The 144,179-nt window shown below is 42.8% G+C and overlaps 10 protein-coding genes, 2 long non-coding RNA genes and 2 pseudogenes across 12 annotated transcripts; 12 read left to right on the top strand and 2 right to left on the bottom strand.

The window, feature by feature from the left end:
* Window positions 1-1,053: 1,053 nt before the first annotated feature.
* On the top strand, window positions 1,054-3,317 carry LOC116918552. The gene is made up of 5 exons (XM_045166871.1): window positions 1,054-1,874; window positions 2,193-2,306; window positions 2,766-2,894; window positions 3,092-3,247; window positions 3,314-3,317. Exons 1-5 carry the CDS (start codon window positions 1,060-1,062, stop codon window positions 3,315-3,317), a joined length of 1,218 nt encoding a protein of 405 aa, XP_045022806.1. The 5' UTR covers window positions 1,054-1,059.
* Window positions 3,318-17,479: 14,162 nt separating this feature from the next.
* Window positions 17,480-21,931, top strand: LOC116930485 (annotated as a pseudogene).
* Window positions 21,932-34,896: 12,965 nt separating this feature from the next.
* LOC123466668 lies at window positions 34,897-35,233 on the top strand. Its single transcript, XR_006641502.1, has 3 exons — window positions 34,897-34,927; window positions 34,999-35,105; window positions 35,171-35,233. It is a non-coding gene; the product is annotated as an uncharacterized LOC123466668 (long non-coding RNA).
* Window positions 35,234-36,813: 1,580 nt separating this feature from the next.
* On the top strand, window positions 36,814-41,268 carry LOC116930488. Its single transcript, XM_045166870.1, has 5 exons — window positions 36,814-36,905; window positions 39,903-40,202; window positions 40,310-40,521; window positions 40,863-41,060; window positions 41,132-41,268. Exons 1-5 carry the CDS (start codon window positions 36,814-36,816, stop codon window positions 41,266-41,268), a joined length of 939 nt encoding a protein of 312 aa, XP_045022805.1.
* A 2,382-nt stretch (window positions 41,269-43,650) lies between these two features.
* On the bottom strand, window positions 43,651-44,274 carry LOC123466651 (cilia- and flagella-associated protein 251-like). Its single transcript, XM_045166869.1, has one exon. It carries the CDS (start codon window positions 44,272-44,274, stop codon window positions 43,651-43,653), a length of 624 nt encoding a protein of 207 aa, XP_045022804.1.
* Window positions 44,275-45,615: 1,341 nt separating this feature from the next.
* On the top strand, window positions 45,616-47,747 carry LOC123466650. Its single transcript, XM_045166868.1, has 3 exons — window positions 45,616-46,391; window positions 46,479-47,172; window positions 47,254-47,747. The coding sequence occupies exons 1-3, from the start codon at window positions 45,711-45,713 to the stop codon at window positions 47,745-47,747; spliced, it is 1,869 nt and encodes a 622-aa protein (XP_045022803.1). The 5' UTR covers window positions 45,616-45,710.
* A 1,248-nt stretch (window positions 47,748-48,995) lies between these two features.
* Window positions 48,996-50,828, top strand: LOC116933946 (ATP-dependent DNA helicase pif1-like). Its single transcript, XM_032941604.2, has one exon. It carries the CDS (start codon window positions 48,996-48,998, stop codon window positions 50,826-50,828), a length of 1,833 nt encoding a protein of 610 aa, XP_032797495.2.
* Window positions 50,829-73,618: 22,790 nt separating this feature from the next.
* Window positions 73,619-75,752, top strand: LOC116930490. Its single transcript, XM_032937889.2, has 5 exons — window positions 73,619-73,922; window positions 74,000-74,183; window positions 74,336-74,588; window positions 74,674-74,862; window positions 74,949-75,752. The coding sequence occupies exons 2-5, from the start codon at window positions 74,053-74,055 to the stop codon at window positions 75,750-75,752; spliced, it is 1,377 nt and encodes a 458-aa protein (XP_032793780.1). The 5' UTR covers window positions 73,619-73,922; window positions 74,000-74,052.
* A 10,130-nt stretch (window positions 75,753-85,882) lies between these two features.
* LOC116930491 (stress response protein NST1-like) lies at window positions 85,883-109,316 on the bottom strand. Its single transcript, XM_045166884.1, has 9 exons — window positions 109,127-109,316; window positions 109,000-109,058; window positions 103,385-103,770; window positions 87,108-87,162; window positions 86,816-87,045; window positions 86,609-86,756; window positions 86,428-86,543; window positions 86,108-86,371; window positions 85,883-86,038 (listed from the first exon to the last, which is right to left on the bottom strand). Exons 1-9 carry the CDS (start codon window positions 109,306-109,308, stop codon window positions 85,883-85,885), a joined length of 1,596 nt encoding a protein of 531 aa, XP_045022819.1. The 5' UTR covers window positions 109,309-109,316.
* Window positions 95,191-96,587, top strand: LOC123466664 (annotated as a pseudogene).
* Window positions 96,783-97,691, top strand: LOC123466665. Its single transcript, XR_006641500.1, has 3 exons — window positions 96,783-96,893; window positions 97,020-97,136; window positions 97,198-97,691. It is a non-coding gene; the product is annotated as an uncharacterized LOC123466665 (long non-coding RNA).
* A 453-nt stretch (window positions 109,317-109,769) lies between the features above and the next one.
* On the top strand, window positions 109,770-115,808 carry LOC116930493. The gene is given in 6 exon segments (XM_045166867.1): window positions 109,770-109,785; window positions 109,788-109,984; window positions 110,049-110,121; window positions 110,184-110,356; window positions 110,577-111,245; window positions 115,182-115,808. Coding segments are annotated over 6 exon segments (1,755 nt in total).
* Window positions 115,809-116,811: 1,003 nt separating this feature from the next.
* LOC123466669 lies at window positions 116,812-120,926 on the top strand. The gene is made up of 4 exons (XM_045166886.1): window positions 116,812-116,899; window positions 117,298-117,739; window positions 118,296-119,109; window positions 120,354-120,926. The coding sequence occupies exons 1-4, from the start codon at window positions 116,812-116,814 to the stop codon at window positions 120,924-120,926; spliced, it is 1,917 nt and encodes a 638-aa protein (XP_045022821.1).
* A 10,107-nt stretch (window positions 120,927-131,033) lies between these two features.
* Window positions 131,034-131,714, top strand: LOC123466667. Its single transcript, XM_045166885.1, has 2 exons — window positions 131,034-131,122; window positions 131,178-131,714. Exons 1-2 carry the CDS (start codon window positions 131,048-131,050, stop codon window positions 131,520-131,522), a joined length of 420 nt encoding a protein of 139 aa, XP_045022820.1. The 5' UTR covers window positions 131,034-131,047; the 3' UTR covers window positions 131,523-131,714.
* The last annotated feature ends 12,465 nt before the right edge of the window (window positions 131,715-144,179 follow it).

Raw genomic sequence — 144,179 nt, 5'->3', positions numbered from 1 at the left:
GTCGCATGATCAAAGAAACTACGTGGTGTTAATGTATTGAATAACATAGGCAAGTATTACGTAGTCCGGTTAGCTCAGTTGGTAGAGGGTTGGACTTTTCATCCTGAGGACGACGGTTCAAGTCCCTTATTAGGCGTAATTTGAATATTTTTCTTTCCAGCAAGTTCTTATTATCGGTGTTTTCGTTAAATTTGTATGTTATTGAAATCCTCCGCTTACACATTAGGGTTCAAGACCTCAACGTAGTGGAACCAATCAGACGAGGTGACCGAGTGGTTAAGGTGATGGACTGCTAACCTATTGAGCATTGCACGCATGGGTTCGCATCCTATCTTCGTCGGGAAACTTAAACTAGAGGTCAATTTCGATGCCAAAGATGTTTGTCATAGTCAAAAGTACATCCTTGAGAAAACATTTATTGCTGTATTCAATTACACTCTTAATGCCAATACTCTACTTTAACGGTGTAGAACACTTTGTATTTAGCTCCTCCCAAGAATACTGAAGCGATAGCAGCGCCATCGTCAATATACGGGAGAATACCCTCTAAGTCCTCAGAACTCTTTTAGCTCCTGCTATTGTGAACACATCAAAATGTCTGCCGCGTCTGTCGCATCTAGTAATTCCGTTCTTCGTCAACGTGCTCTCTTTTCTTCGGCGAATCCTCTGGCAAGTGGAAACTCGCCTTTCGATTCACGGGTTTCTATTTCAGATCCCAACTCTTTATCCATTCTGCCTAGCGTTCGCAACAGCCCACAGTCACAGCGCGATCGTAATCAACGCACACGTGGTGATCGGAGCGTCTCTCGCTCTCGATCTCGTTCTCGCTCGGGACGCTCGCGAACTCGTTCGCCTTCCATTGTTCGGTCACGTAGTCACTCACCAAACCCTGCTGCTACTTATGGTAATTCTTTCCATATATCTCGTGTTAAATCTCGTCAGGTTCATAAATGGCTATTGCAAGGCTTACCTGCCAACGAGGCCAAGGCTTTACGCCTTAACTTCAAGCCAGAGTTTGATGGTACATTCGAATTATTGTGTCCTAAGCTTGATGAGTCCATGGAACGTAAATGGTTAAGAAGCAAGAATTTTCCCAAATTGAAAGACTATCAGGAGACTATGTTGAAGTCCATTCAGTATCAAATGCTAGATTCAATTCAGCCAATGCTGCATGCCTGGAACCAGTTGAGGACTGACGATCCGTTGTTTAGTAGTTTAGAGTCTTCTCTCCGTCTGTTGGGCTTTGCTTTTGCCAACGTTTCCAAGTTGCGACGTGAAAATGTAATTCGTCACGTGGCTACTTCCATGAATCCTTTGCTGAAAGACCCAAGGGCTTTCTCTTCTCGCGAGTTTGAGCGTTTGTTTGGCTCTAAGTTTATTGACGTCATGGTGAAAGAAGTGGATGATGACGCTAAGTTGGCAAAAATCGGACGCGATGGTGGTTCCTCTTCCAGCCAGAGTCGTGGCAATTTCAATCGGCGCAATGGCGACCGCAATCAGAACTCGCACGACGGCCGTAATAACCAAATTGGTGGTTTCAGCAACAGAGGAAAAGGCGAAAAAAACGACAAGGGATCTCCTTTCTTGAAGCAGCCGCTCCAGGGTGCCATTAACAAGTATGTAGATTCTTTCCCCTTTCTCTCTTCCTCGGATTTTCCTGTTGGGCCTCCCGTTCGGTCTAATAATGTAGGCAGTCGTTTGAGCAATTTTGCAAACAAATGGCATTTCTTTTCTAACGATCAATGGATCTTATCTACAGTCGTTCATGGTTATTCCATTGACTTTATCGTCCAGTATTCAACTCCATCAGGTTGTATTATGTCTGAAGACATAAAAACCATTTGCGTTCAGGAAGTTAATACCTTACTGGAGAAAGGGTCAATTAGACCTGTTATTTCCAGTTTTAGTGATTGTTTCATTTCTAACATGTTTGCTATTCCTAAGCAATCGGGCGGATGGCGGCCAATCATCAACTTAAAACGACTCAATGCTTTCATCGCCTACAAACATTTTAAAATGGAGGGTCTTGAGTGTGTCAAATATCTGCTTCAACGTGGTGATTGGATGGTTAAGATCGATCTACAGGATGCTTATTTTTTAGTGTCCCTGGCACCCGATCACTGTAGGTTTCTCCGTTTCTTTTGGAAAGGCAGTCTTTATGAGTACCTCTGTCTGGCGTTTGGGCTCTGTTCAGCTCCCCGAGTTTTTACAAAACTTTTAAAACCTGTTGTGGTATTTTTACGTGGGCGTGGCATCCGGTTAATAATCTATCTCGATGATTTGCTTATTCTGAACCAGTCTCATGACGGTCTTCTTTTGGACAAAAAGGTCGTCATAGGGTTACTGGAGTTTCTGGGCTTTATTATTAATTACGAAAAATCGGTTATAGTTCCCCTGCAAATTCTAGAGTATCTAGGCACGGTCATTAACTCTCTTTCTCTATCTAATTCACTGCCCTCAGAGAAGGTCAAATCTATTGTAAAGCTTTGCGACGACCTTATTTCAGACAAGCCTGGGCGTGTAAAGCTGCGAGACCTTGGAAAAGGTAATGGGGAAATTTTCGTGGGCAATCCCCTCCGTTCCCTTCGCGCAAGGGCATTTCAGAAAATTACAAAATCTTTTTCTGTCGGAATCCCAGGGAGTTTGAACAAAATGGTTTCGCTCTCTGATCCTGCCAAAGCCGATCTGATTTGGTGGGCCTCTCATCTGGAAAAGTGTAATGGCAGAACCTTTTTCCCTGACAACCCCGATTTGGTTATTTTTTCTGATTCTTCCCTTCACGGTTGGGGTGCAATTTGTGACGGCTCTCGTTCTCGGGGACCTTGGACGGCTGCTGACAAACATCGCCATATTAACGAACTAGAGCTTTTGGCCGCATATTTTTCGTTGCAAGCTTTCGCAAACTCTTCCGATATCATTTCGATTCATTTATTCCTAGATAATTCTAAGGCAGTCTCCTATATTAATAAGTGTGGGGGCACTCGCTCGCGAGCTCTTTCTAACATTGGGGCTCAAATTATTCAATGGTGTGAAGCCCGCAATATTAGTATTTTGGCTTCTCATTTACCAGGAAATTGTAACATTATGGCAGACGAGAAATTGAGGACGGCGCTCGACTCCAGCGATTGGATGCTTCTGCAAGACAAGTTCAAACAGCTGTCGCAAATTTGGCCGGTACAAATCGACCTTTTTGCGTCGGCTTGGAACGCCAGGCTCCCCAAATTCGTGAGTTGGAAAATTATGATTTGTGCTTGCGCCACCAGGGGTGCTGGGATCAATTTCAAGTGCTCAGATTTTTTTTTGTTAAATACAGCTAGATTTTTCGTATTAAAAAAATTAAATAAAAAATAATTGATTTTTTTATCATAAAAAGAAAGAATTTTATCTGTTTTGATTGTTGCCGTAATGTATAACAACGAATTCACAGACATTCTTTTAGTTGTTGTTATACATTACAGCAACAATCAAAACAGTTTAAATTCATTCTTCTTTTAAAATTTAAATCTGAGCACTTGAAATTGATCCTAGTGCATCTGGTGGCGGATGCAAAAATCTCAATTTTCTCTAAAACATTTGAGTGTTAGAACTTTGGGGTATAGAAGGGCACTTTTTTAGTTCAAACAATTCAAAAATATGCACTATATTCTAATAAAGTAAGGAAAAAAGTGTCGTTCGGCATAAAAAAAAATAATTTAAGGAGGTTTTTAAGTTTTTTATTTATATTTTTGGAAACGCCAGTATTAACATGGCGTTTATGGGGAGAAAAGTGTTGTACCTAATCATGTGAACGATACTTTAGCGCCCTGGGTGTAACTTCTACAATTTTTTCCTGTTAAGATAATTTTTAGAGCACTTTCTCTTCTGATAGAGGAAAAATGAAAAAAAAAAATTAGTCCTGATCAGTAAAAAGATATTCAAGTTTTCCTAAGACCCGTAGCGCCATAAGAATGCACTAAAAAAACGGGGGTGTACCTAATCGTTTGGTGGGTACTGTAGATACCACGTTTTGTTGCCTTCTTTCAATGCTTCTTGAGTCGTGAGAAGCCTGGCATGTTTAAATGCGATGTACTCCTAGACACCGGCATCGCATTTTCGGGCGAAGTCAGCATCTCGATGGAAACGCCTCTCGAGTGCATAAAGCCTTTTCAAGGCAGACGTCCGATTTTTCGGAAGGTTTACGTCATCAGCCTTCCACATCAAGCCGATTTGGTAACGATTACATACGTTTTTTACAGTGCGGTCGAGGATACGTTTTCCTCGCAGGTCGTCTTCGGAAAGAACTGGCGGTTCTTCTTCGACATCCTTTGCCTCGAGTTGCCAGAATCTCTTCACTAACTCGTTCAGGTCTTCGCTTTGTTCTTTTGACACAATGTGTGCCATGAACGGGATATCGGTGTTCTGCGGGCCCGTTGGACCACCCATGCACCAACCAAAAGTAGTCTTGAAGGTGATGGGCCCTGTTGTTTCAGCCGGCGGCTTGATGGAAGCGACATGATCGTGGGCTTCTGCTACGTCAATTCCGATGAGTACGGTTACATCCTCCAGTTAAACGTTCGGGACATCAATACCACGTAGGTGTGTCCAAGATTCAATCTGCTGAGGGTCGATCGGAGAGTTCAGCGTCACCTTCAATTTGTCGACGGCGTAAGCATGCTTAACTTCAAACTTGCTCGTTCCTTCACGGGATGAAATTGAGAAGTGTACTAGGGAAGCACAAACGTTAGACGTGGTCCCATCGTACGATACAACGTTGATGCGTTTAGACGGCCAAACGATTTTCAATTTCTTTACTACATCACTCCTTATCAGTGTGGTGTCACTTCCGGTATCCAAGAAACCGCAGGTGTCGAACCACCTTCCACCAACATCAATGCGGATTGGTACGATCTTAAAACGTACACGTCGCTTTAAAGGCTCCAAATGGGTAGGTGTCCCAAGGAATGCCGTCGATGTTGGTGCCGATGGAGTGTGTTGATCTGCTGACTTCCGCTGTGTGATGAATTCAGCTCCATGAAGCAAGGGATGATGTCTCGAGCCAGTGCAACCACTAATGGTGCATTTGACGTCTTTCGGACACTACTTACGTTCGTGGTTGCCGGTGAGGCATAGCAAACACCTTCCGGACTTGAAGATTTTCTCCGCCCTTTTTTCTGGGGAGAGAGAGGTGAAGGCAGTGCATTCGATAAGGTTGTGGGCCTTGCCGTGGCATACCAAGCATTTCCAATGCTCCTTCTTCTCGGCTCTTCTCTTCTCCGTGTGCGGTCGGCTCCTCGGAGGCACGGTTGCTGGGGAAGATACTGCCGTTACTTTCGAGCCTTCCGTTGTCGATACATGGCCAATGGTGGATACAATGGTCTCTTGACTGGCTCCTTTTCATTGATTCTCACGTTTTTGGACGTCGACGTGGGCAAAGACTCGAATACGTTTTTACCATGTTGTTTACTCATGGATTTTAAAGTTACCCAATCATCCAGGTCAAGGATGTACAATTCTGCCCCGCCATCTTACGTTTCTCACTCCACTTGTCCCTGAGGTATGCCGGCAGCTTCGCTTCAATAGCCATCAGGGTAGTGCGGCTGTGAAGTTCCTGCGCATACTTCGATTGGGATAGGGTCGCCACTGCACCATGTAGACGGTTCGCGAAGGATTTTAGGTTGCCAGCTTCTTGATTCTTCAATGGCGGAATCTGGAGCAGGTCATCTAGGTACGTCTGGTCCATAATCTCGGTTCGGCCATAAACTGAATCGAGACGTTTCCACACAACGGAATACATGGAACCATCAGTACTTCGTTTCGTTACCGACTTCGTTACGAACGCTTTCTGTTAGGAACTCTTTAAGAATAAACAGGAGGACAAGGGGAACCGTTGTATTCGTTTTCGTATAAGGCTCGGAATTTGGCCTTAAACCGAGCGTAATTCTTCGGATTTTCATCGAACGGCTGGATCGTGAAGTTCGGGGTACTACAGCAGCCACCATGAGAATGGTTGGAGCTACCATTAGCAGGCTGGTGCTCAGGGGACGTGTCCGAAGATTCGTCGTCCCCAATAGAAGGGCCGCAGGCTGGATGCATGATAGGCAGTGGTTTTGAAGGCTGCTCTCGTGAGGAGGTGTCGGCGTCAAGCAGAGTTCTGTGATGCAGTACCGTGGCTTCGAGTGACTTCACGGTAGACCGGGCGGAAACGTCTTGTCTAGCTGATAGAGTCTGTGGTCGGCTAGGTATGCGTTCTCCTTGGTCGATGACTTGCTCCTGAATCGTTCTCAGGTGCACCTTGCTGACGCCAATCTCTGTTCGAAGGCCCTCGATCTGTGCGTTTAAGTCTAACTTAACCGTTTCGATCTTCTGATCCATGTCTTGCAACGTCTTGCGTGAGTCTTTAACCAACTGAGTGTTGGTGGCGATTTCAGGGAACGTGACATGGGAGCTGTCTATGAGTTTGCCTAGTTGCTCACCCATACCCTTTAAAGCCTTACTCAACGTTTACGTGACTGACGTTGCGTGGCTTCCATCTGGAACTTTGACTGTTCCAACTTGACTTCCAGCTCCAACATTTGCTTCTGGTTGTGCAGGTCTAGCTGGCTGGTTTGTCTGGGAAGATCGGTTGGCGCCGACCGAGTAGACATCTTCTGCGATAACGTTGTGCTAATCGTGACGTCTGAAGTTGACGTCCCAACAGACTGAGTGACGAGACGACGTGGCATACCTAATGTTGAAGTTGAGGATTTCCACGTGGTCGGTGTCAAATTGTACCTCCCATTTTTCACATGCTTGACGTTGTGGATCCGTAATATCGGGCATGCTTTCCATATACTTGTGGTGAAGATCTTTGACGTCTTCGTAGATACGAATTAATTCATCTCGCCATGCTGCAACTTGCAACTTCATGAGTCTGATGGCTCCCATTTTGTGATCTGCCACTGCTTTTCTGAGCTGATTCCTTAACTTCGTGTGGGCAGCCTTTCTTCTCCTACGTTTCTGCTTGAGATCGTTGTCTGGGAGGAGGGGGCCTTCATTCTTCACTGCTTCTGGCTTCATTTCGTCTTCTATAGAGATATTGCCGCCCGACTCAATACTCTCTGCTTTTTCTACGGCTTCACTCATGACGTAGAAACGTTCAAAGACAAGTAAGTAATCACACGTAAACGGATGTCGATGATTCACGTAGATACAGCGATGATACAGTCAGATACGCAACGCGTGGTGGACCGGGCTCTGCCTTCAGGCTGGCGTAAACGTATGCCAAGGCCTTGCAACAGGAATACCCGATAATTTTACGGAATCCTAATACGTTTTACTAGGGATGACAAGAGAAATGCACGTGTTCGTTAAATCCTGGGTTTCAGCACCATTTGTAACGCACCTGACGTGTTTGCAGGCGCTTTGCAGAGAAAGATAAAAGAATTTACTTGGGGGGAATATAAGCACACTGTATTTCTGTGAGAAAAACGGGGGGACAAAACGTAGAAGACAAACGTAAGGACGAACTTTCTTTAAGACGGGGCAGGGAAAATCAAAACGTAAAAATTGAATGGACTGACTAGGTAACTTGGTTACAAAAAAGACAAGACTGCCAAAAACCAAACGAGAACACTCGACGACGACTTAACCCTGCCCGATGAGGGCAGAACCGTAGGCGACAGAAACCTTCAATTAAACAAAAATAAAAAATCTTACATTGCTTTGATTCAAAATAACGGTCATCGTAGCAAACCAGCAAAGATGCAAACAGCGTTTGCTTCTCGGCTCACGCCGAGAAGCGCCATAAGAATGTACTAAAAAACGGGGGTGTACCTAATCGTTTGGTGGGTACTGTACCGCACCACGGAGTCATGAGTCCGTTTAGCTCATCGACCAAAGTTCTTGTTGTCTTCGATGGAGCTGCGGGGTCCCAACTTGCTGCTTAGCTTGTTGGGTGTTCTTATCCGGTTCCGGCGAAATCTCATCCCGGTTGGTGCAGACATCGAGAAGACGTTTCATCAGGTTCAAGTTCCCGAAGAAGATCAGTCAGCCTACCGTTTTGTTTACCGGACGCCAGGCAGCAGTTCTGCTTCATTGACGTACCAGATGACCGTTCACGTGTTTGGCTCAATTTCATCCCCAACTATCTATATCTACGCCCTGAACTGAACTGTAGACGATCATCGTGACCAGTTTCCAGAAGTCAAAGTCAGGTTCAACGTACGTTCTACGTCGACAACTACCTTGACTCCTTCGATTCCGAAGATGAGGTAGTTAAATGGGCCCGCCAAATGAAGAACCTTCTTCAGTTGGGTGGTTTTAACCTCACGAAGTGGACGTCGTCATCAAGAAACGTGATGGCAGCTTTACGTGAGTTCAGGCTCGCCACACCAACTCTGAATCTCGACCTGGATAAATTGCCCGTTGAACGAACCCTTGGCGTAATGTGGGATGGTGAGAGACACATGTTAACTTTCAAAATTAACAAGTCATCAAACCCTTATACTCTTACCAAGCGAACGTTCCTAAGGATCATTTCCAGTGTTTACGATCCATTGGGTCTCGTAGCGCCTGTAACCTTCTTGATGAAGTCTCTTCTTCAAGACATCTGGACGTATGAAACCAGGATTGGCTGGGATTATCTTCTACCCGAAGAATTACGTGAACGTTTTCTACACAGGTACGATCATCTTGAAAATTTGGAGAAGCTTTCGGTGCCACGGTGTTACAGATTCCATTGGGGGAGCTGTAAGCAGCAGCGGTTGCATGTATTCACGGATGCAAGTTCAAAAGGCTTTGGAGCTGTGGCTTACTTCCGTTCGGTCTATCAAGACCATTCGAGAGACGTGTCTTTCGTCATGTCGAAAACCCACGTCATCCCAGTCAAAGGCCTTACAATTCCTAGGCTGGAACTTCAAGCAGCAGCTGAAGGTCTGAACATAGCCCTCACCATTTGTCGAGAGCTAGGAATGGACCTACAAGACATTACCTTTCACACCGACTCGCAAACAGTGTTACGTTGGATTTAGTCACAAACGTGAAAATTCGAAGTTTTCGTGAACAATCATGTTGGAAAAATCCTCAGAAACACCAATCGTCGGCAGTGGCGTCATGTAGCTGGAGTCAAAAATCCTGCTGACCTGTGAATTCGTGGTATTGACCCACAGAACGTAAACGAGTAGTTCCAGTTTCATCAAGGACCACAATTCTTGCAACTCGATCCTTCTGAATGGAACAATTGGGTTACATTGCTGAGCCGGAAGAGAGTGACCTGAATGTGATTCGCATCTTGGCAGTAAAAGCAGAAGATGAGAACCATCCCGTAGATCAGTGCGTAAAAAACTGTTCGAGTTTGCTTAGAATTCAGAGAGTTCTAGCCTGGTGTTTAAGATTCGTGAGAAATACACAATCCAGAAAACGTGGGGACAAACTGACAGTCGGAGAGTTAACGGTGTTAGAAATTTCAACCTCGTTAGTGATTTGCGTCAAACGTGCTCAAGCGTTAGCTTTCAAGGAAGAAATCTATGCCTTGAGAAAAAACCTGGAACTACCAATGACGTCTGAACTTCGTCCTTTCAAGCCATTTTTAGACGACGGGTAGGCGGACGTATCCATCACGCCCCGGTAGACTACTCAGCAAAACATCCCATGCTGCTACCAGGAGATCAGTTGTTGACTCAACGGATAGTGTGTGATCATCACGTGAAAAATTTGCATGTGAAAGCTGAGACGTTATTAGCAAGTATACGTTCACGTTACTGATACTTTCTGGGCGGAAAGTCATCAAATCAGTCGTGAATAATTGCTGGCCTTGTAAACGCCGATCGGCGAAGCCAATGCCGCCCCTTGTTGGTGGAAGAGGTGTAAGGCACGAAAAGCGATGGATCAGTCTTTTCACGTGTCTAACAACCAAGGCTGTTCATTTAGAAACTTCAGATTGACTCAGTCTGGAAGAATTCTTGCTTTGCTTCACCCGGTTCGTCAGTATACGTGGAAAACCGGAGGTAATTTACAGCGACAACGGAATAAACCTTGTTGCAGCCGAGCAAGAACTTCCCAGCACGAGTTCTTCCAGGCTCTGGAAGAACTCGTCGAAAGACGCAACGAACGACACACCATAATGTCCTGTCAGCAGATAAAATGGCATTTTTCTCCTCCGGATGGGCCCCATTTCGGGGGAGTATGGGAAAGACTGGTTCAATCGTGTAAACGTGGATGAAAATCAGTATTGGGACTCGCCTCGTCACTGATCGTGTCTTAAGAACCGTCGTTGCCGAGGTAGCAGTGGCCTTGCTCAATTCAAGACCACTGACTCTGACTCATCTCAGCATGGATCCTGACGATCCTGATCCCCTCACACCGAATCACTTTCTACACGGTGGGGCACGTCCTTATACACCGCTTAAGTTATCAGATGAAGAAAACGTGGACGTAACCGCAAAGCAATTTCTGCAAAACCAGGCCATCATTCAACATTTTTGGAATTGATGGCTACGTGAATACGTTCCTCATTTGACTGAAAGAAGAAAGTGGGCAGAAAATCGGCCAAATGTTACTGTGGGGGATATAGTGCTTGTTATTGAACCAAATACCTTACGTGGGCAGTGGCCATTAGGCAAAGTGATAGAAACAATGCCCAGTGCCACCGACAATGTCGTTAGAGTGGTTAAAGTGAAGCTTGTTCACCACAAAAACCCGTTTATACGCCCTGTGACAAAGCTCTGTGTTTTAGCTACGGCCAAAGAGCAAGGGGTAAACGTTAAAATGGATTGTACTGATGATTAAATAGTGTAAAACTCACTTACTTGTAGAGAAACGTTAATTTTATACATGTTAGAAACGATTGTGTAGGTAAAACAGCTGTTCGAGTTGATAAAGGTAGTGTGGAAACTTTCGTCGCCACCTATATTGAACTTCATACAATATTGCGTACATCGTCCGCCAGGTTGTGTAATTTCCGTTAATCACTGCTAAATTGCGCAGATACCGTTTAGGGCTCACAAGGCTAGCATACGATCAGCATTACAGTTTCCACGAACCACGCGACTCACACGAGAGGTTTCACTTCATCTGAAAAGTGCTTCCGTTTTTCTAAAATGGCCGAGTGTCCCCCCTTATCTGTGCCATCAGTAAAGGCTTCTCTTAAAGAATCCAGTGACATGGAAAGTGAGTGCACGAAAAACCTTCGTGACAAACAACATTTGCTAGTGATGGCAAGGGAAGAGGCCGTAAAACAAGTGTACCGCCATCAGAAGATGATAGTGAGTCTTGACGAAGAAATCGATAACGTGGGTCGAGATCTCGTCAACGTACACGTACACTATTCGAATGAAAGACAAACCTTATTGCATAAGTTTGTGGGGTCTCTCTTATGTGAAAAGAAAAAAATGAAAATGGAATTCCCGTCGCACAGCCTACCAACATGGATTTACCACCGATCGTGGTACCCAGGTTCACCCCATCGGTGAAGTGTTTCCTGTCTCACGATTTTGGTAAATTTGGATCATCCAGTTGCGGTATTTTTGCATCGGAATGTAGAGAATTCATGGGTCTCTCAAATGCAGAGCGGCTGAAGGTGTTACGGCTGTTTTCTGCCGGTGGCGGTAGCCGGCCATTCCAAGTTAAGAGACTGCAAGCATCTCCGGTGTTGTGTGATTTGCAACTCATGGAAACATCACCAGCTGCTGTGCGGCCCACGTGAGACTTACCGAGAGTTGCTGCCCCAGTAACACACGTGAACGTTGGCGCGGCGGCCGGAAGAAGATTCCCTCCCTTTTAATTTTTTCTATTTTTCGTGGTCGTTTTTTCTTTTTTTTTTCTTTACCTTTAGACAGGTGGGCCCACTGTCACCTACGGTGCTGCCCTCATGGGGCCGGGCTGTGGGAGGCAAGGGTCTTCTAAGTCGTCGTCGGGTGTTCTCGATTTGTTTTTGGCAGTCTTGTCTTTTTTGTAACCAAGTTACCTCGTCAGTCCATTCAATTTTTACGTTTTGATTTTCCCTGCTCCGTCTTAAAGAAAGTTCGTCCTTACGTTTGTCCTCTAAGTTTTGTCCCCCCGTTTTTCTCACAGAAATACAGTGTGCTTAAATTTCCCCCAAGTAAATTCTCTTATCTTTCTCTGCAACGCGCCTGCAAGCACGTCAGGTGCGTTACAGTTTCCTCATTTTGCGTGACATGAACACCCTTATTTTGGACCAAGATGAAAAAAATTTGAAAATTGGTCGGCTTCTTCATTTTTCGAGACATGGATACCGTGATTTTGGATCAAGGTAATGTAAGACTTATATGAAAATATGTGGGTTTCATAATTTGTCGTCGCAAGATCAAAGAAGCTACGTGAGGTTAATGTATTATATAACATATGCATTTATTACATAGCCCGGTTAGCTCAGTTTGTAGAGCGTGGGACTCTTATTTTTGAGGTCAAGGGTTCAAGTCCCTCATCGGGCGTAATTTGAATAGTTTTCTTTCCAGCGAGTTCTCAATATCGGTGTTTTCGTTAAATTTGTATGTTATTGAAATCATCCGCTAACGCATTAGGGCTCAAGACCTCAACGTGGTGGAAGTAACCAGACGAGGTGACCGAGTGGTTAAGGTGATGGACTGCTAATCCATTGTGCATTGCACGCGTGGGTTGGAATCCCATCTTCGTCGGGAAACTTAAACTAGAGGTCAATTTCAATGCCAAAGATGTTTGTCATAGTAAAATGTACATCCTTCAGAAAACATTGATTGCTGCATTAAATTAAGAAAGCATCATTTGTTATAAGTAATTTTATGGTGTTTGATCATACGTTAGCAGTGGTTCTATGGTGGAACAAGCAATTCAAACTCCGACTCTGACAATCTGAGTTCAAATCTCGGTAGAACCTGTATTATCGTACTGTGGGATTTCTTGTTTTACATACAGCATTTAGAAACCAACCAGCTCTTACAGAGATTGACTTATACTGGAAAAAACTTAGTTAGTTTACCTAATACTTCACCGAGTGAGGTTCGAACTCACGACCACGAAATTATGAGACTGGCGCGCTGCCTACTGCGCTATCGAAGTATGTTTGTATAATCAACACATTCGATGGATAAACAATCCTATGATACCGTGAACTCTTTACTACCTAAATGAATAAACAACTTAATTTGTCAGCAAGCGCAACTAAAATCTGGTGATCTGTACCAAGAGTAGAAACTCCCATAGTTCATGTGAAATAAATAAATGAATAATATTCTTTCAGTATTTGATGTCCAATTGTTTTGTTAACACGGCTTAAACGCTGGGCGTGTTCCCTGAACGAAACCTGTTAGGTAGGTGGTGTTCTGCCGTGTTAGGCCATCTTGTGAAGGACTCAGAAACCAAGCCACTAGTGCACTTGACATTCGACCGGTAGAATGGCAAACGGTGTTTTCATCTTTGCTGGTTTGCTACGATGTCCTTTATTTTTAATCAAAGCAATGTAAGATTTTTTTTTTTAGCTCGACCAAAACCTTCGTAGTGTCTAGACGTAAAAAGTGTTCTCTCTGAAGGAATTAGCAAGTAAAATCAATCGTTGGTACCCGTCCTCCTTTGTTGCCGGAAAAGGCGCGCTCAGCAAGCGACAAGGTACCCAAATAGTCGTAAAATCCGCCCCCCAAGACAAAGAAATATGGCCCAAAATCCCACTCCCCCCACGAAAAGACAACGGCACCCAGAACTGCGAGTAACAAACGTAAATATGAAATTCAATGATGGCGGACACAGCTTTAAAAACATCTCCATAATTGAACGAGAAACCCTTCGCCAAACTATCTTTGAAGCAGCCGGGAACCCCAGAGATGCGTTAGTCTTAAGAGGCGGAGACCTATCGGTATCTCCGTACGACCAAGCCTAACAAACCAGACTTTTAAATCTACAAAACCTATCAGGCCGCCCCGTAACTTGCTCGCTCCCTAATAGCTCTTTAATGAACAAAAATGGAGTGATATTCGGCGTTCCAGTAGGTGATAAGAAAGAGGAAATCCTAGAGGCCCTAAAAGATCAGGGGGTCATTAAGGTGAAAAGTCTACCAATAAGGAACAAACCGGAAATGCAGTCGGAAACAGTAGTCTTCACGTTCATCGCCACTATCCCAGACAGAGTCACACTAGCATTCATGAGCTTTAGAGTTCAAATGTCAATCGCGAATCTATACCGCTGCCATAAATGTGGAAGACTAGGTCACACAACTGCAAGCTGCAATGCTAACCTAGAATCGTGCAAGAAGTGCAGCAAACCACACCCACAAAACCAGGACTGCTCAACACACTGTATAAACTGCAACAACGACTCACATGAAACAAGTGACAATGAATGTCCGTCATACAGAGAGATGAAAAGAATAATCCAGATGGCATACCTAGAAGGCATCCCAATAGAAGAAGCCAGAGCCAGGCAAGTAAACAGGACGTATGGGCCAGCTAGAAAAACAATGGCCGTTTCGCCAACTCAAGACTCAGTAAACTCCAGCCAATAACTAGAAATGGTACAACTAAAGGAGCAACTAAAAGCCCTGTAGGAAGAAATAAAAGTCATGACAGAAAAGACCTTTCCTAGAATAAATGACAAAATAAATGACCTAGCAGGGGACTTGGCAGCAACAAATGAAAAAATCGACAACTTTGACACGAGGTTCGACATGTCGAAAAACAACAAGTAGGGGTGACTAACAAACAAACGGCTGGCTTCGACAAATTGGAAGGAATCCTAACCAGCCTAATCACAAGCAGCGGACAACAAATAAATACACAATATAGACCTCCGCACCATTCCCAGCAGTTGAGAACGGCCAATGCGCTAGGGATAGGGGGTTCACCTTGGCTACCCCATAGGTCAACCAGCCCCATTTTCAACTTTAATTGAGACAAAATGGAACTAAATTCGCCACACGATGATTAGACCACAACATCACCGATCCACGAACGAATTCAAATGCGTCCAATGGAATGCTAGAGGACTTACAAAATCTAAGTTAGAAGAACTTCGCGATTTTTTGTCCATCACCAACCCTGAAATTATATCGCTCAGTAAAACCCACAGGGCCAACACCTATAATGTTAAATTTAAATCGTACCATATACTCAAGAAGAACCGCCCCAACAAAATGGGAGGAGGAGTGGCGATTTTAGTTCACAAGGCACTGCAATTTGCACTCCTAGAAGTCAGGACATCCACCGCCATTGAAGCAATAGGGGTGAAGATTATGTTTACAAATTCTGTACCAATTACCTTCATATCAGTGTATGTTCCAAAGGGAGACTGCGACACAGAAGAAGTGGCGCACCTAATAAACCACAACAATGATTTCATTACAGCTGGAGACTTCAATGGCCACCACGCTACATGGGAAACAGACGTAAGACCAAACAAGGTTGGGCGCTCGATTTACGAAGCCCTTATCCATGTACAAAATGCATGCCTAATTACACCTAAGGAATTAAGAACACGAGTAGACCCGTCGACAGGCAAACAATCAACAATAGACCTTGCGTTCGTATCACCAAGACTAGCAGCCACAACAACCGTAAGAAAAGGCCCCCACCTTGGTGGCGACCACTTCCCGTTAATCACCACTCTCAACGCAACTCCAAACAAGATAAGCGGCCGTCCATCCACATGGATCCTCAATGAAAAGAAATGGGGAACATAGAACCAATGCATAGAATCTTACCTGGAAAGCAAAAACTTCGCGCACACCATGAACCCGGAAATGGCGATGCAAATATTCTCAGACGCATTGGAGAGAGCAAATTTAGAGAATTTCAAAAAATCAAGATCAGAAGGCCCCACCAATCAGGAATCCAGAAGGCCGTGGTGTAACGAGGACTGTGCAAACCTGGTAAAAAATGCAAGGAAATCATACAAGACATGGAGAAAATTCCCCCTATCCACTGTAGCGAGGTCGGAGTGGACTAAAACGGAAGCAAAGAAAAAGAAAGGAATATTAGCAGCAAAGAGACAAGCTTGGACTAACTTCATTTCAGACCTAGGACCGAAGGACCAAACCAAAATATGGTCATTCGTGAGAAGCATGACAGGCAAAGGAACAGATCCTACACCAGATGACCGACCAATCAACAACAATCGTATGGCCACCAACGACCCCAGCGAAACAGCCGAGGTATTCGTAAACCATTTCAGCTCCGCTCATCCGACTGGCATCCCAAAACAACACCACATATCAAGAGATAATACTTAGGCCATCCCGGCTAGACATGCAAAAAACACTCAATGACCAAATAACAATAGAGGAAATAGAAAAGTGCTTACCAAAATAAAAAAGCAATGCATCGGAAAGGACCTGGTAAACAATCAGATGCTTAGGAACCTGTCATCTGCAAACAAAAAATCACTATAGCACCTAATGAATGTATCATTCAAGAACGCGTTCATCCCATCCATATGGAAGAAATCGATAATAATTCCCCTCCTAGTAGGTAGCGCTTACTTCCTGCCTAAGCAAAGCCATGGAAAGGCTGATTGCAAGCCGACTACACTGGTTTCTAGAAACCAAATCCAAAATAAACATAGATCAAGCAGGCTTCAGACGCGGGTGCAGCACTATGGACCACATTATAAGACTAGAATCGGCCATCAAATCGAGCTTCAGCAAAAAGTGCTCCACTGTGGCCGTCTACTTGGACATCTCAAAGGCATACGACTCGGTATGGACACAGGGCCTACTATACAAAATGGCCGAGTTGGGAATCACAGAGCATATACTCACCTGGACAAAAACTTCCTTACGGACCGAACTTTGAGCGTAAGGATCGGCAACCAACTCTCAACAGCAAAGGAAGTGGAGAATGGAGTCCCCCAGGGAGCAGCGTTAAGCCCGATCCTATTTAATATAATGCTGTCGGACTTCCCCAGCCACCGGAGCAATATTAGAACGATGCTATTTGCAGATGACATCATGATATACACGAAGACAAAAAAACCGTTCGACGCCGAAATAACATTACAACCAGCTATCGACGAGGCCTATGAATGGGGAAGGAAAAGCAAATTCAAATTTGCACCTGACAAATCAGGAATGATAACATTCACGCGCGCTTATAAACCGGGAGATGACCCACTACTCTTTCTGAATGGCCATAGGATCCAACCTAAGAAATCTGAAAAATTCCTAGGAGTCACATTCGCCTACAAACTGCTGTGGAAAGAACAAATAAAACAAGTTATCACCAAATGCATGAGAGTCAAGAACTTGTTTAAGGTGATAACGAACACAAAAGTGGGACCCTCCACACCAACACTCATCTTACTCTTCAAGAGCCTAGTCTAAAGCATAATAGACTACGGTCTCATAGCCTATGGCAACACCAGTAAAACCAATCTAGAAAAGCTTGATATAGTCCATCGGGCTATAATCAGGATCATACTGGGCTCCAAAATTTCAGCTAAAGAGATACTCTACACAGAATCAGACACTGCACCTATCACTACCAGAAGAAAGTGGTTAACCAGAAAATATTTGATCAATCTGAGCACCAGACCCCACAACCCGATGTACAATACGGCGAAGGAACTTTTCGACGAACAAATGGAATACCCGACTAGAAGCACCCCGGGGCTGATAAAAAAATGCGGTACATCCAGCGGCTGGGGTTATCCACGTTCGAGAACACACCACCACCATTCACAAGCTACAACTACCCCCCACCTTGCAGATCAATGCTCTGCAAGACACTATGGTTCCCAACAACAAAGAACAAAGCAAAAGCTAATCCTGTTGCAGTAGTAGAGAAATTCAGAACACTACACCAGCAAATACCAACATCAACGTTGTGCATATACACGGACGGGGCAAAATCGGAAACCTCTAAAACGACCACATGCGCAATGTACATTCCAACGAGAAATGTCTCCCAAACGTGGACCATGGACAATCAAGCAAGCATGTACTCAGCGGAGCTCCTAGCCGTACACAAAGCCCTTGACTACACATACAAACTTGATGAAAACCCACCAGAAGTGATGGTATTCTGCGACTCTAGCTCGGTGGTAAAAGCAATTGGGTCTACCACACCAGGAAACAACGAGACATTACATCAGATTAGAGAAACGATATCAAGCCTCAAATCCAGCGGGACACAAATGTCGCTCACCTGGATACCGAGTCACGTGGGCATCCAAGGCAACAAAGTGGCGGACAGACTGGCGCAAACCGAGTGTACAAAACCATCTGGAGCAAAAGCAAACCATAAGCTCTCCCCATCTGAAAAAATCTCAATAGTAAAGGCCGACTGGAGGAAAGACCACCTCCTCTATCTCAAGACATGCCGGAAACCCTAGTAGCCTTCCTCTGTCATAGGGATATCCCAGCCACGTCCTCACCATCCTGTCTGGATATCCCGGCGGTACGTCCCCTGAACGTCACAGGGATATCCTAATGTCCGGTTTTTAGGACGTCGATAAAATACCTCCACGCGACGGTCACATTTGAACATCTAGGAGATGGTCTTAAATGGACATGCTTTGAACGTTATGGAAAGTGCGTTCAGTGAACGTCCTTTTCCAGACGTCCCGGGAATGTCCGGATAGGAACGAACTGAGGATGACATTTTACTGGACCCAGGTAATATATGAATATTAAATTAAGTAATAAAATATCAAATTAGGCTGTAGTAAATAGTATTGTATTACATTGTATATAATACAACCAGATGTAATACACAATAAAATCAAGAATTACATTCAATTATGTGTATCTGCATCTGCGATCCGGCCTCGTCTACATTCCATCTATGAATAGTAAATGAAGTTAAGCACAAATACCATCAGTTATGTATGTTAAGTACCGTCTCTGGTGCTGAAATACTTTCTGTGTCACCGTCTGGAAGTGGTGAAGGTCGACGGTGTTGCCGATAGGTTCATCGCATGCATATCTTGGTTGAACATTTTGTTTATCTTGGTTACCAAATACAAATTTCAAATTTAAGCGCCCAGCAGCCAATACGCAGCAGTGCACTTGAACACTGTTTAGAAAAAAAAAATGTTGCGTTTTTTTGTGTAAGCAGAAAAATATAAAATTACAGAAATAATTAGTTCGGGTCAAATTCCGGTACTTCGTCCGGAATTTCTTCATCAGGGTCCTCTACGTTGATTGCGGTTGGCGTTGTTGTTTGCCCAGACGGAATACTCTCATCCTTTCCTAGAGCAAATTTAACTTGCTCGGGTGCCCTTTTCAGGAAATTTTTGGTCTCTTGCTCGAGATCCGATTCTTTGGCGTCTGCGAATTGCAACACGCCCTTTATTCCATCTACAAAATAAATCAAAAGATTAATGGCTAAAACTGTTGTCTGCATAACTACACACCAAAAACTGCTCGAGTGATTAGCAGCTTACATACACCATTTTTTTGTTTTCCATTGCTCATTTTTTCACCCCAGTTGCATGCTGCGCGTACTTGGAGGGAAAAAATCGAAGTCCAAGCACGCCTGACGGCGTCGGATAAAGACGAACCGCCAAGACCCCCGATAAGGGCAACCTAAATAAAAAGTTATTTAAGTTAATTATAGTTTTAAGTGAGTTAAAAAGTAACAAAATGTGTAACATTTACTTACCAATTGTCTATAGAATGCTTTATTTCCTTTGAGGCAATCTTCTAGCGGAACGATATCCGCAACGTCAGTGATCGGTAGCGGGAATGGCATGTCTTCTTTAGTTTTATTGTTACCGCTCGTTGTGTCTTGAAGGTTAACCAATTTGGTCTCGATAGAAACCAATTTATGCATCAATGCATTATAATCTTCTCGACTTTTGGCCAATTCCTTCAAAATCTTCGTCAGCAACTGCTGGATTTGACCCATACCGACCGAAGACTCCGCTTGGGGTTGACGTGGCGTCAACTGGTTGAGAGAGGAATACGATTGCGACGATCGATACTCTGCTACCGGCTGCAGAAAAATTTTAAAATTGATAATCAAAAATAATATGCAAGTTAAAAGCTTACCTGTTCTTGTTGTTGCATCCATGGTGATTGCGCTGGATACCAGCTGGTCAGCTGTTGTTCTTAGTTAAACGGCAGAGATTGGTTTATGGACGGAACGGATACGGGTGCACTGCAAGTTTGTGTGGGCTGCATGGATGCTGTGCCAGCGCATCGTTGCTGCCCGCTGATGGGCTGACTATTGCCGCAGGCGGAATCTGCATTTGGATGATACTGATTTCAATTACCAGGAACCGCTATGTAAAATAATTATAGATGACAGACATAAAAAATTAACAATTAATTTTCATTACAAGGTGAATGCCAACCACTCGCAATTCCTGTTGGCATTGGAATTGGAGGAAGTTCCGTGGTAAGATTATCTTCTTCCACATCACTGGATTCGGTTGATGTGTTGCCACGAACAGAATCTGCTGTGGGAGTGTATCTCGCCACAGGATATTTCTTGCGGCATCCTTTCCCTAGCTGGCCTATCTTCTCAGCATCTGACGTTGAGCTATAACCATTGTTACTTCCGTGGCTATGCCGTCGGGTAACTTGGTTGTAACTTGGGTCCCTTTCTCACCCCTCGACCCTCTCCCATACCCGACGGCATAGCCGCGGGTAGGGACGCAATGCAGCACATGTCGGGGCTGATCCAATATTTCAAAATGATCCTTTTTCCCATATAACAACTATACTTTTTACTAATTAAAAATCAGAAAGATAAAGACTAATTCTTTATCTTTCTGATTATTTTTACCAGGAAAAATCCGGATCACTAAGTTTTCATTAATGAAAAGGAAAATCTTGGTATTTTCATAGAAAATTTTATAAAATTTGATGGGCAAGTGTACTTATTGAGTCGAAAATATTTGCAAGTAGAAGATATGTACGACTATCCCCTTTCATCAAAAATGTTAAATGAAATGTTGATATCCAACTTATCATCCATCTTAGAGTGCTTTCCCGTTCGGGATATTATATGTAAAGCAATTCGCATTCCCATCAACATACCCGAGAATGGATATTTTTTAGTGTCTCCATTGTTGTATCATAATGTAAATTAAGCATCTATATGTCTTTCATGTCATTGCAAATAAATTATGCTCAACCATAATAATAATAGGGTGTTTTTATTATTTTAAAATATCAAACACTTTTTTACATATCTAATAGTCGTTATTTAGCTGTTCTAGTTACTAATGATGTCAAATGTGAGGCAATGGCCGATAGGGGTCACTAACGACCATATCATGTATGATGCTTATCTACAATATAATATGTTAGACTTCTTTTGGTTTCAGCAACGTACTGCTTTGTACGTGCCGGGGACAGAAAAATTGGTTGGGATAAATGGACGTTAATATGACGTTCGGAGAATAAAACGATCCGTCCAATTTCTTTTGTTCCAGCAGCGTACTAATTTTACGTACCAGGGACGTCCAACAACGCCCAAAAACGGGAGAAAACTGGCTGGGATCAACCGACGTTTTTAGGGTGTCCCCGGGAAGACTGGCGCGGGTCGATTCTCTTGCGATCCAAGCGATGTACAAAATTTCCAAACGTAACAATCAACGGATGAACCTAGCTAGGATAAACGGACGTTCTTACGATGTCCTCTGAACGAGCTGTGCTAGTAGGGAAGCCTGCATTCAGACTATGTCCAGGACAGGGCTGACCAAGTGGTTCCACCACAAGGAGAGAGCCATAATAGTATGCCTTCACAGGCTAAGAACAGGGCACAACTACCTGAATTCTTTCAACCACAGGGTGGACAAAGACGCTGACCCAAGCTGTCGGGAAGGTTGCGAGGTGATCGAAAACGTCAAACACATAATAATCGACTGCCCGTACACAGAAAGCAATCGCCAAAAAATCCACCAGCTACTGGCAACCCACGACATCGACCTCAATGTCCGCTCACTACTCGGCCTCAACATGGCACTAGATACGACAGTGCAATGCAAGATAAGGGACACCCTAGCCAATTTTCTAAACCAAACAAACCTCGTAAATATTATATGAAGCAAAAATAATTACCGTGGAGGAAGGCAGTGATAGCATGCATATGTAACATCCAGATGCGTCTGACCATCATGAATTTCCATTCCATTTTCTTACCAGGGAAACAACAAAGGCACAGCAACAGCTCCGGAAACTGCAAACAAAGGGAACAAAGATAAAAGAAGAAAAAAAACCTGAACACATGTGGGACGACATTCGACGAAACACCAACGCCGTACCGCCAATCCCTATAACAAGGATACCTAGCAAACGAAACAACAAGTAAAGACACCAAAACAAACCTCTAGCCCAAGGCCTCCAACCAAAACAAAAATAGACAAACACAAACACAACCCAAACATGGGAATCTCCACAAACGCACGCTAACTTATGTGAACACAGGGGACCTAACTAGATAATAGCTGAGACCATGCTCGAACACCAAACGACACCACCACGCGAGATCTTCTGACCAAGCAGCTCAGCAACGAGTTGAACAAACTCACCGGTAGGGCCCTACCAAACCTCCAACGCCAACACAAGATGTCCCCACAACAACCTCCCCACTATGAAGCCAACATCAACCAACAGTGGATGCCGGACCACAAACTGGAACAAGAAATCGCCGGTGCGTGAGTCCTTCATACTAGAAGGCCAAGACTGCGGCATGTATGGCCGCACTCGTGCACCTAAATACTACCAATACCAATACCAATGTAACATTTTTTGTCTTTTGTTTGTTTGAAGGTTTCCTCATTTTGCGTGACATGGACACCCTTATTTTCGACCAAGATAAAAAAACTTGGAAAATTTTTCGGCTTATTCATTTTTCGAGACATGGATACCGTGATTTTGGATCAAGGTAATGTAAGACTTATTTGAAAATATGTTGGTTTCATAATTTGTCGTCGAATGATCAAAGAAACTACGTGTTGTTAATGTACTGAATAACATAGACATCAATTACGTATCCCGTTTACCTCAGTTGATAGAGGGCGGGACTTTTAATCCGAAGATTTCTTTCCAGCGAGTTGTCATTATCGATGTTATCGTAATATGATCATTTGTTAATAGTGGTTATATGGTGTAATTGATAGCATTTCAGACGCTGACTCTGACTATCTGAGTTCAAATCTCGGTAGAACCTTTATTATCGTACCGTGGTATTTATTGATGTATATGTAGCATTTAGAAACAAACCAGCTCTTACAGGATTGACTTTAAGTAGAAATAATTTAGTTAGTTTACATAGAACTACCCCGAGTTAGGCTCGAACTCCCGACCTCGAGATTAGGAGACTCACGCGCTGCATACTGCGCTATCAAGGCAGATATATGTATTCAACACATTCGATCGAGGAACAATCCTATGATACCGTGAACTCTTTACTACCTAAATGAATAAACAACTTAATTTGTCAGCACGCGCAACTAAAATCTGGTGATCTGTACCAAGAGTAGAATCTCCCATTGTTGCCGTTACGCACGCAAAGAAAAGAAAAATAAAGGGGGGACGGTTACCTTCACAAAAACGTATTCACGGGACGGTAATGAACGTGGTGGTAGAGTGTCTACTCTACGATCCACCCGTTTACAAACCGCAAATACACGAGGGGTTTAGAGGGGAAAAACTGATACGACTTGCCATGAGCACGTTGCCACACGTGCTCCTCAAGCCTCCAGTTGGAAAAAGGCTCCGTGGTTTGAGCCGTGAATTTGGACGAGAATCGGGAGCAAAAAATACTGGTTGCCTGCCAGTATCGAAGAAATGAAAAACACTTGTAAATTTACGGGGAAAACTGTGGAAAAAGACGAAAAATTGACGGAAAGGCGGAGAGCGAAAAACTTGCGAGCTACACATGTGCTCCGGTGGGCTCGACTTTTCACAATGTCGGGTCGTCGGTAGCTCCGCCCTTCGTTTTCAATTTCCCTGACCCTATTCCAGGCGTTGCCGGATCGGGTTCGCAGGGTCTAAGAATTTTACGGTTTTGGCAACCGCTGAGTTGCCAACATCGCCGGCCCTGCGATCAGTTTGGCTAGTCGCACCTTCTCTGACGTGGACGGACTCAATTAGAAGGAGTTGATGCACTGGTCGATGGCGCTCCGTTCCGTTTGTCTGGACATGGGCTGATCGGACGTTTGGCTTTGTTCCAAAAAAGTCGAACTCGATGAACTGTTGTAGTAATGTGTCACATCGGTTCTCAGCTAAGCTGAAATGGAAACAGTTCCGGCTTTCATCTTCGGGTCGTGCAGCGGGACCAGCCACGCACCAGCCAAATGCCGTGAGATAAGCACGAGGTGCACGTTGATGGTACGGATCTTTTCTGGTCTCGAAGATCTCGATTGCAGCGGGATAGTCCTGTCCGATAAGGATAGCGACGTCTTCATCAAGCACCGAATGAATTGGCACATGAGCGAGGTGTGGCCATTTCTTTGAAAGACTCGTCAGATCGATGGAGTTTTTGTTTAGACGGAAAGTATCCATTACGTGCACATCCATGATATTGAAGGTAAAACGGCCGTCTAGCAAAGAGATGTCGAATTTAACTATCTTGTGAGTGGTCGGTCGGCTTTCTCCGTCGACAGTTTTTGTAATGACTCGTTCCGTGCGACCTTCAAGCCCGAGGAGTGTTGCTTTCTCTTTTTTGATGACAGATATTTCACTACCGCCGTCGAGGAGAGCGAAGAGATGAGTCTCCTTCCCGTTGGCACGCAAGATTACCGGAACGATAGGTAGTAGGGTTCGTTTAGTCGATCCGGTGGCTACCGACCCAGAAAATCCAGCTGTTTTGGGGCTTCCCGTTTTCGGATATAGTCGTGGGGCCCCATGCAACAGAGGGTGGTGGACACCGTCGCAATTCGCCTGGTTGCACCTCTCCGTACGACGACATTTTCGACTGAGATGGTCGCGACCTAAGCAGCGAAGACAAGCGTTGGACTCCTTCACGATGGCAGCTCTTTTTTCCACTGGAACTGATTTAAAATGCCTGCAATCCTTTAAGTGGTGAGGGTGTGTAGATTTGCACCCAGGGCATCTTGACTGGTCAGACTTGTCGGTTTTGTCGGTAGTGGTGTTGAAAACATTGTGGCTAGGAGTGCCACGCTGCTTGCCGTCGGTAGGTTTCTTGGAGGGTCTCGGTTGTGGTGTTTCAGCGAACCCAGCGCGGATGAAATACTCGGCCATAGGGACTCCGTCGAGCCATTTGTCGAGGTCCTCCACCGTAGATGAGTGAGGCTGCATAGACCAGCTTTTCTCTCCCCATCGGCTTCGTAGCGCAGGTGGAAGCTTAGAGACAAGTTGGGAAAGTGTTGCATGGCTGTGGAGCTCTAATCCGTAACCTCCAAGCTGTAGGGTTGCTACGACAGAGTGTAGATCGGCCGAAAAGGCCCGCAAGGCCTTATAATCGTTGTCTCGGAACGGCTGAAGTTTAAGCAGGGATGATGTGCAGGCCTGAGAGACGATTTGGGCGTTTCCGTATCGCTTGTGAAGTTCACTAAGGGCGTGCTGATAAAGTCCTGGGTTCAGCAAGGCTCCACCAATATCTTTCCGGATGGCCGGTGTGAGTGCATCGTAGAGATGAGCGATGCGCTCTGCGTCGGAACTCACGGCATCATGGACGAAGACTTTGAACATCTGTATGAACATGGGCCAGTGCCGTGGATCCCCATCAAAACTTGGCGCCTTCATACGTGGTGGTTTGACACCGGAACGTCCCAAGGTTGCGTTAGGTTCTTTGAGAGTATGGATCCAAGCATCTGGCGTGTAAACCCACGGACGATTCATAGATCCTTGTGGGGGAACCGTGTGACTCGGTGAACCCGATGGAAATAAAGGCGGTGTCATAACGTTGCCAGGTAACGGCATGGAGGTAGGCAGCGGCGTGCAATAACTTTGAGCGGGAAGAAACAGCGATGGAGCGGAGGACACAGCTGGCGGGACAGGCTGCCAATGATTGACCGGTTCGTAACGGTATTCAGTGTAACGTGCGAAACCAGTCGAAAATGTCGGTGGCTGTGCCTGTTGTCGAAGGCCAACATGGGTTTGCCGGTGGGCGGTTTGCGTCGCGCTAGATGTCACGGTTGAGACGTAAGAAGCCGTATTCGGTGCTGAATTTGAAACGGCATAGGAAAGCTGAGCAGCAGCTCCTATAGTCGACTGGCTTGTCGTTACATTAACTGATTGGGCTGGAGGTGTAACAAAAGTTGGGATTGGAACAGGCATCGGGACAGCGGCTGCAGGAACGTTTCGTTGTGTGATTGAGGTCACAGTCGGATTATTCGATGATTTGTTTGGGGTAATAGCTTCAATTGCCCTTGAGGCGAGCCCCCGATATTGGTTGAAGATTCCGGCAGAGACTGTGGACGTAGCGATTGGTTTCGGAGTCATGACCGGAACCGACGGTGTAAAAAGCCTGGGGGGTGTCAACGACTTCGGATGGTGCGACCCGATCATTGGTGTCGCACTCGTAGACACGCTGAGATTGCTTGAGGTTGTTGTCACCCTGATAACGTTGGGTGCCGCAATCTGATCCTGGCTTCGCGAGCTAGCTGTCTGGGAGCTGGAAGAGACCGCGCTGGTTGGCGGTGGTAGAGACTTCGTCTACGGTATGTTTGACGGGACGCTCGAGGTGACTTGCACCGGGTAAGGAGGGTTTGACTCGTCGCAGATCGTCTCGTTAATTTGCCGTTTTAGAATGGCACCGGAAAGACGTTGGGGCTCTATTTGAGCCTTAAGTTCTCTCTGTTGCCGGTCGGCCGCGACCTTCCGTTGATAATCTTCGGCTCGGCGTAAGGTCGCGTCTTCAGATGCTCTACGAGCCGCTTCGTCTTCAGCTTGTTGGAGTTTAAGTTCGGCTTCTTTCTGTAATCGTTCCGCTTCTTGAATCTTCACGCGTGCAGAAGAGACGTTGGAAGCGCGTGACGAGTGCCTGGACGAAATTGACTCTGACCTCCGGTTTGTGAACTTACCCAGGTAATTGTCACACACAGCTAACACCGCTTTGTGATCATAAATGACCGCTTGTAACCAGTCTTCCTCACCTTTGATAGCTTCATCTGAAAGGTCTGGAGCGGAAAGTTGTAAGAATCGGTCATGTATTCCTTCTAGCTCTTCGAAGTCGTGAACGTAAATGGCCCTTAACGGTCGGATGATATCACAATCATCACCTACTCGAATTGCTGTCTGCAGTCTATTTCCCGATTTGGTATGAATCGACTTTCCAGTCGTTCGGGATCGTTTGAGGCGTACAAGATCGTTAGTAGTTTCCCAATCGTATAGTTCAGTATCTTCGCCAATCGTAGGAAGCGAGAGAGGTGTTTGAGACATGATGTGGTTTATTTGTGAACGAGCGGTGGAAACAAGCGATGATTATTACAGTGAAACGGACGGAGTTAAGTTGCCCTCCTTCACAGGAGTGGACAAATAAATTAACGGAAGAGATCAATACGGGTTGTAACGAACGATCCGATCTTGAGGGTTCGGGCGGAAGAGTTCGCTTAGACCGACGAAGCGCGTTTCGTTGGTCTTGGTATTCCGCACTCGTACTAATCTCTTGGGTGGCGACGGTGACGCCTTTTTAGTAGAAGGAGCTTCATCCTCTGAAGATGGACCGACTTCGTCGATGACTTCGCAATCAGATAAATTTGGGATGAAGTCGTCGTCTTCAGGTTCCGGTGAACCAGGCGGAGTTGGTTGTTCAGCTTCCGTTGAACGAGGCCACGGATCGTATGGACGGAAGGAAAACCTTCTGGGATTCGACGGTGGTACAAAATCTGATAGACGTGGCCGAAGTTGAAGTTGTTGTTGTTGATCAGCAGTCGTGACAACAGAAGCGTCGGCGGATGCAACAATGTTCCTTGTCGCTTGATGTGACTCAAAACGTTTAAGGGCCTCCGATTTTCTTCTTTCGCTGCGTAACAGCTTGTCCGCCTTCTTCTTCTTGGCGCTGTTAAACTTGCGCGGAATGATGTTGGCTGGAAGGGACTAGCCGGAACGTAGCTGACTGGCCAGTAAGGCCCGACAAACGGATAGCGCTGATGAAAGAAATCCAGCTGACTAAGCGGATAGGCTGGAAAAACTGGAAATCTGGCGGTTTAAAGTCCGGCTGACGGAATGTTAAGGCTGGACAAACTGGGCGGCTACCGTTGAAAGGTCCAGCTGACAAAGCCGTGAGGCTGGACAAACTAGGAAGCTGCTAGTGTAAAGTCCAGCTGACGGAACGTTAAGGCTGGGCAAACTGGGTGGCTGCCGTTGAAAGGTCCAGCTGACAAAGCCGTGAGGCTGGACAAACTGGGAAGCTGATAGTGTAAAGTCCAGCTGACGGAACGTTAAGGCTGGACAAACTGGGCGGCTACCGTTGAAAGAGCTAGGCAAACCACCTTCCGAGGTTGGAATAACCTAGCTATCTTGTGTCGCAGGCGAAAAAATAACGAACGAAAATGATTCGCGGACGCTCTAGCGAGAGCCGACCAACGTAATCAGCGGGACGGAAATGAAATCGTGGACGCTCTCTCGAGAGCCGACCAACGAAATTCAAATAGAGTTTAAGCAAAAAAAGAGCCGCGGCCGTTCTTTCGAGAACAGACCAACGTATCTAGGGCGGGGGGGACACGGCAGTTATATTTTATATTACACAACAAATGATTTTAAATGCAATGTAGATATAAACACAGATGGAAAACAGATCAATGTTCGGGTCGCTGGGCTGCTGGGCTGGAATGAAGTCAGCTGGCCAATCTGTTTGCGCCGGAACAATCTGTTGAGTAGGATCGGTTGTCTGCCACGCGGGACTTCGGAAATGGTTGAATAAATACAGCCGTCAGAGAAAATCAGGATGTTGAGAGGAGTCCGGTTGAGTACGGATAAACTCGATGCGACTCCTTAAGGATTCTTGAGTTGCGTGCGTAATGGCCGCCGTGCTGGGTTTCGGATTCCCGGTCGATGCACCAATTTGTTGCCGTTACGCACGTAAAGACAAGAAAAATAAAGGGGGGATGGTTACCTTCACAAAAATGTATTCACGGGACGGTAAATTGAACGTGGTGGTAGAGTGTCTACTCTACGATCCACCCGTTTACAAACCGCAAATACACGAGGGGTTTAGAGGGAAAAAACTGATACGACTTGCCATGAGCACGTTGCCACACGTGCTCCTCAAGCCTCCAGTTGGAAAAAGGCTCCGGAGTTTGAGCCGTGAATTTGGACGAGAATCGGGAGCAAAAAATACTGGTTGCCTGCCAGTATCGAAGAAATGAAAAACACTTGTAAATTTACGGGGAAAACTGTGGAAAAAAGACGAAAAATTGACGGAAAGGCGGAGAGCGAAAAACTTGCGAGCTACACATGTGCTCCGGTGGGCTCGACTTTTCACAATGTCGGGTCGTCGGTAGCTCCGCCCTTCGTTTCCAATTTCCCTGACCCTATTCCAGGCGTTGCCGGATCGGGTTCGCAGGGTCTAAGAATTTTACGGTTTTGGCAACCGCTGAGTTGCCAACACCCATAGTTCATCTGAAATAAATAAATGAATAATATGCTTTCAGTATTTGATTTCCAATTTTTTTGTTAACACGGCTTAAACTCAATGCGTTTTCCCTGAACGAAACCTGTTAGGTAGGTGGTGTTCTGCGGTGTTGGCCATCTTGTGAAGGACTGAGAAACCAAGCCACTAGCTCAATTGACATTCTACCGGTAGATGGCGTATCCAGAATGTCACATAAGCAGACGGAAAACAACAATGTGACCGTGAGCCGAGAAGCAAACGCTGTTCCATCTTTGCTCGTTAGAGTTCGCCTAGTGCATCGGAACCAAACGGTTGTGTCTCTTTCCCTCTAAATAAGTTACTGCCATAGTTAAAAAGAGACAAAGATGCTACAAAGTGGAAAAAAAAACAAAAAAACAAAATTGTCAGTTTTTGTGCCACTCCTCCCCAGACAGTAATTGCTGCATGGTTGCGGAAACCGAGAATACACACACCGGCCCCGCTCGTGTCCGGCAACCAGCCTCAACCCATGTGCCCGAGTAACGTCCGTACCACACGATGAACTACCAGCCTACTTAAGCAAATTGGAATTTTGTGAACGAAAGCGTCGAAAAATGGCCAACTACCAGTAACAATCACAATGCCCGAACTACGGTAAGCCTACCACCCGTTATCCTTAAACTGATCGATGGCAAGGCAAATTTTCGCCAAATGGAGATGACTGAATTGAAAGCCATCATCCATGACATAACCCTACAAGTCGACAAACTGAAACGCTCGGATTCCCCCCGTGGTGGAGACCTATTCGTCTACCCCACTTATGTAGCCCAACGACAAGCTCTGCTAAAAATCACTCACGCGGTCAACCGCTCCATTAGAGCCAAACAGCTGAACTCTATCAACAGCCATAAACGCATCATACACAGAGTTCCAACCTCTGAATCAGAGACAGATCTGCTCGAGCTCTTTGCCTCTCAAGGAGTTACTAAGATTGAGCGTTTCACCAAATTGGCTGAAGGAACAAGGGGTCCCGCTGGAACCGTAGCCCTCTCATTACATAGACCCCTTCCTGCAAGGGTCACTTTAGTGGCACTCAGCTTTTCGGTCTTTAAGTATTACCCCAGTCCTTACAAATGCACCAAATGCTGGAAACTCGGCCACACGAAAAACCACTGTTCCAGCAAAGAAGACAAGTGCAAAAACTGTGGCGGGAACCAAACTGCATCAACAGCTTGCACCACAAAATGCGTCAACTGTATCAGCCCAACCCACTCCTCAGACTCAAAACAATGCCTTACCTACATGAAATGCTCGCCCTCATCAAATACGCTACGGATCATAACCTCCCGATCTCAGAGGCACGCCAAAAAATAGGTATTTCCTATAGCTCCGCTGTAAGCAGGCCAAAACCGACCCCGATCAACCAAGCCAGCCTTAACGAAATAGAAAAACTAAAAACGGATATGCGCCAATTACAGGAGACGCTAAAGAATCTCTAAAGCATAACCATTATGGACATTCAGTCCAAACTCGCCCAGGTTGCCACAGATGCAGCAAACACCAACACGAGAATCGACTCATTCGAGGAAACTGTCATCGGCAGGTTCGACAGGCTCGAAGCGTTCCTCTATGCCCGTCTCCCACCCTGTAAGGCGGAAGGATACGAGCAACCCCATTCGGATTCCGACTCGTGCGACCCACCCCCCCTCTGGGTCTAGAAGATCTAGCGGGCAACCACAAATATCCGCAAGAATGGACTACACCCCTTCAAAATCAACTTCCTTAGAAGATCCAAACAAGAAGGCCAGTTCCAAAAATAGAAACAAATGAATCTGCTCAAGTTCGTACAATGGAACGCGCGAGGCCTCACCAAGTCCCGCCTAGAAGAGTTCCGTAATTTTTTAAGTTTATCCACCCCCTCTATCGTCCTACTCTGTAAGACCTTCTGGAATAATAAATTCTCAGTTAAATTCCGCACCTACAACTAATAAAGAAAAACCGCACCGACAGACCAGGTGGTGGAGTAGCCATCCTAGTCCACCATTCAATTCCCTATACCCCTCTTATCATCAGAACCTCACCTTATATAGAAGTAGTTGGTATATCAATTAACGTGACCGGATACGGCAAAATAGATATCATATCCGTTTACTGCCCTCACGGTGACTATACCAAAAAAGAAATTACCAACACGAACAAAACACTCGTTGATGGAGATCTTAATGGTCATCACGAGTCTTGGAGCTCCAACCAACGACCAAACCGCAAATCTATCTACAGCACCCTCCTAAAAACCCCAGAATTTACCCTCATTACGCCACTGAAGTTAGGTACTTACGTCAACCCATCCACTGGCCGAACATCAACATTAGACCTTACGATAATGTCGGCCGTCCTCGCCTGTGACACAACCGTCACCCTAGGACCCTAACTTGGTAGCGACCCCCTGCCTGTCATTATTGACACTAAAATGCTGCCGGCCCACCCCGATGTTAACCCGCCCAAATTGGTCCCCTTTTACAGCCAGCCACGACCTGCTGTCCCAATTCGGTGAAACGATCACCGACCCAAAAGCAAAGGTTAAATTGTTCCTCAAAACTTTCTTCGACTGTCCTGATTCTCATGGCATCGTATACCGACCCCATGAAGAACAAATAAAAGAAGCCATGTCATCAACCAACCCATCCCCTCTCAACAAACCTATAACAACCAAGGAAATAGAGAGCGGACTCAGCCGCCTCAAGAGTAACGCAACTGGGTTGGACCTCATTCATAACAAAATGCTCGCCAACCTAAACTACGAAAACCGAGAGTATATAAACCTCACGTTCAATGCACTATTACTCCATGGGGTATCCCCGCCAGAATGGAAGCAGGCCGCGGATATACCTATCCTCAAACCGAACAAACAACTACAAGATCCTGTCTCGTACCGCCCCATCTCCTTAACTTCCTGCCTCGGCAGAGTTATGGAAAGAATCATCAAAAACATACTCAGCTGGCACCTGGAGACCAACTTTCTACTTCAACCCTCTCAAGCAGGCTTCCGACCCGGCAGAAGCACTACAGACCATTTAGTGGCCCTAAAAAATGCAGTAAAAACCGCCTTCAGTAAAGGCCGTCCCACCTACGCCGTCTTCCTAGACATCGCAAAAGCGTTCGACCGTACCCTGTCAGAAGGTGTACTTTTCAAGCTATCCACTCTAGTAATTAGAGGCCAAATCCTTAAATGGATCCAACCGTTACTAACGGGCAGATACATCCTCGTGAAGATTGGCAACTTCCTATCACCGGCGGTACCTGTCAACAGAGGAGTACCCCAAGGTGCTGTTCTCAGCCCTCTACTGTTCAATGTGATGATGAGCGACCTCCCACTCCCACTTTCAGGCACCCACACCCTCCACTACGCTGACGATGTGACAATCTATGCCCAAGCAAAAAGCCCCACCGATGGGGAAAAATTACTCCAGCCATACTTAGACAAACTCAATAGATGGGGCAGTAAATGTGGGCTCGAGTTTCTAGCGGAAAAATCTTCCAATCTAACATTCTCGCGCGCCCGAAAACCCCGATCAGCCCACTACTCTTCATCCACGGAAGGCGCATCCCATCGACCAACGCAGCAAAATTCCTTGGCTTGAACTTCGACCGGAAACTCACATGGACTACCCATATAAACGCAGTTGTAACGAGCTGCCTTAAGATGAGGAATCTCTTCACAGTCCTCAAACAGCAAAAATACGGCCCCAACACCCATACCCTAGCTACTCCCTTTAAAACATTTGTGCGTAGCAAAATACACTATGGCATGATAGCCTATGGCAGAGCCAGTTCAACCAACATTGCCAAAGTAGACATCGTCAGCCGAGGGATCCCTAGACTAATTTTAGGCGCCTTTAAATCCACCCTGGTAGAGATTCTCTATGCCGATCTAGGACTGGAACTCGTAAAGAACAGAATGAACTGGCAAGCGGCACAATACCTAATCAAGCTGAGCACACAACCCAAAAATTCGACCTACAAGCTGGCCCAACAACACATCAATAACCCTACAATATGGCCCCCTAGAAGTACCCCCGATATCTCCAAACCGCTTAGCGTGATAGCTGCCCTAGACCAACATCTTTTCAAAGCCCTTCCAGACTACACCAAGCAAAGAAAAACACCCCGCCGTGGGCAATCCCCCCCCATTCAACTTCGTATTTCACCATGAAAAAATCAGCAGCAACGCAGAATGAAACAAAAGCACGAGCTCTTTTCAACAGCTTCGCACATCAGCTCCAACAGTCTACAATCATGGCGTTCTCAGATGGATCCGTCACATGCTCTCACACCTCTTGTGCATACACCATCCCCGAAAAAAAAACTGAAGGTGCCTGCTTCCTCACACCAGGCTCTAACATCCAAACTGCCGAACTTTACGGCATTCTTAAGACCCTGGAAGCCTGCTACCACTTGGAGCCAGGCCCCCCAAAGCTTTACGTCTTTCTAGACTCGCAGTCAGCATTGATGGGAATCAATGCTACCCCAAAACAAATTTATAATCCTGTTATCAATGATATATGGTACTTACTTAACAGCCTCAAAGATAGTGGTACTCACACACACATCTCATGGATACCTCGTCATGTTGGCATCCTGGGGAACGAACAGCCAGACAAGCTGACAAATAACCAAAGCAACATCCCTGCAACCAATCGGATTGATAATTCCCTCAGTGCACCTGAAATAATTCAAAAATATAGAAGGAAATTGTTAGCCAATACACTGTTTGAACTTAAAACATCTGGCAAACCAAGCATATACTTCAGAACAAAACTTGGCATCATCGAGTGGCACCACCATCCAATCAGAGCAATAAGCATTGCTCTCCACCGACATGCCACAACAAACTGAGTAAAATAGATATGGACCAAGATCGACTTTGTCGCAATGGCTGCCCTGAAGTAGAAGACACAACTCACATTCTTTCTGCCTGCAAGCACCATGAAGTTCTCCTCACAACTTTTAAAGATTTCTTTAAGCAAAACAACCTTACCTGGAATGTCCTTACGATTTTAGGCCTCAACTCCACAATTAAGGCGAGAAGACAAATCCAAATCAGAGACACCTTGGCTTCATTCCTCTTCAAATTTAAACTGTACCTCGACATCTGAATATTGGTGGCATTACTAGGTAGTAATATCTAGTATTACCTAGTTACCTAGTAATACCTAGTTTTTTTTTCACTACTTTACCTAGTTAAACTTTACCTAGTTTCTCTCCGGGCTACTTTAGTAATAGAAAAACCTAGTTAAAAACAAATACCTAGTAATAAGAAAAACATTACCTAGGTAATTTGACTTTTTTTTATACTGTTGTCAAATGATTAAAAACTCAAAATTTCTGTTAATTGTAATATGTCGCTTATTGCTATTCATTTGTTTCCTTTTTTCCCTTTCCCTGACAGAGCCTGACGCCTGACTGAGTTAGTCTATCAGTCTATCTACTGTTGTTTGGAAATTACATGCAATTCTGCACCTGAAAAACTCAAAGTTTAAGTATGAATATGAAATCAATGGTTATTTTACAAGAATTTGTTAGTTTTGTAATGTATTTAATTGTATTGCAGGGACTTATTTAGTTTGTCTAGCATTTTTTCATTGGAATTGTCACATCCTAAAGTGAGTCAACTTCATTTCACTTGCAACTGTTGCAAGCTGCACCTGAATAACTGACGTATGAATTTGTTCATAGTTGTACAGGCATTTCCGATATTTTTGATATATTGTATTGTATTGCAGGTCACATCCTAAGTGAGTCAAGTAGTCAACTTCATTTCACTCGCAAGCTGCACATGAATAAATGAGTGTGACTCTGACGTATGAATTTGTTCATAGTTTTAATAGCATTTCTTATGTTTTTGATATATTTTATTGTATTGCAGGTCCTGATTAAGTCAGTCCATCTACTTTTGATTGACAATTGTCACATCAACTTCATTTCACTCGAAATGAAGTTGAAGAAATACAGAAAGAATAATCAAAGAATCAAACTGCTCGTATTGTCATTTAATTTTTCTCATATTTTAAAAACTAGGTATAACTAGGTTACCTAGTTTTAAATTACTACCTAGTTTTTTATTACTACCTAGTTTTCTTGCCGCTACTTTTTACTATTACCTAGTACCTAGTTTTTCGGCCACTACTTTACCTAGTAATTTTATAAAACTAGGTATTTAGTAATAGTATTACCTACTTTTTTTCGAAAACTCGGTAAAAAGTAATAGTAATACCTAGTTTCAAAAATAACTAGGTTGCCATCAATACATCTGAATCACGTTCCTGACACAACAACAGTCTGAGTCTAAACAGAAATAACTCGGTGATGTGTGGAACCAAGCCCCATGACGGACAAAAGCCTACTTGCAGACTTTGTGACGATGATAAGACCCACTTTAGCTACAATTGCCCGACATTAAAACGAAACCAGGAACCCACCATTGTCCAAAAACCTGTTCCCAAAATGACTAAAAAAAAGAGAACATTATACAGAATCCCGTAGTAATTCCCTTAGCTTAACATTCCATGGTTTCCAAGGTACTTTTGGAGGGTGAATTGTAAGATTCACCCTCAGGAGGGACTCAAAATTTTGAAACTGAAACCATGGACACTCTTACCAGTTTCTTGACTGTACCTTCTAAAGATAACCCTTCGAAACCAATTAAGAAATCCCAAATGAAAGCCCCTGACACAGAGAAACAAGACGAAGAACCAATGACAATTATCAAGGAATCGATGGAACCCGACATGGCGGAAATTGAGATCATGGAACCTGACAAAACAAAGGACCCCCTAAGAATTCCCACGGTACCAGGAAACAAACGCTTCAATCCTACTTTGACGGCAAAGAATTCTAAACCTACCTCAGGCATTTTCCAACTCATAAAACCAAATAAATGACTTAAAGACTAAAAATCGCTTCTATCAACATTAGAGGTAGTAGTTCAGTCGAGCGACGTAAAATTCTTTAAAATTTCTGCAGGGACGGTAATCTAGATATCGTGGGACTTCAAGAGGTAGCCTTTCATTCTTGCCCAATTATTCAAAGCTGTCCACTTGCTAGCAAATGTCGGTCCCAACAAAAACTGAACATCCATTCTTATTAAGCATGGTTTTGGATATTCTCGATTGCTTCTTGAACCTGACGAAAGGCTTATCTCTATCGACGTAAAATTTTTAACGTTTATTAATATCTATTCTCCGTCTGGTAAACAGTCTGAAAACGAGGGAAACACTTTTCTTCGACAAACCGTTCCTGCCTACTAAGTTACCACTCGACTGCCCTTCGTGTTGATTGGCGATTTTAACTGAATTGACGACATCCAAGATAGGGCAAATACCCAGTCCCTATCCCCAGTAGTATCGTTAGCTTTGCTTTAAAGGAGATGGTTACTGGTCTCGATCTGGTAGACATCTGGAAAAAGCTTAATCATAGTGAACCAGGTCACACTTTCCATTACCATTCCGGTTCTTCTAGGTTGGATAGGATTTATGCTAGTCGATCTTTTGGGGATAATTTTTTAAATATTTGTTTACAGTCTTTATCGATTAGTGACCATCAGTCAGTACAGTCAACACTTACTTGCTATCTCGATCTCCTGAATCATAGCAGATCCTCTGCCGGATTGTGGAAACTAAATACATAAATATTTTCAGAAGAAGGTTATCAGAAATATGTAACTAGTTTCATTCTGGAATCTGCTCATCATCATCTTAGGGAAAGCAATGTAGCAAATCGGTGGGAGAGTGTCCTGAAACCAGGTATCAAGCGCATTTCAATAGATTATTCGAGGCAAAGAACAAGACTAATAAGAGAAACCAAGTTTTTCTATCAGGCTTGCATTCAGGAGATGGCCGAAGCAGACACATTTGATTGGGTTGCCTTTCACCAGTTGAGGAAATTCTCAAAGTCTTGGGAGGACAGCACACTTAAAGGGTATGGGATTCGTTCATGCTGCTTCGAGGGCCCAGAGGTAGAAATAGCAGGTATTTTTCATGTAAATAGAGCCAGAATTAACTACCGTAAGTGTCGCATTGATAAGATCATTGCATCTAATGGCACTTGCTTATCCACCAAAGAGGACATTTCAGCAGAGATTGTTTCACATTTTACTAAAATTTTTAAAAATCATCCTTCTCCTGAAACACTTGCAGAGACTGAATTCCTTGAGAGATTGCTTTAAGCCAACCCCAAACCTAACGGTACCAATTTCGTTTCTTGAGATTAGAGCTGCCATAACAGCAATGAAGTTCAACAAGTCCCCTAGCACCGATGGTATTCCTTGCGAGTTTTACGTAGAATTTTGGGACGTGATCGCACCCCATTTCTTGAATATGTTTAATCATATCCTTGAAAGGGAAACTCTGACGTCTTCGCAGAGCCAAATGGCGATCAGGCTTATTCCAAAGTCTTCAGGGCCTTGTGGAATTTCTAATTTTCGGTCAATTTCTCTTTTGAATTGTGACTACAAAGTCATGGCATCTGTTTTAGCGAGACGATTGAGGCAGACATTGTCATCTAATATAGCGCCTCATCAAAAAGGTGAGGTACCTGGTAGACTGATTTTTTATAACTTAAGTCATTATAGAGATGTCATTCAATTCGCTGATGACCGGGGATGCCATGACTCTTCCAACTCGTCGATTCGGGGTATGAGCGCTGCCATTGTTGGAGTTGATTTTAAAAAGGCCTACGACCTGGTTAACAGGGAGGTCCTCTGGAGGATTCTGGGTGTCATGGGCTTTCCCACCACTTTCGTCCTTTGGTTACAGACTATGTATTCTGTAACAGGAATGTCAATCCTCAACGGATCGAACGTTGCTGGGATGATTTGTGATATTCAATCGATTCGCCAGGGATGCCCCCTATTGCACGCACCAACATTGTCCCTGTTAGGATTTGAATTTTCTCACTCCATAGTAGAGACAGCTGGTAGGGTCTGGAATGATGCATTCGGCCCTCTAATTGGTATTCTGGGAGACAATGCCTGTCGACGTTTCAAGCTTTACCAGGGAGTGATTTACCTCAAGTCGAAGGCTTTCTCCAGAACTGTGTATATTGCGCAAGTATGACCTTGTAAGCAAAATATAGCTGACTAGATTTCAAAGGCTGTCATGAAATTCCTATGGATGGGAAAAGTAGAGAGGCCGAAAAAAACTTTAATATACCGTACTGTCAGCCAAGGGGGACTGGGAATGGTCAATACACACTTTTTTACCGTTCCCTTTTCTTGTGCCCCATGTATAAAGTTCTAACAGGCCCCAGCAGTCCGGAAAGCTCTCTGCTTCGTTATTGGATGTCCTTCCCTCTCCGAACCTTATAACCAATCTACAAAGACAACACCGTACCCGTAGCAGTCATGAAGAGGCCCTTTTACTTTCAGGAACCCCTGCATAAAATTTTAAAACTATTCGCCTCGTCCATACTGGTGCAGGGGAATCCAATGGTACACCGGAAAACATATAACTATTAAATCCTGGAGGTGACCACAATGAGAAAGCTGGAGATGTTGAGGTCTAATCTGGATTGGCCACGTATCTGGAAGGAGACTGCAGCTCTTCCAAGTAACATCAGAGAGACCATGTTCCTGTTCAACCACTTTTTCACGTTTCCACTTTTTCCTACCAGGACCATATGCCATCGGTTAGATCCAGCCAAGGATGATACTTGCGCTAATTGTCATCCACATCCCGAAACCGAAGATCATCTGATATTCCAGTGTCCTGGGCGCCTCACGGTTTGGAGCTGGTTGGAAGGAATCATGCGTCAAAAGGGTTGCAAGTCGTCCAAAAAAGATCTGATTCGTGGCCATTTTGGGCCAATTGGTAATCTCCGGCAAACATTTACTCTTCTGGCTGCCTACGTCTTCACCACCTGGAAGGCGAGGAATAACCAACGAATCCCACGTAAAGGTACGTTCACACGACAGTCTTACGTACAGTTTTATGTACTACGTATTGCGTTTTGGCGTTATGAATTGCGTTTTGTCGAAACGGCAAAGTGTTCACACACAACGCTTTACGTAGTACGTAATTCGTAAACTCAAAACGGAGTGAAAACGAAGTCAAAACGTAACTACGTAAAAATGAGATTGATCTCGTTTTTACATAAGATTTTTGAACGTTCTACGCACTACGTAGTCAAAATATAATACGCTTGTCTTCATTCTTTTCTTATTTTTTGAAGTATTACTGCTGTTTATAGTCTGTTCTTATAATTTAAATTTCGCCAGTGTTGACTTCTGTGATTTAAATTTTAAAATTCTGATATTCTTTTCTGGATAGTTGTTTACTGAATTATTATGTCTCCTCCAAGTGTTAACAAACAGTCCCCGTAAAAAAACTTCAACTCGCCCAAAAAGAAGTCACCAAAGAAAAGAAACAAGTAACAATTTTGGTTCTGTTGGTTCAAATCGCATTGTTATGTTCAAAACCCATTGTTCTGATGAAATAATGTGCTGGAAATACATTTCAGGTCTTCAATAAAATGGTATGAGATAGAACGTGAACCTTTAATAGAAGAAGTCAAGAAATACCCGTGTCTCTATGACACAAACTCCAAATCCTACAAAAACATAACAGTGAAAACAAACGCCAAGTTGGAGATTTCACACCTTTTTGAAAATTGCACTGTGGAAGATGTGACCACTCAGTGGACACAGCTTGTAGATAAATTCAGAAGAGTTAGAAAGGTGTCCAACATCGAGGATCCAACAGGGACTCCCACAAAAGACTCAAGGCACCAACTTCCGCAATGGGACTTGTACCACACAATGTCTTTTCTGGACGAACACATAAAACAGAGAGCGTAAAAATTGTTACAATTATTTATTTAATTAACAAGGCACACCTACAGCAATATTATCTTTTACCTTACAGCAGGTTTACCAATCTTTCTTCAGCAAAGGTACGACATATTGATTTAGTTCAAGAACGTGGTGTGGATCAAATGGAGAATGAAGAATATCGAAATACTGACAAAGACAATGTACTCTATTGGAATGACGTGTCATTCGTATCAGTAAACGATACACAGTCACTAACTCTAGACAACAAATCCCTTGTTAACAGCGAAGATTCTCTACCAATTTCAGGTACACATGTGTGTAGCAATGTTTTCATTTACATCGTTTTCTTTTTTTAATTTACCCTGTTTAATGTAAATTCCAATTACGATTCTATACAGATTTCATGAATAGATCGTGTACGAAAAATGTACTGACAGCAAAAAAAACTGAATTCCATTTCTTCAAGTCAAAGCCAGAAAGCTGCCAAACCTACTACTATTATTGACTCAAAGACATTAACCGAAAGTCGACCTCAAGCCTTTCCAAAAACATCGACACCCACTCCTTCAACTTCATCATCTGGTATAGTGAGATTTTTACTAAGTTTGTAAATGATATGTAGTTACATCATTTCATTTCCCCTGTAGATGCTCTTCCAAGTTATCCTGATAGCCGTATACAGCGCAAACGGAAATTAGAAGAGTCTAAAGCGGAAAAAAATATTTCATCGCTGGTGTCGCAGTTGATTAATGATAAACCAAATCATACTATGATAGAGAAAACAGAAGAACTTGACGCAGTGACGAAGCAGTGGAGAAATTATTGCAAAGTTTTCGCCGATAAAGGTATAAGTGCTATGCAATTCTCAATTAACGTACAAGTTTAATTAATAACCCATCAATCTTTTCCTTTATAGTTGCTAAGATCAAGAGTAACAGCATAAAGGACGAAATGCGATTCAAAGTGGAACAATTGTTATATGAAGCAGGGAAGAAAGAGAAGGAAAAGTCAAAGAGGAAGATGAAGGAAGAAGATAGGATAAATCAATCTTAAACATTCTCGAGATTACAATGAAACAAACTGATTTTATTACGTTGCTCATCGTTATTACAAACATCAATGATCACGGCAATACAAATCATTTCGAGCAACTATTCGTAGTTAATATTCATTAACTTTCCTCCTCAGAAATTTTGCCTGCATCTTCGACAATGATCCTCTGCCATGGCACTGCATCTTTATTCGAAAAATATTTTTTAAACTGATCGCGAATGTTTTTGGCGACAGTTGGATAGTTCATTCCTTTTCCTGGCCGCAAGTCACTTCATACAGACCTAATAGAAAGATTAATTGTTTTATACCTTGCTTTTCTTAATATTATTTACCGAACATTGATGTCATTGTATTGTTCGTCCTCCAGGCACCTTCAATTAAAACTCCATTTACATCAAAATGATCCGGTAGTTTTTGGTTATCCAAGTAGAAGCGGCTGTCTTCGCGAATCAGTATATTGTGCAAGACAACACCGGCCTTTATGAATTTTTAACATTTTTAGGGCTTCCAATCATCGGTTTGCGGAAAATGTGCAATTGGTTGGTGACAATTCCGAAAGCATTTTCAATAGTTCTTCTTGCACGAGACAACCTAAAGAACATGTCTTGGGAAGTGATGTGTCTGTCCTATCTTACCAGCTAATAAGGTTGAAAGATAAAAAATTTTATTGAATTCTACCTGCAATTGAATATTAGTTCTTCTTTCGTTAATGATCCTGTGCTTCGGCCGGGATATGGCGTCATAATGTTTTTTTTTTCAATGGAAATGCATCATCCTAGGAAACAGACAAACATATTTGTCAGTGTAGAGTATTAAAATAATCACGTAACACTATAAAACATTACCATTACAAAGACGTAAGGGGATAAGCTATCTGAGTAAACAAGTGTTGATGGTCCTGGAATACCCAAACAACCGTTATCCTAGTATTTCGCAAATTGTGATGATGCAAATATGCTCGCATCGCCCTCTCTGCCATAAGCCCCAATGTCAACAGCAATAAAACAGTAATTAGAATCGCAAACGGCAAACATCACCATGCTTTGAAACCCTTTGTAGTTATACTAGTTGGAGCCACCGTTGTTAGGGCATTGCATGGCGAAGTGTTTTCCATCTCCAGCCCCAACACAATTTGGGAAGTTCCAAATTTTGGAAAAGTCATTTGATATTTGTTTCGACATATTTGTATCTGGCAATTGCAAATAGGTAGGAGCAAGGATCTCGTACATTATTCTACATGTTTCGTTCATTATTTCAAAAACGGTAGAATGTCCTATCCGTAAGGAATATGAAAGAGATCGCATACAGTCTCCTGATGCTAGGAATCTCAGAGTCAATGCCAATCGTTGCTCTATTTTATTAATTGAATATTTACTTAACATTTGAAGTTTAATGATTTCTAAAATTCTAATTTTACAGACTGGGATAGAACGTCTCATGTTGGTGTCTTTTTTGAACAATGAAGGGCCTACCATGCACAGCAATTTGTTAAACAAGGTTGGTGACAAACGAGTAATGTTCCTGAAGGTGAAGCCGTCTACCAAACTCTTCTCTGCAAGTAGAATAGTAGTATACAAAGAATGTTTCTCTCATTCAGGTTCTTAATTAAGAAACCTTGTCCATAATCCATATATAATAAAAGAACAAGCTTTTTTGGGAGGAGCCTGTGTCTGTCACAACGAGAGCACGCTGTGATTGGTCAGTCCAGCCGCTCTGGAAAGGGGTGAAAACTGCCAGCGGCTATTTTTCCATCACCAAAAAAAGGGGGAATTTCTCAACGCAAATAACTCTGAACGCCATCTACCAACCAAATTATTAAACATTTTATATGCCATGTACCAGTCAAATAAAAAATTACACCATGTTCAAATTTCGAAATTCGCTTCAATTTCTGAAGAAAATAATGTATTTACTGATTAGCCAGAAAACTTCCATACATAAATACATTATTCCGGATTCTTCTTTTCATTGGCGATTTTTGATGCATGATTTTTTTCGGAATTCTCCAACCTCACCCGCTCTGCTTGGCGATAACTCCACTCCTTTTTCAGGTAAGTAGCATTTTTAGATAAGTTTTTTTCATGCTGAGTAACTCTAATAAAAATACATAATCATTAGTCTAAATTTCTGTTTTTTTTTCTTAATTTCTTTCTTAGTGTACTAGAGAACGGTTAAAGAATTTTCAAAATTTTCAGTACGCAGGCCAACTTCCCAAAAAAATAAGTGGAAGGACTGCGAAGAAGGATTTTCCAAATTTTCAGTACGCAGGCCAACTTCCCAAAAAAATAAGTGGAAGGACTGCAAAGAAGGAGTTCAGGGTTGTTCGCAGTCTTTCTAATAATACAGTCTACAAATAATACATGAGGTAACATTAAATTGAACTTACTTTTCCAAGTAATTAAACGCTGCTGTTGAAGCTACCGAAGCAGCAGCCCTGCCTTCATTTGCGACAATGACGAGATGTTCAGATTGTTGGTGCATGAGAAGAACCTCTTGATACGCAATGCGCGCCTTTTCTTCTGGCTGAAATTTTTTCTTCCGTTCTTCTTCTTCTTTCTGCTTTTGAAGTTTTTCTGCTCTTGCCGCCTCTTTTCCCTTTTCTTGCACCCTGAATAGCTCCTTCGCAATTTTAATTTCTTCTTCATAATCATCCATTCTCTTTCTTTTACATGCTTGCAACTTTTCAAATAATTCTACTTCTTCTTTGCTTTTCTCTTCACCTTCTTTGTTCTTAACAACTTTTCTGTCATCTGTAAATCTTACTGTTCTCTCCCATTCTTCTTCAACTTTTTCAACACTTCCCTTTGCCTTTTCTGTTTCCGTTCTTACATCTAAACTTTCTTTCTGATTCTTGCTTGACTCTCCTTCACTTGCTTTTTCAACATCTTCTTTCTCTTTAATTAATTGTAAAATGGAATCGCCCTCGCCTACTTCATCTAAAACTTCCAGATCGTCAAAATCTATTTGGGAAAGCATTGTTTCATCGAGATCTGAATCAGTTTCCATGTTTAAATTTGTTTTAGGAGAAGAAAAATTTCTAACTACGCGATGGGACAAGCAAAGAAGACAATGAGGTCGAAGAACGAAGATGGCGCTAATCCAGATGGTTCTGGTGATGCATCAGAGCCATCTGGATTTACGCCATCCACGACCTCATTGTTATCTTTGCCAGTCCCCTCGCGCAGTTGAAAATTTTCTATTCTCTTAAAAATAAATTTAAAAATGGAATCTATGATTGATAACCATATTCATGGCAAATAAAGATTTTTTAATTATTTTATTTTTACTATTTTCTTGGCTTACGGACTACAATACGCACTTTTCGCCATTAGAGGGATTCCAAACTGCTCAACAGATGTCGCATATAAATTGAAAGATTAATTTGATAGCAGAATACACTTCTACTCTGACGTTGCATGACAGAAGATAAAGTTTTCATTTGCGCGGTTCAATTTTTCAATTTAAACAGTATTTTTAAATACTATTTGGTCTTGGCAGTTTTTTCCCCGCAAACAGAAAGGTAATTTTTCTATTTACATGCCGTAAATTATTTTCCCAGAATTTTTTTATGTGTAGTCAGAGATAAGCACTCATTTCCTTATGGTATCTCAGATTTGGAATTTATCAAAATTTGTGAAAGCGTAAACACTTTTAATAAAATCATTAACATGATTGCACTACAAATAAAGTTTCTGGGAACGTATTCTTTTCAAAATTTAGAGGTACCTATCAATTGTCAGTGGAAAGACTGCGAACAAGACTGCGAAGAAGAAATTGAAGGAAACTTAAGGATTTCACCAAATTTCTTATTCGCAGTAGAAAATATAGGAAACTTGAATGTTTCCCTTACAAATCTCCTTCGCAGTCCTTCCAATGACAATTGATGGGTATCTTTAATAATTGAAAAGAATACGTTCCCAGAAACTTTATTTGGAGTGCCATCATATTAATGATTTTTTCAGAAGGGTTTACGCTTTCTAAAATTTTGGTATTGTCCTAAATTTGAGACAATTTAGGAAATGGGTTTTTTTTTATTTCCGTTCTCATTATCTTGGCTGTCAGTAGCATTTGTTGTATTACTACAATTACTTATACTTATTTAATATTTAAAAATCAAACAATGGGTCTAATTTTTTTTTAGTACCATTCCCGGATTCACAACCAAATTGCCATTGGGTTACCAACCATACCCCCATTGAAGGACGCTTTCGCCTCTTCGCCATCGAGTCTAATATCACATCCCGGATTATCAGGACTTTTTATTTCAAGTAAGTATTCCTGAACCCTATCCTTCCCCCACCCATCTTGCAAAGGACTATCATCACCGATAGGCTAACTGTGGTGGGATACAGATATAGTGGTCGGTTGTTGTTCCACCCGGAGCATGCGTGTTAGTTATTAAGTCATTTAATTAAGGAATTTAATAGTGTTTGACCCTCAAAATGCCCCCAAAACGAAATCAACTAACTGATGAAGAGAAAGCAAAAAAAAATGCAGAACTAAGAGCGAAAAGAAAGGAAGAAAAAACGGAAGCGAAGGAATTGAGATTGCGAGCTGGCAGGGAACGTTACGCCGAAAGGAAACGTACAAGAACCCAAGAAGAAGTTATCCAAAATCAGGGTGAACAGGCTAAACGACAACGTAAAGTACGTCAACAGGAAATTCCCGAAATGAGAGAAGAAAGACGCAGAATTGACAAAGACTACCACCAGAATCGACGTGCAGCAAATGAAGTTGAAGCAAACCACGCAAGAAGAAGCGTAGAAGAAATTCATCACGGAATTCGTCTTATTGAAGAAACACAGGAGGTGGCGGAATTAACGAGTGAAGCGAATGAAGAGCAATCTACGGCAACTGAAAACGATGGACCAGAAATTTTCTTGGATGGTTTGGAAAGCGTTGATTGGACACAATGTGATCAAGAAACTGAAGATTTACGACGAGCAAAGTATGCTCAAGAACATGCAGATATTGTTCCAGTCGAAACAGAAGAAGAGCAACGTCACCGACAAGAATTTTTGGAGCAAAATCGGCAAACAAAGGTGAAGAAGACTCATCAATTAGCTCCGAAGCCAATCTTAGATGAAAGTAAAATTAAGATTTATTCATGCGGGAAAATGGACGTGAGTTGTTAATTCTGCGGAGCAATTCATTTCAAAGGCGAAATGGCAAGTGGCAAGAAATTTAATCTTTGTTGTTCTAAAGGAAAGGTGATTCTCCCTCCTCCTAAGGAATGCCCAGAATTGCTTCAAATGTTATTTACCAACTGCCATCCTAAATCTGCAATTTTCATCAAAGATGCCCGAAAGTACAACAATGCTCTCGCATTTGCATCACTGGGAGCATCCATTGACAATCTACGAGGAAGAGGACCATATTGTTACAAGATTCATGGGCAACTTTACCACAATACAACTGCTGTTCAATTCTATGATGAAGAAACATCCGTTCCTCCCGCTCTCAAGTACGCGCAACTATATTTCCTGGATTCTGCTCAAGCGAACGAACAACGATTAAATAATCCAGCAAACAGAAGCTGTGATAGTGCTCTCATGGAACAACTAGATGCTCTCATTCGTCGTGTTAATCCATATGCTGTCATGTACAAAAACATGCGTCAAGTGGCTATGGAAGAGGACCGTCAAGCAGCAGTTGAAGGTAGGGCTCCGTTAGTGATTTCGATGGTTATTCATAACGATCGAAGAACACAGGATGAAAGAAGATACAATAGCCCTGCAGGAGAAGAAATTGCGGTTGTGTTTAAAAGCATTGATGGAGCACCCCCTGAAAACAGGGATGTCCGAGGGCATCTATTAATTCCACGGAGAGGAAAAGTTTTCATTAGGATTGATACTCAAAAACCCATGTGCGATCCCATGACGTACCCATTGCTTTTTCCGAATGGTGACAATGGATGGGATCAAAATTAAAAACGAAGAAATCTAAATGAAGACCAAGATAATGTTTCCCATGATCATGATGAAGAACAAGAATTATTGGCTGAAGAATCTAGAATCGCAGACTTAAACGACGAAGAAGACCAGATGCGAACTGAAATTGTACCGGAACCAGAATTTGAAACAGAAGTCGACATTGATCCTGATGTTCCAGTACCAATCTATGACGTCAACCGAAGAGGACCGCGTTCCAGAATAACTCAGTGTGAGTTTTATAGTAGTCAACTCTCGATACGTAAAGGGATTTTTAATGCGGTTTTATACGGAGGACCGCTGTTTCAACAATATGTTGTTGATGCGTACGTGAAAGTTGAGGCGAACAGGATCCATTACATTCAAACGCATCAAAAGGATCTGCACGTCGCACAGTATAATGGTCTTATGGACTATATTACGACGCGAGCTGAAAGAGACAACATTACTGTAGGGACACCTGTGATTTTACCTTCGTCTTTCATAGGTAGTCCAAGAGCGATGAAACAAGGATATCAAGATGCAATGGCTATTTGCAGTAGATTTTGAAAGCCGACTTATTTCCTCACATTTACCTGTAATCCAAAGTGGCAAGAGATTACGGAGAGCATCGAGAGCTATCAAGTAGCAGCCAACAGACCTGACGTTGTCGCAAGAGTCTATCAACTTAAATTAAAAGAACTCATCAAAGATATTCAAGAAAAACAAATTTTAGGGGTTGTTGTTGCAAGAATTCACGTAATTGAATATCAAAAGCGAGGCCTACCCCATTGCCATATGTTGATATGGATTGATCAACATGACGTTCCTACAACTGAATCTGAAATCGACAAGACAATTTCAGCTGAAATTCCGGATCCAGAAACACACCCAGAACTTCACAAAATAATCATGAGCAACATGATTCATGGTCCGTGTGGTACCATTAATCCAAACTCACCCTGCATGGACGGTAGTAAATGCACGAAATCGTTTCCAAAACCTTTTTCACCATCAACAGTCATTAATTCCAATGGATATCCAACCTACAGAAGACGAGACACCGGTATTTCGTATCCTCTAAACGACAAGCCAAACTCTCCTCGAGTTGATAACAGCTGGGTTGTTCCTTTTAATGCTTATCTCTCTCTGAAATACAATTCTCACATCAATTTAGAGTTTTGCGCGTCTATTACAAGTGTCAAGTATATATTTAAATATATATACAAAGGACATGATTGCGCAAATATTCAAATTAGCAGAGCTGAAAATCAACAAGGTCAACAGGAAATAGTGTGGGATGAAATTAAGCAGTTTTTGGACACAAGATACGTGAGCGCTCCAGAAACATGCTGGCGACTTTTTAAGTACCCACTTTGTTACCGATCTCACGCCGTAAGTCGATTGGCTGTTCATCTTCCTCAAGAACAACCTGTTTACTTCCAAGCAGGATTTGAAGATCGAGCAGTGTTAAATGCAGCTTCAAAATTAACTACTTTGATAGCTTGGTTTAAATTAAACCAGGATCACGAATCGGCAAGACAGTACTACTATCGCGAAATTCCGAATCATTTCTGCTTCCATAACAACCAACGTAAATGGAAGCCAAGAAAGAAGAGAATAAATGTTATCGGCAGAATTTATTCTGTTGGGGTGAAACAAGTAGAAAGACACAGTCTTCGCTTGCTTTTGCTTGAGGTAAAAGGAGCAACAAGTTTTGAATATCTTCGAACAGTCGACAACGTTTTGTATCCCACATTCAAGCAAGCGGCCATAGCAAGAAATCTTCTCGCTGATGACAGTGCTTGGGAAAAAGTAATGGAAGAAGCCGCTGCCTTTGAAATGCCAGTGCAGTTAAGACAACTTTTTGTCGACATATGTTGCCACTGTCGTCCGACGAACGCGCAACTTCTTTTTAATAACAACCTACAGCATCTCACTGAAGACTACCAAAGAAATGGCCATGGAGAAGAAGTGGCCAAAAATCTAGCGTTAAAATGGATTCAAGATAAGATAGTGCAAAATGGTGAAAAATATGAAGATTTTGAACTACCCATACCTGATTTCCAACTAATTGATAGACTTATTTCCGCTGAAATTGAAGAAAATGATGAGAATGTCCAAAGACAAAAGAAATTGAGAGGGGAAATGATGATGGCTAAATTAAATGTTGGTCAACGAGCGGCATTTGATCAAAAAATGACCGCAATCAATGATGAAAACTCTCCTCAATCACGTCAATTCTTCTTAGATGGTCTTGGTGGAACAGGGAAAACATTTCTCTACAATACTCTAATCAACGTTCTTCAGGGTGAAGGAAAAAAGATCATTGCTGTCGCTTCAACTGCAATCGCTTCAACACTGTTGATTGATGGAGCCACTTATCATTCTCAGTTTAAAATTTATCCGCCCATCACAGAAACAACCAGATCGAAAATAGAAGAACACCACTTCTCGGCGAAATTGATAAGGGGTGCCGCACTAATCATCGAGGACGAAGCTACTGTTATGACCAACCACGCTCTCAATGCGATTAAGCACGTCACTGAAAAAGTGACTAAGAATAACAAGCCTTATGGAATTAAAGTCCTTCTCCTCGGGGGAGACTTTAGACAATGTTTGCCAGTAGTCAAACATGGAAATCAGGTTAAGGTAGTTGAAGCTACCATTAAAAACTGCGACAGTTGGTCCACCTTTCGTCACCTTCGTTTAACAGAAAACATGCGCACCACGGCGGGAAGTCAAGAGTACGCAAATTGGCTGATTGAACTGGGAAATGGGACGTTACCAACAACAGCAAATTTGAGTTCAGATGTCGTTGAAATCCCTCCTGACTTCCTGATTACCGAAGAATATGCTAAGTCTTTGAATATCACCGGAGATGACCAAGATCAAAGAATCAATGCTTTAATTCATCACGTGTTCGGTGATCCAAAGCATCTATTGGATCAAGATATCTCTGAAGAAGTTAATTCCCGTGCGATATTATGCCCCAAGAATGATGAATGTTTGAAGATAAACAATGCAATAATCAAAAACATGCCTGGTGAGCAGTGTGTTCATAAGAGCATAGACACAATCACAGGTGATGAGGAAGAAGTTGCTAATTTCCCAACAGAATTCCTCAACACGTTGAAAATATCTGGAATTCCACCTCATACGTTAAAACTCAAAGTTGGTGCCATAATAATGCTTCTGAAGAATATAGACTCAAGACGAGGACTATGCAACGGAACAAGATTAGTCATCAAACAGCTCCGTCAAAACGTTATCGTTGCAGCAATTTCTTCTGGAAAAAATAAAGGACTTTGTGTGTTCATTCCAAGAATGAACATGTCTCCAACAGATTCAGATCTGCCGTTCACCTTAAATAGACTGCAATTCCCAGTGCTTCTCGCCTTTGCCGTAACCATAAACAAATCACAAGGTCAGACGTTCCATCGTGTTGGCATTCTTCTTCAAGAACCTGTTTTCAGCCATGGACAATTGTACGTTGCCTTTTCCAGAGCGACTTCAAGAGAAGGAGTCAAAGTCGTTTGCATAGAAGGTGCAAAACAAGGCAAAATGCTCAACAAATCTACAACAGTACAAGACCGGGAAAAGGTTTTCACACATAATATTGTGTATAAAGAAGTTCTTTCATCAACTTAAAGAAATCACTGCCCAAGTGAAAAGAAATACGGAGAAAAAAGAGGAACTAACTTCCGCCTCGGTCTACGGACCAATAAGGAGCACGGGCATGGCCTTGGGGGCAGTTCCCAAGTGCGCTAAACTGTGAAATAATAAGTTTCGTACAGCAAAGGTTGCTCAAAAAATAGGTTAGGTTAGGTTAGGATAGGATAGGTTACCATGCAGTAATTAGCGCGCATTTTCCTATCTTAGTATGGGAATATATTCAGTATAACATCATCTATCATTTTTGTTCTTTACATTCGAAACTGACTTTCACTTACATTCATTTGCTTTAAAAAAAAGTGAAAACAATGATTCAAATTTTGCTAGACCCAAGTTCCCCGGTTTCGACCGGGCTGAAGTTACTAGTCTACCTATAAATTAGTAATAAGAGGCTTTCAGAATGTTTGTAGTGATGTTTGAACTGGTAATCAATAGTAAACCTACAAACAGGTCGAAGATTATTTGCTAACAACCTCCTACGACGACGTTTTAAAAATAAGTACAACAAACACGCAGCCTTGTCCTTCCAACGCTACATTTCCAAGGTGTTTTGACGAAGAATTTGTTCCTTTTTTTGATCGTCATTATTGAAATAATAAGAAACTTCTTCATCGGATGAATCACGCATCATGTCATTGTTCACTGATATCTGTTGAAGTTGATGTTGATATTTATTAACAAGTACTAAAATTTACAAACACTACATCTATGAGTAGAAAGTGAAAGTTTGAATTAACGTTAAATACCGACTTACGTAAGTGCAGAGTACTGTAGTGTGAACAGACTACAAAGATTTTAACGTAAATTTTGGTTCGTAAAAAACGAAATGAAATTTACGTAGGAAAAATATAAACGAAGAACGTAATACGTTATACGCAATACGCAGAAAAGAGCTGTCATGTGAACGATACTTAAAGAAGAAGTAGAGAGCTTATGGAAAAGACTTTGTCCCCACTAGTAAGATCCTGCTATTCTTTTTCTTTTAAGTCATAATTTTAGTTTAATTTTGTTTATTATTATTTTTTGTATATATTTTTCTGTTCCAATATGTAAAACCTTTGTTTTTATTTTTTTTATTGTATTCTCTTTCCCAAATGTCAATTTCTTTTGTTTATTTTTGTTTATTTGTACTAACACACCACAAGATCCTTCCCATTTGTTTATTTTAGTTTGTCATTGTTGTGACGAGACCGACATTGCCAAATTTCCTTTTCTTTTCCTTAATACCGTCTGCATCCGAGGAAAACAAATATGTTCCTATTTTGTTTTGTTTAAATTTTATGTTATGGCATGAATATTAAGAGATAACAAAAGGTAATTTTATTTTTTTAAAAAGTGGTTAAGGTGATGGACTGCTAATCCATTGTGCATTGCACGCGTGGGTTCGAATCCCGTCTTCGTCGGGAAACTAAAATTAGAGGTCAATTTCGATGCTAATGATGTTTGTCTTGGTCAAGTGTACATGCTTGAGAAAACAGTGATTGCTGCATTCAATTAAGAAAGCATCATTTGTTATAAGTGTAACAGAATTCCCCTTCTACAAGCATGGCTTCTTCACTTTATCTCCCCCACATCCCGCTTCACACAGTCTTCATTTGAACGCACCATAATACTACAAGCAGCAACATAACGGAAATATTTTTCATCGACTTCCCAAAAGACACCTGCATCACCAAAAGACATATTCTTACCGCAGCCGACTAACACGGAAGCACCCTAGTCTAGCCGGAAACTTCTAGAACATCTTCTTACCTGTTCCAACGCCTAGAATATTCCTGCACCTGCACCGCACGCGCCAGAACATTCAACCCTTTTTTAGATTAAGATCACAATATATAAATAACCGTAGATATAGAGATATTTTTACTAATTATTCACTTAAACCCTAGTTAAGTGACCTGTGCGAACTGTCACCACAGTTCGGGGGTGGCTTTAACACAGGACTATTAAACACTAATTTATTCCTCAAACTCACGCTTTTTCCCGTAAATCTCACGACTTTAAACTATAATTCTTCCAACCCCTCCGTGACTCACCCTAGCGTATGGGTACCCTTTAACCTCCCTAAAATTCGACTTAAGTGAGTTGACAGAACTGTCAACTCGAGTTGGGGGTACTTTTGCACGGAGCCTTCTTTCCTTATTGTTTCTCTTATTCGGGTCACGGCCGCATCTTTCCATATAAAAGGCCGTGACTTTCCTCTCATAGTTAGTTCTGTTAGTTCTGTTTAGTTCATTAGTTCCGTTAGTTCCTCTTGAGCACCTTGCAGCTCCTGCCGAGCTCTGAGACTCAGTTTCAGGTACCAGTCAGTTCAGTTAAGTTAATTCTGTGAACTGGACCCTTCCCTCATCATTACTCAACTGTTCGAATTTGTATGTCACACCCCTATTTACTTATGTCTGTAAACGAGACTTAGTAGCCAATACACTTTAATTGTGGATCAGCCGTTTCCTTCTTATTTATTTAAACCACCTTTTAATTTAATTATTCCGTAAAGGGAAGAATGAGTAAATCCATGGTCCCTTTACTTCTGGTGCTTATCTGGTGCTTCTGAACTTATCCACAATGTCATTGTATACGGGTGCTAAGCCTAAAATTTTAAGTAATTCAATAAAGAGTACTGTCCGTCACGGATCTGAACCCTTTTTGCCCACCTCTGATAATCTTGCTTCTGTATCTGTCTCAAATGTAAATCTTGATTTATCTGAACCATCTCCTCACCAAAAGATATTGTCACGTGGTCAATGACCACGTTATGTGATCCGGTATGGAATGCTACCGGACGTGTGACGTCAGTGTTCCCCCCCCCATATATAGTCCCCCGTTGTCGTGTATCAAGCCCCCAGTCTTAGTCTTGTGAACCGGCAATACAACATACTGTTACATGGTGGAGATGCAGAACCTCCGGTAAGTCTCTTTTGTGGTTGTGTTTCTGTTCGATTCTGTGCTACGGAGGCGGTGGCTGTCAGGGACCCCTGAGAGTCGACGACCCAACTGGTTTTAGCACCTTAAATTGTTGGGGTACGGGGTCACGGCTCCGACCGTAGGGCAATCGGGGGAAGCATAACGAAGGAGAGACGCCGGGGGGAAAACGGTGAAAAGGTTCAAGGCGGGGCAGACGGGTACATTGAGGGAAAGTGGATAGCGTAAACCGTGAGCCGAAGTGGTCGGCAAGAATCGGAGAAGTGACCGTGAGCCGAAGAGTACGGCAAGAAGCGGAGAAGTGAACCGGGAGCCGAAGAGTTCGGCAAGAAACAGCGGTGCGAGGATTGCAGGAAGTAGATGATAGGAGAGGAGGACGTAAGGAGCGGGGAGAGAATCCGAGACGCTCGGGGACGGTTCGTGGCACGGGGTAGTTGGGGTATACCCGAGATCGGGAGTGCATCCCAGGGGCGGGCGAGGACGCGCAGTCGACCGTTGAGGGAAAGCGGAACGGAAGAGCGAGGAGAAATAGAGGACGGGGCTAACGAACCCCAACAGGAGCAGCGACCGGCATCCGTTCGGCAGGAGTATCATCTCACATTCAGTGAGGAGGAAACTGAGCGGTGGGAGGACGCCGAAGAGGAAGAAGGATCGGGAGAACACGGAGAAGAGCAGCCAGAGTGGGATTTCACGGATTTGAGAAGAAGATCGTCGAATATCAGTAGCTACATCCGGGGATTCAGAGCAGCTCAACAGCAAGTGGGCGCAAGGCACGCGATGGCCGCACAGATAAAATTCCAATCCCCACCCACCTTCGGGGGAAGGACGGGGAAGACGTCGTGCAGTGGATGCATCGATACGAAAGAATCGGGAGATATAATCGATGGGGAGATGAAGAACTTCGCGACCACGTGGAGCTGTCGCTGTCCGGGGCAGCACAGAAGTGGTACTCATACAAAGAGGCCGCGGGACAACTAGCAGCCGAATGGGAGGATGATGCAGGACCGCCAATTGTACCAGGAGTTAAAACACAGCTGTTGGAGCAATTCAAGCCAGTCAATCAGAATCGATTCAATGAAGCGAAACTGAGAGAACGCAAACAAGGAATCGAAGAATCCACGATCGAGTATTTTTACGACATCCTGGATTTATGCCGCAGAGTAGACCCGAATATGTCCGAAGCTACGAGATTGGCGCATCTATGGAGAGGACTCAAGCCAAGTTTACTAGAGAAACTCTGGAGTTTGAAACCCAACTCATGTGACGAATTCCTTCAAGAAATTAAGCGGTATCAGGAAATGACTTCCCGAGCAAGACACGAGGAATGGGCGATGGGCGTGGTCGGAAAACAAACACCAACGGCGGGAAATGAGAGAATGGATCGATTAGAAAAATTGCTAGAGGGACTGATGGGAGCCGTTGCATTGAGGAACGCATCAGGGGCAGCCGAACAGCAAGGAGAAAGAGCGGAGAGTCAACAGTATCGGTCGGATAACCGATCGATACTGAAATGGACTTCGGATGGGGAACCTATCTGCAGCAGATGTAAGACGGAGGGACACATCGGGAGAGAGTGTCCAACAAGAACATACGGTCAGGGAGGCCTGAGGGGTCGGACGCCGGACGGACAGGTCGTATGCTACGGGTGTGAAGGGATAGGACACATACGTCGTGACTGCCCGAGCTCCCAGCGAGAAGGAGGGGCACCACAACAGCAACGGCAGGTGCGATTCGCTGGAGAGGGTAGGCAAGTAATTGGTCTAGTAGGGACACAGCATGTAGTCCCGGAGGTAGTAGCATGGCCAATTCTGAAAATCGACATCCAGAGGATGGTAGTACTGGATGTGTGGTGCTGGGGAAAACGGGTGGCTGCCGTGATAGATACAGGGGCGGGAGTGTCCGTGTGTTCGCCCAAATTAGTAAGAGAACTAGGGATAACAGTGACACCATGGCGCGCAAATCGTCTAGTATCAGTTGACGGCAAGGAGATTCAACCGGGAGGAGCCGCAATGCTGTCAGTATCAGATGGGAGGATGACCGTTGAGGGGGAGGCTTTGGTTCTGGACGGCGACATCGACTTACTTCTGGGGAAGGACATGTTGGAAAAACTTGGAACGCGGATGAAAATTGGGGCGCTACCGGAGATCTTCATTGGAGACACTGCCATGGGAGCACCGGTGGAAGAGATGACGGAGGAAGCACCGAAACTAGTAGTCCAGAATGGATGCTGGGTCCCACCCCGATCGAGGAAAGTGGTCGCAACTCAACCACTAGATTTGAATGGGTTTGGCGAAGGTGCACTGGTGGAACCATCCCAACCATTGCAGAGGACGAAAAGGGTGTCGACGGGAAAGGTCCTAGTTAGTGCGGAGTGGGAACAATCGGACAGATGGCGATAACCCACTTATCGGACCACAAACAATGGATCGAAGAGGGGACGGTGTTAGGAATAATCGAGCCAGTGACCGAAATCAAGGAGGGAGACGGCCAGTAGCCGTCGCGACAGCAGAGGCAGAGAAGAAAGCGCGCCGAGAGCACAAATTTGACAGCAGGATTGGAGAAGGATTAATGCCGACAGACAGAGAAAAGATCCGAGAAGTGTTAGTGGAATATGGCGACTATTTTTCGTGGCCCGGAGACCAACTAGGACTGTGTACGGCAGCAGGGCAGACAATAGAGGCCAGGGGAAAGGACATCCGTGACCGAGAGGCTGAAACTAGAGAGACTATACCCCTGGACGAGGAGGTGCAAGAAGCTCGAAATGAAAGGGTGGACGATCAGGTGCGTCGATCGACACGAGTCCGGATGCCACCAGTACGATACGGACAAATGCCGCAGGTGGCAGTGGGGGCTTTTCTCCTTCTGCTAGGACTACTAGGACCGCGGATGGGGAACTTTTCCCACCTACTCAACTGCGGTCGGTAGACGACTCAGTAGACGACTCGGAGAGGGAAAACGAGCGGCGGAACATCATACATACCCATTCGAGCTATGGGGTGCGGGAGCAGCGTTGTTCATGGCCAGTGTGGCTGTGTTCAGCATCCAGTGGTGCCACGGGAGAAAAGGAGACGTTAATAGGGCCGACCTTCGGGAACGCCTACGGATAGTGGAGGAGTTCGAAGAAGAAGAAGCTAAGAAGCGACGTGCGCGGCGGTGGAGTACCACCGAAAAAAAAAAGGATGATGTTTTTTTTTGGGGGGGTGTCATGTGGCCTATATCATGTACCAATGTTCCCGGTTTTCTTTCGGTATATCTTTTTTTGTAATGTTTGTTTTTTTTAGTAATGCATTCGGGGACGAATGCAGCTAGAGGGGGGGATGTCACGTGGTCAATGACCACGTTATGTGATCCGGTATGGAATGCTACCGGACGTGTGACGTCAGTGTTCCCCCCCCATATATAGTCCCCCGTTGTCGTGTATCAAGCCCCCAGTCTTAGTCTTGTGAACCGGCAATACAACATACTGTTACAATATTTACTCGTTAAACTGTTAGCCTTAAAACAGCTAAGTTATTACAGCTTGGGTTAAAAAATTCTAAAACTATTAGGAAACCAAAATCTTTTAATTGGCAAGTCGGAATATTGAGACAGCCGATATGTCGACAGCCCCTCAAACGCTATTTTTGTCAGCAGATAGGACATAGAGCAAATGAATGCATCCATAGACAAATACAGAAAAAGCCTAATATTCCTGGTCCATCTGATGGACAGGGACACGCTTAGGTACCAACTACAGCTTTGGGTCAGTTGGTAGGCAAACCTCTTTTTATGGAAAAACCCGGCAGATTTTCACATTACAATTTTTCAAAATAGTTCAGCATCCCGTATTTCCCTTTTTATTGATAAGATTAAATTTGATGCGCTGTTTGATACAGGCGCGGCAAGAAGCCTTTTACACGAAAAAGTTTATAGATTATTACCGTAGGAAATGCAACTGGCCAGTGCTGAGACCGACACAGATTTATTTGACGTACAGAATAGAAAATTACAGACCCTATGGAAGGTAAAGCTACCTGTCCAATATGGAGAATATATAATTGAAGCGTTGACGCTTCTTTTAAACACGAGATCGTACTATGTGGACGAACTAAGACTATTTTTTTGGCGAGAGACAAAGCATGAAGAGCACCTCTTTATTCAAGCAATAATTTAATGACCTCAGTAAAAAAGGTGACGACGTTCCCATTGACTTGCATGGTCATTAGAGCCAGAATGAGTAGGTCACAATATCAATTGCTTTCTGGCTTTCCGTTTCTGTTTACTCCTAGCAAAGAGCTACCGGAGGGAATTACAGTAGATCAATTTTTAGGCAAGACCAACGATAAAGGGGAATACAATTTGCTTTTTCGTAAAATCCCAAGTAAACTCATTAATTTACCGCGTGGAATTTTATTGGGCAATGTCGAAACAGCTTGTCAGTTAATTGGAAAAATTGACGTAAAAGATGAAAATGACACATTGCCAAATGAAGAACAAGTGGAAATCGACACTTACATTTCTAACGTAGAACTTCAATATAAAATACCTTTAATTAAACTATTAAACGATTTCAAAGACATTTTCGCTACAACAGATTCTCAATTAGGATATACCGGTTTAATTAAGCATAGTATAGACACCCAAGGAAGAGGCCCTATTAGACTTAGACCCTATCGAGCAGCAAGGAAGCATCAGGAAGAGTTAAGACGATGTAACGAAAACTGGCCTAAATATCTAGGCCAAACACCACGTGGTCATAATACAAAAACACGTGTACGGGGTATAAAAACCACGTGCGCAGAGTACCAAATGCGGGGGGTGACACGTGCGTGGTGTGCCACACGCAAGGGATGACACGTGCGCGAGGTGACACGTGCGCGGAATACCATGTGCACGGGGTTAATGACACGTGCTGCAACATGACACCTCCCTAAGAGCGCGAACCCTTCATAAATAAACCTTTGTCTCACCGTCTGACAGTTAAATGTTTTAGTTACTTGTTTAACCTTGCCTAATATTATTATTTCTGCTAATTATCTAGTTTAGGGGTGGCTTTTCTACAGGGCCATTAACAAACCTCAAATTCACTTACTTCCCCATAAATTTCCTATGCAGCTATAATTCACCCTCCCCCGAATTTCTATTTTACTCTCGTTAACTCTAGTTTAAATCCCTTTTGAACGACCTGTCAAGAACTGTCAACTTGACTTGGGGTGGGTTAACACGGCCCACATCTTCCTCTTGATTATGTAAAAGTAGGTCACGGGCCGGCTCGTTCGGTATATAAAGGCCATGATTTTCACCCCGAGCAGTCAGTCTCCTTTCGAGATCCCGACCACTCTTTGAGCCTCCTACCGCCAGCCGTGCCGCCGTACTCATCCTATCGGTATGTTATTTTTATTCTAATAATTATTAGTCTTATTATTCGTCTTGATTGTAGCCCTAAATTCACGGCATTCTGATAAAACGCCTGGTTCATTTAACCCTATATTTCGTAGAGTAAGATGACGCAATTGGGCATTACTCTACATCAGGTGGCAGCGGTTATTGAACTTAATCAGAATGTCTACGTATATGGGTGCTAGGAGCAAGATCTATAGTAAATTATCTGAAAATACTGCTCATAGTGAAAGTGAAACACCTCTTTTACAACAACCTATTGTTAACACTGACCACGCTCCCCTTGTGACCCCCGCTACGTCGCAGTGCAAGCGACCCGTTAGTTACAAATCACTTACAATTACCGACATCTCGGAAGAACATTTAGCGTCGTTAAACAAGAGAAAACCATTCCGTTGGCAGCATATTAAAGCTACAGTGTCTAACAGCCCATCCATTCTCGCCAAAACTATCGACTGGATTCGAAGATCACCGTCATCATCTGATTATTCCGACACGGGAAGTGAGTCAGCACTGACATCAAGGGGAAATAAAACTTCTCCTACCAAACCCTTACCTTTATGCATAACTGCCGCACCTGGCGCTGCCGCCGCCTCCTACCATAGTGACGTAAAAGTCTCTCCCAATATAATTTTAGACTCTGCCAAAAGTAATCACGCTCCTCCTTCATCAAATGACCAGACAATCAGAGATCAACACGATCATAGAAGAACTTTTTCACTCGAACATTCACCGATTGGAACCGCCATTAATGGATCAAGAGCGAACCAGGACACCATCTGTCGAGATCTTACACCTAGCTCGTCAAGAATTACGATCTAGCCTACAGAAGCTACAGGAAAAACGCTCATCTCGACCCCTAGAAAAGGATTCTATCAAGTTTCAAGTGGAGCTGATCATCATCTCCCCGTTATTGACCGAAATTTTACCCCGCCCTCAAGGTGTTCTCCGATACAACCTGCTGAAAAAATTGAACTTTCTGCTACAATCGCCGAAATATCATCCACGCCATTTGACACCACGTTCCCGCCAGTTGATCCAAGATCTTATAGGTCCTTTATTCGTTCATGCCGAGATAATTATAAAGGGTCTGATCTCAACACTTTCTTTCTTGGCAGAAGCAACGTCAGTGCATGACATTAATCTTAAATCACGCCCCTTGCAGCAACCCCCCAATTCTCGTCACAAACCATCGCAGGAAAATACACTTCACGGCGCCCTCTTACGTCAGTACATGGAACTAGCAAAAAGTGTCCATCTGATTCACGGAAAAGTTTTTTTAGCCCACTTTTATCAGCTGACGACATTTCTATATCAGTTAGAGACAGTGATTGGACTACGGGAAGAAACTATACAACTAGCCGTACATCTATCAGTGATATTGGAGACGACGAGCTATAAACCGAGGGATATTCGAGTGAAAACCCAACCGACCACCCTCGTCTGAAAGCTCTAGTGGAGAAGAATTACCAGCACACTTCGATATCGACGTCGATATCAACACCCCGGGCCCGACCAGCGATTGTGAATCAAGCTTCGGAACGCGCAGAAAACGATACCGACAACAATCTTCCCGAGCTACCGGCAAGAAGCTGCCCAACACCATCCATCAACATCCGGCCAACAGCGCCAACATCATTAGCCACACCAATCACGGAAATAATTGCACTCGCCTCCGCCCTACAGCACCTTCAAGCGGCACTTCAGCAAGTAATCAAAACAAACATCAACCAGTAAAAACATCACAAAAAATGAACAATAATCAGCAATCTCATCAAAGCAATAACCTACCGCTGGGCGACCTTCAAGATTACCAAAAAGGCCAACAAGCACTCTCAATACTGCTCCAAATACCGAATTTTTCAGGTGGACTAACCACAACATTCGACAGATGGATAAAATTATTCGACAACGTCGTCGCCATGTAAAATTGGACCGATGAAGATAAAATAAATATACTGATAACAAAAATGGCTGGAGCAGCAAATGAAATTTTACAAAATTTATTGGACAGTTATTCACGTGATTACACGGAAATCAAAGCACTCCTGCTTGAACGCTTCCATGGAAACGAAACAATGGACTTTTTTCAGACGAAATTCGAAGGAAACGAAAGACAACCAGGGTAATCTATCTTAGATTATGCTTTCCGTCTAAAAACCCTTTTCGAAAAAGCATATCCCAAAATTGAACACGAAAACTCGAGTGACGCCGTGAGACTACAGATACTCCGCCAAAAGTTTCTACAAGGACTAGACCCGGCCCTTCGAAATAAAATCGGGTACAAGCCATTTACGACCTACGAAACCATGGTAGCTGATACAAACAAATATGCCCTCAGGATGGAGAATGAAAAATAAGAAATACATAAAAGAGAATTTGTTAATGCAGTCAACGGCCATAGTGGACCATCGGAAATTCAAAAATTACAGGTCCTGATACAAGCACAAAATGAAAAAATATGTGCCCTCACCATGAAAAAAACCGATAATCCTGGTTTTCACCTTCACACCGAAGTACGACAGCTCTCTCATAATGTAGCACGATTGATGAAACAATTCAACAATCGAACAAATAACAGTAATTTTAGGACTGGAAGTCAAGAATACTACGAACAGCCATCCAACAATTTATTCAGGGATGGGCAAGAAAGATAGAGCTATGACAGACCCTTCCAGAAATATGATCGCCCCCCAACCACAGCCACGTGCCATTTTTGCGACATCAAAGGTCACCTCATGAAGGATTGTCGTAAATTTCAGCAGCGCCCAGAGGAAAACGAAACATCCACGATCACGTGCCAATTTTGCGGGAACTATGGACACAGCCAAGAAGAATGCAGAAAACGCCAAAGAAAAATATATGAGGAAGAAAAACCACCAATCTGCTACACCTGTCGAGCCATAGGACACCGATCAACAAACTGCTCAACCAAAATCCAGCCAAGGCCAAATCTACCCGGCCAGGGTCAGGAAAACGCCTAAGTACCAACTGTAACGTTGGGTGAGTTGGTAGGAAGCCTAACGAAAATGTTAAAACCCGGCAAATCGCACAAATCACATTATTACAAAAAAAATCCGCTACTCGAGTATCACTCTCAATTGAAAAAATTCAATTTCAAGCCCTGTTTGACACAGGCGCCGCAAGAAGCCTCCTACATGAGAAAATTAACAGATCATTGCCATCAGAAATGCAAATGGTACGTAAAATGCAGTAGTACGGAAACCGATGTGGATGTATTCGACGTGCACAACAAAAAGCTACAAACCCTAGGTAAAATCATACTACCAGTTCAATATGGTACTTACAGTCTGCAGCAAGAATTCATCATTACAAGTGGCATATCCGAAGAATGCATTCTAGGAGTCGACGCCGCATTTCAACACGAGTTCGTACTTTGTGGACGAACTAAAACAATTTTTTTAGCAAGAGACAAGTCTGGAAAAACACCTACTTATAATAGTGTAACAATGTGTTGTATTGACGGTTCACAAGACTAAGACTGCCACGCGATACTAGTGTTGGCGACTATCTAAATTTTTTAACGATATATCGATATTTTTAGATAAATGTTAGATAGTCGATATTTTTAGATATATTGTTGTATCGATACTTTCCAAGTAGTTTTTCTGATACTCAATAGATGGCGTATTGTCAAAAACAATAAATTAAGAATAGATCCTTTCCCATCGCTAGATTTGAACTCTGAACCTTTGTCATGCTTTGCTGTCTTCATCCACAGAGCTATTGAGACGATAAATAAATGTGTCATGCAAAGAACAATTATTTTGTTACCGAATATCGATATAAATTGCACAATACAAATCTGAACTGATCATCGTCTGCTTTTCTTAAGACTAAACAGTATGTTACAAAGCTAGTTTTATCTATATTTTTATCGAATTTTACATCCAATTTTTTGTATTTTTCATGCTAAACGAAAAAATTAAGACGATTTCTAATTGCAAAATAGTCCAAACACAAAGAACACAAAAACGAAATGTTAATACCCCATACGAAATAAAAGATGTGGATGGAGTGAGATTTGAACTTCGATGTTCTGAATTCCAAATACTGTATGATACCACAGAGCTATAGTTGCCTGAAATGTTATTTAGTTTATGCTACATTTAAAGTAAACTATATGAACGACAATCGATATAATTTTCCAAATAGAAAATCAAATAGAAAATAGTAAAAGTCAAACCTTCAAATTATCAACGATTACCACTGTAAAATCACCATTTTCCCAGACTAATGTGCAATAAAAATGTTATGTTGGTTATTGGGATCGAACACGGATTCTTGTTGTCATGAGCTTCTTCTCATACCACTATGCCAATCAAGTTGGTAACTGTTATGTAAGTTAAAAAGAATTGACTGTTGTTGGTTAGTATCGATACAAAATGCAGACGAAAATCTAAAATTATCGTCGTCTGCAACACTATATTTGGCTGGATAGTAAATTTGTTTACTATTGATATCAGGGTTGCCACAGCAATGACTAATTCTTTTAAAATTAAATTAATTACTAATTCAAATTACAATAAGAAACATTAGAATTTAAAAAATATAGGTCTGTTATGCAATTGCTTTAGAAAATCCCGTCAAAAATCATTTAAGCAAGCTTTTCCCAACAATATAATCGTTGAAAAACATTCTTCGTTGAGGTTTGAACCCAATACCTCTGCATCGGTAGCCTTGTATTATACCACTGTGCCAATACTCTGAATGTTTTGTACAGCACAACAATGACCTTGTTGTTGTTGGGTAGTATCGATAGAAATTGCAGACGAAAATCTAAAATTATCGTCGTCTGTAACACTATATTTGGCTGGATAGCAAATTTGTTTAATATTGATAGATATCAGGGTTGCCACCGCAATTACTAATTCTTTTTAAATTAAATTAATTACTAATTCAAATTACAATAAGAAACATTATAATTCAAAAAGTATAGGTCTGTTGCGCAACCGATTTCTAAAATCCCATCAAAAAATATTTAAGCAAGCTTTCCCTAACAATAAAAACGCTGAAAAACATACTTTGTTCAGGTTTGAACCCAATACCTCTAAATCGCTAGCCTTGTATTATACCACTGTGCCAATACTCTGTAGACATTTCTCAGCACAATAATGATTTTATTGTTGTTGGGTTGTATCGATACAAATTGCAGACGAAAATCTAAAATTATCGTGGTCTGCAACACTATATTTGGCTAGATAGCAAATTTGTTTAATATTGATATCAGGGTTGCCACCACAATTACTAATTCTTTTAAAATTAAATTAATTACTAATTCAACATTAGACAAACATTAGAATTAAAAAAATATAGTTCTGTTATGCAACCGATTTAGAAAATCCGTCAAAAATAATTTAGGCTAGCTTTTCCCTACAATAAAACCGCTGAAAAATTTTCTTCGGTTAGGTTTGAACCCACTGCCTTAGTATCACTAGACTTGTATTATACCACTGCGCCAATAGTCTATAGAGAAATTTCAGCATAAAAAAGATTAATTGCTGTTGGGTAGTATCGATACAAATTGTAAACAAAAATCTAATCTTTCCGTCGTCTGCTAGCTTTCAAATGCGTTAAAAATGTATTTTCAAGAGCCAATCATCAAGATAAAATATACAGTCGCTTCTGTATTTGAACTCCGAACTTTTTATTCACAGACCAACTCGTTAACCTTAGCGCTACTACATAATACATCATTACAAATTCTCGCCGTGATAAATCACGATTGTTGACGACTTTCGATGCAAATTAGAAAAAACTGCTATTTTTTTGTTTTACTGTTTGACGCTTGTTAGAAGTACCGTGATTACCACAACTCACAATCCCTTCTGCATATAATTTTTAAATATTATGTTAACCGTGTTTTATATATTGATACAATCATGTACGCAGTATATTTTTTGGCCAGTAGATGGGGATAATTAGATACTTTATCGATAATCGTATCGTTATCTAAAAGTGGGCGTAGATAATTTGTATCTAACCAAATTAGATAATCGCCAACACTACGCGATCCACGACTACGGGGGACTATATATGGGGGGGAAACACTGACGTCACACGTCCGGTAGTATCGAATACTAACCGGATCACATAACGTGGCCATTAACCACGTGACATCCCCACCTCTAGCTGCGTTCATCCCCGAATGCATTACTAAAAAAACAAACAACACAAAAAAAAGATATAAACCGAAAGAAAAGCGGGAACATTGTTACATGATACAGGTTACATGATACCCCCCCAAAAAAAACATCATCTTTATGCTAGATGCTCAATCGACGATTCCACGATTCCACGACGATTCCACGATTCCGTAGGCGTTCCCGAAGGTCGGCCCTATTAACCTCTCCTTTTCTCCCGCGGCACCACTGGATGCTGAACACAGCCACACTGGCCATAAGCAACGCTGCTCCCACACCCCATAGCTCGAATGGGTATGTATGATGTTCCGCCGCTTGTTTTTCCCTGTCCGAGTCGTCTACTGAGTCGTCTACCGACCGCAGTTGAGTAGGTGGGAAAAGTTCCCCCATCCGCGGTCCCAGTAGTCCTAGCAGAAGGAGAAGAGCCCCCACTGCCACCTGCGGCATTTGTCCGTATCGTACCGGTGGCATCCGGACTCGTGTCGATCGACGCACCTGATCGTCCATCCTTTCATTTCGAGCTTCTTGCACCTCCTCGTCCAGGGGTATAGTCTCTCTAGTTTCAGCCTCTCGGTCACGGATGTCCTTTCCCCCGGCCTCTATTGTCTGCTCTGCTGCCGTACACAGTCCTAGTTGGTATCCGGGCCACGAAAAATAGTCGCCATATTCCACTAACACTTCTCGGATCTTTTCTCTGTCTGTCGGCATTAATCCTTCTCCAATCCTGCTTTCAAATTCGTGCTCCCGACGCGCTTTCTTCTCTGTCCCTGCTGCACGCCAGTAGCGACGGCTACTGGCGTGTCTCCCTCCTTGATTTCGGTCACTGCCTCGATTATTCCTAACACCGTCTCCTCTTTGATCCATTGTTTGTGGTCCGATAAGTGGGTTATCGCCATCTGTCCGATTGTTCCCACGCCACTAACTAGGACCTTACCCGTCGACACCCTTTTCGTCCTCTGCAATGCTTGGGATGGTTCCACCAGTGCACCTTCGCCAAACCCTTTCAAATCTAGTGGTTGAGTTGCAACCACTTTCCTCGATCGGGGTGGGACCCAGAATCCAATCTGGGCTACTAGTTTCGGTGCTTCCTCCGTCATCTCTTCCACCAGTGCTCCGATGGCAATGTCTCCAATGAAGATCTCCGGTAGCGCCCCAATCTTCATACGCGTTCCAAGTTTTTCCAACATGTCCTTCCCCAGAAGTAAGTCGATGTCGCCGTCCAGAACCAAAGCCTCCCTCTCGACGGTCATCATCCCATCTGATACTGACAGCATTGCGGCTCCTCCCGGATGAATCTCCTTGCCGTCAACTGATACTAGACGATTTGCGCGCAATGGTGTCACTGTTATCCCTAGTTCTCTCACTAATTTGGGCGAACACACGGACACTCCAGCCCCTGTATCTATCACGGCAGCCACCCGTTTTCCCCAGCACCACACATTCAGTACTACCATCCTCTGGATGTCGATTCCTCTCCAGAGAATCGCACCTGCTGTTGCTGTTGTTGTTGTGGTGCCCCTCCTTCTCGCTGGGAGCTCGGGCAGTCACGACGTATGTGTCCTATCCCTTCACACCCGTAGCATACGACCTGTCCGTCCGGCGTCCGACCCCTCAGGCCTCTCTGACCGTTTCTTCTTGTTGGACCCTCTCTCCCGATGTGTCCCGCCGTCTTACATCTGCTGCAGATAGGTTCCCCATCCGAAGTCCATTTCAGTATCGATCGGTTATCCGACCGATACTGTTGACTCTCCGCTCTTTCTCCTGGCTGTGCGGCTGCCCCTGATGCGTTCCTTGATGCAACGGCTCCCATCAGTCCCTCTAGCAATTTTTCTATTCGATCCATTCTCTCGTGTTTGTTTTCCGACCACGCCCATCGCCCATTCCTCGTGTCTTTCTCGGGAAGTCATTTCCTGATACCGCTTAATTTCTTGAAGGAATTCGTCACATGAGTTGGGTTTCAAACTCCAGAGTTTCTCTAGTAAACTTGGCTTGAGTCCTCTCCATAGGTGCGCCAATTTCGTAGCTTCGGAAATATTCGGGTCTACTCTGCGGCATAAATCCAGGATGTCGTAAAAATATTCGATCGTGGATTCCTCGATCCCTTGTTTGCGTTCTCTCAGTTTCGCTTCATTGAATCGATTCTGATTGACTGGCTTGAATTGCTCCAACAGCTGTGTTTTAACTCCTGGTACAATTGGTGGTCCTGCAACATCCTCCCATTCGGCTGCTAGTTGTCCCGCGGCCTCTTTGTATGAGTACCACTTCTGCGCTGCCCCGGACAGCGACAGCGCCACGTGGTCGCGAAGTTCGTCATCTCCCCATCGATTATATCTCCCGATTCTTTCGTATCGATGCATTCACTGCACGACGTCTTCCGTCCTTCCCCCCAAAGGTGGGTGGGAATTGGAATTTTATCTGCGCGGCCATCGCGTGCCTTGCGCCCACTTGCTGTTGAGCTGCTCTGAATCCCCGGATGTAGCTACTGATATTCGATGATTTTCTTCTTAAATCCGTGAAATCCCACTCCGGCTGCTCTTCTCCGTGTTCTCCCGATCTTTCTTCCTCTTCAGCATCCTCCCACCGCTCAGTTTCCTCTTCACTGAGCGTGTGAGATGATACTCCTGCCGACCGGATACCGGTTGCTGCTCCTGTTGGGGTTCGTTAGCCCTGTCCTCTATTTCTCCTCGCTCTTCCGTTCCGCTTTCCCTCAAGGGTCGACTGCGCGTCCTCGCCCGCCCCTGGGATGCACTCCCGATCTCGGATATCCCCCAACTACCCCGTGCCACGAACCGTCCCCGAGCGTCTCGGATTCTCTCCCCGCTCCTTACGTCCTCCTCTCCTATCATCTACTTCCCGCAATCCTCGCAACGCTTGTTTCTTGCCGAACTCCGCGGCTCACGGTTCACTTCTCCGCTTCTTGCCGAAAACTTCAGCTCACGGTTCACTTCTCCGCTTCTTGCCGAAAACTTCGGCTGACGGTTCACTGCCCGATTCTTGCTGAACGCTTCGGCTCAAGGCTCACTGCCCCGATTCTTGCCGAACACTTCGGCTCATGGTCACTTCTCCGCTTCTTGCCGGAAAATTCGGCTCACGGTTCACTGCCCCGATTCTTGCCGAACACTTCGGCTCACGGTCCCTTCTCCGCTTCTTGCCGAACTCTTCGGCTCACGGTTCACTGCCCCGATTCTTGCCGACCACTTCGGCTCACGGTTTCCGCTATCCACGTTCCCTCGATGTACCCGTCTGCACCGTCTTAACCATTTTCACCGTTTTCCCCCCCGGCGTCCCTCCTTCGTTATGCTTCCCCCGATTGACCTACGGTCGGAGCCGTGACCCCGTACCCCAACAATTAAAGGTGCTAGGACCAGTTGGGTCGTCGACTCTCAGGGGTCTCTGACAGCCACCGCCTCCGCTGCACAGAACCGAACAGAAACACAACCACGAAAGAGACTTACCGAAGGTTCTGCATCTCCACAATTTAACAATGTGTTGTATTGACGGTTCACAAGACTAAGACTGCCACGCGATACACGACTACGGGGGACTATATATGGGGGGAAACACGGACTTCATACGTCCGGTAGTATTGAATACTAACCGGATCACATAACGTGGTCATTGACCACGTGACAATAGCAGCAATTCGATGACCTCAGCTAAACAGGTGACGACGCTCCCTTTAAGTTGTACGGTCATTAAGGCAAAAATAAGTGGATCCCACTACAATTTACTTCCCGGATTTTAGTTTATCTTTATGCCGGACATAGGACTGCCGGAAAATATTTCAATCGATCCATTTTTAGGAGAAACAAGTAGCACCGGGGAATATCAACTAATAGTGAAAAATACGTCTACTAAGGCAATAACGCTACCAAGAGGCAAATCTCTTGGCACAATAGAAATGTCTTGCCAGATCATTGGAAAAATCACCACTGCAGATACAACAACCGACGACCCGTCTAAGGAACCTCACATCGAAGATGACATTTTTATTACCGATGTCGAAGAAAAATATAAAAAACCATTACAACAGCTTCTCTATCAATTTAGAGACCTTTTTTCCTCATCCGATACTCAGCTGGGAAGTACAGGTGTAATCAAGCATACTATAGACACCCAGGGGAAAGGCCCTATCAGACTACGAACCTATCGGATGGCAAGGCGCCAAAAAGAGGAAACGGATAATCAATTACAAAAAATGTTGGATGAAGGCATAGTGGAACTATCTACCTCAGCATGGGCAGCACCAGTCGTCCTTGTCGAAAAAAAAGACGGGACTCAACGCTTTTGTGTCGATTACAGAAAATTAAATAGCATCACAGCTTAGGACTCCTTTTCTTTACCAAGGATCCATAGTACTCTCGACAAACTACATGGAAAAAGTTTCTTCACTACTCTCGATTTAGCCTCAGGATACTGGCAAATCGAACTAGAAGAAACATCGAAAGAAAAGACAGCATTCATCGTCGAAGACAATTTATACCAGTTCAAATGGATGCCATTCGGACTGTGCAACGCTCCAGCAACGTTTCAGAGGACAATGAATTATAGAGTAAGAGATGTACTAGGGAAAAAAAGCACTTGTCTTCTTAGACGATGTCAGTATTTTCTCCGATTCATTCGGAAAACACTTGGAGGACATTCGCGAAGTATTTAGTCTAATAAGGAAAGCAAATCTTAAATTAAAATTTAAAAAGTGTCAATTTGTGAAACAATTTGTTAATTACCTTGGTCACATCATCTCTGCCAACGGTATCTCTCCAGACCCCAGCAAGATCGAAAAAATCGTGAATTATCCAGTGCCAAAATCTGTGAATGATGTGAGATCGTTCCTTGGACTAGCGGGGTACTTTTGGCGATTTATCAAAGGATTCGGAGAAATAGCGCAAACACTCACTAAGAAGACCCATAAAAACGCCATAAAAGAACCTTCTCAATGGACCGCGGAAGATGAAGCGGCATTTACGACCCTACGCACTTGCCTCACTAGTGAACCTATATTAGCCTACCCCGATTTTTCTCAACAATTTTTATTATTCACAGACGCCTGCAACTATGGCATAGGAGCAATTTTATCGCAAATTCAAAACGGACGTGAAGTCGTGATTGCTTACGCTAGCCGCCAATTTAAAAAGCCGAAATGAATTATGCAAAGACAGAGAAAGAAGCCTTGGCAGTGATTTTTGCCATCAGAACCTTCCGACACTACTTACAAGATGAGCCCTTCTTGGTTATTAGTGACCACAAACCTCTGCAATGGCTTGAAAATTTAAAGGTAAATACCGGACGATTGGGCCGATGGGCAATCGAACTAGCAGCCACGAAATACCAGATAAAATATAAACCTGACAGGGTACATCAAAATGTCGACTGCCTTTCAAGGATAAAAATTGCAAGCATTCAAGACAGTTAAAAGGAAAAAGATATATGCATCAAACAAGCCAGTGACCCGCTGTGCATCTCTATAAGGAATTACTTAGACAACGGCGAATTAACAGCCGAACATCAAGAAAAATTTCCAATCTGGGTCAAAGAAATTGATTTCTATCAAGTTCTGAACGGTGTCTTATACAGAAGAGAACACCTTATCAAAAGCAATAAATGACAGGATGTCAACTACCAAGTAGTCCTGCCCCTTGACCTACGACCTACGGTACTCAAGCACCTGCACGATGACCCTACAGCTGGACACCTAGCCTACAAAAGGACTTATCTTAAGGTAAAACACCACTATTATTGGCCCTCAATGAGGGAAGACATCAAAGAATATTGCAGGGTCTGCAAGACTTGCCTTGCCAACACCAAAACAACATACAGGACCTTTTTGCACCCCCACGAGCTCGCAAAGGCCCCCTTCGACGTCGTGGGAATGGATTTTATGGGCCCTTTTAACCCCCCGTCTACAAGAAACAATAAATACATCATGGTAATAACGGATTATTTTACAAAGTGGCCAGAGGTCGTCGCACTCCCTGACCAAACGGCATTAACCACGGCAGACGCTTTTCTGGTTCTCATCGTTCAAAGACATGGGCTGCCAAAAGCGATAGTCTCAGACCGAGGATCAAATTTCACCTCCAGCGTTTTCCGTCACTTATGCAAGTCCCTCAATATTGACCAGCGACTTACCACAGCATACAACCCAGCCAGCAACGGCCACACGGAGAGATTTAACCGAACATTATCCACCATGCTAAGAAAAGAACTGGAAGATGGATGCCATGAAAACTGGGAAAAAATATTGGGAGAAGTATGCTTTGCATATCGGACCTCCGTTCATTCGTCGACACTTGAGAGCCCATTTTTTATGCTATACAGAAGGGACACAAATCTACCCATTAATAATTTTCTGGAAGCAATGACAGCACCTATGGCTTCACCATCCGACTATGTAGGCTCCCTTTTGGAACGCCTACAAATGAGCTTCCAACGAGCTCGAGAAGAAAATAAAAAAGCAAGAGAACGCTAACGAGAGTAGTACAACAAGAGAGCCGTCATCCAAGACTACAAAGTGGGTGATAAAGTGCTGCTAGACATCAAAGTGCTCCCCCACGGCGAAAGCAAAAAATTCGTTTCAAAATTTTAAGGACCATATCGGATAATTGAAGTCTACGAAAATAAAACCATGGACATCGCTGACAACTCCCTCGTCCCAAAACGAGTCCATTTCAACCGACTTCGCCCACTTTTCGAAGCAATGATATGGAAAGATGAAACCTGCCCAACCTTTCAGCTAGCTACCAGATCTCCCAGTCCAGAAAGTAACCACCAGCTCGAAAACAAAGGAGAAGAACCTTACGAAATCAACGGCAGCCACAGCGGAGATTGTAACACAAACCAAGCAGTCAAATTAACTGAGAAAAATACCACGACCCACCAGCAAACAGAAATATCTCCCAGCAATCGAGCCAATAAATCAACGAAGAAAACAAATCACCCCCAGCATGAACCAAGTAAACCACTGGGCAACCAGCTAATTGACCAACCACCAGTAGCCACAAAAAGAGCAATAAAACAAAGAAAGAGACTAATAGAAGAAATTTAAGACAAGATTTTCGCCTTTCTCTCCCTTTTTTTTGTCTAGTAGTAGACCTACGCAGTATTTAAACATGATGAAAATGAGGAAAATTGGCAGTCATCTCCAAACCACCAAGAAAAATGGCAGAAGGGCTCGACGAAAACCTATTCAGCCTTAATTTTTTTTCAAAAGAAGAGCTGCTGAGGTTCGAACACGTGTGGGGGAAAGGATTTTGTGATTTCTCGGAGGAAGAAATCTCGGAAGAATTCTCAAAATTATCCACCACGCCGCCTAAAGACAATCTCGACCGGGAATGGGACCAGCTCTATACATCCAAGGGCGCCCCAGCTGCATTCGAACCAAAACCGAAGACGCCAACGGACGAAGAGATCAATGCCGAAGCGACCTCGGAAAACCCCTACGTTGAAGAAGAGTATTACCGGAAACATCGAAGCCTCTCCATCCGTACTTTCCACAAGCATAAAGCAGAATGCGAAAAACATTTAGAAAGAAAAAAGAAAAAGTTGAGACCATTTGGAGACGAATCACCTTGCCCCGACTCCTACTCTCTGCCAAACTTCAGCACCTACGAAGGCATGAAATGGACAGATTTAACGCTTGAACCGGTTACGCAAAAGACGGATGATGACAAACGAGAGAACAAAAGAAACGACAGACGAGTGAGAAACCTCTACGAAAGAAGCCTAAGAAACCTGACCTTATACGGCCACAGGAGTAAACCATTTTCCTTGCTCACCCAGAAACTGTACCGTTTTCTTTTTCCATTGACCTCATGTTTTTTTCCCTGTCCCCCTACAAAAGAAAATATGGAAAGCCCCATTTTCTCTTTTCCCTCTTCAAAATATTAAAAAACCTATCATGGCCAAAATTCTTCTCCTAAAGAATAAATACACGCCATCCAACACAGCGGTAGCAAATACGAAATTCATTTATCATAAATATGAACGAAATATCCTACCTATTCCATCCTTCTTTTCTCTCTCCAGAGTTCTCACAAAATTCTCCCTCGCTTTTACTAGGGGCAGTAGTTTCAACTTATACAAAAACTGTAGAAATGACCTAATTCGTATACAAATTTTACCCCTAGAAATGATTCTATACGTCACCATAACTCTGCTACTTTCATCCACGTCGGCATTCCAAACCTTCGTGTGTAATTGCAAAAACCCGATCAAAACCGAGCACCTGCGACTTCAAGACAACGACTGCCCCGCTATCTTGGAACCGGCACAGAAAAATGTGGAGTATACACAGAGTTGAAACGAGCTTCACGAGAGCTTGAGCTTTAGCTCAAAAGCTCACTCATTTTATGAGCTTTGAGCTTGAGCTTCGCTCTTTTTGAAAAAGTGTGAGCTTGAGCTTGAGCTTTTGCCTCATGAGCGGAAGCTCACGCTTGTGGCGCCATCTAGCGGTCAAAATTGGAAGTGGTTGCCGAAATGAGACAAGTCTCCACGTTTGGAGGTGGAAAGCTGTCAGTGCTACTTGCTAATAGCCTAGCCTATACTAGTTGCTTATGCTTACAGTTACAGCTTAGTGATTGAACTGAACAAGTAAAAACATAAACTTGTGAGTTGTGTCTTAAATATCGGTTTTCTATAGTTAATTGCTTAATTCACACTAATTTTTGTTCAAATTAAAACCAGGAAATCTGAAACTGAAAGTCTTAAACTCTTTAGAGAGTAGAGACTAATGAGAAATGGCGTCAAAAAAGCGAACAGCTTCTACAAGTGTACAAAGTCAAAGTCATGTGGGTGCTGTAGGTGGTGCTGATCAAGTGGATTGTGAAACTGTAAATGTAGAGAATAATGATTCTGGCAGCGATGAAAGGTAAAGACAATTAGACAAATTTATTGATATTAGGATTTAGGCTATTGCCCTATTGACTGACTTTGAGTCTTTTACTTTTGTGTTTATTACTGAGGGGCCTGATCACTGAGCCTGATGATCGACTGATTTTTAACATTTTTTCTCAATTTCAGCAATGAGTTCAGTGAGAATAACAGGCATAATGAGACCCCTGCTAGTACTTCTGCAGGACATCCATGGACCAAAGGGACTATTGAGCTGCCAACCAAATTCTTCCAGTTCATCGAGCTTACAAAAAATGGGAAAGGGTTTTTTGTTAAATGTTTGAAGTGCCACGAGTTCAAAACTGCCTACAACAAGAAAGGGAAAATAGAGTTGTTATCTGTTACCAGGAACTCTGTGTATAACGCAAGAAGACATATGGAGGTAATATCTCACTTTCTTTCATAAATCATTGATGGTCTTTAATTGTAACTGATGAGCATTAAATTGATGTTTTTTTACATTATAGCTTAAGCACCCTGAATGTCTGGAAGAATTCAATTCGCTCTGGTCTGAAAAAGGAAAAGACCTCAACAAGACGAACAAAAATGCTGACAAGTCACAATTGAAGCAACCTAAAATAGTTGGACATTTATTGGATGGCACTTCGAGATTTAAACAGATAAGAACTCAGGATGAATTAGATAAAGCAATTTTGGTAAGTCACTTGCACTTGTCTCAACTTAGTTTAAAACCTATGTTTCATTAATTCAAATAAGTTACTGACTGATTAAATTTCTTTAGAACCATATCATCACTGGTCTGCTTCCTTTTAGTGAAGTGGATAAAGAGGGGTTTAAGCAGCTTGTTGGTGGCTTGATTGGTCCACTGTCAATCAGAAGTCGCCCGTTCATGGTTAAACTTTTAAATAAGCAGTATCAACAAAGTAAGGAAAATCTGATTTTAGAACTACCAAAAGCCAGCCATGTGTCAACAACAGCTGATTGTTGGACGGCTCATCAAAAAAGTTTCCTAGGGATGACGGTTCATTGGCTGGATGTGGACGAAGTGACTAGACAAAGCGCTTGTCTTGGCGTCCGCCGAATTTTTGGATCCCATACTTATGATGTGCTGGCCAAAGCAATTTCAGAGATGCATAAAGAGTTCAAAATCTCCGCAAAAGTTAACCTAACTATTACAGACAACGGATCAAACTTCTTGAAAGCATTCCGGATGTTCCAAGCAAAAGATGCTGGAAATGAAAGAGCATCTAAGGAAGCCAGCGACGAAGACTGTTTTGAAGAGGAAGAAGAGGATGATTTTGTCTTAGTCGACATCGGAGAAATAATTGAGAGTCATACTTGTACGTCGGAAGCAAGAGTCTCAAATGGAAGCAGCGGAGGACAGATGGATGGACTTGAAGATGGATCAGACCCTGACGATGAAGAGGAGGTGGAGCGCATTATTCTTCCTCCACATATGCGCTGCACTTGTCATACGCTAAACCTCGTTGCAACCACGGATGTGGAGAAAATTCGTAATCGTCAATTTTTAAAGATTAAAAAATCTCTCGACCTCAAGTTGAAGAGTAGGGGAGAGGGGGGCTAGTTGGCAGGAGGGCAAGTTTGCAATTCCTAATTTAGAAGAATTGTGTGAAAGAGGTTTTATTGAAATAATTCATAGTCAAAGATGTTTATCGTGCGCACTTTTGTGCAAAGTTTTATAAATTTATCCCAAATAGTTTAGGAAATAGAAAATAACGAAATTTTTTGCGTCAAATCCACAATAGTTGCGTGCTTGGTATTCATCAATTTTATCTTTTCTTGGTATGCATATAATTTTTAAAAAATATTAGTTTTATTGAAAATTGTGTCCTCTATTGAACTGTAACAATGGATTTGTTTTAATCAATTATAAAGGAGTAATAAAAATTGTTATTTGAATAAACCCCGGGTTGGGGCAAGTTGATACATTGCAACATGGGGCATGTCGGCATAGGCATTATACATGCATATGTATAGTACATGGCCTGTCAAAATGTCAGGGAATTGTAAGTCGAATTTTTGCTAGATATGACTTATGGTGAACAGTGGTATGCATTAGAGACCAAAATTTGGCAAATTTTAAGTGTTTCACTTTATACGATGTTCACCTGTGAAATGTTTGCCTGAATTATGTATATTATTTTTTATTTTTTGCATTTAAGGCTATTAATCTTTATGTAAGTTATCACAACTTATTTCTGAGTTTCCCACTCTAAGATAACTATAGGATTTTTGTTTATTGTAATGTTATTCTAGCTTGTTTACAACATCAACATTTCACTGAAATCCGTATTTGAAATACATGGGGCCAACTTACCCCACTACCACTGCCAACTTACCCCGTTAGTGGGGCATGTAGGCAAATTTTTTTTAGCTTTTTGAACGTTGATTTCGATATTAATTCAACAACGTAGATCAAATTAAAAAATAGCACGAGAAAGCTGGTTATCTGAGCTTTCTTTTACAATTTTTTGGGTGTCAAAATATGAAAAATTAAAGAAACTAGAGAAGAAATTAAAAAAATTGTACCAACTAGCCCCACCCTCCCCTATCTGGAACAAACAACAAAGAAGTTCCCTTGCATCGGACTTCATCAAGTCAAAAATGGGCGAACTCTTCGTCATTTGCAATGCCACAAGATGGAATAGCTATTACGACGGATTGGTGAAAGTAGATCATTTCATTGATAAAAAAGACGAAGCCCTAAACGAAACATTCGAACATTTTAAAATTACTAAGCTGACTGCTGTCGAAAAAGACTTCAAAAAAAATTTTTTTTAGGGTTATGAAACCCCTATCACAAGCCTTAGACATTTTACTTCTCATTCAATCTGTAATTTTTAAAAAATGTTCTTTTGTTAACAGGATTGACAGTGGAGCTGACAGTTCACCGACTAGAAAAAGAGCAAGCAAAAGCTTCCTAAGTGCGCTTAAGAGAAGAGCATCTACAGAAGTAAACGAAGCAGACCGTTTTCTAAACGAAGGATCTCTTAAAGCCTCTCTTAAAGATTTGGATCGTTTTCCGACCATTAAGAAAATTTTTGTGTAAGTGTCTGCCTGCTAACAAGTTTTTATTTATTTGTGACATTCGTCCTTTTGGTAACAAGAAATTAAACATAATTTGAATATTCAGGGAATTCAACAGCGCGTTACCATCCTCCGCTGCATGCGAACGACTTTTTAGTACAGCAGGACTCGTCTTTGTACCGAAACGAAGTAATTTGTCTGATTCCAACTTCGATAAACTCGTCTTCATGAAACAAAACGGTGTTTCATCTAGGAAATGGAAGAGTTCTCCATCGAAGACTCATCAAAAATGATCAATGATTTGAACTTGGTGTATTTTATTAATTACTTTTCTCGGTCTATCCATTTGAGATTTGTCATTCCCATTCAATGTTAGACCATTGAGCATTGACCGCTTTCTCATGAAAGGAAATCTGAAAAAATACACCGTTTTGATTGTAAGTTGTCAAAGGTAATCTATTTATAAAAAGAACTTGGGAATGAGCTTGAGCGAACGTGAGCTTGAGCGAAGCTCAACTTTTTTTGTGCGAGCTTGAGCTTGAGCTCCGCTCACTTTTAGGCCGTGAGCGGAGAGCTTGAGCTAAGCTCACGTTTCGGTGAGCTAGTTTCAACTCTGAGTATACACTTTGGACGAACAGACGGAGCGGCATCAAGTTTCAAGGAACCATCTGTGGAAGATGGACTAAAATCAAACACATCACGACCGATTTTTTCGGCCAAAAAATTATCGTCCCCGAAACTATAGCCCTGGATACCTCTGTCGAAGATTGCAACATCATGGGAAAACTAAAAAAATGCGAAAACAGACAAATGCACTTTGTCGATGGGAAATGGACCCTCAATACAGAGCCACCTACCAGCGGCACCTGGTTCTCTACCGTTTCGCCCAGCGTGATCAACTGTGCTCTAGAAGACATCATGCTGATCCGCCAAGGAGACGACAACATTATAGACACACCTTTAGGCAAAGCTAACGTATCAACGGCTCTCATACACACAACCATCTTACTCTTATATGGGAGCGAGAGAGCGAGTCAGACGCAGTGACTCAAAGTTCCATTCTTGGCCCCCAACAAACAGGACATTTATCAAGCGACAACAGATCAAACAGCCCATTAGACTACATACTAAGAAGTCAAAATAAATTGGCAGCACACGTACAATTCGTACGGGATAAAGTGATCGAACAAGAAAATTATATGATACGTACGATAAGAAACACGCAATGTGAACTGATACAAACTAAACGCACACTCGCCATATCGACAGCACAATACGACGGTTGGCTAGCTGCAAATATACTGCAGCTACCGAAATGTATGACAATAAAAGCAGTAGGCCCTACCGTCTTGCTTGAACAATGTAGGCGAATGAACATCACCTTCACGACCGAAACCACACGATGCGGGCCGCAACCAAAATTCAAAAATTTTACCATAGCCACAAACGGCTGGGAACTAGCTACATATAGAGAGTGCTACTGGAGAGAGAAATACGTGAACTTTCACGGCAAACACCATGTCTATCGGAACGGCACTTGGACGAAAGCCGAAGCTACACTCATTCAACCAGAAAGAGACTAGCCCACGACTTTTCGATACGATGACGATAATACCTACGAGTATGAACCACAAGCAAATCCTGCCTATGATAATTGGGCGGGAAGCCACATGAATATCGTAGCTGATATCGCAGCCGCGATGGCCGAACAAAATATCAACGACAACGGCGGATCGTACCCTATTAAAACGCTTATACTAACACCGAAGGAAAAAGCGGACTTCTCAAATTATGTAACTTGGTGGGAAACAATCAAAATTATACTGGCACTTACAGGTCTCCTTATAATTCTCGCTCTGACCTTCAAGCTTTTGGATTGGTTCGGAATTTTTGAACTATGTTGAACGAATTGCTGCAAACCAACCCATCGCACACTTCAAAACATCCGCAGACCACAACGACGAAGATGCGAAGTCATGAATATCTCCGAACCAGTCGACCTCAGGCAGTTTTTGCCACCTTTGCAGTCGGACGTCTAAAAAAGATTACGGGACGCAATCTTCCGGGAGGGGGAGTCATGTAACGAAATCTGGCCTAAATATCTAGGCCAAACACCACGTTGTCATAATACAACAACACGTGTACGGGGTACAAAAACCACGTGCGCAGAGTACCACGTGCGGGGGTGACACGTGCGCGGTGTGCCACGTGCAAGGGATGACACGTGCGCGAGGTGACAAGAGCGCGGAATACCATGTGCGCGGGGGTAATGACACGTGCTGCAACATGACACCTCCCTAAGAGCGCGAACCCTTCATAAATAAACCTTTGTCTCACCGTCTGATAGTTAAATGTTTTAGTTACTTGTTTAACCTTGCCTAATATTATTATTTCTGCTAATTATCTAGTTTAGGGGTGGCTTTTCTACAGGGCCATTAACAAACCTCAAATTCACTTACTTCCCCATAAATTTCCTATGCAGCTATAATTCACCCTCCCCGAATTTCTATTTTACTCTCGTTAACTCTAGTTTAAATCCCTTTTAAACGACCTGTCAAGAACTGTCAACTTGACTCGGGGTGGGTTAACACGGCCCACATCTTCCTCTTGATTATGTAAAAGTAGGTCACGGGCCGGCTCGTTCGGTATATAAAGGCCATGATTTTCACCCCGAGCAGTCAGTCTCCTTTCGAGATCCCGACCACTCTTGGAGCCTCCTACGACCAGCCGTGCCGCCGTACTCATCCTATCGGTATGTTATTTTTATTCTAATAATTATTAGTCTTATTATTTGTCTTGATTGTAGCCCTAAATACACGGCATTCTGATAAAACGCCTCGTTCATTTAACCCTATATTTCGTAGAGTAAGATGACGCAATTGAGTATTACTCTACAACGACAAATTAAAGAGATGTTGGATAAAGACATCGCCGAGTTATCTACCTTTCCCCCGGCGGCTCCTGTTGCACTCATAGAAGAGAAAGGCGGAAGTTTACGATTTTGCTAGACTATCGTAAATTAAACAGCGTCACTGTAAAAGATTCATTCTCTTTACCAAGAATAGATACCACTCTTGACCAACTACACGGAAAAAAGTTTTTTACGATTCTTGACCTAGCATCTGGCTACTGGTAGATAGAACTAGAAGATTCAGCTAAAGAAAAAACCACATTTATCGTAGAAAATAATTAATGCCAATTTAAAATAACGGCTTTTGTTAGGATGGTGAGCGTTGCTATGGCAACCGGCTCGTCTGCTGGGTAAAAAACGACAGTCTTGAGGTTGCTACAGTTTGAGTGTAACGTGTCTGTCCTTGTGTGCGCGATACAACCAAGTTGATCATAACATGGCGTAGTTGGTAGGGTCATCCGATCTCTATTCAAGTTATTAGTTATTGGGTGTAAAAGAAAAGAAAAAGAAACGAGCTGACATTCCTGAGTTGTAGCCGAGTGATTCAAAATTACACCAGACCTAGGGAAGAAGAACACGCGCATCCGAAAAAATCCACCACATCCGAATGATTCGGCGTAATTACACAACTGAACGAGGGAGAATTACCCCTCCCGAATTAGGTAACATGTCGAATGTGGATGAAGAACGAAATGTTGTGGGCGCCCCAACAACAAGAGAGGAGGTACCTCCGGCGCCAGAGACACGTGGTTCAAACGTGGTCACGATGGAGATGGTACAGGCGTTGTTGGCTGAACAAACTGTCAAGCACGTGGTCGAACGAGCGGTTAGCTCACGCTGAGGAACTACGAAAAATGAACACCACGTTGGATGAATTGATATGCCGTGGGAGGGTGAATCATAGCGGCCATTCAGACGAGGAGGACCGTGGCTCTATAAGTAGACGCCGCATCAACGTTTTCAGTCTGAAACAACTCCAAGCGGACATTTCGTTTCGTGACTTCATCAGCTGGCGGTCTAAGTGGGATGATCTGTACACCTTAAAACACCTGAAAGAACATCCGTCGACGGAACAAGTAGCAGTTCTATGGATGGTCCTGTCGACCGGAATGCTCCAGTTGACGGAAATGGTGTTAAAAGTTCGACAAAATGGCACATTGACGCCGGACATCGTTCTAGACAAAATTCAACAATATTTGCGGAAGCAAAGAAGTGTGGGGTTGGATCGCGTCGAGTTCGATGAGTGTAATTAAGTGGCAGGTGAGAGCTTCGATCAATATTACATTCGTTTGCAACGTATTGCTGTGTGTGCGGAACTATGCTCTACTTGTTGGGGCACGAGAATGACAACCTGCATTATGAGTGGAATTTGCGACCAGGAAACGCGAAAGAAATTATTATCGATATCACCTTTCCTAAGCTTGTCAGCGGCGGTGGCACTATGCCGTAGTTAGAAGGCTGCCGGTACAAACGAGTTATGATTTCACCACCCGCAAGTAATGCTCCAGGTCAGTGGACATCCAACGAGTTCCAAATCTTTCTGCGGTGGTAGTCGTGGGCGTCATCGTTCACGAAGTAACTGCCGGTCATCGACATATGGCTCGGAGACTAACGATTGCACTAGTTGCGGCTATGCCGCCCACACCGCGAATCGTCCCTTATGTTCCGCGATTGGCAAAGAGTGCAAAGCTTGCAATATGGTAGGCTATTTTGCCACCGTGTGCCCTTCGAAAAAAGGTATCCCAGATTCAGGCTTCAGAGATCCACCACCGTCGAGTGCACGTTTCAAATATAGCAGTGTCCCGCCGGGCTCCGACTATTATGGTGGAATTGTTGAGACCAGATGGGAATGTGATTGCACCACTTATTGCAATTCCACCCTGTGGCGCGGAAGCAACAATCATGGGCTTCAAACAGCTCCGCCTTCTGGGTGAGGACGTAAAAAATCTCGATCACCGCGGTACTGATTAATTTGTGGCGGCAAACGGACTATCGTTGGAATCGGTTGAAAGCGTCACCGTTATCCTCAGATATGGCAAACAGGTTTCCACCACCCCAGTCATCGTTTGTCCCGAATACGACGGAATGTTGGTATCTTGGTTCACTTGTGTTGACCTTGGAATCCTCCAAAAGATTCTCCAAAAGATCTCCCAAGTACGCAGCAGTTCATCCGATGCAGCTTGCCCGTTTCCCTTCAATCCGATTGATCCTAGTCAGATCTCAGCTATAAATGAAGCAATGTTCTCGGTATTCTCGGATGTATTTGATGAAACGGGCCCACTAAAACAATTTGACGGACCGGCGATGACTATCGAGCTCAAACCCGATGCTATCCCGTTCGCTGTTCATGGGTGCCGGCCTATCCCATTCAAGCAGCGTGAACCGGCCAAGATTTTGTTGGACGATATGGTGGCCCAGAATATAATTGAACCGGTGATGGAACCCACCGGCTGGGTGCACCCGTTGGTGGTCGCGCTCAAAGGGAACGGAATAGTACGGATTTGTGTAATCTAACCCAACTCAATTGTCATGTCCGGCGCCCATTCCATCCTTTGGTGACCCCAAAAGACGCAGTTTCTAGTGTTCCCCCGTCCGCTCGGTGATTCTCGACATACGACGCTGCAAACGGCTATTGGCAAGTAGCGTTGGACCCCTCAAGCCAGCTTCTGAACAACTTTATCACTCCATGGGGCCCATTCAAATTTTTACGAGGTACAATGGGACTAATATCGACGGGAGATGAATTTTGTCACCGTATGGCGGCGGCCATCGACGGACTCCTCGAGTAACTAATGTCGTAGACGCCTTCTTGCTCTCCTCCGACGACTTCACAACCCACCTAGAGGACACATGGAATTTCTTGCACCGCTGCCGGCAACACAAAAACACTTTACGGCGTTCGAAAGTTCAATTTGCAGTGCCAGAAGTGAAATTCTCTGGATATCTGGTCGGTCGATCTGGCATCGCTGCAGACCTTGACAAAATTGCGGCGTGTTTCCAGCACCAACAAATATCACGGAATTACGTTGGTTTCGTTTTAATTACGGCCTTTCTTGGACTCGTGACCCATCTGGCAGATTTCTCGGCGGATGTTGCGAAAGCAGCGTCACCACTCCGCCCATTGTTTAAGAGTGGTACACCATTTGTATAGAACACGGACCATGATTCGGCTTTTCAGGCCATCATACCGCACTTACATAACCACCTATCTTGTCTACTTTCAGCCCTGATGCAAAACAGTGCTGCAGACCGATGCGTCCCGGAAAAATGGCCTCGGATTTGCGTTATTGCAACGCCAGGACGGCCACTGGGGGCTGATTCATTGTGGTTCGCGATTGATCAGCGACACGGAAAGTCGCTATGTCATGGTAGAACTCGACTTAAAAGCGGTAGAATGGGCCATGCATGAATGCCGATTGTACATCCTAGGGCTCCACCAATTTACCCTTATAGTCGACCACCAGCCCCTGGTAGCAATCTCGGACCGCTACACCCTTGACGCAGACGAAAAACCCCGCTTACAACGTATGAAAGAGTGCATTTCACGATTTATTTTCAAAACTGTGTAGCGCAAAGGCTCTGAACACGCCATTCCTGACGCGCTGTTACGTGCCCTGTCGACCCGTCCGGTGAAGATACGGCGGAGGCAGAAGATTCCGCAACTCACAGTCGTCACATCATACAGTGTCAAGCAGTGTCCATATTTTCCGCGGAAGGTTCGGGCCCTAGACATTTGGAAAATCCTATTCTAAAAAAATTGCAAATGGCAGCTCAAGCCGACGCCCAGTACCAACGTTTTCTGCAGGCGGTCGAAACTGGATTCGTAGGTCACCCGGATCGAACAGATGAGACCATCCGGTATTACTGGAAAATTTTGAGTGATTTTTGGTTTGACGACGGTCTGGTCTTATTTGGCAACCGAATTGTAATCCCCTCGTCTGAACGGCTGGCTGTCTTTACCGCCCTTCACGCATTACATAAAGGAATCGAGCACACGAAAAGACGGTAGTGGCAAACCTATGCAAACAATAAGAGATCCTGCCCAGCCTTCATAACCAGCCGTTGAGGTTCGATCCGGCCCTGTCGCGCATCTTCCAGGATACCTCGGCAGACCTTTTCAGCCACAAAGGAAACCATCATCTCATCTATGTGGACTGCCTGTCCGGTTTGCCGTCCATCCATGCATGGTACGGCCGTGATGTCACATCGGCTGATGTCATCAAGGCCCTCGTCGGCAATTTTGTGGACACAGGCGTCCCGGTCCACCGCCCGGACGGGCGGTGGACCACAATTTTTATCAGTGGAATTTCAAAATTTTCTCTCAAGATGGAGAATCTGCCTTCAACCTTCTACGCCGCATTACTGAAAGGCAAACGGTCACGCTGAAGCCGCCGTGAAGGCAATGGAAAAGATAATCATCACCACTTCATCATTGGGCCGGATTGAATCTGAACCTTTCATCCGTGGCTTATTGGAGTGGCGAAACACACCCAAGTCCCACGGCTTGTCACCGGCGAAAGTGGTATTTAGCCATCCACTCCGATCGCTCGTTCCGGCTTATCACCGATCGTATGCTTGGAAGTGGCTGGATGCTTGGGAGTTGTGCGAACGTGTGTCGGAGACCGAGAGGGAGCACCAGTAAGGGAGCACTACGACCAACGATCCCGACTCCTGAAACCTCTGGAGGTTGACTGCCCCGTTCGTATTCAAGACTCATCATCCAAACGATGGGACAAACGTGGAGTAATCGTTGAAATCGGTCCGAACCACGATTACCGCATCCACCTGCCAAGTGGCCTAGTGTACTGGAGAAATCGTCAATTCGTGCGAAAGGACTTCACCATCGATCCCGTACCACCACCAGCAATACGGTCGGAGAACACGACCAGGAAGAAGACACCTGGCCCGGTGAGATTTGCAGAGACGTCCCAAGCAGCCCCGAGGAGAAGCGCAAGAACAAAGAAACCATGCAATCATTTTATCTCGCAATTTTGATCCAAATGTTTACACATCTGATTGTCATGTATGGATATGATTTAATTAATCTTGAGGGGGGTTGTTAGGATGGTGAGCGTTGCTATGGCAACCGGCTCGTCTGCTGGGTAAAGAACGACAGTCTTCCCCGTATGAAAATGTAAGCTAGTCCCTTGTGAGGAACTAGGTAGCTGTCTGCTGTCATGCATACTGTTGCATAGATGGTTTCCCCTAGCATGGGTTTTCTCTGAAACATACTTGCTATTTCCTGCTCTGCGCTTACTAGTTATCCACTAATATGCGCAGTTAAGGCGTAGGTAGGTATGATATGATGAGTAGGAAACGGACATACACTATTGAGTTCTATATTTGCATGATCAGCTAGGGTTTTCACTAGCTTTAGTTCGTATATATATATTACCTCCCTTCCCCCTCGTCGCTCAATAAATGAAATACAATAATTTGTTATTAATGCTACCTTTAATTTTATTAAGTGGTAACACTTTCTGGGTCTGACAGCAGATTAACATGGGTTACATAAATAGGGTTACAATTTGGAAAGACAAATTTTTAAAACATTAATTAAGATAACACCCCAAATAAGAACACCCCAGTTTCGAAACAACAAATAGTTAAGAGATCCATCAATCCGATAAAAAAATGATTGAATAACTGAGTCATGGATTGTGATGGGAGCTAGGTTAAAAATTAAAAACCTTAACAGGCAAATTCTATTTGCCTAGATATGGTGAAATCGCGTGAAATCGTGACTTTAGGAATAACTAATTTGCAGAATTTTCGTTGGCTTCATCTATGGTGTTTACGCCAGGTTCCAAATCCGTTGTGTTGATTGCCAGAATGGCCCTACTCTCGGTCGACCATTTTGAGCGTATTGCAACTCTCTCATCCTTTGGTTTGATCACTTGGTTGTGATAAACCTTCCATGCTTGAATCATGAATACTGAAAACGAATAGAAACGTTTTAATTTATCTTGAAACAGCTGGACCAAAAAAAACTTACGAGTTATAGCTAAAACATCTTCCCTGGGAAAATCAGGCTTAACCGGTGTTGGCGGCGTGTTTCCGACTTTCTTTGCCCTAGGGGCCATTCCGGTCAACGTGTGATTACTCATAAACACACGGGTGTAAATGGATTCCATAATTTTGTTGACCATTAGGTGGAGATTTCCGCTCGATAGCCTTCCAATAGTAATGGCAAATTTCAGATCAGATTTCTCGATTCTCAAATTGTGCCCTTGAACTAGTTGTACCTGTAAAAAGGAATATTAGTATGGCATGGCATTTTTGAAAATAATGAGTCGTTTACCATTACGTGCTCCCTTGACGTTGAGTGTCTTGAGACGTTATGAGTGGCAGCAGTATTGTCTTCGTTCACGGAAACTCTCGTCGTTCCATTAACTCCCGAAAGTGCAGCAGTAATTCCTAGATAGAAAGTGGGATAGTTCACATTTCGTTCAAATAAAATGAGGACTTAATGGTTAATTTACTCTCAACCAAATTATCTGGATTTTTGCTCTGTAATTGAAGAATATCAGCTTTAAGGGATTCAATTTCCTCGTCCTTTTCATCCACCTTGGGGTAAAGAAAACCATTTTCACTCTCAAGATCGCTGATTCGGTTTTTCATATCCAACATCTAAAAAAATGGTACAGTCAAGTCATGGGAATCAAAGCTTTTCGGATATAAATATTTACCTGCTGATGACGAGAGGGTGTTGAATGGTTATTTACTAACACGGAACCACAGTTTTCTTCTGCCGTATTTTCCAAAGCTGTTAAAATGGTCGATGAACTAAGGGACGCAAGGGTGTTGCTTTCAGAAACACCAGAAGACGGTTTATGATATAAACTATCCTCATCATCATCTATGTTTTGTCTATCGGCGACATTTGAACCATCCGTTGAGTTTTCGTGATCACTTTCATCTAAGACAGTAAATCCACACATTAAAACAACTGTTTAAAAAAATAAACAAGTGGATTTTAACCTGATGACTCCTCGAACAAATCTTTCTGTGTATCGGCATCACTTTCTTCATTAAGCTGAGATGAAGAAGATAAGTAATGAGATGGTTCTGTTGAAACAGATTACTTAAAGACATAATATGACACACGGAATACGTTTAGTAACCAGTCTTTATAATAAGTAGTCAGTAATATAGTATTAAAGACAAGACAAAGATATATAATTCGGGAGATAATAGTTACCGTACGAGAGATAGTTCAAAAGTGAAGTCAGTAATAAAGAATAAAAAAACTTTATGAACAGACCAGCAGACGATATCAAGATTCCCAATTGGCTTTGGCAACCGTCACCATTAAGTTGTGGAAACCTATAGCTTTAACACCTGGTCTAATTTAATGGTGGCGGAAAAAGGAGAAATCCTGACAAGGAAAACTATAATTTATTAGACAAGTATGTGTTGCGCTTATTGATCCAGTTAATTTTGCTCTTGGCAATATTTCCCGGTATCAATTTACTTAGTTGGCAAATGAATATATACATTCACTTGTTAATAAAGGTTGTCAGCAGGGACCTCGTCTGTTAAAGTAGTCGGTGTAAATCAGTTCTGTTGAGAAAGAAAGGGAAAATCGTCACAAAGACCTGGTCTGCTTAGGTAGCTTGCAGAAATTGAATATTCAAAAAAGAGAGAAAGAAAATACTTTTTGAATTTGTCTACTAACACATGCTTTTATAGTTGATCAGGCATGCTCACTCAGAGATTCATTTGATTCTAACAATAGGACATACAATCAGTTAGACCAAATCAGTAAAACGTGTCTACCTGTGTCATCTAGCGGTAAAATAAAGAAACTCTTACTCAGACGACATTGCTAATGTCATCTGATTTACAGGTTTGTGTTTGTTTTGTGGATTGAATGACAGTTACTGATTGATATAGGCAATTTAATCTTTAATCAATGGGGCATTCGAAGTAACTAAGAAGTTAGGACGATACTGCCTATTAGACAGAATTCAGTTGTAGAGGCGAGTCAAACAATTGTTCAGTGTATTTAATTTCCTCTGCACATTAAACAAATCAAGATAATTTATGATTGTTTCCATTTAGGTTCAGTACATTCAGTTTATTTGAGTTTGTTGGAAACGAAAGACGTCCCCAACGGCCGACGATGAGATCCGGCCGAACAACCAGGATTCCGGCCCATTTACGGGAATACGATCTTCGGGGCCCCCGATAGGTGGCCCCTTGTCACCCGCCCGACTGTACTGATTCTTTGTGCCCTTTCCCCCCCCCTGGTGTCAATGTCATATTTTGGAGGGGGTCGGGCCGAGAGAGTCTCAAGCTATCTATCCAACGAGTCAGACAATACAGTCAGCGTCGCAATCTCAAACTTGTGTCATCAACTTTAATTATTTACAACTCAATTCGGTAAGGTAACGCTAGACACACGATTCCTTCCGAACATGGTCCTTCGAACCTTCCTTTTTTGAACCGGTATATTTTTTGTGAAGCTGACTGCAACGAGAACGCCCCTCGGCAAAGCGTTCGGGTCTCTTTGGCAACAAAAGACCCACTGACTCTTTCAACTTAAACTGCTCTTACTATCAAACTTAAAACTCTCCCTTTAATCAAATTTCCAAAAATTTAGTTAAGTGTATATGTGTGTGTGCTTTTCGACAATTCGTCTAGCCGTCATCGCCATTTTTTTTGACAAACCGCGTGGCGGCCTGAGGCGTCAGAAAATCTGAACGACTCACACACACACACACACACTCGACTGTAAAAGCAATTCACCCCTTTCCTTTTTTGACCTTTTTAAAAGTAAAAACATTTGATAATTCTTTCTTCCTCTCTCCCTAAACATCAACTTAAATTAAATTCAGAAAGTTTACTATTGATCTGTCTCTTTCTCTGCTTATTCCTGCATCAATTTTTCACAACTTAACCTTTTCTTTTTTTCTCTCAACGCTCTACTTTAGTGGAGCTCCAAGAAGGGCTCCTTTTTTTCAGCAAAAATTAGGCCCGAACAAAAAAGAAAGCGGCACTTGGCCCGCCTACGTGGAGAGATTGCCCCATGGACGGGCCCAATCCGGGAGCCACTATACAAAAACACGAGAGAAGGTCAACGTGAATGTCGGCGTGAAGAATATCGTAACAGGCCAGTCATCCCACCATCCCGTCCGGACGATCCAATCATAATTGGCCCATCACCCGAACAGCTGGAAATTAATCTACGCCGGGTCTTGGATCGATTTGCAGCCACTGACCCTCCTCCAAGACGATACTTCCCGACACCGGCTGAGAGAGCCGAATTCGCCAGACAAATATCGGCACCTGCCACTCAAGACTTCAGGGTCACCAGGGGGCTGTTTCACGGCCCCAAACAACATCAACCAAACGTACCAGTCCAGGCAGCCGCCGCCGAAGAAGCAGGAGCCGTTGGCGGAAAAGAGAAAAGAGTAGAAGGGGCAGTTGGAGGTGAGGACAGCGAGGAGGACGATACTCTGCAGTTGCTCTACGAGAGCCTGTCAATTGAAGAGCCGACACAAGCTCCCATCGTGACACCACCTAAACCAATAGAGCCAACACGGCAAGGCCGAGCAAGAGGAAGGGGGCTACTGATGCACTCGCAAGAGAGCCCCAGAGAACGATCCAAATCCAGAATCGCCTGGATTCGAAGACTGGCGGAGAAACAAGAAGGAAATTAGATTCCCTCCATTGTTCCAATAACATCACTGTATTCTAGGAATGTCGTCTTGTCGTCGATAAATACAGGATGTGTCTTTCTTCCATAAATTTACTCTAACAATATTCAAAAAAAAAAAAAAGCCTTCTTACATCAGTTGGGAGATAAGCAACAGCTGAACTCCATAACAAAAACCTTTTTCTTTTTCTCTCAGCAGACAGAACACAGCATTCTGAAGGCGATTAGGTGAACTAGGGTCGAGCCAAAACTTAGCCGACCCGCCGCTCGTCACGCCACCTACTGAGAGAAGGGAGAGACGAAAAACTTTCACTCTCCAACAACAACGGTAGAGGCGCTGCAATCAAAACTTGAAGCAGCCACTCTCCAAAAACACCGCAAGAGGCGCTGCACTCAGAACTTGAAGCAGCAACTCAATCAAAAAACACCGCAAGAGGCGCTGTAATCACGCGCCAAGCAAACAACAACTAAAGACAGGCTTAACAATTAGAAATCAAACAAAAACAAATTAATAACTATTTTCTTTCATCCAATCACACCCAAGATGACCACCCCAACGAACGAAACGTCCCGGAGGGCCATCAAGGGCCACGTCAGACGCTGGATCCACAACATCCAGCAATACGACATCGTACAAATAGACCTAACAATCTACAATATATTGCTAGGAGCTGAAACCAGTCTAAAAAACATGCAAGCTAAATACAATCGACTCTCAGAAGCGGTCGCCAGAGACATGGAAGCATCAAACGCGACCCGTGCACAGTTCGATGCCGAGGTCGACAGCGTGATCGCTCTGGAGGATGAGTGCAACGCTGCATACGTGATCGTCAGGCGAAAAAAGGATGAATTCAAAGCACTCAAAGAAGCTGAAGAAAGAAACCGGCAAAAAGCCGATCAAGACGCAATCAGGGCCAAAGAAAAGGCCGATCAGGACGCCATAAGGGCCCAAGAAAAAATCGATCAAGCCGCTGCAAGAGCACAAGAGAGAATCATCCGTCAACAAGAACTTCAAGATCAACAGAACTTGTTCCGACAACTGATTGCCGCCATTCCAGCAGCAGCTGCACCAGGAGCACAAGCAGCTCCAGCCGCAGTTACATCGACTAAGCTCCCAAAACGTCAAATTAAACCATTCAAAGGGGACGTGCTCGAATGGACGGCCTTCTGGGAAGGTTACAACGCAGCCGTCCATGAATCAGCCATTCCGGCAGTTCAAAAATTTGGATATCTTAAAGACTACTTGAAAGGTGAAGCACAGCTGTGCGTGGAGAACCTTGAGCTGACAGACGCCAACTACACCGTTGCAGTGAATCTACTGAAGGCGATGTACGGCAAACCGGACGTCCTGATCGAGGCCCACACCCACAAGTTAGCAACGCTGCAACCAGTGAAAGACATAGCTGATACCGCGGCGCTCAGGTGCTTCCAGCTGACTATCCAGTCACATATCAATGCGTTGGAGACACTGGGAGTTGCAAGAACGAGCCATGGATGTCTCCTTGGATCAAGCATTTTACGCTCGATCCCATTCAAACTTCAAGCAAAGTGGGCTGAATCCGCAACAAACAAGGTAACAGACATTGACCAAGTGTTAAAATTTATCGAAGAGCAAGTTGAAGCTGCAGAGCGACTCAGCCGTCTGAGAGCTACTACACCAAAGCCGGCCCAAAATTCTCCGCAACCGGCAAAAACAACACCAGCAACAACACCGACAGCTTCCCAGCTCGGAGTCAGCAGCAAGCCGACTCCACAAACAAACCATCCAAGCAAAACAAGAAGAAATGGCAGCCCACCACCACCAAGGAGAGAAGCGACAGCATCATCTTCAAGAAAGCCAATGCTGCCCTGCGTGTTCTGCAAAGGAGATACATTGGGCCACGAATTGCCCAATGGAGCTGAAAGAAAAAAGGCAGTCATCACCAACGAAAGAAGATGCTCAAACTGCTTCGGTCGACACGAGACCACCGTTTGTTTCAATCCCCACAGGTGTCAGCGATGCCGAGCAAAGCACCACACATCCTTGTGTGCCGAGAAAGACACCAGATTCGGATCCTCAACCATAATCCCAAATAAACCGGCCGCTGGAAGCAGCTCAACTACAGCGTGCGCAAGCTCCTTTGGTGAGATTATTCTCAAAACAGCAACCGTTTACATTTTAGGCCCATACGGAAAGCAGATCCGAGCAATTCTCTTCCTCGACGACGGCAGCCATAGAACATGGATTAAAAAGCAGATTTCGAGAGAGCTTCAACTGAAGATAATCCAGGTGGAACAAATCGCGACCAGGGCCTTCCGCCAGACAGAGGCCCCTCCAGCAGAGACTCACAACGTGGTCGAAATGACGGTGCGGGGCACCTGGCAAGGAGCCCCAACGGTGCGCATAGAAGCTTTGGAGGCAACCGACAAAGTAGGAAGCACCGGCACGTACCAAACTACAGAATTTGCAAGAAAGCTGTGGTTGGAAAATGAAAATTTGGCAGACGACCGCTTCGAACGTGAAGGAGGAGACGAGGACGTCGGAATTCTTGTTGGAATGGACCAAATGTTCAATATTATGTTCAACCAGCCAGCAATTACAAGCCCGTGCGGACTCAGAGCCTACAGTTCGAAACTTGGAAAGGTCATCGGCGGTCCATCCCAAGAAACAACATCGAAGCAAAGTCAATCAATTGTCAGTCAACTACTAGTCAATTCAAATTGCTCTCTACCACAGATCACCTCACAGCCATCAGAAATTTTTAATAGCATCCAATCAAACAAGTCGGAAAGCAGGGAGACAGGAAATTCCAGTCTCCTTCCACTACCGGAAAATTCTGAACAAATCTGCTTTTTCGACTCAACAAAAGAGAGTAAAAGGTTTGAAATGGAGAAGTTAAATTTTGATATGTCGTTATTTTGGCGTCTAGAAAATTTCGCGAACTTAAACGACTGCGTTGCTGTGGAGAAGGACGATCAATTCCGCTCCTTCTGCGAAGAAATCACGCGATTTGAAGACGGCAGATATTGCACGCCAATACCATGGACGACTGACAGATGGAGACTGGAAATCAACCACCAGATGGCAGCAGTAAGACTGAGAAGCATGCTGCACAAACTCCGAAAATCTCCAGTCGACTTGGCCAACTACACAAAAGAAATCGAACAACTCATAGCAAACGGATTTGTAGAAGAGGCTGATTTCAATTACGATGGCCTCCACACTTATCTACCGCATCATCCAGTCTACCGAACAGACAAGGCCACCACAAAAATCCGACCAGTTTTCGACGGCGCCGCAAGATCCAAATATGGACCGAGCCTCAACGATGTTCTGGAGACCGGACCAAATCTTAATCCTGATCTCCTCTCGGTCTTAATGCGCTTCCGGATGAACCGGATCGCCTGGATTGCGGATATCGAAAAGGCCTTTCTCAACATCGCGCTGCAGCCCGAAGACGCTGAAGCTGTCAGATTTTTATGGCCAAGAAAACCGGAAGAACCCAACTCCGATTTCATCGCGTACAAATGGAAAAGAGTTCCATTTGGGCTAAGCTCAAGTCCATTCCTTTTAAGAGTCACTATTAACAAACATTTGCTCTCAGTCAAATCTAGATTTTCTACGACAGTCGAGCAGATAGAAGAGCAGCTTTACGTAGACGACTACCTCGGAGGAGCAGACGACGTGCCAACAGCCATAACTACGGTAGAAGAAACCGTCACGCTATTCTCAGAGGCCCAACTCAACATGAGGAGCTGGGCAACAAACAACAAGCAGCTCCGTGACTTTCTCACCGAAAAAGAAATGTCGAACCAGATTGTCGGAATTCTTTCACCCACAATAGACGGCCAGCAAAAGGCACTGGGTCTTAGATGGGACACGAGCTCCGATTCATTTAAATTTGACCCTACATCTATAATGGAAGCAGCCGTGCAGATAGGAAAAAAAAATCACCAAAAGAAAAATTCTGAGCATTTCAGCAAGGATATTCGACCCAATTGGTTTCCTAGCTCCTACAGTCTTACTTTTAAAAATAATTTATCAAAAACTTTGGGAAGGAGACATAGGTTGGGACGATGACGCCACACCCGAAGTGAAGAACACCTGGAGCAGCATCATGAAAGGCCTGAAGGATCTACATCATTTGGAGATCCCACGATGGATTGGATATTCAAAAACTTCCATCGTCTCCGCAGAAATTCACGTGTTCGGCGATGCATCAGAAGCAGCCTACGGAGCAGTAGCCTACGCACGGCTCCGACTGGAGAACGGAATTCCTTACACCATCCTCCTTGCAAGCAAAACCAGAGTGGCACCTCTCCCAAAAAAGAAAGTAACGTTACCCAGACTCGAACTACTAAGCTCTTTGTTAGCAATTCGTTTAGGAGAGAAAATCCGAACCTCCCTTCACACCGAGTCATGGAAAACGACTTACTGGACAGACTCCCTCGTCACACTTGGATGGATACGAGGAGATCCTTATCGTTGGAGACCATTCGTACGAAACCAGGTGGAAACAATCAGAAAATTTTCCAACGCGGATTGGTGGAGACATTGCCCCGGATTGGAGAATCCAGCCGATCTCGCTTCGCGGGGAGCGCCAGCGCATGCGCTGGTGGAATCGAAACTTTGGTGGCATGGACCAGCCTGGCTGACAGAAGGAGAAAGCGAATGGCCGAATTCTCCAGAAAACCACTCCACCGAAACTCAAGAGAAAATCGAGGAAGAGGAGACAAAGAAAACGGCAACTGTCTCCTTTGCAGCAGTCGAAACAGCCCAGCCGATTGAATGGTACCTCGACAAAACCTCTACATGGACAAAACTACTCTTCAGAACAGCCTGGGTCCTCAGAGCACTCAACCGTATGAAGAAAAGAACGCGCGACCCAGGACTTGAACTAAAAGAAGTCATTACAGTCGCCGGAAAAGAAATAACGATCGACAAGATAGTCACCGAAGAGCTGAACGAAGCGGAGCTAGCCATCTGCAGACAGCTCCAAATAGAACGCTATCCCAAAGCTTTTCGGACACTCCAGCTCGGACTGCAGATTCATCCAAAGGAAAAAATCGCATCGCTCCGACCGGTCTGGGACAATCGAGATCGACTCATCCGAGTCAGTGGAAGAGTGGCGCTCGCCCTCAGGGATCGAGACATTCAACCACCGATCCTTCTCCCAGCAAACCATCCTGTTGTAAAAATGCTAATAACTAACAAACATGTATTTAATTCACACACAGGAGTAAAGACGACACTGTCAGAACTGAAAGAAAAATATTGGATCGTGAAAGGACGCCAACAAGTGAGAAACGTTTGGTTCGCCTGTGTGAAGTGCCAGAAACTGACTTCACCTCCTTTCCGACAAATAGCAGCGCCGCTACCAGCCAACCGACTCCGCGATGCCAGGGCATTCGAAATAACCGGAACCGATTTCGCTGGCCCGCTGTACTACAAAAACGCAACTCCGAAAAGGAAATCCAAGTCGGCGCCATCCGTCGAACAAGTCATTCCGGAACCTCCACCAGAAGAAGAGAACCCGGATGCAGCGGAGCTTCCCACCGAAGAAGCTCCCGAAGAAGAAGACGATGGCGACCAACCGGATCCGACACAACAAGTCAACAAAAAGCAACCCAAGAGTTACATGTGCATCTTTACTTGTGCCGTGACGAGAGCGATTCATCTGGAGTTGACCAAGGACATGACGGCTCGCTCCTTTCTGTTAGCTTTCCGTCGATTCTCCGCCAGAAGAGGCCCAGTGTCAGTGATGTACAGTGACAACGCCCAAACATTCCGCTGTGTGTCTCGATATCTTAAAAACATTCGATCCGACCCATCCGTTCACGACCTCCTCGCCATGAGAAGAACCAGCTGGATCTTCTCTGTTAGCCCTCGCTCCATGGTGGGGCGGATTTTGGGAGAGGATGGTGAGGATCACGAAAGATCTTTTGAGACGATCCAACGGGCGCGCATGTCTCACGTACGACGAGCTGGAAGTGAGTTTAATCGAAACGGAAAGTGTGATTAACGCGAGACCGTTGAACTACATTGGCGAAGGAGTGGACGATCCGCTCCCGATCACTCCGAATCAGTTTCTCAACAATCGTCGTTCAACTTGTGCTACGCCGGAGCCAGCAGTCAACCTATTGGCTCCCGATTCAACAAGTGAACTACTTAAGAAAATGGATCAGAACAGGCGTGACTACGTCAGCAACTTGTGCTCGCGGTTCGTCTCCGATTACCTGATGCAGCTGGATAATTTTCACGCAAAGGGAGCGTCGGGTAGAAAAATCCGCGTCGGAGAAGTTGTCGTAATCCACGACAAACTTTCCAAACGGCTCATGTGGAAGACGGGAGTAGTCAAGGAATTACTCCCCAGCTGCGACGGCTTAGTCCGATCCGCAATCGTCAAATTCCCATCCGGTAATTTATTAACCCGAGCCATTCAATGTTTGTATCCCGTAGAACTTAGAGAAGATCAACCGGAAGATGTGGTGATCGCTGACGGTGTATTGAATCCGGAGCCAGCTGAAGCAACTGCTCCGCAATTTCCAAATCCACCCGATCCGGCTCCATTCCCATTGCTTTCGATCGATCCAGCTGACGTCGAAGAAGATGATCATGTGGCCAATCCGGCCACAACTGACGTCGGCGAGGTCGAGGCCCAAGGCATGGGCTCTGGTGGGGAGTATGTTGGAAACGAAAGACGTCCCCAACGGCCGACGATGAGATCCGGCCGAACAACCAGGATTCCGGCCCATTTACGGGAATACGATCTTCGGGGCCCCCGATAGGTGGCCCCTTGTCACCCGCCCGACTGTACTGATTCTTTGTGCCCTTTCCCCCCCCCTGGTGTCAATGTCATATTTTGGAGGGGGTCGGGCCGAGAGAGTCTCAAGCTATCTATCCAACGAGTCAGACAATACAGTCAGCGTCGCAATCTCAAACTTGTGTCATCAACTTTAATTATTTACAACTCAATTCGGTAAGGTAACGCTAGACACACGATTCCTTCCGAACAGAGTTCATCATGTAAGATGATGATGAGTGGTGTAATTCTTCTTGTGTGTTTGGTGCAAACGCTAAGTATAGATAGGAATGCCATTTGTTGTTTGACATATTACGATTCCAGGTGAGGGTTAGTTTCCAACCAGAATGGTTAATAAAATAGTATGTATATATTTATGTGTCAAAATTTTAAACTCTTGCAATGTTTTGCTACTTTTTTTGTTTAAATACATTTGTTTTAAATTCTCAGGTGGACTATTTCTCATACAGCTCCTACTGTGGGTTGTCAGTCAGAAAAATCTAATCGAACTCACCACTTCTGAGTTTGCCGTATTGCTTGTGCCTAACAACAAGCATACCTATATATGTGTGTGTATATTTTTATCCTATAAATTTATTACCATTTATTAATTCTTATCTGTTCATAGAATTTACCTTACTCACATATCACCATCACCAGTGAACAACACATGTTGGATGTCTATGTGGTTAGCATGTCTGACTGTCATAGTTAAAGTCGCAGGATCGATACCCCATTGCAACATTGTGTATAGGTTCCGATCGTCAGTTCAATTGGTAATTTAAGTTAACAAATCATTTGTTTACAATTCTTCGGAAGAAATAGGAATAGTATAATTCAGTCTTTAGTAATGGATCTCACCAGGTACTTTAGGTAGAGTATAATTTCATTTGGAATTATATTGTTAAAACATGTGAAAAAATGCTTCGCACCTTGACGAGTTTGCTGTATCAATGTCATTACATCGTTTTGGAATTTAATTTGCCCTTAACGTATAAGTCAGATGGATTTCAAATTTAATCAATTGAATGGATTGATACGGAAGATTTCAAGACAGGATTGAAAGAATTAAACATTTAAGTGTGCATGTCAAATATTTTGTATTATAGCTGTGATTCAATCATTCAATACATGACCAAAAATTTATTTTCACAACCCGTTAAAGGAAAATTGTTCACTCCGTAGCTGATTGGATTCCAATGAGTTCACGGAATTTTTCAAACGCAGGTCTTGGTAATGGCTTTGTGAACATGTCAGCAGGTTGATCCTTTCCGGGTAGGTGAGTTACTGCAATGTTGCCCAGGTCTTGTTGGTCGCGTACATAAAAGTACTTGACGTCTATGTGTTTTGTTCTTTGATGATGTTCTCCGTCGTGGATGAGAGAAATAGCGCATTTGCTATCACAACGAATCAATACCTGCCCAACATCAATTCCGAGTTCCAGTAGGAGGCTTTTGATCCAGATTGACTCTCTGGCGCCTTCAGAAGCGGCGTAGAATTCTGCATCCGTCGTTGAGAGAGCCGTTGCTCTCTGTCGTCGACTGCCCCATGATACTGGGCCACCGTTGTAGAGGAACACAACTCCCGTAGTGGATTTTCGGGATTTAAGATCAGCGGCGAAGTCGGCATCCGTGAACCCAAGGAATGCAGCATTTGGGTTTCCACCGTAGCAGATTCCATGATGAATTGTTTTAGCAAGATAGGCCAGGATTTGCTTGACTCCTTTCCAATGTTCTTTTCCTGGATCCTGCACATAAGCTGAAGCCTGGTTGACAGCTAGAGCAATATCTGCTCGTGTCATTCCCATAAGATACATCAGCGATCCGATGCACTCTCGGTATGGTATTCTGCTCATTTCGTGACGTTCTTCATCTGATGTTGGGGACATTGAAGGTACTAGTCGATGATTCGGGTTAGCTGGGATACTAACTGGGTTGCATTCGTGCATGTTATATCTTTTCAAGATATTGTGAACGAAATCAGGTTGGCTGATGAACAACTTTCTATTTGGTCTGTCTCTTGTAATGTCGAGTCCGACAAAACGGTTTGCAGTTAAAGATCTCACCTTAAAATGAGTTCTAAGAAATTCTACAATGTCAGTTAGTACTCCGGGCATGTTGCTACAAGCAAGTCCGTCGTCGACGTATATTACGAGAATAGTGTACTCTCCTCCTGTAGTGCTACGGTAATACACACATGGATCGTAGAGACATCGCTTGAAGTTTAACTGCAGGATTGCATCATCAAACTTGCTGTACCAACACCGCGATGCTTGTTTGAGGCCATATAATGGTTTTAAGAGGCGACAGACCCAGTTTTCTTTGCCTGGAATGACTTAGCCTTCGGGTTGTTGCAGGTAGAGTTCTTCTTCCAACTCTCCATAAAGAAAAGCGGTTTTAATGTCGAGCTGAATCATTTCGAGGTCCTTCAACGCGACGATGGCAAGAACTAGTCGGATAGAGTAGTGCTTCACCACTGGTGCATATGTGTCCAAATAGTCGACGCCGAATAGCTGCGCATAGCCACAAGCAACAAGTCGCGCCTTGTATCGGGGTTCAACATCTTTGTACCCTGGCTTGTAATCAAGCACCCACTTTGCCTTAATGGCTTTTCTTTCGGCAGGCAGTTGCACAATCCTCCAAGTATTGTTTTCCATCAATGACTGGAATTCATCTTCAATTGCTGCTTTCCAGAGAGAAGCTTCCGGGCATGTAGTAGCATCTTTATAGCTGATTGGAATGTACGGTTCAATGGTAAGCACACTGATTGGAGTGAAAGGTTTCGAGGGATCATGAGCCAACATTATTGCGCTCAACGCCATATCCAAGTTAGCATCCTCTTCATCGTCTGATGTTGGCAATCCTTTATACAGTTTCATCTTCTTAGTGTACTTCGGATTTCGGGTTGACCTGCGAAGACAGGGAGCATTTTCATGCGGTATAATTTGCTGAGGTAATTCCGCTTCGATTCCGGTAGCTTCAGCTGGCTGTTCACCAATAAGCAGTGCGTCCTGCGCAAAAACCTCTTCAACTAGTAGGTCATTGTGGGTAGCCATTTGGAAATCGTTGTTGTTATCATCTGCTTCATCCGGAGCGAATTCATTGTTGACTGGCGCTTGGATATGGATAGCAAATGGAATGTTTTCGTCCGGCAAGACTTCACCGATATCCATAGGCTCATCCATGTTGTTTTGATTCTGTTCAGTTTCATGGTATTTGAATGGGTCAAGAGGAGAATCAATGAGGGAAGCAATTGCAGTTGGATTGTCCATTTCTTTACTGTACATGACGGTCTCATCAATTCGAACATTCCTGCTAATGATAACTTTGCGTTCGGAGGGGATGTAGACTCGGTATCCCTTTTGATTCTCATCAAAGCCGACGAGCATTCCTTCAACGGACTTTGTTTCTATTTTCGATCTCTCTTGATCTGTGATGAAGACAAAAGTCCTTGAGCCAAAGACCTTGATGTTTGATACATCGGGTTTAATCTTTTAGAAAAGTTCAAATGGTGTTGCGATCGAATCCTTTGATGGGACCCTATTTAGAATGTAGACCGCGTAAGCTACTGCTTCACTCCATAACCATAGAGGAGTGTTACTTGAGTGGATCATGCTCCGGGCTGATTCCATGACTGTCCGATTTGCCCGTTCTGCAACTCCGTTTTGAGCTGGAGTGTGAGGACAACTTGATTCGTGGCGAATTCCTCTCTCTTCAAGGTAGCGCTTAAATTCAGTGCTATTGTATTCGCCACCACCGTCAGTCCTAAGTGTTGAAATGTCTTTTCCGGTCTGGTATTTTACGAGGGCTGCGAACAGTCGAAAATAAGCAAAGACTTCAGATTTCTTTTTCATGAAGTAAATGGTGACAAACCCACTGAAATCGTCCTTGTAGATGACGAAGTAGCGTGCACCTCCCATAGAGGTGTATGACATTGGGCCACACACATCAGAGTGAATTATTTCCCCAATTAAAAACGTTTTCCGTCTTCCATCAGGAAAAACAAGTCGATGCATTTTGCCTTTGGCACATCCACTGCATTGGTGAGCGTTGCCTTTTGTTTCAATGTCACGTGGGTTAAGACCATCAACTATGTTCATTTTGAACATCCGCCGGATTGTCCTCATGTTGACGTGTCCTAAGCGTCGATTTGCAATGGGGGTACATTCAAGTAGTTCTGCTGCCTTTGCCAAGTCTTCGAAGATAACTTTGGGACTCACGTGGAGATAGTAGAGAGTACGCCCAGCTCTTTCGCCAATAAACACTAGCGAATTTTCATTGTGGATGCTCACTTGATTATCGATAAATGAAACAGTCATGCCTGCTTCAGTTGCAGCCACTATTGAAAACAAATTTGTGCCTAATTCTGGCACAAAAGCAACGTTTGGAACGATCACGTTATTTTCAATCCCATCAATCTGTGTCGATTAGAAAGAGGAGAAATTAATTAATGACACTTTATGCAGATTGGTTTAGTTTAAATCACCTGTGTGATGAACTGCACATCACCTTGCCCATGCACGGCCAAATTGGTACCTCCTATTCCAGTGACTATCCAGTCACCTGGGATGACTGGCTTGTAGTTACGTAATAGAAGTTTGTTGTAGGTCATATGTTGTGTTGCTCCAGAATCGGCAAACCAGTCGAGCGGACTTCTAGCCGTGTAATAGGCTAATGCCGGAAATGCATTGTCTTTGTCATGGTCAGTTCCATTTTCCTCTTTCGCTCTGCCCATTTTCCTACAGTCCTTCGTTTTGTGGGTTTCCACTTCACACCAAAGGCAATCGAAGTCTCGAAAAGAATCTGGATTCTGCGCATGGTAAAAATAAAACAATTTGCAATTTTAATTGTGTGTTTGAACGATGTATTTCTCAGTTCATACAGTCATTTGCATATTAAAGAGAATGCTTTATTTGTGTTGACTTGCCTGCTTGGCTCTGCTCATCTTGTTGCAATCCTTAGTTTTGTGGGTGTACAATTCACAGAATAAACAGTCAAACTCTCGATCGGCGTTTTCAGCTGGAGTAGACGAGGAGTCGGGATTTGGAGTTTTGTAGGAAAACCCCTGTGGATTGAAGTTTCCCCTACCATTACGGTGTTTCTCGACTCGACCTCTCTTCACTTTGTGGAAATTTCCTCTTCCTTCGTATTTGTTATGAGAATTCGTATGTCTCGAGTTGCTCGCTTGCCCTGTAGTATTTTGTGTGGCATTGTCATTTTGCCCTTTGTTCCATTCATTGGATTGACCTTTGAAAAACCAAGACAAGCATAAAAAAAACTCTCAGGATTATGAATAACGTTGATTATTAGAAATATTCATACCCGCTGCAAGAAATGCGGTCTCAGTTTGGACTGGCTTTGAATAACAGGCAATAATCTTTTCTTCGGCCTTTAGTTTCCCGGTTAGGTTGATAACCGTTCTTTCCGCAACTGGAATAGTATTCCAGTTCGATCTTGCTCTGGCATAGGACTCTGGTAAGGATGAGAGTATTATATTGATGATGTGGAGCTCTTGCATGGGTTTGCCAATCTCTCTTAGTTTGTTTGTAAAAGCAAGAACGCCATTTATGTGGCTCATGATGTCCTTCCCTGAAAGGCAGATAACAAAAGGATTTTGTTGTTAGTTTGTTTAAACAGTTGTTTGTTATTCAATGATAAAAATCAGTTCTGGTACCTGAATCGTATTTGAAATTGTAAAGACTCGTCAAACAATTGTTCTCCAGGTCAGCAGCATTTGACGCGTACTGAGTTTCGATCTTTAACCACATCTCTCTGGCAGTTAAAAGTCCATACAGGTTTTTCTTTTGATTCTGTTCGTTTGTAGCGAGAATGTAGTTTCTGTAGGTGACGTCCCTCAACAGCCAGGCGTCAATTGCAGCTTGGTTCGTCACGATATTGTCGTTTCTCACCTGAAAGAAAAATAAACTGAACTATTTGTCACTCTCACCTTGTGTTGTTTGAATTATTTAGGAAATAGCTCAGACTTTTCAACTGAATATTCTGAATCAAATAAATGAGTAGTTTGAGCTGAAATGTTTGAGTGTGTGGACACCAGGCAAACACGTTTCAGGCTTTGTCTCTATGATGTCAAGCTTGAGTGTAAAGAAAACACTAGGCAAATCATGTAGAAGACCCATTCAGTTCAAAGTATAAACGTTTGAGTGTGTGAACACCAGGCAAACGTGTAAATGACGTCATGTTTGAGTGTTTGAACACCAAGCAAACGAGTACAAGCAAGACAAATTTTCTTGCGATACCACATGCAAAACAATGATAAAATGTCTAGAAATATACGATAATTACGACTGTAGGAAGAATTTCAACTCTTCCTTCTGGTGCATCAACCATGGTCTTCATCCCGAGTTGTTCCATCATGGAGAGAAATTCACATCGATAATCGCTGTAATTTTCTCCATTAAACTTGATGATGTGGCCAACGTCCTTAAATGCGTTGTAGGTAGGAAGTGCCATTTCTAGTTGAATAAAAATTACCAGGATTTATATTACAAGTTACTCACGTGTTCTGGGCCCATAACCTGTTGAAACAGATTACTTAAAGACATAATATGACACACGGAATACGTTTAGTAACCAGTCTTTATAATAAGTAGTCAGTAATATAGTATTAAAGACAAGACAAAGATATATAATTCGGGAGATAATAGTTACCGTACGAGAGATAGTTCAAAAGTGAAGTCAGTAATAAAGAATAAAAAAACTTTATGAACAGACCAGCAGACGATATCAAGATTCCCAATTGGCTTTGGCAACCGTCACCATTAAGTTGTGGAAACCTATAGCTTTAACAGGTTCGACGTCTTCATTGTAATAAGTTAGTCTCTTTTTAGCAACAGGCATATGAGAATTATTCTTTACAGTATCAGCTTTTTTCTTTAAAGATGCTTCTTCAGCCTCTTTCTTTGCCTGCTCTTCATCCTCTTTCTTTTTCTGTTCTTCAGCCTTTTTCTTTGCTTGTTCTTCAGCCTTTTTCTTTGTCTCTTCTTCAGCCTTTTTCTTTGTCTGTTCATTAGCCTTTTTCTTTGCTTGTTCTTCAACCTTTTTCTTTGCCTCTTCTTCAGCCTTTTTCTTTGCCTGTTCATCAGCCCTTTTCTTTTCCTCTTTTTCAATTTTGTTGGATATTTCACCAGAAGCATCCATTTGTGTTCGAAGTTTTTCCATTTCCGACCGGCCAGTCGGTTTTTCTACATTTTGGGAAAAGAAAAGACATTCATAATGAATAAAACAGTAGCTTTCAAAATGTATCAGATCGTTACTTGAAAATTCATGAATTGTGGCCACAAGGACTTGTCTTTTGCCGTTTAAGTTCTCTAGCCTGAAAAAAGAAAACCAGCATGTTTATTCCTAAAAGTATTTTCTTTAATTAAATAGAAGAAGGAATGCCTGATTTTAATCTCAGCCTTAGAATCCATTAGACTATGAATTTTGTCGAGAAGAACTAAATTCTCTAATGGTAACTTAGGCAGCGATATCATCCCAGCAGCTCCAACAGTGTAGTCCCCAGTGGACTTAACTTTGAACAAAATGTGGATGCTATCCAAGTAAGAACTCTTCTTAGAAGACATTTTGAATGACCTAATGTATTTTAAAATCAAAATGAAACCAATGGGACAGTTAACATTTTGGTTGCAGATGTAGCTTCTCAACATATACTCGCATATACCTATCGATAAAAGACATATTTGTAACTCATAAAACATATTGTCGCGGTTATTTGAGGCCCCATGGACTAGTTGTCACGTCCGGCGCTTCTGTATCGGCTATTGACCGCAACTCTACCCGAGATGTCCGGCAGTCTTGTCAGCAGATATTTCTCCCGGTAGCTGCTGTCTACGTTAGTGCATAAATACTTGTGTGTGTCCCTTGCTGTGCCCCCAGTCTAGTTGTAACTGTTTGTTAGTACTGTGTGTGTGTGAGCGCATCGACAGTGAATACAATCTTAATCGCTACTTTAGTCTCAACGTTATTCCTCCGTGCTACATGGTGGAGATGCAGAACTTGTGGTAAGTCTTTGTGCTGTTTCATTCTAGTGTGCTCTAGTTGTGCGGAGGCGGGGGCTGTTAGGGGCTTCCGAGAGTCGTCGACCCAACCGGCCTACGTGCCTTAAACTGTTGGGGTACGAAGCCACAGCACCGGCCGTGTGACGGGCGATTAGGGTGCGATAGCGCGGGGACGGCCATAAGATTTCTGGGGAGGTAGGTGTGACCTAGTGGTGATTAAGGGGGAGTAGAGGCGGACAGTGGTGCGCTGCAAGGCGGTAGATCACCGCCGGTAACGATTGAAAAAATCGGGACGACGAGGGGTTCGTCGGGAAGCGGCAGGTTGTCGTGGGCGACGATCTAGTGATCGGGGGTAGACGGTGTGTCATCCGTCAGGTAACGACGGTCGATCGTTGGTGGGGGAGTAGAAGTTTTGTGCAGAAGGCGGTAGATGAGTGGGGGTGCTGGAAGAGGCAGGGGAAGACAGCGCCCTCGAGACGAATTTGGGCGATTTACGCCAAGGAGTGATCAGGAATCGTAGGCAGTGCCAGCGGAACCCTCAGTCGTTTGGACGACGTTGTAGGGGAGCCGGGAGGATTATCCGAGAGAGAAGACCGATCAGGGGTTATAGAAAGGGAAAGTAATTTGGGACAACACCAGGCTAGTATTAGCGAGGAAGAAACTGTAGCGTGGGCTGACGGCGAGGACAGCTCCAATTCGGAAAGCAGTGAAGGTGAGTTGGAGTGGGATTTTGAGGCTTTTCGGCGCAGATCCTCGGTGGTAAGCGCTCGATTGCTACGCAGCAGGGCCGCCAGAAATCCTGTTGTAGCTGGAGTAGTCGCACCCCTTAATCCCGTAGGGATGGCGGCCCAGATTAAATTCCAGACTCCCCCCACATTCACCGGGCGGGATGGGGAAGACGTAGTAAGTTGGATCCATCGCTACGAAAAGGTGGGGAGATACAACCGGTGGGGTGAAAACGAGCTCAGGGACCATATCGAGCTGTCGTTAGAAGGGGCTGCGGGTAAATGGTATGCATGCATGGAGGCATCAGGCAACCTTCCCGCTGCGTGGTCAGACGCACAGGGGCCCCCGGTGGTGGCAGGAGTAAAATCAGCGCTGTTGACACAGTTTACGCCCGTAAACTATGTGCAACATAACGAGGTTAAACTGCGCGGGAGGAAGCAGGGAATTGAAGAATCGACCCTAGAATAGTACTACGATGTGCTCGATCTATGCCGTAGGGTAGATCCGCATATGGCTGAGGCCACAAAGCTAGCACGTCTCTGGCAGGGTTTGCGTCCTAGTGTCCTAGAAAAACTATGGAGTTTAAAGCCCACCAACTGCAATGAGTTTCTCCAAGAAGTAAAACGCTTCCAGGAGATGACCGATCGAGGGAAGCAAGACGAGTGGGCGATGGGAGTGATGGGAAGGGAGGAAAGAACCCAGCATAGCCCAGCGGGGCAGCAAGATGCGTCCGTAGCTACGAGGTTGGAGAAAATCGAAAAGATGTTCGAAGACTTAATGCAGAAAAGAGATAATTTGAACCAAGGGAGAAACATTAATAGAGGGAGAGATCCAAAGGCCACGCCTAATTGGACACCCGATGGTAAGCCCATTTGTTTCAGGTGCAGGCAGCCGGGGCACCTAAAACAAAATTGCCAGATTCCCATGGAAAATCGGCAAGGAAACGGGAATGGGGGGAACCATCGTGCTACGGGAGATACTCAAAAGACCAACCCCACGTTCCTCGGCCTCCTAAGGGAAGAGAGCGGATTAAGTTTTCCGTTACTTCGCATTTACGTAACGAAACTTGTCGTTCAGGATGTTATGTGTAATGGGAGAAAGATACCCGCTGTCATTGACACGGGGGCAGCCGTGTCCGTTTGTTCACCCGGGGTAGCCACGTTATTACGCCTTGAGATAAAACCCTGGCTAGCGAACAGGCTCGTGTCAATTAACGGCCAGGAAATACGTCCTGGAGGAGCGGTAGAGTTGGAAATATCGGATGGCGAGTCAAAAGTAGTCGGCAGAGTTCTGGTGTTAGAAATGGGGGGAATTGACCTCTTACTCGGTAAAGACTTCCTGGAGAGATTTGGAACGAGAATGAAAATTGGAGCTCTGCCTGAATTCATCATTGGGGACATTCCAATGGGGATGATGGCAGAAAAAGAGATTGAAACACCCGAGTTGGTGTCCCGAGTAGGGCGCATGATACCCGCACGTTCATCGGTGGTGGTCGAAATAGAGTTGACAGCAGGAATCCAGGGGAAGAACGGGGCAATGATTGAACCCTCGACTAGCGTACTGGAGCGGAAGGGCGTCTCAACGGGGCGATTGTTAGTAGCGGATTGCGAGACGTTCAATCAAGTGCTGGTAACCAATTTCTCAGATCGCAATCAGTGGGTACCGAGAAACATGGTCCTGGGGACGCTAGAAGAGATCACCTTAGCTGAAGAGGGTACAGATAGCGAGAAGGAGGTGGTGGCGTTGGCCGCCCTGGGAGCACCCAAATGGTCACGAGAAGTGTTCGGAAAGTATGTTTCGAAGGAAATTGGGGTGGATAGTCACGACAAAATTGTTGGGGTACTTCAAGATTTTGAGGACTGTTTCGCCGGGGAAAATGACAGACTCGGGGTGTGCAACGTAGCGGAGCATGCGATCGAGACAGGGGACTGTCGTCCCATCCGACAAAGCCCTTACTCGAGCGCATGGAAAGAACGGGAGCTAATGCAGACGCTTGTTCAAGAGATGGAAGACGCTGGAGTAATAGAGAAGTGCAATGGACCCTGGAGTTCACCAGTGGTACTTGTGCGGAAGAAGGACGGGGCCTGGCGGTTCTGTGTGGATTACAGAAAGTTAAACGCGGTGACACTGAAAGATGTGTACCCCTTGCCCAGAATTGAAGAAACCCTAGCCAGATTGGAGGGTTCGGCTTTCTTTTCAATCATGGATCTGCAATCGGGTTATTGGCAGGTCCCCATAAAGGAGAGTGATCGCCCTAAGTCAGCTTTTATAACAGCGGATGGCCTTTATCAGTTTAAGGTGATGGCTTTTGGGTTGTGTGCGGCGCCTGGTACGTTCCAGAGAATGATGGACCTGGTTCTCAGTGGGTTGAGATGGTCCGCGTGCCTAGTGTATTTGGACGACATTATTGTTTATTCCCAAACGGTGGAAGAACATGTGAAGAGACTCCGAAGTGTATTTGAGTGTCTTAAGTTCGCGAATCTAAAGGTGAAGCTGAAGAAATGCTTATTTGCACAAACCAGACTGCAAGCTCTAGGTCACGTCGTGGATAAGGATGGAATCGCCCCGGATCCTGAGAAGATTTGTACGGTTCGAGAATTCCCTAGACCGCCGGCTAACGCGACTAATGCCCAGAAAATTAAACATGTGAGGAGCTTTATCGGGCTATGTTCGTATTACCGGCGATTTATCAGCAATTTTGCAAAAATTGCAAAGCCGTTACACGACCTCACGAAACAGGGAAAATCCTTTTGTTGGGGAGCAGAACAAGAAGGAAGCTTTAATGCTCTGAAGGAGCGTTTGATTGAGGCGACACAATTAGCATATCCCGATTATGGGAAGCCGTTTGACATTCATCCCGATGCCTGTGAATACGGGATAGGCGCGGCGCTAGTACAGAAAACGGGAGATGGAGAGAGACCGGTAGCCTTCGCAAGTCGTTTGCTATCAGCTACTGAACGTAACTACTCAATAACCGAGAAGGAGTGCCTTGCGCTTGTCTGGGCAATGAAAAAATTTCACTGCTACATTTGGGGGATGACGGTGAGAGTTGTGACGGACCACCATGCTCTGTGCTGGTTAACTACGAAGAAGGATCTGGCTGGAAGACTAGCCCGTTGGGCACTGCTGGTACAGGGTTATGAACCCCAGGTGTTGTACAAAAGTGGGAAATTACACGAGGATGCAGACGCGTTGTCGCGGTACCCAGTAGGCCCCGCAGAAGAAGAAGAAGAGAGCGATTCCCTGCTACCTGTGCTGCTAGTCACGCTCAACGGGGACTTGGAGGGAATTCGCGTGGGGCAAGAATCTGTCCCACAATGGAAAAAAGCATTAATGGTACTACTTCAGCCTTTTTCTTTGCTTGTTCTTCAGCCTTTTTCTTTGCTTGTTCTTCAGCCTTTTTCTTTGTCTCTTCTTCAGCCTTTTTCTTTGTCTGTTCATTAGCCTTTTTCTTTGCTTGTTCTTCAACCTTTTTCTTTGCCTCTTCTTCAGCCTTTTTCTTTGCCTGTTCATCAGCCCTTTTCTTTTCCTCTTTTTCAATTTTGTTGGATATTTCACCAGAAGCATCCATTTGTGTTCGAAGTTTTTCCATTTCCGACCGGCCAGTCGGTTTTTCTACATTTTGGGAAAAGAAAAGACATTCATAATGAATAAAACAGTAGCTTTCAAAATGTATCAGATCGTTACTTGAAAATTCATGAATTGTGGCCACAAGGACTTGTCTTTTGCCGTTTAAGTTCTCTAGCCTGAAAAAAGAAAACCAGCATGTTTATTCCTAAAAGTATTTTCTTTAATTAAATAGAAGAAGGAATACCTGATTTTAATCTCAGCCTTAGAATCCATTAGACTATGAATTTTGTCGAGAAGAACTAAATTCTCTAATGGTAACTTAGGCAGCGATATCATCCCAGCAGTTCCAACAGTGTAGTCCCCAGTGGACTTAACTTTGAACAAAATGTGGATGCTATCCAAGTAAGAACTCTTCTTAGAAGACATTTTGAATGACCTAATGTATTTTAAAATCAAAATGAAACCAATGGGACAGTTAACATTTGGGTTGCAGATGTAGCTTCTCAACATATACTCGCATATACCTATCGATAAAAGACATATTTGTAACTCATAAAACATATTTACCTGGGGAAACGCCAGGACAATTCACAATTTAGGAGAAAAAGCACTTTTATATTCTGCCTACACGAAAACGTGTTAAAAATGGCTTGCACAGATTCAACTAAAGGTGTTGTAGCGTGCAATCAGCTGATTCCCTTCCCGCGACAAGTGAGACAACTATGATCGATTCCGAAAGCATCCCTAAACACAGACATTTGACAATCGGACAATCGGCTGCTGCCTTTTTGCGATGACACACTAATTCATTTCATCGTCTACGTTAGTTAACTGACTTTGCACAAGTGATAGGTTTGTTTGTTTCGACAGTGATTTAGTGAAAAAATATGGCTCAGCGGAGTGATATGACAACAACGTTTGTAAGCGAAAGCGTCTTACCGGGAGCTCTAAGTGGACAATGAATGCTATTTCACGACAGATAGCTGAACGTCAGGCCAATTTAGACATCGAAAATATGGTTATGTTACAGCAAGACCAATCCAGCGAAAAAATTTGTGGCAGTATAAGTCCGATGGATTTGGAAGTTTCTCCAATATATGTGGTTAGTAAATATAAATTACCTAAAAGACTGATGTATATTATTCTATTTCCTTATATTGAACAAGGAATCGGATTTCTCACAAGAGCCTAAGAATATGAAGGCTTCTTTTTTCTTTAATGATGAAATGGAACTGCAAGGTACAGGTTCATGAAAAATATTATTCAAATGCGTTAGTTATTTATACTTCTTAAAACAAAAGATATCGCCGAAAACCAGGTGTTGTCAACTCCCACTCAATTAATAGGATGTTCCCCTGATGTCGAATCCATTTTGATGGAATCTGAATTCCCAGAGGCAGAGTTTGACGAGGAGTTCAACATTATTTATGAAGATGATAATGAAGATCCAGATGAGGAAGATCTTGAACTATGCGTAAGAAAACTATTCACAGCAGTGGCAAACTACCTATTCCTGGGGCAAACTATACTTAAAAACACGATTTAATTGGTTTTCCTGCTAAAATACTCGCATTCATAAAAACGATTTTAAGAAGTTTTGTTCCACGAATAAGTAGTTTGCCACCTATGTATATAGCTCACTTGTTGTGTTTCCTTTTAATCATAGAATAACGTCTTGAATTGTGTATATCTAGGAAAAAGCGGGAAATGAATTTGATCGCATTCAAATTGTACGATTACTTTCAGCTGCATTCTATTTGAAACATGGTTTGTCTAAGTCAGGCCTTGGGGATTTTCTTGACATTTTAAATGTTTCTTCTGGGCTTAATCAAGACGACGAGCTTAGAAGTCCATATTTGTTTATGAAAAGATATGGGCTTTTAAAAGGCGACCTGAAAAGGATTTATCCGTGTTCTACATGCTCCAAGACACTGAAAAACGGTGAGAGTGAATATCCGACAGAAATTCAGCCCTGTGGTCACAATTATTGCAAGGAAACATCAGACAAATGCTACACTCTGTTGCTCCCCGTTGAAGAACAAGTGAGATTTTTTCTCCGTCACCATGGAATTCAAAAAATTCCACAAGAAACTCTTGATCAAGATAGAAAAGGCGACGTCTTTACTGGGGATCGTTACAAGCAGTACGTGAAAGACGGTCTCATCAACGAGCGAACAGTAACCATGCAAATTAACACAGATGGCGCTCAAAAATTGAAATCGAGTAAATATTCCTTCTGGCCCTTTATGGGTACTGTAAACGAAACGGGTTATAAAACCCGACGATCAAATGTCATTTTAATGGCTTTTTGGTTTGGTAACAAGAAACCCCCAAGAAACGTATTTGTGGATCCTTGCGTCGATGTATTAAATCAACTTTGCTCGACTGGGGTTGAGTGTGATAATAAAAAATACATAATACGGCCAGTCATTGTGACTGTGGACACGATTGCCCGACCAATTCTTCGAAACACAATGCAATTTAATGGTGCATATGGGTGTGATTTTTGCTTGCATCCCGGTATTTCTTTAAAAAAGTATGGGTTCAATAATTTATTTTACAGTCGTTTCCATTTATTATTTTAAGGAAAATCAGTTAAAATTGGAAAAGGAAACACTCTTGTTTATTGTGAACAATCGGACGATTCCCAACCGAAGTATCCCTTGCGTTCTACTCTGCAATATCGGAATGATCTTGAAGTATTAGGCCCTTTTTTAAATCTTTTATTTCACACTTATTTCCCCATGTTTTGTATGAAACGTTACTAAAGAATATCTTTTGTAGGAAGCCATGAAAAGCGGCAAAACATTTCATGGGATAAAAGGGCCTACGTCACTTGCTGACATTGAAGGTTTCGATTTCATTGGAGCCTTCATCTCGGAGTACATGCATTTTATTTGTTTGGGTGTAATCCGCTATTTGATTCTCTTGTGGATATCCTCAACATACAGCAAAGAACCGTGGCACATCAGTAAGAATAAATTAACTATTTTCAACAAGCGCTTATCGCAAACGAAACCCCCGTATGACATCACAAGAACTCCGAGGACTTTAGAAACGATTAAGTATTGGAAAGCCTCGGAATTTCGAGCATTTGCTATCTATTATTTCCCCCTTCTGGAGGGCATTTTGCCCGAGCCATATTTTTCCCATTTCGCCAATTTATCATACGCTCTTTCAGTTCTGTTACAAGAGTCCGTCCCTACTAATTGTGTCAAAGATGTAGGTGTTCTTCTCGAAGACTTTGTTAAGAAAGTCGAATTATATTATGGGGAAAAGCACGTAAAATTTAATATCCATCTGTTGGCGCATCTTTCAAAAAGTGTTTTAGACTGGGGCTGCTTGTGGGCCACATCTGCTTTTATACCGGAGTGGTTTAATGGTCAGTTGCAGAGGCTATCAAAAGGAACTCAGTCGGTTATTGAACAAATGGCGACTTCTTTTTTAATGAAAAATTCCATTCGCAATCAGGCCATACACTTGTTAAAAAGTCAGACAGTCCCTCTTCCTACTTCGAAATTTATTAATAGAATTATTTGCTTGCCAAACCTATACGAAATCCAAAAGTATAAACGTTTGAATGTTGAAGGGGATATTAGCCTTAGTCTGCTGGGTAAAAAAATAATGAGAAATCTTTCAATTGACGAGCAAAGTTATGTCGAAACTGCTTTACTTCACGAGGAAAACAACATTGGTTCAGGGGAAATTTACAGAATGGTCGAAATGATAGAGAATACAGCTTGCGCTATTTATCCCAGAATTTGTTTTCGAAGTGGGAGCAATTTGACCTTCACTACATCCGCCTATGTGCGGTCAAAGAAGCGCATAAACTATTGCGCTCTCTTGAAAGATGGTCGTTTTTTTTCGTAGAAAATTTTGTTTTTATTGAAGGAGCGAAACCAAATTTCCAGGTGTTTATTTTTGGCCGACCCATGGGCCAGGAATTTAAAAGCACTTATTCTCACGTCTTACCGGGCAAAGAATTCGAAAGTTTACCTGGTCAGACCACAAGATTGACAGGGTTGGGTGACTTGGAAGCAATACTGCCATATCAAATAATAAGAAAATGTGTAGTAGCAGCATATAATTCCTTGCTTTCTTCCTTTATTGTTACGGCCCTAACAAATACCTTGGAAACTGATTAACAAAATGGCAAAATAAATTTTTTGAACTTGCAATATGTGTTCGTTTTTGGGGTTAATATATCGTTCATTATAGGGAATCTTTTCTTATCTTTTTTGGGATAATCATTTCAAGGATAACAATAACCTGGTGCTCTTATCGACCTAAACATATTCGCATCGACGACTGTCCAGCGATAGGTAATTGCGATAACGATTTGTCATTCCGACTGCTGGCTGTATTTTTCTAATCGCTTCGACAATCGTCGATCAGTGTCGGGATTGGGAGCTCGGGTTTTAGCACGAACAGGTAACAACTTTTCCTTGTTTTGAAATCGACAGAAGAAAATTGCCGAGCATCGTTACGCGTGTCTTATATGGACATTGATGCAAAGGGGCGATTCCCACCTCCGAATTGAGATTGGCCAAGGTCTACAGGATACTAACAAAGAGGAGACAATTAAAGGGCACCCCAGCTCCGCCCAGCTCTGTCTGCGGCGTGGCCAATGTGATAGTGCGCAAGAAAAACGGCAGATAGTATGTGGGAAGCATATTGGTCATCAGGATTAGGAGGGATTGAAGATGATTAAAAACAAAAGAAGAGGCGACCAAGATTGCTGATACAAACCTATGGGAGAGAGGAGCGATAAGGGGCCAAGTATCGGTCATTTTCCGCTCGTCATGAAAATCCGGTTCATCTCTACAGGATAAACGTGTACACACAAATTCTCTTCAATAAACCAGCAGCAGCGGCAGTAGCGCTAGTCGTTATTATCATCATCATATTCCTACACACACGTAGTGTATACACCGTATAGTATATCCGCATATAGAGAGAGAGATGAGGATTTCCGATGGATGGCAAAAAGGAAATGAAAGGAAATAAATTATAGGGCGCGTGAAGATAGAAAGTATATATATTAACGCTGTCATAACGAGTCTGTAATAAACTTGCTAATTTAAGCCAGGAACATGTATGTTTTTAACTTATTTCATCAGTGTGTATGATAATGCGTACAAAGCATATAAACAACAACAGGCTGTACATTCGTATTTTACGTATATGCCCGTGTTAACTAGTAATAAGCTAGTTCTTGTTGGCATAAAACCCCTTATATTTCAGTAAGCATAGCGCTTATCAGTTTTCAGCACGTAACCAGTATAAATTCTCCAGCTAGTACAAAACTAAGTATTTACAGATATACCGCAAACCTGTTTTTTGCAAGTATGCGTATTCCTAATGAGTGCGCTAGCTAGATCCCCCTTCACCCGCCTTTTTTTAAGGTTCAGGTTGCTACAGTCTGAGTGTAACGTGGCTGTCCTTGTGTGCACAATACAACCAAATTGATCATAACAGCTTTTGGAATGTGTAATGCTCCGGCAACATTTCAAAGAACAATGAATTACGTTCTAAGAGACGTCTTAGGAAAGAAAGCATTAGTTTATTTGGATGATGTCATAATTTTCTCCGACTTCCGACTTCGGATTTAACTCGAGTTCGCGGCCACTCAAGAAGCAGAAACATTGTTGCAAGCTATTTTGGCCGAACGAGCATCAAAAGAAGCGGCAAAAAAGCAGCAAAAAGAGCAGTCACCTGCTCAATCTAAAGAGGAATTAGTCGATACGAATCAAGAGCAAAATCAAGTTTTGCATCCCACCTCTTAAAAATACGGTCCTAGGAGCCAAGTCCTAGATCCCTCGTGGTCCATTGGGCTAGCTTCTTGTTGGGCTCATTTAAAAAAAAAATTCTCAAGATGTCGACAACCAACAACATTTCATCACCCAAAGCAGAAAGCCACATCGCACGTCCACAAAGTCAAGTTCGAGACGTGCAAACTGAATACACCGACCAATACCCACCATTGGACGACCCGAGGGCGCTTAAACAAGCAAGAACCATCGAAAAAACTTGTGCGACCAAACTTGCAAACAAGATCTCCAAACACGTGCAAGATAAAGGAAGTCGCACCGAACTCAAGTACATGAAGAAACCGCGCTGGAGATGGAAAAACAAAAACAAAGAGAGCTGTTCGAAGCTGCCCATGAAAAACATCGATTGCTGAGGCAAGAACAAAAAGAAAGGCGCGAAAACGATAAAAAATTACACCAAGTGATTCACGAACAGGAAAAAAAAATTTTCAGCATTTCCTCAAACCTATCTACGTCCAATCCTTTCAGCCTCCGCAATTCGATACAACCAGGAGGCCCGGAACAGTTTACGGTGAAGATTTATTTACGACCAATCAGATGACAACACGTCCACCCGAAGATGAACGAGTCCATTTCAAACAATGGACAGCCCACAACGACAACTTAAGGTCGTCAACAGCACATTCCGTCGATTTAAATCGCAACACAAGATCAGTTTTTCGTCTCCCGAAATTAGACTTAAAACCCTACGACGGCGATCCGAAAAAATGGCTCGACCTCATTGCAATTTTTAGAGATTTGGTTCATCCTGACAGCAGCTTGTCAGCAACAGAAAAAATGGCGTTACTCAAGCGATCTCTATCAGAAGAAATCCGAAATGGACTGGGTAACTCACTCAGCAGCTCGGCTTTGTACAGTGAAGCTTTGACCGAGCTCGAAAGTACTTATGGATATCCTCAAATTCTATCAAGAGCATACATCCAATATCTGATCGAGTTGCCGAAAGTGAACAACAACGACTACAAGACACTGATCAAGTTTTCGCAAACCCTCAACGGAGCAGTATCTTCTTTAAAAAACGAAGGTTACGAGCACGAGCTGAAAGCATCGGGCTTGCTCGAGCTCATTTTGGCCAAGCTTCCAGTGGAATTATAAAGCAGGTGGGGGAGGAAGATAGTCAAGAGTCATCCTGTCTGTCTAACCCTTCAAGACTTCTCAAATTGGATTCACGTAATAGTCAAAGGAGAAATGATGGTCAAACATTGTTTAGTGTCAACAGCATCATCGTCCCCGCCCAACAAAAGCATCCTAAAGCCGGGCCGGCAGCAAACGGACCAAAAGACAAAGCATTCTCCTACAATCAACATAATCGGAAAAAAAGCATCCGCTGTGGTCTCAACAGCAGTCAAACATCACGATGTAAACAAAACCTTGACGTGTCTCCAGTGCAGAGGGGACCACCGACTTTCATCGTGTACAAGCTTCACATCTTTGTCTTTAGAAGAAAGGATAAAGATCATCAAGGACTACAACTGCTGTTTACGCTGCCTAACCAAAGGTCACTGGACAAAAGACTGTTTCAACAAAACTAAGTGCAACATTCAAGAATGTACTGCCCATCACCACCCACTTCTTTACGGTGCCCCAAACCTGAGTGTGTCATTTAAAAATGAGGGAAAGGCACTCAAGGAACGTAAATCCGAGGCATCGGAAAATAAAAACACAACCAAAAAGGGCGTAGGAACGCACACCGTTGAAGGAGATTCAACCACGACCCTGCTACTAACAGTTCCAGTCATCATTGAAGCTAACGGAGTGCATGTCAAAACAGTAGGCATCTTGGATCAGGGAAGCCAAGCATCATTGATTCTCGACAAAATATAAAAAAAACTCAAACTCGACCGTCCTACACAGTCATCACCTTTAACGACCTTTCACGGAAACGATCCAAAGATTTAAGTAAAATGTGTATCTTTCAACATTCTCACCGCTGATTCCAGTCGCTCCTTTGAAGTCAAGTCTGCGTATACAGTCCCGCGTCTACAAATTCACAACACTAGCCTTAATTGGTCGGTAGTCAAACATCGATGGGCGCATCTCCGTGACATCGAACCAATCAACGCAGATAGAAGTGAAATAGGCGTTCTTTAAGGACGTAATGTGCTCCGCGTTCACGACGTACTCGATTCCCGTTATCCAGCCGACGGAGTTGACGCCCCAGATGCAATCAAAACTCATTTCGGATGGTGTGTAACTGAACCAGTGGCAACCGCCGCTTTGCATCCAACTCTTCACATCAACATGCTCGCTATCAGCCATCAACTCACGGATCACTTTCTTCACGATCTCGTCAATCAATTCTGGCTCACGGAAAGTTTCGGTGTTCGTCCGTCAACAACTTTGCCTTTATCAACAGACGACAGAGCAGCATTGAAAATTCTCGAGCAGACAACGCGTCATACTGGAGAAAGGTACGAAGTCGGGTTAATGTTGAGCAACCCACAAATCAACTTTCCGAATAATCGTGAAGTCGCCGCCTGACATTTCAACTCGCTGCAGAAACGTTTTGTCCGTGATTCAGCTTTCGTTGAAAGATATTCCCGTGTAATAAATGAATACATCTCCCTTGGACACGTAAAATTAGTGGACGTTAACAACTGCAACTGCAAAGGCGCCACATGGTACCTTCCGCATCATGGCGTGACAAACCCAAACAAACCGGATAAAGTTCGCGTCGTGTTCAATCCATCCGCTCGTCACAAAGGAACATCGCTAAACGAACAACTGTACAAAGGCCCCGATCTTCTAACGATTCTCATTTGTGTCCTTCTTCGCTTCCGGCAATTTCCCGTCCCAATCTCCGGCGACATCGAGAAGATGTACCATCAAGTTCTTGTTCCAAAAGAGCAACAATCTTTCTTCCGCTTTTTTTGGAGCGACGCAGGAGAACCGAAAGAATATCAAATGACAGTTGATGTCTTTGGTGCCGTATCGTCTCCAACCAGCTGCATCTACGCCCTGCAAAAAACAGCAAAAGACTACGGCAGCCGCTTTCCCAACGTAGCCGACGCTGTATTCAAGAACATGTACGTGGATAATTATTTGGACTCAACAGAGACAGAAGGAGGAGCCATCGCAAGATTACGCGACGTGTCAGCATTGTTAAAGTGTGGTGGTTTTTTACATGGTCCAATGGCTCTCATCCTCTTGATCTGTTTTGGCCACCGTCGCTCTCTCCGATCTCTCGCGATCACTCGATCTGGATGATGACAAACTCCCAATCGAACGGACTCTTGGACTACTCTGGAATTGTCAAAACGATTCATTCAACTTTAAATCTTCTATCAAAATCCAAGCCAAAACTAAACGTGAGGTGCTCCAATAAGTAGCCTCCGTCTTCGATCCGCTCGGATTTCTCTCTCCAGTTGTAATGACAGCTAAAATATTGCTTCAAGAAATTTGGCGATCCGGTGCTGATTAGGACGATCCACTGCCTCCTACTTTGTTAGACATTTGGACGGCATGGGCCAAAGACCTTTCATTAATTTCTTCCATCACGATTCCGCGCTGCTTCCGGTTACAAGAAAAACCCCTCTATTTTGAGCTTCACGTTTTTTCTCACGCATCTGAGCTCGCTTTCAGTGCGTGGGTCTACCTGCGAGCCAAATACGCAAACGGAAGCTTCGGTCTCAATCTTCTTCTCGCAAAAGCAAGAGTCTCCCCGTTACGCCAGTTGTCTATTCCACGTTTGGAGCTACAAGGTGCAGTTCTTGGCGTCCGATTATGTGACTCAGCCATCAAGGAGATTGGACCCATTGCATCGCAAGTAATCTATTGGTGTGATTCTCAAACGGTACTACAATGGATCCACTCAAAGTCATGCAAATATCATGCGTTCGTCGCTCACCGGATTACCGAAATTCTTGATAGCAGTGCCGCTTCCCAGTGGCACCACGTCCCAGGCGAAATGAATCCAGCCGACGATTGTTCCCGTGGTATTCCCGCTACTCATCTTATAACTCAACACAGATGTTTCCGCGGCCCAGACTTCCTTGCCTTACCACGATCTTCATGGCCTTCAACTGGTGTTATCGTTGAGCCATCATCAGACAATCCTGAGGTGTCACCGGTCAAATGGGTCGGCCACATTCAGGTCATCAACGACCACCCCGTCTTCAACCTAATCCCAAACTCATCAAATCTGCACAAGTTGAAGCGGATCGTCGCATGGCTACTCCGGTTCGTCAACAATCGCCAAATCTATCCTAATAATCAACAATGCGCTCCTTATGTCAAAGCTCCTGAACTCCGTGATTTTCTTCGCTATATAATCCGCGTCGATCAACGCCATTTCTTCGACAACGATTTCTTATGTTTGATCAAAGGACGGCCGGTCTCAACAGCGTCTTCACTATCCAATCTCACACCATTCTTGGATGCCCAAAGAGTTATCCGGGTTGGTGGAAGGCTCCAGCACGCGTCTCTTCCGGAAGACACCAAACATCCAATTGTGTTGTCCTCCGACAGCCAACTTTCAATAATGGTCTGTTAGAAATTCCAGAACCCGAACCTGATGGTTCAGAGACCGACAATTAAAAGAGAATCTTAACGGAGAAATAATGACAAAGATCGGCGTAACAAAAGAACAGAGACCGAAGAAGTTTAATGTGAGACAAGGAACAAATGAGCAGCTTTCATAAACAACGTCCGGTGCAAAATATGAAAATAGAATAGTAACAGAAGTTATCACTAGATGGCGCCACTTGGAACTAGCATGGAGACATCTGGTACAAAAAGCTATCATAAGATGGCACCACCAGGAACCGGTTATGTGTCAGCTAGTTCAGACACCCACCGCTAGATGGCACCATGGAACTGGTTAGACAATATATAGTTCCTGTAACCATCGTTAGATGGCGCCACTTGGGTATCTGGCACAGAATTCCAGCGCTAGATGGTGCCACTAACATCTAGTTAAAGGAATTTAGGTTAGAAATCCAGCGCTTGATGGTGCCACTACGATCCTCTTGGATGAGCATCTAGTATCAAAGCTGACCACTAGATGGCGCCGCTTGGAAACAGTGCCATCTAGTACGAAACCACTAAACTAGAATTATCGGAAAACCTGTCATGAGATGGCGCCACCAGTAATTATTAACAAACAACCGAGATCAGCAACTATGATTAACTGGTTACTTCATCACCATGGTAACAAGGTTAACCAGTTAATCCGTTTCTATAGCAACCGAGTTCGTTCACCACACAAGGTCACGCGCGGAAAGAAGAATAGAAGTTCGAGACGACATCTACGCCAGCGCCAAAATTATTGTTACAAGTAATTATTTCTTTGTCAACGGTTTTTTTTTTTTAAATGGTATAAAAGGGGCTTAAATAGGCCTAATTAATACACACAATTTTTCCACCGATTTCCCGCTTTGGTCTCTTCATTCCGGTAGTATCGCTTAAAACTTACCATTGTTTTGTATTGCTGTTTGCTGCTGTTTGTGCTGTGTACCGCTGGCTGCTTGAGACGTCCCGTTTGCCGCCACTGCTGCCACTCCATCGTTGCGCCATCCTTTCCGCCATCCGCACCATCCAGACGTTCAACATCCGGAAGTTTTTGCTGCCAGCTGCAATTGAAGGTACCAAGACACCAGTAATTTAAATACTTACATTCTATACTTGTCTTGTGTCTTTTAGTTAATCACCGACATGCACAAAATCCTTATCCATGCAACAACAGAGCCTACGCTTCACGCACTTCGGGAAAAATATCACGTCCTCCATCCTCGGGCCTCCATCAATCGGGTAATCCGCAATTGCTTCACTTGCAAGCTCCGTCGCAGTCAACCAGCGCCACCCCTTATGGGACCACTTCCAGCTAGCTGTCTCAAAACACATCTTCCCCCTTTTACTAATGTCGGCATCTACTTTTTTGGCCCGTTACCAGTAGTCATCTTGAGAAGATCTGTCAAACGCTACGGCGTCATGTTTACATGCCTGGACTGTCGAGCTGTACATCTCGAAGTTGCAGATTCCCTGGATATGGACTCCTTCATAAACGCTTTCTCACGTTTCGCTGATCGTCGCGGTCTCCCTCAACTTTGCTACAGCGACAACGGCACAAATCTGGTCGCCGGTGAGCAGGAGATCAATCGCATCCTTCCCCGCTGGAATGAAGCTGACTTGGTGCGTAAGATAGAGAAATTGAAAAATCTACCTATTGAATGGAGATTCAGTCCGCCCGTAGCTCCTTATTTTGGTGGCTCGTGAGAGCGACTGATCAAATCTGCTAAAACCACGCTTCGAGGGATTTTGAACAATCGGTCCGTTACCGAAGACGTCCTCGTCCCGGCAATTGTTGGAGCTGAAGCCCTCATAAATTCCCGTCCGTTGACCCACGTCAGCGTCGATCCCAATGACTTTGAGGCCATCACACCGAATCGTTTTCTACTGTTGCGTGCTCATCCGGGATGCCATCTAGATTCTTCTCCTGGCTCAACCACATCCAGCAGAAGGCGTTACGAATAAGCTCAGGAGTTAATCACACATTTTTGCAACAGGTGGCTCCGAGAGTATGTCCCCAACCTCATCGAAAGAAGAAAATGGCTTCGTTCACGGCGAAACCTCGCTGTCAACGACTTAGTTCTCGTCGTTACACCGAATTCCCCTCGCGGATCATGGCCCATCGGTCACGTCTTTAATGTCTATCAAGGTCTCGACGGAGTCGTCTGATCCGCCGACGTCAAAGTCTTTCGAGTCGTACCCAACCCATCCAAAAGTGGAAGCCGGTCTTCAGACGTCAAATGTACCACTCATCTCTACACCCGTCCGGTCCACAAACTTTGCCTTTTAGAAGAGGACGAGCAAGATGTTTCCGAGGACGAAAACAGGGCCGGCAATGTGCGAGACGTCTAAAAACAACGTTTGGCAACGCATCACGGACAAAGAAGTATCCCTTCCTCCCATCTTTTCATTGTCTTCTTTCCCAACCCTTTTTGATATATTCAGAGTTACGCTCAAACAACGCTACCGTCGAGACGTGTGTCTCTTATCTTAGCAACCAACTGTTCACTGGTCGGCTGGCACCCGACCCCATTCAGTCTAAATATCTCAAAAGTGTGGCAAAACTAGGAATACAAGCTTTAATCGTGTTCCAATTAAACTCCCGTGTTTAGCACCCTCTTTGTATCAGGTAGGTTAGATTATTCGATGCAGCGACGGCATGGAGGTCTAATACATAGAGGAATGCGAATAGAGTCTGTAAATATTTGTAGCTCCTCAGTTCTCGCTTACATGTTCTTTCCAACGTTAAAAAATATATATGTGTTTAAAATGTAGAAACAAAACTAAATAAAACTAAAGTAATAAAATAAGGCAAAAAAGGGAAGATCTCATGATTATGAAAACCCAAGCCACGCTATTTTTTTAGGCACACCAACACGTGGCCTAATCTAGGGGTTAGGCCTGGATATAAATAATAATAATCCGTTTATGGTTAGGTCTCAGCTTCCCAAGCCTTCAGTGAGAGCCCACACAAACCAATGAATTATTATTATTTATGTGATTAGATATGTAGTTTTACTTTAGGATTTCTTGGCCTTCATCAATACAACTTGGGTTGCGAGAGCAATTGCCATGAACTCTCTAACCCAGCCATCTCTAACAGCCTGCTGTGACTCAGAAGAAATTCCCTTGTATGCACCAAGGGCCTCCAAGTGGTTTTGATTACTTTTGGTTTTGAACAAATAGATGAATACGTCTGGGGGAGAAATTTTGGGAACTATTGGGCAACAATCTAATCCGTGTTTCCGTATGAATTTGGGAATTGAATAGGGACACTCTCTATTTAACAATTTTAACTAATTAATGAGTTTTCGCATCACTTACGAGTCCGTTTGCATAGTCGGAAAACGACATACTTTTACACTAACACAAAAAACAAAATGATGAATAAAATGAAACGAAACACTAACTTTTTCAGCGAAACTTTTACATTTATTCATTTGTCGCACAATAACAAAATAGTCATAGCAGAGAGAATCGGCCGTCGAATGCTGCGTTGCGCGATCAAATCAAATGTGAAAAAAGATGTCGAACAGCCCTATATATCTTAAACATTCATACTCTCAATAAGTAAAAGATAAATAATAAATAAAAGAAATATCAACACAGCACCGACTAGGTAGTAGGTAGGGCGACTAAAGTAGTTTTTATTCTTACTGTAGGGGGCGCGCTAGTGGGCAGTTCATAGAGGGAGCTGGCAGCCCTTGACGATAGCCTTAGAGATTAAGATTAGGAAACTTTTGACTGTTTTGACAGCAATTTCTTAGTTTTCCACAATTTTTTCAAATTCTCATTTATTTCCACATTTTTAACATTTCCCTAAGATTTCCATAGAGAGGTCTGAATTTCCATGAAATGGGGAAATTTCCAAGTCGGTGGCAACACTGCACAGAAATCATTCACAAAATATAATTATCGCAATTCCCTAAAATTCAAGACATTCTTTTTACTATCAACATAAAACGTAGAAATCTTCATGCCGAATAGAAGCCAAATGAAAGCAGACGTTGACAGCTCCAGCGGTGCAAAGTTAATTTTTATTTTTCATTCTCGTCCCTAATTAATATTTTCCCCGACGAAATACATAAAACTATTTCCAAAATTAAATAAACATAGTTAAAAAAAAACTAAAAAAATTGAATCCTTAAGAAAAAGCATGCATAAAAGTAAAATATTGAAATTTAATAAAAAACATGTCCTATTTTTCTTCCAAAAACATCATGCATACATCTAGTGGTCATTTTAACATCCACATTTTACACAACTTCACTATATGTACAAACTCCACTATTCTTCCCTTCATCATTCATAACATGTTTTTCCCCCAACCAAGTTTTTACTCATATTAATTAAATCACGCGTAGTTAAGTGATAAAAAAAATACTAACATATTTCTTCATTTTTCCATTCAAACTACACATCCACGACACCTAGCGGTCGCGGTACACTTTTTCTCTTTCACTTACTGTTATTTTTCCACACTCCTTCGAGAAATCAAAACAAAACAAAAACACGACATAAACAAAGATGTATATACATACAAAAAAGAAAAAAAAACGAAGAAAAAAAACAAAACAAAAAAAACATTAACAAAACAAAAACCAAAAAAGCAAACAAACAAAAGAAAAAGAATCATTTAAATTTCCTGAAACTATAATTTACTTTGCATTCCTACATTGTATCCTTCATTCTAACACATTTTTCATATCTCCCACCAAATCCGTCTTCCTAGAAATTTCTGATCACGGATAGATTTTCATCGAACAAAAACAACCATTTTGTCTGCAGCATCAAACTTATTCGACTTTATCTTCAGAAAATGTTGCTGTACTTCATGCTAACAAAAATATTACACACCACTGCATTGGCATTCGAGACTATAATCTGCAACTGCGATAATCCATCACAAAAAAACATTTATAAACGAATGACGAAAATTGCCCGTCATTGCTGAAACTAACGAAAAAAGAAGTCGATTACATGCTATGGACAAACAGAAAAGCTTGAATGAAATTCCAAGCGTCAATCTGCGAGAGATGGATGAAAATCAACCACATCAAGACAGATTTCTTCAGTCAACAAACAATATTTCCAGAAACAGTTGCGGTGGAAACATCATTAACTGAATGCACAATTATGGCTAAAACAAAAAGATGCAACGACGTTCAAATAAACTTAACTGATGACTGCTGGTTGGCTGGAGCTGGTTCTCAACCGTCTCCCCTTATGTAATTAATTGCATGATGGAAGGAACTTGACTCATTCGACAAGGAGCCGATGACATCATCGAAACTCCTCTTGGAAAAGCAAATGTTTCGGACGGGATTCATACACACAATCATCTCACGATTATCTGGGATATCACAGTAGCTACTGCATTCGACAACACTCCCAGACTTGTCAGCAGCGGAGAAAGCGCTCTCATCAAAACATTGACTCCAGGAACAATTTGCCTCGAGGACGAAAAACAGCAGTTCGCATTTCATATTACACCAAAAGGCAGATGCCTCACAACTGCCTGTCGCCATAAAAACGAATCGTTTATGGTTATTGGGAATGAACACCTGTTCATCTCAATCCCCCACCTCGACGAAGCCAGCGAAGAATCTGACTACGAAACTCCTCAACGAGAAACGACAACTTTATCAGGCAGTAAACTTTATCAGGACAAGTATAAATAACACAGTAACTGCCCTGGAACAAATAGGGGAGAACGGGGTCATCTTGGACACGGTTCAATTAGGACAAATGTCAAAAGTACTAAAATTAATGAAGGTTTTTTTCTTTTTATTTATGATAATCTTTACACACTTTATTGTCATGATGTTTTTTTTGCGACATCGCATGTATATTGTGGGTGTAGTAAAAAGACAAAAAAAATGGATGTGCTACCTGCTGTTATCCTCCACATTTACTTTTGTATTTTGTTAGTTGAAAAAAACAAAATATTTATAAAATAGTTAGAGAAATAACTAGATCTCTCATTCTTTTAGTTTATTCTGTAAAAATTTAAAATTATTATCATTGCATCTTATAATTATGAATAAAATACTAAAGGGCATCAGGTTGGGCCAATTTGGACAAGGCATCTGGGGCTGATATCGGACAGCTTAACTATCGAAGTGGGAGAGGCCAAAGGAGGAGCCAAATATTCAGGCTGTATCAAACTGTTGTAATTAAGATCATGTTGATTATAACCATTTGGTTAGCATTATAACAAAATTTTATGGTAAATTTTTTAAACTTTCGTTCCGTTTTGCTCTTGCTAGTGATTTATACTTTTTTCAGAATATATAAAAAAAAATATATTTTTTTAATATTCAGATATCTTGGTTGTATGTTACTTATTTCATATTACATTTTTTGACAATGAGCTATGATCATCACATTTTTAAACATGCCTTATGGGACGATGGACAGAGCGTCCGCTTCTGGTAATACACGGATATTTTCGGGTTTCATTCATTTGATCAGATCCATCATCGTCTTCATCTCTTTATCGTTTTTTTTTTTCCCTCTTTAGACCTACTTCATTTTCTTTATTTTTCTTTTGGATTGTTGGAAGTAGACAACAGTCTTATTTTTGTTGGTTTCATTTTCGTTCCCCTCTCTTGTCTTCTTTTAAATTCTTCTTCAATCGCGTTTTTTTCCGGTGTGTCCGTAACAATTCTAGTACGACCAATTCTACTTTGTGGTCGTTGTGATCGACGAACCGATGTTTGGTTGTTTTAAACTCTCGAAAATGGGCGGATGGTAACGAACAAACAACTGCTGGTGCGTCTGAAGATAATCGTATTAAACAAATAATGAAAATTTTAAATGATGCTATTTGTATTAAGAACTCGATTGTTTCAAAGTGCCATACCAGGAAAATTTTGCTGATAATCCGAATTGATATTGGCCACTTTTTAAAGAGGAACAGGTTGTTGGTTGTCCATAATAGAAGTGACATTTTCGGTATCAGCAGCATCATATCTATTGGCAGACTGCTGATCGTCCATCTAGTTGCTCGGTAGCCCAGCGTTAGTCGCTTCCCGAAATCAAATATAATCGGTAATTCTCATCAAGATAAGAAAAAATAACTGAAGAAAAATATTACCTTGGGAATTCGAATCTATATTGATGATTTACGAATGCAATCCATTATGAGAATGTTGATCATCCACCAGCAACTTGCTTGCTAGATCGATGGTAGGAGCTACAAAAAATGGAAAAAAAAATCAACAATTCTAATAAAGATAAGGCCAGAGAACTACAAATAAATACAACCTGGTCTGTCGGTTACGATAGATGGTGCATATTTTGAAACTTGAATTACGTTCCTATTAAAAGGCCATATGCTAGTCGAACAAAAGCCAGGAATAATGTTTTCTGATGTTATTTTCGAAACATAAGGCCCCTTGCAGAGACTTGCAACTTCTTTTATACTAATTCTTTTACCAGGATTCATCTGAATCCAATCATTATGGGCGTTTCTTAGTGCTCTCTTACAGGGACCAAAGACAGACACATCGCACGGTTGCAGTGCGTGAGAACAATGGGGGGGGGGAGTCAGGAGGTGAATTCCGTTGTTTTTGGCATAACCGATTACACAATAATCAATATGGCTGGCATGATTATCCATTAACAAAAGCGCTGGTCGATCTTTTGTTGCGTTTACGTGGGATTGGAAGTGAGGAATAGATTTAAAAAAATTTTCTGCCGTCATCCATCCTGACTCATCAACCAGTCCCAAGCAACCAATTGGTTGTGCTTCGCATAAACGTTTCTTAGGTGGTCAGAAAATAAAGAAACTACGGGCTGGTTGAAACCTGCTGCACGAGCCTGACTTGTTGCTTCAGGTTTTCTGATAGATGGTCTCGCGTTCCGTTTAAGAAATACTATTAGCCAATCTGCTGATGCGATATTGTTGAGTTTCCAATTTACGGGAATTTTTATTCTATTTTTTATTGCGTGGGTGTGAGCCAATTTACGAGTCTCTATGGTCGTTAGCCCGTGATTGAGAAAACAGCAACTCTTCAAATAATCACTCAATTCTGTTTCTTGTGCTGCAGAGAAAATCTGGCTATGATGCTCTGCTTTCTTGATGGACTTCGAACGAACTAGACTTTCCAGAGTATGTTTAGATTTATAGTAGGCTACAGTTGATTTCTACAACCCAAATTCAGTTGCAGCAGAGCGTATAGTTGCAAGCCCTTTAAGAACTTTAGCAATTGCAGCTCTTATGTCTTTTTCTTGTGGTTTGGGATCTAATCGTTTCCTTACATATGATCTATTCATCTAATTCAAAGAAATCTATTAAATGATTGTTGCAGACATGAAACACACAACGTCTATTTTTTCTTACTTTATTTTGTTAGTGAAAACCAGCACGACCAATCAATATCCAAGAGAAGGATTACTAGAAAAAGAAAGAAACAAATTTTGGTTCATTTATAGTAAAAACACATGGTGGACTATGGTTGAGTGTGAAGTCATAGCTTCGATGCTTATGACTGATGAAATGACTGTTCACCAAACAACATCTCTTACAATATGTTTAAAAATAAAAGATTACATGAAATATTTTACCTCGAGAAAGATTGTCCTATAATAAGCTGATCACGCAAGCTTCAAACTAACAGTTTGAACGATGCTGATCCAAAATGATGCCTTTGTCTGTTGATGTAGTAGATTCACACTTAAAAAATTCAGCAGTTAAGGAGTTGAGAAATTGGCCAGTGTTTTCATCAAAGAGCCAAAATATCAATTGACCTTAAAATATTAGACGAATGAGGATTTAATATTGAACTAATTTCACATGTGGTAGGCCTACCAGAAACAAAAATGGAATTCTTTTTCCTTATTTCAGTAACAATGTAACCTTTTTGCCCTTCATCACATACATCTTAAATGTTAGAATTTTGAAAATAAATTACCTGAGATATTATCTAAAGTGATGAATGGAATTTCTCCAATGTATAATGAGCTATCAAAGAGTATTCGACCACCATTAGCCATTTCTTCTCAAAGAAGCATGACTGTCGTCTGCTTGTTGTATCAATCGATTGTATTTCGATAATTGATCCCTTGTTGGGAACCCCCCTTTTTAAAAAAACAAACAAACGAAATGTCCAATTCAACCCCCATTTCATCAAAGCCGATATAAATACCTTATTTTAATGCAAAATTATAAATGGATGTGTATAAATGAACATAGCATGAATGTAGCCATCAAACATATGTATAAATTTTTTTTTTCATGGCACTGTATTACTGAAACTGGCATTGTCCAATTTCATACAATGCCTGTCCAGTTTTACCCCACCATTTTCAACTTCTGTTCAGAAAATGACTTCACAAGAACAGTTTCATCTTTTTTATTTGTGAAAGAAAAAAAAAGAAAATTCAAGGAAGTCGAAATGAAATTGCTACACCACACACATCAAAAATTAGAATTGAATTATACTCAACATTTAAAAAACGAAAACAAAAATAAATATATTGTCCATGATGACCCTGTTCTCCCCTACTCAACACTCAAGTCGGTTTGGCCGTACACGTACAGTTTGTACGCGACAAACTGACTGAACAAAAATGATATTCTGAGAATCGTGAGGAACACTCAATGCGAATTAGTTTGGACTAAAAGAGCTCTTGCAATCTCAGCTGCTAAATACGACGGATGGCTAGCAGTCAGCATCCTACAATTTCCCGAATGCATGAATCTTCAAGCACAAAGAGAAACTGTATTGTTGAAGCAATGCAGAGCCATTAGAATAACATTCGCTACTCAAAACGACAAGCTGTGGACCTCAACCTCGATTCAAAAACTTCATCATCGCCACAAACGGCTGGGAACTTGCCCGTACAGCCCATGCTACTGGAGAGTCTATTACGTCAATTTTAATGGAAGACATCATTTCTATAGTAACGGTACTTGGGAGAAAGCCGAAGCAACCCTTTTACAACCAGAACGGGATTTGCCTACGTCCTTCCGCTACGACGATGATAATGCACACGACTATGAAGCCCAGGCTAATGATGGCATTACAACAAGCCACATGAACATAATAGCAGATCTCGCAGCAGCAATGGCTGAACAAAGCATGAAAACAGGCATCAATTCATCAACAGCGATTAGAAATATCATTGTTGCAGCAGAAGAAAAAAACAGGAATAACCAGCTATATGAGCTGGTGGGAAACCTTCAAGATCATCATGTTCTTCATTGGTCTAGCAATCATCTGCACCATCGCCTTCAAAATCCTCCGATGGCTTGGCGTATTCAAGACGACATAGAGCTGTTGCTGCACACTTAAAAATCTCAACAAAACCACCCATAGAAGAAACCGACGTCGAGAAGTGATGGACATTTCAGAACCAATCGACATGAAACAATATCTACCTCCTCTACTGCAAACTTATGTTTGACTAGACCGATTACAGGACGTAATTTTACGAGCCCGGGAGTCATGTAACAGAATTCCCATTCCCCAGTGGAGTTTTTTGGTGTGGATCTGGTGTGGTGTAAAACACTTATTTCAAACCCTTCATTTATGGTTCAAATTGGGTGTGCTTCACGCAACCGAGGAATTTCAAATGAAAAGCCTCATTTAACGTAATTCTGAATTTGCGATGTGAAAGCTGCATTTGATACTCTTCGGATCCTCGTGTTACGAAACTATTTTGCCTCATTTTTACTTAGAGTAAAGGTAATTTTTGTAAACCAGATTCAAGAGCATTCCTAACGGGTGCAGGACACTCCTTAATGATATTTTCCCCTCTCGTTGATGGCATTTTTCGGAGGGTGTCTGACACCCATATGAACTTTAGGTAGAACTAGATTTAAGCACCATAAAAATTCATCTAGTTGGTGTTGGGGATTTATTCGGGGAATATTGGTTTCATAATAGTGTCACACACTTACATTTTTTGTGGTTTCTGCGCCTTTTTAAGTGTGTGTGACACCGGTTTGAAGCCATGGGTAGGCTAGTTAACGAAACAGCATATTGGTTTACTTTTTCTGTGATAAGGACATAGAAATATTCATCAAAGTGGTTGACATATAGCTTTTAAAATTACATCTATATGCATTTCATATTGGTTTGCCACACTCATATTTTTTATTTCAATTTGTTACCACAGTTTGTAAGGAACATATTGGTTTGACACTGCAATGAAACGCGTCTACATCTTGTTTCATAAATATAGTTTTCCATCCAATGTTTACTGCGTTTCAAACCTGTTTCACACACCGGAATAAAAATTCAACTTGTCTGTTTTTCGCCGCAAGGCGCCGTAAATTCAAATATACTTTATACTATGTATACACAGAAAACTGAGGGTAAATTAATAAATATGAGACAGAAAGCAAGATTCATTGTTAAAAAATGAGTCACACACAAATTATATACTGGACAAGTCATGGCGTTGCATTCCTTACAAGTATTTAGAACTTACTTCTTGTCGGGCTGATACAAGTTGTCACGCGCTCACTTTACAATATTGTAAAACACAAGTGGAAATGCAGACGACGACATATTGTGGTAGCCATGGATACCAGCAGTAAGAATGCTTTTGCTGTCGCTTATCAATCGTCTTTTATTATTTAACTTTCCATACCTTTAGAATTCTCCACGCTGGAAAAGAGCAGACGAACTTGGAAAAAGACATATCGCGTGGTGATCGCATTTAGTGGTGAATAACGCCGATGGTAAAACTAAGCTTATTAATTTAATATTTCCCGACTAATGTTTAATTATTCCTCGTGCATGTCAGTTGGGAATTCCTGTTGGCGAGTTTGTGTGAATTTGTTGAAAAACAAACAAAAAGGCAAAATATCAGTCATGGAGCCAATAACAGCTGAAGGCGACGAGGAATCTTTATCAAACAGCAATGCGGGTAGTTCTGGTGCCTTCCAGGTATAATAACTTTATAAATAAAGAACTTTTTGCGAAAATAATGGTACTTTATTAGGTTGAAAGAATACACATGCACTGGAAGGGCATACACAATTTGGAGAAGACGGGGGGAGAAAGTGTTAATAATGTTACATCTATCAAGTATTACCTCGTAAAAACGGTTGAAAGAGATGAAAACTTCAAAGACATCACTTACTACACTTGTGTTCCAACAACCTGGGTTTCGGAATGCATGCAATTCATGGTATACCCACCAGTTGGGACACATTTTGCCAACGGTAAAAATCAAGAACCAAATCAGTGGAGAAGCAATGTTTTTCAAAGGTTTCGTTACCCAAGGAATTCTTGGTTTGAGTACGATATCGACACACGCCAGAGAATTCCGCAACAAATGCCGTGATGAACAGACAGATGACAGACCTGCCACATCAGCAACAGCAACACCGATGCAATACAACGATGGGATCACATTGAAACAGTATATAGATAGACTTGAAGCATTAGTTAACTGTTTTAGTCTTTAATTTGTTTTGTCGTTGGTATACTAAGAAGATTCCAATGTTAGGTTTTTACATTGTGACAATTTTTATTTAACATTTCATGGTTATTAGACCTTCTGGACTGCATCAGTAAATAAATTACTTGTTTTGTGCCCTAATGTCATGCTTTTTCATTCAGCAGTACAATAGAAATAAAATACGTGGCAGTAAAAAGTACTTGTCTGTTTACTGAAAATGTCTAGCTTGTTTGCACTCGTGAAAGAGACGGACCAAGATTGTAACTGTGAAAACTGGTATGTTTGAAGGGTTCAAAACCAGTGCGATGTACCAAACAAATGCAATAGGGTAACACAAGTGTGATCTACCAACAAATAGCATGAGATTAAAACTGGAGAAAATCACCAGCACATGTAAAGGGTTTGATACGGGTTTATGCACCCATTATACAAAAATTTCAGCTGTAGAAGTGCACCAGTTACATATTAGTGTATTACTCCCGTTAATATAGTAGGGATAATCAGAGAAGTACACTGGGACAAATTTGAGCTTTATACGGGTATATTTAACTAGAACAATACCGGTGCAAAATAACTATAAAATTTGCGGGTAAAGCTTTATAACTTACACCGGTGTTAAACCCGCCCTATCACGCGAACAAGAGGTGTAACACCAGTGTGTTTCACCAGTGTCACATTTCACACGGGTGAAGCACACTGGTTCAACACGGGATCCAACCCGACAAAACTCCGCTAGGGTTCTTTAAGCATGGCTTCTTCACTGTATCTCCCCCACATCCCTCGTCACACAGCCTTCACTTGAACCCACCATAAGACTGCAAGCAGCAACAGAACGGACATATTTCTCATCGATTTCCCAAAAGACACCTGCACCACCTGAAGACATATTATTACAGCAGCCGACTAACATGTGTAATAGACCACAGCAACTCCTCCCAGCAACAGCAACCCCACCCAGCAAGAAGGTCGTCACGAATACAACCTTCCCTGAGGCTAACTTTTAATGTAAAAGTAAAAGTTATTGAAAACCCCTCCCTTCTTAACCTTCAATCTTCGGTATATAAATGCATGGTTGTAACATCCTGTTCAGAGTTGTCTATTGGCAAATACACAGCCTACAAACCTTTACATTTGGAGGTCCCAACGAGACCAACAACAAGACTCTGGAAGAAAAGTTTAAAATCTGTGCTTCATTTGCCAGCTGCAAGTGTTCTTACGCTTCTATCAACAAGTCTTCAAGCAACTGACATCGAAACACCATCGAGGTAAGCGAATGCCATTTGATCCACCTGTACAAAAGACTGCTCTCAACGAGAACACACTACTACCTTTATACCCCTTACTACAAGAATCTGATTTAACCGAACAAGACCCAAACCTAAGTCACCATCGAGAACAATTTTTGGACCATTGGAAGACTTTAATAGACTTAGAATTTAAGCAAGACGTAGAAAGAAGTAGATCATACCAGAGAATCTCAACAACTGAAAATATCCAACAGTTAAAAACACAGAAACAAGAAGCAAGTCAGGCGACGCAAAATTCGCTGCATTTTTACACTTACTACCTTCTAGAACAAACTTTAAAAGTAACAGATGGTGTAACGGCAGAAACCATTGCAAATGCTACTAACACACTCAACGACGATATTGTCGCACAAGGTGGGAACACCAGAACACTCGATAGTTTACTCCAACAGTTACACATGTTGCATGGAAAAGAAAAAGAATTTTTGTTCGGTACCATCAGTGTATTGCAGAAAGAGTAAGTAATTGCATTAATTCAAGATAAAAAGCAGATATCTACCCTAAATTTGAACTTTCAAACGTGCAAAAACAATTGGAGAGGAACAAAAAGAAGGCAAAAAGTTCCAAATACACTTTAAGCAGTTCATTAGAGCAATTTCAAGAAAACAACAAGGTTCTGAAGAACCCCATTGAAAAAGCAAATTCCCGAATCACCGACCTAGAACCTAAAAGCCTTGAAACCACCTGAGCAACCGAGAACCAAATGCACAACCTTCTCAAAAGAAAAGAGGAAAACAACGCAGCTGTCGAGACCAAAAGGCAAGAAATAATCAACAAACTTGAAGGTGAGAAGACCAGGCTGATCTAGAAATTCAACACTGCAGAAAACCTGTTAAAACAAGTCTCAGACACAGAAGAACAGCTCCAGAAAGAGATAAAAGTTTTGGCAGACAGACTCGACAAGCCTACAACAGAAAAATCAATTTAAAGACAAACGTGCTTGATTTTACTTCGAAGAACCAGAACCTTGAAAAAGAACTTCAAGAACTACAAAATCGGGTACGGGAACAAGAAAATCAAATAACCTTTCTAGAAAACCGAGTGAAAGAATACAAAAATCTTCAAGTTAAATTCATTGAGACTGAAGAGAGTGAAGACTCCAACGACGCAAGGTTAGACGAGGACGAACCCGGAGAAATAACCAAACTAGTGGGTGATAAGATAGTAGGTGAACTAACGAGCTGACCTTGCCGACAGACAGTCGAGACAAGTCACTCCACTACGAGCAGGAAATAGAACAAACCAACGATTTCGAACAATCAATAGAAAACTTTAAAACGCAAATAGAACAATTAAACAAGACAATCATCTATTTGGAGCAAGAAAATCAACAACTAAAAAGAAAGTCGACATGGGCGTAACACATGATGACGAGGACGCTTCGAAAAGCACAACGCAGAAGACGTTCGCGAACACCTCCAAGAAAAATCTCAAAGATGACGATATTCCAACAACTGAGCAGGACGACGAAGACGAGAAGAAAGTGAACAGGTACTTCACTCAACCAATAGTGAAGGTCCTAGGAGAGCTATTCTCCAGAGAAGACAAAAAGGCAATCCCAATCTTCAAAGGAAAAAGTACTGACAAACTAATATCAGATTGGCTTCGAGGTGCCGAACACGTAGTACGAAAGAACGAATGGGATGACAACCAAAAAATACGTTTCTTCTCTGATCGATTGAAAGGCGAAGCCTTTGAATGGCATGAAAACTACGCTGAGGAGGAAGGCGATGATCTAAATTACCAGGATTGGAAAGAAGCCCTAATAACAAGATTTCAAGACACATACGACTTAGCTACGCTGGAGAAAAAACTTTCAAAACTAACTAAAAAACCGGAAGAAAACTGCAGAGCTTTCGTATCAAGGTTAAACAATCTTTACGATACCATCGCTGATAAAGAAGAAAGGGCTGATCACAACCAAACTATTATTGAAGGCCAATTACTAAACAAAGTGAAAAAGATTAGGGACCACAGAAAAAGCAAAATCCTACTGCAAGGATTACTACCGAAGTATAAAGCAGAACTTTATCTACGAATGCCAGAAAACAAAGAAGACTTCGACGCATTATGTAAACAACTTTTTATTTCTGAAAAAATTCTACACACAAAAGAAGCTACAGACGACAAGGTTATGTCAGCTGTCATAGCAGGGATAATGCATCACGAAAAACAACAAGATGATAAAATCCAATTACTTGAGCAAAAATTAACAGAAGCTCTGTCCGAATTTAAATGTACTAATACGAAACGTGGATCCTCACAGAAAAATGACGTTACCATATCTGTAACTGACCAATACGAAAAAGGAAGACCACGTTCAAGTGAACGCTACTCAATATCTCATGATTCGCGAGTGCGATTTCCTGACAGTCATACAGCCGAGAATGAAGTCGAGAAAGAAGTCTCAGTCGAAACAGAGTCAGGACGAAGAAATTATAATTCTTCAGGATACAGGCAAACCAGATTTCCATCTCACCAACGTCCCCCATTTCGGAACGAATACCCCATCAGGCAAGGAAACTACAACGGACCAAACTTTAACAACTACAGACATCAAGTGCGTTATAACAGCAAGCAACATCTACAGCAGCATCAACCTGGCAACAATCCTCGAACCACTGAAAATCGAGAAATAACCTGCTACAAGTGTAACCAAAGAGGGCATATTGCAAGAGAATGTTGGACAGATATAGCACGTACCAACAACCGAGGTCCCCGATAAACACCATAAAACCAATACGTAACTCCCAACTAACATACAATTTAGGATCAGATATAGAAGTAGAAATCCCTAAACTGATACGTATTCCCGTTAAAATTTTTAATAGGGAAATTATAGCTTTAGTGGACACTGGCGCCGCTGCTAGTTTAGTATCCAGTAAAATATTGGATACTCTAGAGTGTAATGAGAACTTAAAACAAGTAAAATATACGAATCCTCCCATTTTTAGAACTGTGTCGGGACAAGAACTTCAATCGATAGAGAAATTCGAATTTTCAGTTGTTATTAATGATAATCATATTATTAACCATAACTTTTATGTTATAAACAACTGAAATGAACAATGCATCTTAGGACTACATTTCTTATCTAACAATAATGTGAAGATTAACACTAAAAATCGTCAAATTTGTTATAATCACTTTGGAGTAGAACATAATTTTGGAAGTAATACCATGCCCATTTATAGCGTAATATTTAGCAAAGCAGGAATCCATATATCACTAATCCCAATTGATAGAGAAGACGAAGATGTTACACAACAAGATTATCGTTACTTAGAATCCTTCATTCAATTAGACTTTAATAATAAAACTAAGCAGATAGCTAAGATCGCTGAAAAAGTAGAACAAGCACTCAATGTATCAGACGACATACGAACTAAAATTGAAATATTACTAAAGAAACACGAAAGTCTTTTCGCAGACCAAGAATCTGACTTGGGACTAGCTACACAAGTGAAACATCACATCATCATAGGCCATAACGCTCCCATTAATCAAAGACTACGAAGAACACCCGAATCCCTAAAACTTGTTGTTAAGGCTAAAATAGAGGTAATGCTAAGTAACAAAATAATAAGATAAAGCCACAGTCCTTTTGCTGTAGCCATAGTAATGGTACCTAAAAAAGATGGAGAGATGCGATTGTGCATCGACTACAGAGCTTTGAACAAAATTACTGTTAAGGATAAGTACCCTCTACCTAGGATAGATGACACAATGAACGCGTTGTGCGGATCTGTTTATTTTTCAACATTGGACTTACTAAGCTGCTACTGGCAGATAGAAATAGAGGAAAGTGATAAACACAAAACAGCTTTCATTTGTAAATTGGACCAATACGAATTTAATCGGATGACGTTCGGTTTAACAAATGCTCCCAGCACAAAGAGCAATGAAAAACATCTTGGAACAGTATTGTACAAATTCGCATTGGTTTACCTAGATGACATTATAGTGTTCAGTAATTCAATTACTGATCAATTACTGACACACTTGGAAGCAGTTTTTAGACTTCTTAAACAAGCGGGTTTAAAGTTGAAAAGGAAGAAGTGCGAATTTTTTAAAGAAAAATTAGATTATTTATGATACATTGTATCCGGGAAAGAAATAACACCAAGTACAAAGAAATAAGACGCGATTATTAAATATCCGACGGGACTCAGTTTCACAGCCACATCTACAGAAGAAGGTAAATGGTACGCAATCAAGGAATACCAAACCCTCAACTGTATAGCGGAACAGATCTTGCTACGACATAAGAAACCAGATCGCCCAATTGAAAGCCCTTTCGGATTACTAAACACCACCCAACAGGAAGGACAATTCATCCAAAATTAAAATACGATCGTGTGGGGAGAAAGAACAACCAACAGTTCATGCACCCAAACATTACTAAAAGGAAGAGGATACGTGGAAATTCCTCGAATACCGGAGTCGGATAATACCAGTCGTCTCTACGACACCAGCCGACAGATCAAAATATCATTTCTTAACAAACCAGATAAGGACATCGTACCAATAGGACACAAAGTGGTTGGAATCCCTCTGACGTACTTGACGTATCCTGCAGAAACAACAAAATTTTTAGATGAGATGTTAAAAACCACGCTAACTACATGCCTTCAAAATACCGACCTGGATACTTCAGTTTGCAACGATTACAGAGAATTGTGTAAGTCTAGAACAAGACGTTGGACTCTTTAAGATGTCCAATTTCTATTCAACAGCCCATTAGAAGACGAACAACTTGGGACTCGACTGTACAGCATCTCCTACGCCTGGAGAACTATAAGATTGGCACACCGAAAAATGGCAGTTATCGAAGAAGAAGGGAAACAAGTAGAGAAGAATTTAACCATCTATATTGCTTACGAATCAGGAAGCAGCAACTCAATAATAACCCATAACCAACTTTCAAAAGATGATCCTCAACCATCAAGGTTGGAATTCGAATATATCGTCAAGCAGACGATACGTATACCAAATAGCAACATCTGCATCACGGACGACGGAAGGAGATCGCATTTCCGCTGCGACCTGTTCTGAAGAATCAACTAGATGGATTTTGGAAAAAGAAAATAGTAATTTAATCTCTCAAGAATCACAGATGTGTCTTACCTTATGAATCGACCAACCGTTAAAATTGGAACAATGTACTGCAGAGGAAAACAGGATAATCAGATAGGTACCATGTTTTCATGGTTCGGCACATTGAAAATTCTTATTCTATCTATTAAAGATTAATTGTTTTACAATGCCTACGCATATTCATCATTTGCGACCCCTTTACAAGAATCATGGCAAAAATTCGCCAAACTAGAAGATTAAGAAGATACGGAATCAATATGGAAGAAGCACACGGATTAATTTCGATGATCGCAAATTCGAACATTCAACCACCAGAAGAAATAATAGAACAACCATTCGCTAGTATGACGGCTCCTACACCCCTTACCATAGAAAAACCCTCACAATCACACCCAGCTCAACCAAGCGCACCGAAACAACGCAGTATTTACCCTATTATGGAAGAAAATTGGGAATCAGATCAAGTTCGCAAATGCACAGGAAAACACACGACGTGCACTTATGTTGTGGGTTATGGAATGGTATGGGAAGACCTTTGCAGATGCTTAACGAAAACTGGATCTAAAAACAACTAACCTTAAAAAAAGTAAAAATAGCAACAAGCAACAAGCAGCAACAAGCAAACACAAAAACAACCAAAGAAAGAAAACGAAGGACTGACGAAAAAAAGCGTCAAGAAAAAACTAAAAGAAGAAAAGAGAAGAAAAGCAGTCAAGAAAAAAAATTGATTGAAATCTGTCGTAGCATTCCTGTAAAAAAGGAACGTAGACCATCATTTATTAACTAACACTCTTTTTAGCCTAAAGGAAGTGAATAACGGTAAAGGAAACATATCTTGCGTCTTGTGTATATTTTGTGTCTCCAACTATATACACATTGTCCAACAAACAAGGAAAACGGTAAAGGAAAGAAATTAGGTCCAGCTGGTGACAGGTAAAAACAAGTTTTCATCTAACCAGTGTCACGCCACATGCCGGAAAGAAGTAAGGAGAAGAAGAAATCGGATGACAGAGAGGAAAAAATTGTAGGACCAATTTCTTCTTGTCGAAGGGGGAAGGAATGTAATAGACCACAGCAACTCCTCCCAGCAACAGCAACCCCACCCAGCAAGAACGGCGTCACGAATGCAACCTTCCCTGAGACTAACTGTTTATGATAAAATTCAAAGTTATTGTAAACCCCTCCCTTCTTAATCTTCAATCTTCGGTATATAAGTGCATGGTTGTAACATCTTATTCAGAGTTGTCTATTGGCAAATACACAGCCTAGAAACCTTTACACATGGAAGCACCTTCGTCTAGCCGGAAACTTCCAGAACATCTTCTTACCTTTTCCCACGCCTAGAATATTCCTGCACCTGCAACGCACTCACCAGAACATTCAACCCTTTTTTAGATTAAGATCACAATTCATTAATAACCGTAGATATAGAAATATTTCAACTAATTATTCACTTAAACCCTAGTTAAGTGACCTGCCTGAACTGTCACCACAGTTCGGGGGTGGCTTTAACACAGGACTATTAAACGCTAATTTATACCTAAAACTCACGCTTTCTCCTGTAAATCTCACGACTTTAAACTATAATTGACTCATCCTAAGGGTGGGTACCATTTAACCTCCCTAAAATATGACTTCAGTGAGTTGGTAGAACTGTCAACTCGAGTCGGGGGTGGCTTTTGCACGGAGCCTTCTTTCCTTATTGCTTCCCTTATTCGGGTCACGTCCGCATGTTTCCATAAAAAGGCCGTGACTTTCCTCTCGTAGTTAGTTCTGTTAGTTCTCTTTAGTTCGCTAGTTCCGTTAAGTCCTCTTGAGCACCTTGCAGCTCTGAGACTCAGTTTAAAATACCAGTCAGTTCAGTTAAGTTAATTCTGTGAATTGGACCCTTCCCTCACGCGTTGCTCAACTAATCCATTTGAAATGTCACACCCCTATTTATTTATGTCTGAAGACTAGAATTAGTAGCCAATACACTTGCAATGTGGATCAACCGTCCCCTTTTTATTTATTTGAACCGCTTATAACTTAATTATTCCGTAAAGGGAAGAATGAGTAAATCCATGATCCCTTTACATAAGTAATTCTATGGTTTTTTATCATTTCTAGCGGTGGTTCTATGGTGTAATGTTTAGCAGTTCAGACTCTGAGTCTGAAAATCTGAGTTCAAATCTCAGTAGAACCTTTATTATCGCACCGTTGTATTTCTTGTTTTACATGCTGAATTTTCAAACCAACCAGTTCTTACAGTACTGTATTTAAGTAGAAAAAATTTAGTTATTTTATTGAATACTGAGTGAGGTTCGAATTCATGACCTCGACATTATAAGACTCGCGTGCTGCCTACTGCGCTATCGATGCATGTATATTGTCGCGGTTATTGAGGCCCCATGGACTAGTTGTCACTTCCGGCGCTCCTGTATCAGCTATTGACCGCAACTCTACCCGAGATGTCCGGCAGCCTTTTCAGCGGATATTTTCCCCGGTAGCTGCTGTCCACAAAAGTGCATAAACACTTGTATGTGTCCCTTACTGGCCCCCAGTCTACTGATATCTGTTGTAGTGTTGTGTACGTTTACAATGAATAAACGTGTATTAGTCACTACCCGGGTCTTCAAGTAACTCCCCGCGTTACAATATGAAATAGACAGATTCGATCGAAAAACCATCCTATGATACCGTGAACTCTTAACTACCTGAATGAATAAACAACTTAATGTGTCAGCACGCGCAACTAAAATCTGGTGATCTGAACCAAGAGTAGAAACTCCCATAGTTCATGTGAAGTGAATAAATGAATAATATGCTTTCAATATTTGATATCCAATTATTTTGTTAACACAGCTTAAACTCTGTGCTTTTTCTCTGAACGAAACCTGTTAGGTAGGTGGTGGAAACCAAGCCACTAGCTCACTTGACATTCTACAGTAGATGGCGTATCCAAAATGTCACATTAGCAGACGGAAAACAACAATGTGACCGTGAGCCGAGAAGCAAACTCTCTTTTCATCTTTGGTTGTTTGCTACGATGACCGTTATTTTGAACAAAAGCAATGTAAAAGCAATGTCACATTACCAGACGGAAAACAACAATATGACCGTGAGCCGAGAAGCAAACGCTCTTTTCATGAGAGTTCCGTTCTAGCCGCGACAAGAAATAGAAGTACAAAAAATTTTCTCCCTCTCTCTCACACACAGTCAGTTTGTATCACCCACCCTAATTTTCTACTCTTTCTTTTTTTTCTTTTTCCTACCTTTTTCCTTGTTCCGCGTCCAAACGACCGCCAAAAAATATCTGAAGTCCACTCCCCTCTTCCTACCCACACAAAAATTGCCACTAACAAGGAAAAGAAACCGACACCTTTATTTATAAAACTAAATGATGGAGGGTCATTCAGGCCAAAAAAACAAAGAAATAAGTGAAATCTTTCAGGACCTAGAAAAAGAACTAGGCATATTCGCTAAAGGTGGGGTGACAATTGCATCAGGAGGGGACATCTTCGTTAGACCCACATCTATCCTGCAACAAGAACACCTCCTCTCCATCAACACGATAGCAAAAGGCACTATAGGTGTCACTTGTTCATCCCAAAAAGCCACAGCTTCCAAAGAGTAGTCATACAAAAGGTACCTACTGGGGATAAAAATGAAGAAATCCACCAGGCTTTGACAGCAGAAGGCTATAGAATAAAGAGTGTACACCGTTTCTCGTCTTTCAAAGGTACAGTCAAGACCCCATCAACCCCAGTTGCATTAGAATTCGAGGGACCAGCTCCCCAAAAAAATTATCTTAAATCACATGGTGTTCCGCCCAGAAAAGCAACACTTTACCCCACTAAGATGCAAAAAATGCCAAAAACTGGGACACACCGAACGGTTCTGCTCTGACAACCTCAAATGCGCCAACTGTAACACATCCCACGAAAATATCACTACCTGCAACAACCCACCCCACTGCACTAACTGCAAAGGAGACCATCCAGTCAGCTCGCCAATATGCCCACACTTCATCCGATGGAAGACATTAGTCAGGGCAGCAGGTGACAAATGGACTAATCAATAAGAAGCAAAAGCCCAATCTTACAGCGAAGCAATTAAAATGAATCTCGGGTTAGACAAATTACACCCCGAAATAGAGATTACGAAGAGCCAAATTGAAGCCATCCAAACAGAGGTGTTAGTGCTCCGCAATGGAAAAGGAAGAATAAAGCCCTTAGAAGAAAAAGTGAACTTGCTTGACTTAGCAGTTAACCAAATACAAGTTTCACTAAGCTCACTAGAAAATGGAAAACAGGCAACAAACAGTAAACTGGACAAAATCGCTCTTCTCATCACAAAATTCTTGTCTTAAACCAAAGAAGAGATGGAGATAGATGAACCAAACCCCAGAGGTCAGAATAAAGCTCAACCTCAGCTCAACAAAATTAACAAGCAGGACCCTCCAGATCCCCAAAAAAGAACCACCTACAGTAGCAACAGCAAACCCACTAATGATTTCCCTCCTTCAGTACAACGCCAGAAGCCTAACAAAAGCTAATCTTATTATGTTTAAAGCTTGCCTTCACCAATACAAACCTTTAATGATTTTACTCTCAGAAACATTTAGGAAAAACTCATTCTCAGTTAAATTCAAGCAATTCCATACCATCAACAAAAACAGGGAAAACCATCCAGGAGGAGAAGTTGCAATTCTCATCCACAAGTCTCTTCAGTTCGTCTATCTCACCATTGCAACCCTACAAACAATAGAAGCGGTAGCAATCTCAGTTTCAATAGAATAAAACGAAAATGGGAGCTAATTGATATAATATCGCTATACGTACCAAATGGGAATAACTGCAGTGAAGAAGAACTTCACCAACTCACACAGCACACAAACTATCTTATCCTAGCGGGAATTTTGAATGGTCATCATAGGCAATGGGGAATGGATTGCAGACAGACGAACGAAAGCGGAAGAGCAATTGCCAACCTACTCGAATAAAATGAAAACTTGATGTTAACAAACCTGGGTACTAGACAAGACAGTTACAGCCTCAAGCTCACCACCATAGACTTAACAATCATGCCACCCCTGCTAGGCATACTAACAGAGAAAACAAAAGGCCCCCATATTGGAAGCGATCATGTCTCAAAACATATCAACATCCAAGCTAAAGCCTATATGCAAACCCCTATGCTGAAACTTCGAAGACGCAAACTGGATCACCTGGAACCCTCATTAAATAACGCCATCACCAACAGCAGCTACTATTCTATAAATAATCCAAAAGCCACTTACCAAAACATTCAAGATGCCCTTATCAAAGCCAACGAACAAAGCGTCATCACCATATCCAAGCCAAGCAAAAAGATCAACAGGGATCGACCCCAAATCTGGTGGAATGCACAATGCAAAAGAGCAGTCGCAGAAGCCAGGAAGGCCAGAAACGCGTGCGATCCCAAAAAGGGCGGAATCCTATGCAACTCCAACCGAATGGCCTGGAGAGAAAAAGAAAATCTAAAAAAGAACAACATTAAAAGCAAAAAGACAAGCACTACAAGACCACATCAAAGATCTAAACCCCAGAAGCTATCCAGCAAAAACATGGGCATTCGCTCACCTCTTCTCCTATAACGAACCCTAGATCCAATCAAACAACTATTCAACCAGAAGAAAAAGCTGAGATCTTCGCAGCCCAATATGATTACAAACCCTAAAACATTCCAGACAGTGACTCATTCAGAAGAAACCATTACTAGAATGATAGTATCATCTGGACAAACGGACATAACTCAAAAATAACGATGGAAGAACTAACACTAGGCATGAACAACCTAAAATTTCAAGCTATGGGACAGGATCTCATACACAACACAATGCTGAAAAATCTCACCGAAACCAACAAAAACATGTCCTCTACCTCTTTAACAAGCTATTAGAAACGCCGTATGTCCTGGACAATTGGAAGCCAGGAACAATTATCCCTATCCGCAAGCCAGATAAACCAGCACACACCCCAGATTCATATCAACCACGATCTCCCCTATCACCCTGTCTGGGGAAAATCATGGAAAAAATTGTTAACAGAAGACTAGTATGGATGTTCGAAAAACACCGGTTGCGGCTCAGGGAACCAACCAGGATTCCGAAAGG

The sequence above is a fragment of the Daphnia magna genome, unplaced genomic scaffold (assembly GCF_020631705.1).
Source record: "Daphnia magna isolate NIES unplaced genomic scaffold, ASM2063170v1.1 Dm_contigs112, whole genome shotgun sequence".
NCBI classification, from domain to species: Eukaryota; Metazoa; Arthropoda; class Branchiopoda; order Diplostraca; family Daphniidae; genus Daphnia; species Daphnia magna.
This window is presented reverse-complemented; position numbering and strand designations above follow the sequence as displayed.

Excerpts from the sequence above, each read along its gene's own strand:
- LOC123466669 (XM_045166886.1), top strand. The coding sequence starts at position 116,812 with ATGTGCTCCGCGTTCACGACGTACTCGATTCCCGTTATCCAGCCGACG. Across the intron at positions 117,740-118,295 it reads GACGCTGTATTCAAGAACAT|TGCGTGGGTCTACCTGCGAG; the intron begins GTACGTGGATAA and ends GCTCGCTTTCAG. Across the intron at positions 119,110-120,353 it reads ATGCCCAAAGAGTTATCCGG|TTAATCACCGACATGCACAA; the intron begins GTTGGTGGAAGG and ends TGTGTCTTTTAG.
- LOC116930491 (XM_045166884.1), bottom strand. The coding sequence starts at position 109,308 with ATGTCTTCTAAGAAGAGTTCTTACTTGGATAGCATCCACATTTTGTTC. Across the intron at positions 87,046-87,107 it reads TTTGTTCGAGGAGTCATCAG|ATGAAAGTGATCACGAAAAC; the intron begins GTTAAAATCCAC and ends TTACTGTCTTAG. Across the intron at positions 86,757-86,815 it reads CACCCTCTCGTCATCAGCAG|ATGTTGGATATGAAAAACCG; the intron begins GTAAATATTTAT and ends CCATTTTTTTAG.
- LOC123466651 (XM_045166869.1), bottom strand. The coding sequence starts at position 44,274 with ATGGAAACTGATTCAGATCTCGATGAAACAATGCTTTCCCAAATAGAT.
- LOC116930490 (XM_032937889.2), top strand. The coding sequence starts at position 74,053 with ATGGCGTCAAAAAAGCGAACAGCTTCTACAAGTGTACAAAGTCAAAGT. Across the intron at positions 74,184-74,335 it reads GATTCTGGCAGCGATGAAAG|CAATGAGTTCAGTGAGAATA; the intron begins GTAAAGACAATT and ends TCTCAATTTCAG. Across the intron at positions 74,863-74,948 it reads AATTAGATAAAGCAATTTTG|AACCATATCATCACTGGTCT; the intron begins GTAAGTCACTTG and ends AAATTTCTTTAG.
- LOC123466667 (XM_045166885.1), top strand. The coding sequence starts at position 131,048 with ATGGAGCCAATAACAGCTGAAGGCGACGAGGAATCTTTATCAAACAGC. Across the intron at positions 131,123-131,177 it reads GTAGTTCTGGTGCCTTCCAG|GTTGAAAGAATACACATGCA; the intron begins GTATAATAACTT and ends GTACTTTATTAG.
- LOC116930488 (XM_045166870.1), top strand. The coding sequence starts at position 36,814 with ATGGTTACTGGTCTCGATCTGGTAGACATCTGGAAAAAGCTTAATCAT. Across the intron at positions 36,906-39,902 it reads TACCATTCCGGTTCTTCTAG|GTCTTCAATAAAATGGTATG; the intron begins GTTGGATAGGAT and ends AATACATTTCAG. Across the intron at positions 41,061-41,131 it reads CAAAGTTTTCGCCGATAAAG|TTGCTAAGATCAAGAGTAAC; the intron begins GTATAAGTGCTA and ends TTTCCTTTATAG.
- LOC116918552 (XM_045166871.1), top strand. The coding sequence starts at position 1,060 with ATGGAACGTAAATGGTTAAGAAGCAAGAATTTTCCCAAATTGAAAGAC. Across the intron at positions 2,307-2,765 it reads ATTCTGAACCAGTCTCATGA|TGATTCTTCCCTTCACGGTT; the intron begins CGGTCTTCTTTT and ends GGTTATTTTTTC. Across the intron at positions 2,895-3,091 it reads GCATATTTTTCGTTGCAAGC|ACGAGAAATTGAGGACGGCG; the intron begins TTTCGCAAACTC and ends ACATTATGGCAG.
- LOC116933946 (XM_032941604.2), top strand. The coding sequence starts at position 48,996 with ATGGAAGAAGCCGCTGCCTTTGAAATGCCAGTGCAGTTAAGACAACTT.
- LOC123466650 (XM_045166868.1), top strand. The coding sequence starts at position 45,711 with ATGCCCCCAAAACGAAATCAACTAACTGATGAAGAGAAAGCAAAAAAA. Across the intron at positions 46,392-46,478 it reads ATTCATGCGGGAAAATGGAC|GTGATTCTCCCTCCTCCTAA; the intron begins GTGAGTTGTTAA and ends TCTAAAGGAAAG. Across the intron at positions 47,173-47,253 it reads CCCATTGCTTTTTCCGAATG|AACAAGAATTATTGGCTGAA; the intron begins GTGACAATGGAT and ends ATCATGATGAAG.